Genomic DNA, 144,179 nt, shown 5'->3' with positions numbered 1-144,179 from the left:
TTAGGATAAAAATCTTGGTTACAAATTCTGTGTAAAGAACAAAGAAAGAATAATTTGAGGGAGGAAACAGGAGAAAATTTTTCAAGTGTGACCCAAGGCAAGACATCCTGGAGATGACTCTGTAACCAGGCTCAAATCACACCTAACTGTGCCTCAGTGTCCCTTAAAACTAAAGGGTTAGGCGAAAGCATCAGTCTCTAACTCCCTTCTGGAAGTAAAATCCAGTCACCTATTTAGGTATCAGAGAGAACTCAAGTTTTTGTAAAATCCTAAGAGCATCTGACGGCGGCAGAAAATGTGCTTACGGTGCTTAACGACTATGAAGGGAAGAATGGGAAAGGTCTAAACAATCCTCCCAGTCTTGCATTTTTCAGTTTATACCAGGCTTAGGAGGGCAATTGAAATTAGATGCTTCATTTCATCCCACAATACCAATATAATTCTTATTATAATAAAAATTTTAAATGTACATTTTAAAAACATCCCCAAAAGGAAACCGCTTCAGCTTCCTCAAATGAAAGTTAGTAGATCTGTCTCATTTGGAGGGTTGCGATGCTTGAGCTACAGTTATGAGTGTCGGGATGTGGAAGCAGCTGTCACTGCTTTGTTTTTCATTCACAGTAGGTGGTTGCCAAGCAACAAAATACTATTGTCTGTTTCCATGATCTATTGGCCAATTTTACTGGTGATAATGCTTTCCACAGTTTAAAACAGGGCCACCATTTGGACAAGGAGAAATGAGAAAAAATTCTAAGGATGACAATAACATATATATAACTAAACACACTGAATGTACCCCCAAATTATGTGTATAAATATATAGCTGTGTGCTGATATACATACATACATTTTGCATGTGTGTGTGTGTGTGTGTGTGTGACTATATACATTTTTGTTCTACCTACCTCCAACCCATCTCAATTTGATAGGCCAAAAACTAGAATCTAAATCCCTGAGGGCAAACCAAAGCATGACCTGGAGATATGAAAACACAGTAAGAATTATTTTCTCAACAATAGCAATAATTACCAATTTGCCAGATGTATCCAATTCTGTCCTTTGAATACAAAGTTCTTCAGTCAGAAAAGTAATTCTACTTATATAAAAATAATAAATGGAAAGCCTTTACTATCTAATTTGGAATCATCAAACATATTTAATATGTTGTTTTACTTCAAATCATCTGCTACCACTGCGTACAAAGATAATAATTCAAGTGGGAATATCCTGCTTTTCTTTACACCCAAGGATCTTAACATATATTCATTTTTTAAATAATTGAATTGTGCTCCCTGGAATAGCCTCATGTGATTCCCCACTTTGTTTTGATATTGGTCCCTAGGGAATAATAGTCATGCTATGTTACTCTTGCATATTTCACTAGTTTACAAATAAAATAATGCACAGTGTACTCACTATAAAGTTTTCAACCTTAGCTTGCATCAGTTGCTGTTTGTTTTCCACTGACAAGGCTTCTAAAGATAAGAATTACAATATTCTTAGATGTACAGACACAACATCAAAACAGCCTGAAGGAATTAAAGCTGGAAAGTCCTAGAGGCAATCATGCTTTGAAATGAAGAGAAATCAGTGTCACTTACGCACACACATATATTTCTGCAAAGACCCTAAATAATGCCAGAACAGTCTTTGGATTTTATGCAATGCTCATCCGTCTCCCTTCACAATACTCCAAAGCACTTTAACTATTTAGTGCATTCCTCTAAAGGAGCCTTTGAAATTCACTTTTTGAAATTCATTACCACTTGCAAATCGATATATCTCAAGAAACTGGAATAAGCAAAACCCATTACGTGGATTGACATTATTACTATAAAATATATCAAAAGGGCAACGTTAGCAAAACAGAAACAAAGTGTGTTAAATAATGAACTGAATACTAGTCAAAATTACTTTTCCAGACAGAGCCATCTTCAGCAAAACGCTCCCGGGAGCGCCCATCCGGGTTTCTCCTTCACGTCTCAGCCCACACATGACCCACTTCCTTCTCCCTCAGCTTCTCAAGGTTGCTCACCTGTGTCTGGCCCTCACCAAGAAACAATTTCTTCTCACTTTCTCCACCCTCTTCATAACCATTAGGCACCCATTACTTTCTCCAAACTACCGGACTCAAATCTGCAGCCCAGTTTGCCACGAACCTCCCCATAAGCACTTGTTTCCCTCATCTTTCTAGATCTGCTTTAAAAATCTCCACCACCGAGCAAATACAATATTAATAAAAATAAGGTTACAAGCCAGTTTTTTCTTTTAATGTCACAGCAGAAAAATGTTGAGAAAAAAAACAGAAAAGGAGAAAAGCAGGAGCACATTTGGAGGAAGGCGGGTGAGAGTGTAGCTATACACAATGGGACGCCAGGATCCAACCGAGCCCCGCTTCCCCACCTGTCGACCCCACTTCCCCCATGTGCGCGCCGCGGGATGACAACCACAACACTCCAAACGCCCCCCCCGGAAAGGAGGCGGGGTTACGCCTTCAGCCAATCAGGACCCGCAAGCCCCAGGTGTCCAACCTATGGGGTGGCCGTGGCAGTGCAGGGGGAGGACGTGGGGTGGTCGGGGAGGGGCGGCGTCCGTGGGAGGCGCGCACGTGTGGAGTCCGGAGAAGAGGGGAGGCGGCAGGCGTCCGGCTACCGAGGCGTAGGCTCTGCACCTGGCAGCCGCCGAGTCCTGCTGCCCAATGCCTCTTTTGCCTCGGGCTGGACCGGGCCTCCCGCCAAGGAAGACCGTTCCACTGTGTCTGAGTTCCCCGAGTACGGGGACAGTCACAAATAACAACAATAGTACCTAGTTCAGACAAGGCGGGGAAGAAAGTTTCCGGCCCGCACCCAGAGGAGTCCGCCAGGGCTGGGAGGAGAAGGGATGCAGGGCGGGAGGGTGTCAACCGGGAAAGAAGAGAGCAGTGGGAGGGCTGCGCGAGCAGGACGCGGACCCGGGTGCGGTTCACGGGGCGGCGGGCAGCGGGGTGCGCTGTCCAAGGTGCACGGGAGGTGGGAGGCGCGCGGCGGTCGCGGAGCCCGCAGCCAACACTGGCTGGAGGCGCGGGGGAGAGCTGAGAATAGCTGTCTGGGGCCCCAGGCGCCCCCAGGCTCGTAAAAGTCACCCGGCTGGAGCTGAGGTAGGGAGGGGAAGGGCGCGGGGGGTTGCGGTGAAGCCCCCACGCTCCCCTGCCCCCCTCCCTACCGGCCTCACCTCTAGCTCCATTCCCCTCCCCCCCGAGCCCACTCCCCTCCGAGCCTCTGTCCTGGTGCCGCGGCGGCGGCGGCGGGACCGCGGAACCCTCGCTCCGAACCTGGACGCCCCGGGGATGCTGCGGGCCCCGGAGCAGCTTACCTGGGGCTGCGGTACCGGTGGCGGAGGCAGCCAGCCGCGCGGACCCGGGCGCGGCGCGGCTCCTCCTCGCCTCGCCTCGGCGTCCTCCTTCTCCGCTTCTCCCCGGAGTCGGTCCAGGGCACGGAGCTCTGAGACCGCGCCGGGCTGCAGCTACCTTTCCCACCGCCGCCTCGGCCGCGCTACCGCAGACAGAGGACGCCCAGTGGCGGCTGGAAGCCTGTGTGAGTAGCGGCGCCGGAGAGAGTGGGATCTGCTGAGAGGCGCTGGAGACTCCGCGGCTCAGGGCGCGCGGCCGTGCGCACGCGCGCCGGCGAGTGTGAGTGTGTGTGTGTGAGCGTGCGCGCGCGCCCACGGGAAGGGGGAGTCGCGAGGGGAGAGGGAGAGAGGCCGAGAGACACTCGCAGGGACCGAGGCGAAATTCTTCGCCCTCGGAAATCCGTAAACCAGGGAAAGGAGGATCGAACGTGCGTGTGGCCCGGGGGAGCTGCCCGCGGGGCGGTGGCAGAGGAGGAGGGGAAGGCAGCGCGGCGCGCGCGGGCTCCACATCCGAGCTGGGCTGGGCCGAGCGGAACGCGCAGCCACCGATGCAGCAGAGGCGGCGCCCGCAGCCCACTGTCGCGCTGCTCCCTCTAGGGAGGGGCCGGGCCGCTCGCTCCCGCCACCGCCGCTGTCCGGACTTCTCGGCTGGGCGCGAGGGGACGGGGATCGAGCCCCCACCGTGGCCACCGCAACCCTGGAGGCGCTCGGCCCACTGAGGGGCCGAGCGGGGAACCCGGCGCACGTGGCCGATTACCGGCTGGAGCCGGCGCGTGCAAGAGCTGCGGGCGTGGAGTGGGCGGTGGAACCCGGCCGAGCGCGGCCTGCCGCCTAGACTGGGTAGAGGAAGCCGGGCGGGGGAGCGAGGGTGAGGTCGGTCAAGGGTGCGGTCAGCAGGCACAGTCGAGGGTTGTGAGGGCTTCCACTCCGGGCGGAATGTTGCCTTTTTTCCTCCTCGGAGGTCACTTTTCCTCGAAGTTATCCACTTACCAGGTAAAAGTGCCGGCTTCCTCTTTGTTCGGATTCAGCTAACTGTGCAGGCATCCGACTTCTTTGAAGTCCGGCTTCTCCAAGAACGGCCAGCCTGGCGCCGCTCTTGGCCCTTTAAACCTCTACTCTCTCATTCAGCCAAGCTACATTGTATACCATAGAAATAAAATTTTCAGGCACATTTACGTGCCCTTTCTCCTAAAAGACTTATTGTCCTAGCGGTATTCTTTTCTGTGCTTGTTTTAAATTCTGAATGCACTTTTATTCCCTCAAGGATTTCTTCAAGGGTCATAAGGTCTGGTTGATACTTGAAATACCCTTCCTGGCAAGAATCCTCGGGCAGGGGTGGGGGCAGGGTTTGTGTTTCGTACACTTTTGCATGACCTCCAGTACTGAGCCCAGTACCGTGTACTTTGTGCGTTCTCTATAAATGCTGAATGAATGACATTGTTTTCTAGCTTCACATGTCCTGAAGGCGAAGACTTGGATGCTGGGAAAGTCATTACCACCCCACCAGACTTGCTTGGTTTTAACTTATACCATTTCCCTGTGTGTGACTATTTTCCCCTCTGTCGGCCAGAGCCCCAGTGCAAAGAGAGTACTGACCCATTGTGCAGTCTCACCAAGGTGCTGGCAGAGATCACTCTGCAGGGAACCCGATGGGGCACCTGGGTGTGAGAAGGCTAAAGCGTGCTTCATTTCAGTCCTGGGGGAATCCAGTTTCTCAACATGAAAGTCACATTTCATTAGCAGTTTATAATGTCTCTCCTAGAGTAGAAGGGCAGGAAAAGAGGTTTAAGAGAAATGCACGTTTCTAATAGCTTGTCGGGTACAAGATTTTCTCTTGTAAAGAGCATTACTTAATGGCTACTTGCCAATACATGCAGGGTCACCCCAGACTACTAATTCTGCTGTAGCACCAAGCCCACATCCTTCAACCTTGGTATTTCTACAGTCATCCTCTTAGAAGCAGAAGTCCTCGATTTTACATTCCATGCTAAATTTCAGTTCCTTTGAACTCAGGCTCTTCCTTGAGCTGCTTCTCTCTCCACTCATGATATCACAGCTTTGAAATAGAACTGAAATAAAGTGAAAATTAAAATGGATTTATTTGGGTGCTGCCGTCTGTTCTCTAGTGGGAGTCCCTTTAAATGATTCCTCTTCTGTCACTCAATTTACAATCTTCTGAGAAGCCACTTGTTGTGATACGGAATTCACGTGCTTTTTTGTTAGGTTGAAAGATTAGATATTTTAAATTTTTACTTGAAAGGAAGCTCTAGAACTTGCAGAAGGAGCAGAAAAACTCTGACTCCCAAAATGGCCTCTTGACAGCCAAACTTTAAAATGGCTATTAGAGTCTTCCAAAATAATTTTAAATAATTTTGTTTTGCTTAAAAAGTTGCCTTTATGGTTTCATTCAACAGCTTCCCAAGTGCTTGCTTACTTGGTGGGATGGAAGAATGGAACAAAGCCATAACCTCTCTGATGAGCACCAAAGGGATTAGACTTGTGTTTGTAAAAACAAGTACATTTACAAGAAGCCAACATTTAAAAATAAGAAGGTAGGCTTGGAGCAATCTTAATGTATGTTAATTTAAAAGATAAACCATAGAAAGAAAGACTAACAACATAAGAGAGAAAGTGTTTCTGACCCACTTAAAAGTTGAGAAGACTAGCTAGGATTAAAATGCTATAAACCATAGCTCTTCATGCTAGCTAAACACTAAATAATAATAAAATGTTCTACCGAGAAATTCATTTTCATATGTTATTATCAGTTGAACTGAGAATTAATAGCATAATTATAAAGGTTCTATTTTTCTTCCTAAAAAGGGAATGCTCCTTAGCATAACTGCTTTTTTCAATTTGAAGCAGTGCAATGAACTTGTCAAACATTAACTTCCTTAAAAATACTGGATTGGGAAAGGGTGGGGTGTGTAGAGAAACACTTTAAACTGATTTGACCACAATTAACTAATCTGCCCATCTAAAGTTATAACAAAAGCTTTCTGCCTCTGAAGACTGGTAAATTTAGGCTGTGAGATGTACCGTGAATTCCAAAGTCAACTGCTCACGCTGGGAGCAGATTGCTCCAAATTCTCTCAAGTGAGAAGGCAGGGACCGTTAGCTGAAATGCTGCTGTTGAGTTTAGTGGTTGTGAGCACGCATAAGGATACAGGTAATTTCCCCCATAATTAGGTCACAGATCACTTACTGCGTTAGAGTTTTAAATGATAAAGAAAACACCTTGATTTGCACCTGGACCCAAATGCCAGCTCAGTACAGAGTGTAGCATGGGAACAAGAAGAACCTTCAAGTTATCTTGTTTCTCTTCATGCTCTTATACATTGTTTTATTCCAGATATTACTTAGGGCAATTTAATTCTAACTGGAGATCAGGCATGTTTAGGGAAGTCAAAAATCAGAGGAAAAAGGTTACAGTGTATTCCAAGCAAATGTAGGTGGGCCTCCAGAGTTATCAGTGCTGACATTCCAGAGACAGGTGAAAATATTAAAGACCACAGGTTCTTAATAGTTTATGGAATGGTGGATTTCCTGGAAGGTGAAGAAAGCTCTAGATCCTCTCCTCTGGAAAGTGAGCATATGAACACAAAAAAAATTTGAATAAAATTTCAGGAAGTTAAGGGAACACCCTCTGAAGCTCAGGTTAAGAACCCCTGTCTAACATAGATCCTTTGCACATTGATATTTATGGCTAAAGGGAAATGAATTGGTAGATATACTACTATCCTTACTTATGTTTTTAATCCAATAAGTTATTTGGTTGTCAATACCAAGAAGATGCATAAGCAAATCAGTAAACCCCACAAGTATTTATTGAGTACCTACTTCATAATCAGTACTATTCCTAATGCCATGATTGTTACAAATAAAGCATAAAGTGCAATCTATCTCTGCCTTTAAGGAGCCTACAATCTAGCTATCATTATTCTTGGGAACAAAAAAGTGAACATAAGCATAATTTATCACTTGACCAGGTACAAAAAACTTCAACTTGAATTACCAATGTGACTTAACGAGCCATTTGTTAAGTAAATAAACCATTCCATTGAAAATTGATTAGTGGCCAAGGTATATATGCATATTTTCATATTCATATTCCCTAGTAGTAATAACTTAAATTACCACATGATGTATAAGGTAAAAAGCTAGTCTGTTGCTGAATTCTGAATTTTAGATTGGGGATAAGAAGAAAATTACTGACAGGAAAAAAATCAGCCATATTGGCAATGGCAGCTGTGGATTAAGTATCCCTGGAGATTCCTGGGCAGAGTGGAGTTGATTAGAATATGCTAATCAATTTTATATAGTTTATATTTCAACTGATCCACAAATTAGTAGGACCACCCATGTATTTTGAAATTTCTGTATCTACAAAGACCCTTCCGTCTATTCTTGGATAATTTTAGTGTAATGTTTTATTATGACTCTCCTTAAAATTTCTTAATTTTTGCCCTCTGTTCTTTTCACTTATTAACGTTATTTATTTTTGGTTAATAGAACTTTTGAAACTACAACTCCTTCACTCAATTCATGACAAACTTATAAGAAGGAAAAGCAATAATCCAAGGAAACAAGAGGTTTTAGGGTAAAGGAAGTGTTACCATGAACTCCTCTCCCACTTACAGGGTGGCATGAACATAAAGCCAGTCACATAATTAGAGCTGTGGAAAGCTCAACCATCCATGTATTGACCACTTACATAGCCTGCCTCTCCAAGGGCCCCAGAGGCTTCATGTGGGGATACCAGGACTATCAGTCACATCTTTTTACTTCTCCAGAGGCAGTCTTAGTGTCATATAAAAATGGCACTGGACATCAAGTTGTAAGATCTGAGTTCAATCCCAGCCTGGCAAACAAGTTGCTATGAGACCTTGGGCAAGTCACTTTCTGAGCTTCAGTTGACCCTCCTGTGTAATGTGGACAATAATAACTACCTCACTGATTAAGAAAATTATAATGTGAGAAAGGGTTTCGAATGTTGTGGGAGCTAAGTAAGTCTACGCAATCTTGGATTTAAATCAAGTGTGTGGCAGAAAATTGGAACACGTACACAAATGGGAAGCTCCTGTAGAAATGCTGGAGCCTTTGTTAGACTATAACTTAAAGAACATTGAACTGATTTGATGATTTCTTGGAGTCCCTTCCAAGGATATTTTAAGAAAGCCACAGACAACCAGAAGTTGGCAGAAACAGACACATGCAGGAAATTGTGGGTTCCATAATTCTAGAGGTGTTGTAATTCTGTAAATTCTGCTGCTCTCGCAAAACCCAAGCTTTTGTGTTCATTTGTTTTTAATTAGTCTCTGTTTTGCCTGTCACACAGATCCTGCTTCCCCAATGGTGTTTTGAGCTGCTAACTTAGCTATAGGAACATTTATTTTACAGGTTAAGACCAACTGTAAAATTTATTTTTTTTAAACAAAAATAATTCACTGTTTATTCTTCCTTAATTGTGAAAGCAGTGTGTGTACTCATTGGGGGAAAACAAGCAATACAGAAATGTATAAAAAAGAAAAAAAATGCTGTAACGTCACCTCTCAGGGACCAACCAACATTCCTACTTTGGTGTATACCTTTCCAGACATTTTCTTTGCATCAGTTTATTGTTTTAAAATGTCATCCAAGTCAACGTATCAGTCATTTAAATACATACTAGCATTTTAGCAAAAACAGTTAAACTCTTTCACAAAAATTCAAAAGTGGTTTTGGGTTTTTTTTTTTTCCTTTCATACTCTTCCTTTTCAGGATGGATTCTTTGCTCAGCAAGTCATCCTTGAAACCTTTCCTTTTTACTTCCCCACTTTCACCACTTCTAACAGTGTGTACTTCTTAATGACCCTTTAAAAACTTGATCTCACCTTGAGCTGCCATGTTCTGGAGTCACAAGCCCTGCTCCTTGGCCTCTAGCCATCCTGTGGATGCTTTGCATTACTTAACCTCCACCCCCAAGATGAGGTCCGGCTCTGACCTTGGATCTGGTAGTGAATTCCCTGATGGAGCAGGAAAGATTTTTGATTTCAATAAGTAACCAGAATGTTCACTGGAGTGACCATCTACCGGTTATACAGAAGGTTGGCCTGGAGGTGAATTATTTGCGTTCATGTTTTGTGTCAACTGCTGCAGGCAAAATTTGGGAAGTATGTTTTATTTTGTTTTAAGAGGCTATAAACAGTCCTTCAAGACGAAACTGCTGACTACAATTCCGAAAAGAATCTCCTGCTTTTGCAATTGAGCATGCTCACTATTTCACCCAGGAAGCTATAATTATTAATGAAACATAGTAACAATGTTTATAATTCTGTTGATTTGTTAGTTGTACAGAGCACAAGTTCCCAGAGTAAAACAACCCCAATCCAGGCTATCCCATTCTGCCAATCCAGGAGACCAGGACCTCTGGCATCACTCTTGAAATGAAAGCTAAAGAATTGACAGTAGGAAGGAAGGAAACAAAGAAAACAAGGTAGATGTTCTCTGAAGAACATACACCCTGCCTTGTGGATTATGAAAGTTTTAAGGCAATAAGTTACCACCTTGTATGCGCAACTCATCCAAGAAAAGCATGAGATAAAATGCAGCATATGATACAAGCTCTCATCTTGGAAACCAATATGCATGAAAACGTCTTGCAGAATTGATAGCACGTCTCCAGCCCTCATCGAAGAGGGGACCATCGTGTTCAGCAAATCAGAGAATGTCAGCAGCTAGAAAGATGTACGTCTGTCGCACAGGGTCATTTATCTTGACTCTTGCCTGTCCTAGATGCTGCAAGTTTATGTCTACAGGTCCACCTTGGGCCAAGAAGTGGCCTTGGGCAGGAAGAGGTGCCAAGTTTATAGCGTGGAATCTGAAAGGTGAGGTGAAAGAAGCAAGTCTGAAACTGGGAGACGGGATGAGGCCACTGCTCCAGAACCAAGTCCATGAGAGTTGAGTAGCCATGGGATATGCCCCTCATATGTGGTACTTGGCTTGGCTGAAGCTCAAAGACATGGATGTGTTCCACTTTTATTTCTTTTGACCCCATTATCAAAAGTCAGCCTTGGGCTTCCCTGGTGGCGCAGTGGTGGAGAGTCCTCCTGCCGATGCAGGGGACACAGGTTCGTGCCCTGGTCTGGGAAGATCCCACATGCCGCGGAGCGGCTAGGCCCGTGAGCCGTGGCCGCTGAGCCTGCGCGTCCGGAGCCTGTGCTCCGCAACGGGAGAGGCCACAACAGTGAGAGGCCCGCGTACCACAAAAAAAAAAAAAAAAAGTCAGCCTTTATTTCAATTCCTATAATAAGGCCATATTTGACCAGAATAATTAAGAAAAGATAAGTACCAAAATTTTTTTTTTTTTTTCTTTTTTTGTGGTATGCGGGCCTCTCACTGTTATGGCCTCTCCCGTTGCGGAGCACAGGCTCCGGACGCGCAGGCCCAGCGGCCACGGCTCACGGGCCCAGCCGCTCCGCGGCATATGGGATCCTCCCAGACCGGGGCACGAACCCGTATCCCCTGCATCGGCAGGCGGACTCTCAACCACTGCGCCACCAGGGAGGCCCATACCAAAATATTTTTAAATTTTAATTACTTTGTGGCAGTTCTGCTAAAATATAGTATGTTGTATATCCTTTAATCGTCACAAATTAAAATCACTGGAATGAATATAATATTTAATAGTAAATAGAGAGCATAGAAAAGTAAAAATATTATGGGATTTAAGGTCAGATTGACCTAAATTTAAACCATGGGTCTGTCACTCTCTGGGTGAACACAGGTAAGTTTCTCTTTTTTGTTTGAGAGATAAATAAAATTAACTATTAAAAAACCTGAAGTATAGTTGATTTACAATGTTGTGTTACTTTCAAGTGTACAGCAAAGTGATTCAGACATATATACACATATATATACATATACACGCACACATATATATACATATATGTCTATGTATATATATATGTATATATATATATTCTACCTCTCTGGTGAACCTGGACTAATACACCATCCTCCACCAACAAATGGACCTTTGAGTGCACATGTCTGCTTTCTCTGTATTCCTTCAAGGTGTCAGCCATCTCTTCTTGTTTCTTCAGTGTGACTGATTGTAGATTCTTCTCTGCTCAAAACAGAACTCCATTGCATAGACTTGGGGACACCTATTTTTCATTACAAACGGTCTCTTTTTACTTATTTCCCATGTCTAGGCTATGTTCTGAATACATAAAGTATTGATATCTTTAAAAAAAATGCCCAGCAGAAAAGGCATGCATCTGCCTACCCTCCTTCATGTTCAGCTCCCCACCCCTCATATCATACCACATGTTCACCCTTGTAAACCAGTTTCTTGTGATTTCAGCTAGCATGAATCATTTGCTCAGGACCAGACCAGTCACCAATTTTTTGAAACTGCAAAACTGGGGACCAAGCCTCACACCATGAAGATTTCGTTAAGGGTTACATCCTGTGTGACCCAGCCTGAACATTCAGTGATTTTCATATCATAACAATCACAAGTTTTTGGAAATACATGAACTCGAGTTTTTTTCCATATTTAAGACAGTCCAAGGGTCAAGTTTTCAAATGCAAAGATCCAGTCTGTATATTTATATTTATATTTCTTAATCTGTGATGTATAAGGGATTTAATCAAAGTATAAAGAAGAGTTTCCAGACAAAGAAAGTGATTACATCCAAACTGAGATAAGAAAGATGATGGGATTGTCCTCTCTGAAGATCTTTATAAATAGGTCTAAATAAAAGTATTTATACATAGTATTTCCTAAAGGCAGACATTGATAATCAATCAAGTACTCTTCTAGTCAGATGATTCTCCGATACTGTAACTTTCTATTCTCTGAATAGAAAATTCAGATTGGGATAATGTATTTTGATAGTTTTATTCCATTACAATTATAGAAGGAAAAATGAAAAGAAATGGAAGTTGGCCTTTAGCAGCCGTTTTAATGAGACAATCTTCATTTCAGATTTCTGGAAGGGAGACAACAGTCTGGGAGAGAAAAACAAGATTTTGTTCTTATTGTGGTAAAAGATATTTTGTTAAAGATCTTGTTCTTATTGTGTGCATGTGTGTGTCTGTGAGAGAGAGAGAGAGAGAGAGAGAGAGGGAGGGAGAGAGGGAGAGAGATCTAAGCTACCTGCTATGGACTGAATGTGTCCCCCCAAAATTCGTTACGTGGAAGACTGATCCCCAGTGATGGTATTGGTATGAGGCAGTGGGGCCTTTGGAGGTAATTAGGTCATGAGGGTGGAGCCCTCATGAATGGGATTAGTGGCCTTACAAGCCTTACAAGAAGCGACATGAGAGCTTGCTCTCTACCATGTGAGGATAAGACAAGAAGATGGCCATCTGCAAGCCAGGAAGAGAGTCTTCACCAGACCCTGGATCCGCCAACACCTTGATCTTGGACTTCCCAGCCTTCAGAACTGTGAGAGAGAAATACTGTTTAAGCTACCTAGTCTGTGGTATTCTCTTATATGAGCCTCAACTAAGGCACTACCCCAACTTATTGTAGTAGTTGTTGTCTTTTACCCTAACTTTGGCAAAGGGGCCATGTAGTAATCTGTTCTTGGACTAGAAGACTATTAGAATTTCCAGGAAATCAGTAAAGTTTTGCTAACAACCATACATAATTATGTGATTGTGTATGTGTTTTACTCATATAGGCTTCTCATTAATTAGACTTCTCATTAATTAGTTAACTAGAATCTTATTTCATTCTTAAAAAAGAAATGTCAATTATGACTTTGCATTTGGCTTATATTTCTTTAAAGCTATTTTCACTCTCTTTTTAGATTTCATGTTACACATGATTACCTATAACTAATGAAAATAAAATCGGGGCTTCCCTGGTGGCGCAGTGGTTGAGAGTCTGCCTGCCGATGCAGGGGACGTGGGTTCGTGCCCCGGTCCGGGAGGATCCCACATGCCGCGGAGCGGCTGGGCCTGTGAGCCATGGCCACTGAGCCTGCGCGTCCGGAGATGTGCTCCGCAACGGGAGAGGCCACAACAGTGAGAGGCCCGCATACCGCAAAAAAAAAAAAAATAAATAAAATAAAATAAAATAAAATAAAATAAATGCTTTAAACTTTTCAGTGAATCTCACATCAGGTCTCCTTTTCTTTTTTTGAGCATTCTAACAATCTTATGAAAGAAATATATCCCATACCTATGCAGAACCACAATCCACAATTAAATCTTCACAGTGACAGTGACTTCCCTGGTGGCACAGTTGTTAAGAATCTGCCTACCAATGCAGGGGAAACAGGTTTGAGCCCTGGTGTGGGAAGATCCCACATGCTGTGGAGCAACTAAGCCCATGGGCCACAACTACTGAAGCCCGTGTGCCTAGAGCCTGTGCTCCGCAACAAGAGAAACCAATGCAAGAAGCCCATGCACCGCAACGAAGGGTAGCCCCCACTCGCTGCAACTAGAGAAAGCCCATGCGCAGCAACGAAGACCCAACGCAGCCAAAAATTAAATAAATAAATAAATATTTAAAAACAACAACAACAACTTCACAGTGACATTCCTTAAGAAGGCAGTGTTTGCCCCGAACAACCATTTCACGAAATTCTTCTAATAACTGCATTACTCTGGAAACCAATGGAATTGACTTGTAAATTCTACAAATGGAATAAGATGAGAGTAAGGGCACAATGCATCCAAATTCAGGCTTCATAGTGCTTTATTTTAGACTGTTGACTTATGTGACATGAAGATGGAAAACACATCTTAGAGTCAGAAAACCTGGGTCAAGCCATGGGTCTCCCAATTACTGTCTTACTTTCAGTAAGTTATTTTACCAACGCCTGCCCAACTTTTTCACCTGTAAATTAGAGATAATGGTGATGCCCATCTCACAAAATTATTATGAGGATTACATTAGATTGTTCACATAAAAATTTTGTAAAATCTAAGGCATTATATAGATGCTAAAATATCTGAGGGTATTACTACAATTGTTACTACTTAAAAATATTAATAATTTCAAAACTATAGGATCACAGTCAACCATGAGTTGAACTACTTGGCATAGTTTCTAGAGCAAAATAAAGAACATGCTTGTTCACCTCATGCCAACATCAATGTTTCCCCCATCAAGGACACAGCATAGTATAAAGCATATAGTAAGGTGTTCAGTACATCTTGTTGGACTTAATTGCCCCACGTTATTTATTCCCTTCTTGTTTTTTTAATTGAAGTATAGTTGATTTACAAAGTTTCAGGTGTACAGCAAAGTGATTCAGTTATACGTACATATATATACATATGTATATTCTTTTTCAGATTCTTTTCCATTTTAGTTTATTACAAGATATTGAAAATAGTTCCCTGTGCTATACAGTAGATCCTTGTTGTTTATCTGTTTTGTATATTGTAGTATGTATCTGTTAATCCCAAGCTCTTAATTTATCCCTCCTCCTATCCTTTCCCCTTTGGTAACCATACGTTTGTTTTCTGTTTTGTAAATAAGTTCATTTGTATCATATTTTTATTATTTTTTAAATAAATTTATTTATTTTTATTTTATTATTTATTTATTTTTGGCTGCATTGGGTCTTCGTTGCTGCACGCAGGCTTTCTCTAGTTGTGGTGAGCGGGGGCTACTCTTTGTTGTGGTGCACAGGCTTCTCATTGTGGTGGCTTTTGTTGCAGAGCACAGGCTCTAGGCACGCAGGTTTCAGTAGTTGTGGTGCGCTGGCTCAGTAGTTGTGGCTCGTGGGCTCTAGAGTGCAGACTCAGTAGTTGTGGCACACGGGCTTAGTTGCTCCACGGCATGTGGGATCTTCCCGGACCAGGGCTCAAACCCATGACCCCTGCATTGGCAGGCTGATTCTTAACCACTGTGCCACCAGGGAAGTCCTGTATCATATTTTTAGATTCCACATATAAGTGATAATCATGTTTGTCTTTCTGTCTGACTTATTTCCTTCTTTTTACTCAACTTCTTTTCTTTTCAATCCTCCTGTAGCTTTCTTTTTATTTTACATTAGGTTAAAAAATATGTATTTTACATTATTTCACAAGAAGCAAACATCCTAAGGACTATGAAAAATGTCCATAGCACTTTCCGTCTAAGAAATTCGTAGGCCTTTTTTTTTTTTTTGCTGTACGCGGGCCTCTCACTGCTGTGGCCTCTCCCGTTGCGGAGCACAGGCTCCGGACACACAGGCTCCACGGCCATGGCTCGCGGGCCCAGCCGCTGCGCGGCATGTGGGATCTTCCGGGATAGGGGCACGAACCCGTGTCCCCTGCATCGGCAGGCGGACTCTCAACCACTGCGCCACCAGGGAAGCCCCGTAGGCCTTTTATAAACACATTAATGTCTACCACAATACTGTCTACCTTGAATGTTTTCTCATCAGTTTATCATGCATGTCTGCCTAGTTTAAAACCACAGGGCAGGAACTCTGTCTAATTCTGTTTATAAATCAGGGAGTGAGCATTGTTGTTCAATACATGCCAAGAAGCAGCAGCTTGCATGTGAGGTGAATAGGTGGAAATTATTATTTCTGTCTATTGCAAGGTGAAAATAAAATGGGTACTTTACAGTTTTCAAAGCATCCTCATATCGATTATCTGGTTTGTCCATCACACCACCACTGCGAGGAAGTTTCACTAACTGCCCTATCTAGGCCCTATCTAGGCCCTATCTAGGCTAACTGTTGTTAGCCTCCTTGTATGAAAGCAGAGAGTGAGACTGCAAGGTTAAACGCCCTCGCTAATATCCCTCGGCAAGTCAGCAGCACAGCTAGGGAGGAATCCAAGCCTGCAGAATCTCTGCCCATGCTCTTCTTAACTGATACCCCAGGAACTTCATAGCCATAACCAGGACTGGTCTGTGAACATGTCAGGAAGCATATCTATTTTCTTTCCTTTGAATATGTGCACTTAACTCTGACTGGGGTCCACAGCAAGTGTTTAGTAAATAGTTGTTTAATTAATTAATTAATATGGATATCCTATCGGCAGGATTCAAGAAATAATCATTGAATTCATGGCAAGGCCTGACACCCCTGCCATCTAGGCTGCTGCTCAACCCACGGGAACCCGTTATATATTGAAAATTTTCTGTTTCATTAGCAAAACTTGTGATGCCAGCTTTCAGTCCTACTTTCCAATCACATCATTTGCCCAACAAGTTGCTATCCCTGATCAGTAGCTCAGGCACATAGCCATTTCTCTAATAGACTCAACTATAACTTGCAAAATACAGGAGAAGAGCCCTTAAAAGTTTAACTTTTCATTTCATTAAGAAAATGTGTGATGTGTCTATTGCCAGAATCTTCTGTGTTGTCCGGAAGTCAGGCCCTGATACCAGGACACACGTGACTTGTGATTGAGAGACTGCTATTAAGGTCCCCTATTTGTGCTAATGGCATATGAGAGTTCTGAGACATTGGTGTGCTTACATTGAGCTTTGAAAAGTGTTGGTCACACAAGCTGGATTGTGCAATAGGGGAGTTGGGAATTGTAGAGAGTAGGGAAGGGGAGGGTATGAGAATGGCTGTGCATTTCTCAGCGGCTGCTTTTCTTAGATGTGGCCAGAAATAGTGAGTAATCCTCTCACCTAGACTAGACTGAGCTGAAGGAACTGCTCGCTCACATATTAGTTGCTAGAGTGATCTTCAACCCTTGATGGTGCCAGAATCAAATGACAATGCACATGTTGGAATGTACACTAGTTTAGGGACAAAATCGACATCCTCCACAGCCTTTATATATATATATATATATATATATATATATATATATATATATATATATATATATGCTTTCATTTTGCAGATGCATCTTAGTCTTTTAGTAGCATTTTGCCTAATTAGCTTTTCAAAATGGGTTCATCAAGGAAGTCAGTGGTTGAACTTACTGTCTTATTTCTCCAAATCATAATCAATTCTGATTATGAACCAAGAGACTACCAACCCTTTCTCAGCCATGCAGCCTCTGTTAGACACACATATTTGGTAAATTCAGCTAACTTTGTGTCCTCAGTTCAGTTTTTCAATTTCTAGTAAACTGACAAAACATCCATCAAACTATTTCTCTTGGAAGAAAATCTTATGTAAAATGAAGACTGTATGATAGAATGTTGTAATAACATTTTGAGAAATTGTAGAATATACAACCCTGGATTCATGACTGCATCCAATATCAACATGTGGTAGTTCAATTTTATTATCCCTTCAATAAAACCATCTGAGATTTTCAGTACTTTTCCAACTTTTCATATCAAATGAGAGATCTGAGAGACATGCAGAAAAAAGGACAGAAGATAGTGGGTCCCAACTCCCTACCCCATGACCCTTATGTCTTCTTTATGTTTATTTTGCTTAACCTTTAATTTCCATATCCTGATCAGGCATATATTAACTAATATTTATGAACAGCACAAAATAATATATACACACATACATGACACTAGCTAAATTAACAAACCTAAACATCTAAATATCAACTAGTCCTATTTAAAGTAAAACATAGACAAATACTTGTTAGGTGTTACTCAAGTAGGGAAGTTAATTTTCATTAACAGGAGTCAACAAATGAATGGCTCAGAAACAACATAATGTCTTCCTTTTGGTGTTCTGTTAATTCTACAGTTTATTTCATTGTACTTAATGTTTTGTACAGTGTTATTCTTGTTAAACTTTAAATGCACTAATAGAGGCTTTTAAAAATGGTTCTATTTTTATTTCTCTTAAAATTATGTTAAAAAATTATCAACAACTAATTTTTTGTAGTTATAAATCCAGATTTTCATATATAAAGTTGTTTAAGGGCCCACCTATGTTCTGAGTTAATTTTTAAGGGAATATTGAGCTATTCCTATTTTTCAGGCACTGTGATAAAATACACCAGTCACTTCCTATAGGGCATGTATTATTATCCTCATTTTTTATAGATGACAAAGTTCTGCTTCAGAAAGTTTAAATAAGTTCCCAAGGTAAGAAAACAAATAAATGCTGGTATCTATCTAAGAATCCACATCCGTCTTTCTCCAAGGCCTATGCACTTTTCAGTATATCATGTGGCCTCTCAAATTTTAGAACCATCAAGGTTTATATAGATATAGCATGCAAACATACACACAGCACAGTAGGATTCTTTCCTTTTTAAAAATAGTCTTGGCATCCAGAAAACAATTGCATTGGAGAGACATGAGTATCAGTAGTGAACTTCTGACAGTTTGGTATATACCTGCCTTGGCTTTAACCTTTACAAAATCTTAAATAGCATTGGACCAACCTTGAGGAATCAACCTTGCTCTTAGTAAATATGATTTGTGAAGGAGACAGTTTCTCATTTTCTGCACTTCTAAACAGTTGTGTCACCAGGTATAAAAACTAACAGTAGATTTAATAAGCTATTTATTTCAACAAAGAGAGAAACTCTTATTATTCACCAAGAATAGACTGCATTTTAGGGACACTATAATAGATGGCGGAAATAACAATTGAAATTCTGAATACATTAGAACCCCAGCATGCTGCAGACCAATTAAAATTGACAACCAAGTGGAGCAAATACACACAGATAAATATAGAAAATTCAAGTTGCTTTTAGGGTGATTCCCCCCCTTTTCTCTTTACTAGTTGGTATTTTTCTTCCTTCTGAATATTCCAGTTCATTTTGTTAATCTTTTTCTGCTTGGCTTCTGAATTTTTATCAAATTGAATACCGACAGACATCAAATTTTAATTCGTAGTAGAATACCTTGGCACTTTGATGTCTTTAGTGCTCTGATGTTGGGAAACTATCACTAACTAGAAATACTAGCTTTTGTAGACAATATATAATTTTCATAATCTTAAACTGAGATGGCCAAAATAGACACTACACTAAATGTTTCAGCCATGTGTTCACCTCTCTGTATTAAATTAGCATTGGCAGCTGAGTAGGAGATTACAGGGTATGACTGCCTTAACCTTCAATAGTAAATGATGCTTGCTGAATTGCCTCTGTGTGCCTCTAAAGCTCAAGAAGCTTAAAAATATAGGTTTGATGCTAATGATGAGAAAACACAGTAAATTAGCATCCCATAGGTTGGGGGAGGGTTACGACTAAATATATTGCTAATGGAGATTATGGAATTTATTTTTCTGAAGTCTTTAGAAAGTTTTGTGTCAGGCATGACTGACTCTAGGAGATTGTTTGATATAACACCATAAACAACAGATACCACTACTTGAGTACCTCTTATGGATCATGCACTGTACTGGATGCTTCTACTATCGAGTTTCATTTTCATAATATTCCTATGGCATAGGCATTGTTATCACAATTATACACATGGTCAAAATGATGTTCAGACAAGTTAAATACTGGACCCAGGGTCCTATGATTAGACCTGGGACTGGAACCCCAGAGCTCACACCAGTGCCCCTTCTGATCTCAGTGACCTACACATATGGGTCACACATTAGTTCCTTCTCATGTCAAAAGACAAAATGAAGGGTTTTTTCATATATGTATTATAGCGTTTGAAAAAAAATGATGTTAGAGAACAGCTATAGGTATAATCCCAATACAAACATAATTTCATTTAAACACAAGTGCAGTTCTGGCCTGAAATTGATTTTTAACCTACATCTTTTTTGAAGAGGGAGCATCTGTAGAGTGTATGGGGGTGGGTGGAGGAGGGGAAATACAGCTGTCTCAGCAGCACTGAAGGAAAAGGAGCAAGTTAAATGCATTCTACACTCAAGATTAATAATCCTCAAGTACTTTTCTATTTAATAAATTGTGACAGAGTTACTCAGTGTAGGTCCAGAAAAGGACAGAATGATTGGGCTTCTTGTAAGAAATCCTTTTTAAAAATGGAGGTTGGATTTATATTATTGTAAAAACAAATAGATTTGGGGGTGAGGGGAATGTTTCCTTGCTGAATTACCTTGTAAAAAAGTAGCAAACAGTGCCATCTACTGGGCTTTAATTTTCTCTTTGTTAGAAGTTTTGCAGACAGAACAGTTGTGTATATTCAATACATATACACAACATAAATAACAAAACACATTAAATAAGAAAAACGTTTGTTACCCGTCATGAAGATTCCAAAATATTTTAAAGTGGCTGTTTGTTTCTTTAGGAATTCATTTAAAGTCACTTTACTCTTGGTATTAAAAGAAATAGTCAATAAAAACAAAATAATTGCCTTCACAATTATTGAATATTAAAAAAAATCTTTCTCGAAAGAAAGTTAAATTACCCTACATGGAAGCATCATCAAGTAAAAACTGAGCGAAATCTCCCCAGGTTTGCGAAATAACCCATCTGATCTGCTCAGCTGACAACTCTCCAACCTCAGTCTGATCCACCTCAGAGGCTAACACATTTCCTTCTTCACAAAGAAGAGGAGGAGAAAAGAAACACATAACATAGGAAGGAGGCCAGGGCCTATGTAGTGTGAACAATGCTCATTCTATGAAGCCCACATGGTGTAAAAGAGCTGGGCTGGATGTGTTGTCCCCAACTCTTCCCAGGAGGACTCAAGGAGCTAGGTCACCTGGCTTCTCCACTGGTCAGTGTGCAAAGTGGTTCGTGATCCACGTCCTGGCAACACCCAGCACAGTGTTTCTCAAATTGAGGTCCTCGAACCACCTGCATCAGTATCATCTGGGGAGTTTGTTAAAGACTTATGTTCCTGGCCTGAGTCGTAAGATGTGCTGAATCATAAACCTCTGGTCTGTCACCCAGACATCTTCATTTAACAGGCTATTCCTATGCACACTGGGGTTTGATATCTGTTGTCCAGCACCTTGGGATTGTTTACTCTGTAGCCTCTCTGGTGCCTAAGATCACACTGCAGGTGGACGAGCCTCCAATGATCCATCCCAGGCCTTTCCTGCCAGGTCTGTTCTAGAACACTGTGTGCCTGCACATCAGCACCATCTGTGGCATTTTAAAAGTTGTACATTACTCAGCCATGAAAAAGAATGAAATAATGCCATTTGCAGCAACACGGATGGACCTAGAGTTTATCATACAAAGTGAAGTAAGTCAGACAAAGACAAATATTATATGATATCACTTATGTGTGGACTCTAAAAAAATGATACAAATGAACTTACTTACAAAACAGAAATAGACTCACAGACATAGAAAACAAACTTATGGTTACCAAAGGGGGAAGCGGGGAGAGAGAAATTGGGAATTTGGGATTAACAGATACTACTATATATAAAATAGATAAACAACAAAGACCTACTGTATAGCACAGGGAACTATATTCAATATCTTGTAACAACTTATAATGGAAAAGAATCTGAAAAAGTATATATATATGTATATATATATATGTACAAGTGAATCACTGCTGTACACCTGATATATTGTAAATCAACTATATTTCAATTTAAAAAATTGCTGATGGCATACCAAAAAAAAAAGAAAGAAAGAAAGAATAAAGCTTTCCACAAAATTGATTTACTTAAAATAAAAATAAAAAATAAAAATTGTCCGTTCCTGGGTCCCATCTCAGTGATTCTGATTCACTGGGTAGGTCCCCAGGCCACACCAATGTACAGCCAGTCTTGGGAAGCTGCAGCTCTGGGGAAACTCCAGGACTACCCCGACAAAGACTGCCTTCAGGAAAACTATGGAGCGGACAGTGTTTGTTGGCTGTCTCCCACTGCCTTTTAAGTGTCCCCTCCTTCCTCTTGGCACCCTGCCTCTCCCTGTGGGCCGCTCCTCTCTCTCTATTCCCCATACTCGGATACCTTTCATTTATCCCATTCTTGATTAGTCTTGTTAATGGCAACTAACCTCTCCCAGAACTTTAGCTTTTAATGAACTTAAGTGACCACGAGGTGGCCTATAAAGTCTAGAAACATAAAATATGATTTTGTCATATATTGTAATATAATATCAATAAATCATTTATTTATTCTTTTTCCAACTATGCTCTCAGATTTGGTGCTCCTTCTTTAGATAAAATGCCAATTGCTTTGGCCTGGTAAAGGCTCCCGGGTGTGATGGTGATGCGTGTGTGTGGTTCACAGAGTGTGTGAATGGTGTGGCAGTGTGGACCGAGGTTCAGTTACGCAGCCTTTTGTGGAAGCTGGCTCGTGTGTGGTGTCACCTCTCCTGGAGATACTGGTGCAGTGAGGCCGCCTGACTGTCAGCAAACCAAACCTGTCTCTGACTCCCCCAAAGGACAACAGTGACAGCAGGGAAACGCATGCCCAAGACTAACAACAGCCTCCTGTCACTTAACTACAGCCAGTTCAGCCTCAAACCCAGCTCGGGTATAAGCCCCCTGTGAAGCCTTCTCCTAGGTCAGCCCTGTCCACAGTGATCTCTTCTTGTTTAAAACCATAGCACGTACAATCTGACCCACTCCATGACAACTAGTCACTGACTGTTTTTAAATAGTTCTTAAGTCGTGTTGAAGAAGTAAGGCGTGAAGAAAGATGATTTGAAAGTGAACATTTGCTATAATATGGAACATTTGCTATAATATGGAACATGAGATCAGTGCTACAATTCCTTCCAACTCACTGGAAATATGCTCATAAGAGGCAGAGACCATGTATTTATTTATATCTTCCATAGTGTCTCATGCAGAGCTAAGGCCCAATAAATAGTGGCTCATTTAATGCAAACTTTTCTTTCCTAACTGTCTTCAGGGCTAAGACATGAATAGCAATTTTTGGATTGCTCAAAAGTTCCTTTAATGCAGGATTTGTTGACTATTCTGCAGATTGGTGATTACAGTCAACAGAATAGGATTATATCTGAGACTGAGACCCTCTGAACATCACTGTCGTGAAATTTTGATTCAGCCTCTTCCCAGACCAAGTCCTTCTTCACGTGGTGATCGTAAAAGCCTACCTGCTTTATTCCATCAAGCCCTAATTGGCTCTCCAGCTCCTTTCTTCATGCAGAACTGCTCCCAGGGCAATTCCGTTATGCTCTAAGCAGTTTTTGCCCTACTCCCCAGCCTCCACCACAGCTAGAAGACACCTCCTCTTCTTACTGGTTGTCGGTTGACCTTTTCCAGCGGGTCTCAACTTCAGCTACATATCAGAAACATGTGAATAAGTTTGTAAGATCCTGATGCCCAGGTCTCTTAAGCAAGTCTGATTTAATTGCTTTGGAGTGGATCCAAGGATTCAGTAGTTTTAAAAATCTCTCAGGTGATTTTAATATGAGAATTGGGAACACTTCGCTTTTCTTGTGCTCAAGCTAAGAAGTTCCTATTTTGCCTTTCTCCTCAAATTTAAGTCAAAATTCCTGACTTGAGATGTAACTATTAAAAATTAATATATGCAAATATTGACATTTACAAAAAGTAGGCAGATAGTGATATAGACTTATAAATCCTATTATAATTATATAAATACAATGTATTTGTATTCAGAGTGTTATATTCTACCTTACTTCCATCACCTTATGGAGGTAACAAAAATCCTCAGATATTTTAAAGGTTTTAAGGCTAGGGATTCCCCTAATGTGTTTAAGAACCACTTAGTTAATATATGAATTATAAATTGGTGTGAAATGGAAAGCTCTCATAAAACAAGACCTTGGGAATCCTCACCAATGTTCTCTCTTCCCAAGCATTTCTCCCAACCTTTAATGCTGGAGGAATTAAGGAGTTGAGAGATGTAATTTGCGTTCAGGAGAGGATGGCCTTGAATGGAATTCAGAAGCAATGTGCTGCCCAGTAGATGATGTTGCCAGCTGTCATATCTAAACTGGTTTACTGCCCACTCAGTGCACCGTTTCCAGGATTTAGATGTTAATTACCTTTGGGTACAATAGCATGGGATACTTCTCAGCCCATCACTATGTTTTGCGTGGCTCATCAGTGCCTAGGAGATATGTGAATAGCTAATAAATATACGCGTGTAGTAGGTTTCACTAAAACAAGATGATTCGCATTAGGACAAAATGCCCTCCTCCATCCATTTGAAATTGTTTAATTTAATTGTATTCCACACTATTGGATCGCTACTAATTCTGTCAGTAATCAATGGAGATGATGATGGGATAAAATCTGCACATCTAACATGTATTTTATCAGCAAAAAGTAGCTGGTCTGAAATACATAATTAGTTTATAAAATGCATTTTTGAACACATTTAAAGAATGAGAGTTTTTAATCTGCCAATTTTGGTGAATAGGCATTTATGGGTTTACAGGGAACTCTGAGGACAATTATAAAAGAACTCATAACCAATTAAGGGATGAGCCTTAGAGGAGTAATATGAACTATTGACCTGAAATTGTTATGAAACCACGTCATCCTTCCAAAAACGTATTCTGTTTTGTGAGCTGAAAACAGCCATTTCTGTTTCTGTTCCACTTTCCTTGCTTTTTGTTTCTTTTTAAAGAATTTTAACAGATTTTCTAGGCTTAGGTATTGTTACCTTTCTAAGGATCCAGAGATGTGTAATTGAAAAATCAAAAGATTTGACAAGTCAGAAAGCCAGAGTGAGAAGCATTATACATAGGTGTGATTCTTGAAAGACCCCCCCAACCATGCTGCCTCCTTTTTTTAACTGCAGACCCATTATGTAGGTCTATTTTCTTTGTTCTCTTTTTCGCATTAACTAAGCATGTCAAAGTTGACCCAGCAGCATCTGGGTCTTTAGAGATAAAGTGGAATCCAGTGACACAGTAACATCACATATTTTTAAGTACGGAATTTTGTCCTTTTAGAATGGCTATTAGTATTGGATAAACGCCCAGGTAATGGATATTTTTGCTAACTATTTTGTAAATTAACAGAGAAGATCAATAGAATAGCAAATTATCAAAACATGATGGTCCCCTGCTGCCACAACAAGGACAAGCTAAAATCTAGAAAGTAGAGGGTGAACAGAAGCCAACTTTGTGACAATTAGCAATTAGCGGTGACTGGTGGATGTTGAGCTACTATTGATCAACTGACAAAAGAAGAAAGAGGGAGGGTGAAGGGGAGGAGAGGAGGGGAAGGAAGCTCTTTCTTCATATTGTTCTATTAAAGAAGACTGTTGTTAAATCTTGAATGAGAAACCAGAAGGCACTCCTCATTGGATACCATGATTTACATGGTTACAAACTGATTAGAGTAACTCATTCCTCCGCCTCCTATAAGATAATGGCAATTGACAACTCCCTCTTCAACCATTCCTAGAAAGTCCAAGAAAATTTATTGCAATGCGCAAAAACTTGGCCTACGTTAATAGATGATTAGGGCCATGTGTTACACAGTTCCAGGGACAACGTTCTAGAGGAGACTTACTGTTTTAGCAGGTATGACTCTCAAACCACAAACATAACTGTGCAAAAAAAATATATCCATTTACTTTCTAAAACTCACCTTAATTTCTGACTCCGGACTTCCCATTACGCCTGCTTGGAGGAAATTTTAACTTCTGCTTCTTTTGGAAACTTCCTCCATGCTCAAAATGTGCCATTTTTCCAGGATTTTGCACATCACAAGTGGACACTGAGAGGAGCCAGGTTTGAGCCAGCTCAGGAGGCTGCCGGTTGAAGTGAAAGGACCCCAGCAGAAGGAGACTGTGGGTGCACCCCTAGAGGGCGGGCACTGCAGGGGACAGTAAGAGGTCATTTGGAAGGTATCCTACTAGAGAACAGTGCAGACTAGAGTGCCCCGACTAGGAGATATTTAAATCATCTGCACATACAACTTGGGGGAGAAAGAGAGTCTACATTTGACAGACTAGGAACGGCAAAGCTAAGTAAGTCGGGCTTTGCTCTTTGCTCTCGGCCCTCTTCCTTCACCTTGGGGGTGGGGAGAGGAGGTCATGGTATTGGGAGTTGGAGTTTAGAAGAAGACCGCAGTAGAAGCAGCCTGCACTTCCTAATCCTGGTACCCAAACAAAGGCAGGAGTCAGACCTCAGCTGAGAGAAGAGAAGTCTTATTGTAAGCAGGAAATTAGAGTTACATTTATGCTTACCTAAAGATGAGACTGTAGACATGGTTTGAAAATGACCAGAAATTCTATGGGATTTCTTGGAGATGTTGCCAAGTTGTAGAAAGGATACACCGACCAGGACATGGATGAAGACAGTGGTTTCCTGATGGTGTCCCACTGAATTCACACTCATTGTCTCTTTCCACATTCTTTGTCCCTCCAGGCTGGCGGCACTCTGATACTTCCATGTTGTCCTTCCTCCACAGTCACAGCCAGTGTTGGAAGCCGTCCTGCACTGGGTTCTTCTGCCTCCCCAGATATTTCCTGAAAGCTGCATCTGACTCCTGCCCCAGGACCTCCTTCCCTGCCGAAAGCCTTTTTCTTCCTCCTACTTTTTTCAAACTTGGTTTGCTCCTGCAAACATGTTCTCCCTTATGCATCCTCCATAAGGAGTGTAAGTTCTTCTATGGGCTTAGTTTTATTTTTAGAAAGAAAAGCCAGAAAGGATAGGGGCTATTTTTACTTTCTACACCTGAAGTAGTAGAGCACAGAGGGCTACTGGCTTGAATATGGAAAAGAATAAGAGGAAAAATTAGGTGAGAGAAAATAAAAATTATATGTCAAAATATTACTCAGCTCCACTTTGATTTCTGGTGGAATTTAGTAATCCTTGATCTGATTGAATTTTCTACTGGATGCAGAAGACATATGTACTTAAGCTAATCTCAGTATATTTTATACCTTGGTGCACTTGCTTCTTCCCCTCTGCTATATGTGGGCTGAGAAGCAGCACAGTTTGGTGACTCAGATCACCAGGGTTCAAATCCCAGCTAAGCCATGATGTCACTATGGGACCAGGTACAACTTACTTCACCGCTCTGTGTCTCAATTTCTCCATATGCAAAATGGGAATGACGGTCATAATAGCACCTACCTCATGGGGAAATTATGAGGATAGAATTAATGTTTATAAAGTGCTTATGAGAAAATAAGAGACATAGCAATGCAAAAGAGGTGCTTGCTGATGATAATTTGCTTGTTCTTTTACATTCTAGAATCTCCATGGGGTGATAAATTTGCTACATGCATAGCATTCCTTAGCTAGACAGTCTTCCTTGAGACCACCCCCCAGGCTGGGTCATTCTCTCAAGAGTTCCCTGTATTACATCTTCAGAGCACTTACTATCTCTACAATTCAATAAATAACCTCATAATAATTTAACATCTGTCTTCCCTGCTCAGTTATGAGCTCTATAACTAAGTTGACTCCTGAGATCCCTTATAATTCATGCAACTGTCTGGGGCTTTCTGATTAGGAGTCAGCCTGGTATTATATCAGATCTGCTGTAAGTTTGGGGGTTATAGGATATATTCTAGCAGGTTTCGTTCAAGCATTTAAAAAATTTTTTTTAACTTTCATTTTTTTAATCCAAGTATAGTTGATTTACAATATCGTGTTAGGTTCAAGTGTTAGATTCAGTTATACATAAATATGTATTTTTTATGATTCTTTTCCATTATAGGTTATTATAAGATATTGAATATAGCTCCCTGTGCTATACAGTAAATCCTTGCTGTTTATCTATTTTATATATAGTGGTGTGTAACTGTTAATCCCATACTCCTAATGTATCCCTCCCCTGCCTCTTTCCCCTTTGGTAACCTAAGTTTGTTTTCTATGTTAAGTCTTTTCCTGTTTTGTAAACATGTTCATTTGTATTATTTTTTAGATTCCACATATAAGTGATATATAAAAATTTTACTTTCCAGGGGAAGGGTAAAATGGCATCAACCCATTAGCTGCTTTTAGAGCTATAACCAATAAAAACATCTGGACTTAGTTTTTGGCTTTAAGGGAGAAATTTAAATTGCTACCTCTTCATATTTATTCCGCATATTTTAAGACTTTAAAAAGAAAAAAGTATAGGTTCCTTAAAGGCCTTGTGGCATGCTCCAAAATTGTTAGTTTCCAGTTTAACTTAGACTAATGGGTTGGTTGGCTGAGGATTGCTTGTGGGAGAGGGACTTACTTAATGATTACAGAGAACACTGATACGTGTAGACTTCATGTTTTGAAAACCATTAGAAAGGAATTATTATAAATAATAATATTCATAGAACACCATGTGGAAAAGCACACCATAGTTATGACTTCATAGCCAAAGCAACCTAGAAGAGTTAGATCCAGCAGATAAACCAATAATGTAGATACTCAGAGATGGGGTTCCCTTCTCTCCCTCCATGAAGCAGCCCTCCCAACCCCACCCGGCCTCAGTCTCAGTATATCTGATTCATTCTCCTTTACTCTTTCCCAAAAGTAATTAGACCTGCGTGCTGTGGGCATTCCAGCACATGATGGCTGTAGTTTGAAATATCCAATTTTTTCCTTCCTTTTCATCCAAATCCTGTCCATCATCCCCAGAATAGCTCATATTGTTCATTCCTTTGAAAATCTGTAAAATATGTTGGTACTTCATTATAATTGCTCTTTTAGTGTCGCTGAACTGATTCATCTGTTTCACGTCTTACTGGAGGAACAACTGGGTATAAGATAAAGGAGAAAAAAAGACTATATATTGCACTTTATATTATGCTGCTGAGAGATGCAGTTAGTAGATGTACAACTAATAAATGATCCAGAACCCTGGAATACTTAATTAAATCAAGTTACATATTTGTGTGGTGCCCTAGCAAATGTCTAGCATGGGCATTTACGCTTCCATAAATATTAGCACTTCACTTGTGATCTGAGATGTTGAATTTAGTTTTAAAATAGACCAACAAGCCACACAAACTACTTCCCAGGTATGTTTTGAGTTCAACATTCTTTTTTACAACTTCTATATTTACCACTATACCACCAAATAGAGAGAATAGACACTTAAAATGATGACCCTATGGTAAAATTCCATAATTTAAAAAAAATATTTATTTACTTATTTATTTGGTTGCACCAGGTCTTGGTTGCAGCAGACAGGGTCCTTAGTTGTGGCATGCAAACTCTTAGTTGCGGCATGCATGTGGGATCTAGTTCCCTGACCAGGGAGCGAACCCGGGCCCCCTGCGTTGGCAGCACAGAGTCTCAGCCACTGCGCCACGAGGGGAGTCCCCATAATTTTTTTTAGGAAAGAAAAGGTAAAAAGTGTTTGACCTACTGAGTTTATTTAATCCAACTTCCATCCCACCTTTTGCTGTGCCTCCTGATCGTGGAAACAGAACACTGCTGAATAAACACTGCAAAGCTGAACTTAGTAGGTTCACCATGGATTTACACTAACCGCGGATTTACTCTAATTGGTGTCATTTAGATCATTAAAGCTCATCCCTTTTTTTAAGGCAGTTCACACCATTTTCATTTTCCTCAAATGACTAACTCTACACTACTAACGCTACACTGTCACCTTCAGCTGTTTTTCTTACACTCTATCTAATCAAGAACTCTGATTTCCCTTTTCTTTAAATTGTCCTTTTCCTTTATTCAGTCTCTATTTTTTACATCCTGACTCAGGAGTGCTCTTTCTTTTGAAGGTTACTCCCTTCCTCTCTGCCCTGAAGCCTGTCCCCTCCTGGGCTTCCAGGATGCACTCCACGAATAGCTCCCACTCTCTTGTATCTTCAATGCTGCCTTTTTCATGAGCCCTGCAAGCATGGTCAGATTTCCCAGGCCCTAGGAAATCCTTCTCTTAACCCTTCTAGCTACCCTACAAGTTATCTTGCATTTCTAGCCTTTCATTTACTATCTCATTTCTCAAAAGTGCAGTCAATATATGTTATCTCAATTTATCCACTTTTTTGTTTGGATGTACTGCATCCCACCAGTCCTCATACTGAAGGCCACAAATTCCAGTCCTAAGGGGTAAGCTTGTGCTTAGATTCTAGGACAAAACTACTCACAAGGAAGCAACTATCACCCCTTAGATTCAGTTTTGAATCTCTGTAGCTAGTGCTCCCACCTGGAATTAGATTCTGCCTATGTCACTGCTACTAGAACTTACTGAAGCTAACCACCTACCAGCTACATTTTCTGCCTACCACTAACCCCCATTGCACTCCTTTTTTCTCCCTTCACGTTTGGACAGATAGATATCAGAACATTAACTTTACTATTGATGAAGCTGATTGGTAAATGTTTCTTTACATGTTTGGCTGAATAATTTTATTAAATTGAACTTTCTCCTATAACAGCAGCCCAGAATGTGCCCTCTCTGCACTTGATTTGCAGTCTGGCTTACAAGAAACAGAGTCGGGGGCTAAGCCTTCTTCCAAATCAACAAAAGGTAAGTCACTCATCTATTGGGACAAGTGGAAGTTCGGAGATTAGCTGAAAACATTCCTACCATAATTTTCCATTCCTGGAGAGTAGACTGGACATTCTCTTCCCTTTATGGAAATATGAGCCATGGGGAATAAATGTTCTGCACTATCCATCCTCTGCCTCCTTGCTAGGGCTTCTCCTAACTCCTGCACCAGAAAGCCTATCTAGTCTTAGCCACCGAGCCAACCCTGCTGCTGCTGGAATACACTCACTCCTTAACCTTACACACTGGTTTCTGGCTCAAAAATCAACCATAAGATCTTAACTACTCAATCCAGTGACACCTTCCCAGTCCTAATCTTCTCTCACTTCTCAGCTCTAAAATTTGGATCACTTCCCATTTGACTGTGGAAAAAGAGGCAAAGGTCATGGGGTCATACACTACAGTTTTGTACATTGTTTCTTGTATGATTACCATTGTTTCCAATCAGAAGAGAGTTCTCTTAACAACAAGGTCCCTCTACTCTAGGCTTTTGTAAAATGAACATTCATGTTAAAATGACTTCCTACTGATGTAGTAGGGGAATAGGAGCTTTGAAGTAAATTCAGATCAGAGGTTAGGTTTGAGTCCAAATTCTGACACATACTAGTTATATGACTTTAACTTTCCACTGCTTCAGTAATTTCAATTATAAATTGAGAATTTTGTGAACTAATTAATACTAATTGTATTAATAGTAGTTAATATGTATGGAATATTTAATTCTAATCACTAAGGACTTTATCTGCATTATCTTATTTAATCTACAACTCCATGAAGTAAATCATATGATTATTCCCATTCTACAGATTTTAAAATGGAGACTTAATGAATGTAAGAAACTTGCCCCAAATCACACCATGAGTGAGTGATAGTTTGGAATGAATCTAGTGAAACAGGTATTAGAACTCAAGTTTATATAACTCTAAAGTTAAAGCTCTTGTGTTTTTCTTCTTTCCCTACACTTACTGTATGCAAAGACCTCCTATGGTGTATTGTACAGAAAATGAAGTCATTAGATAGTCAGCATTGTCACCATCATCATCATGATTGTCATCATTACTATTACACAAAAGATTACATTCTAACTTGGCCAGTGGTCTTTGTGTAGTCGTTTCTCAATTTAGTTTATTATCATGTATTTGCTAAAAAGGGGTCTACTCTCTCTTTTTCTCTGAAAACCTTATAGTGTTATTCATGTACTAGAAGAAAACACGGGCATGTTCCTTTATGAGTTAGGTACAGGGAAAAGTTTCCTGTGACACAAAATACAGAAGCAATAAAGAAAAACATTGATAAATTTAACTACATAAAAATAAAACAACTTTGCATGGCAAAAGAAGTACTATAAACAAAGTAAAAAGACAAATGACAAACTGGAATAAATATGTGCTACTTTTATCACAAACAAAAGATTATTCTGGCATCAAGATAGATGTATTGACCAGTGAAATAGAATACAGAGCCCCAAAATAAACCATCCCATATATGGTCAAATGATTTTTGACAAGGGTGCCAAGACCATCCAATGGGGAGAGGACAGTCTTTTCAACAAATAGTGCTAGAAAATTGGATGTCCACCTGCAAAGGAATGAAGTTGGACTCTTACCTTATGTCATACACAAAATTAACACAAAATGGATTAAAGACCTAAATGTAAGAACCCAAACAATAAAACTCTTAGAAAAAAACAGAGGAAAAGTTTCATGACATTGGATTTGGCAGGAATTTTTTGCATATGATACCAAAAGCACAGTCAAAAAGAAAAAATAAATAAACCGGATTTCATCAAAATTAAAATTTTCTGCACATCAAAGGATGCAATCAACAGAGTGAAGAGGAAATCCATGGAGTGGGGAAAATATTTGTAAATAACATATTTGATAAAGGATTAATATCTATAATATATCAAGAACTTCTACAGCTCAACAACAAAAATAAAAACAACCGAATTAAAAAATGGACAAAGGACTTGTCTCCAAAGAAGATATACAAATGGCCAATAAGCACATGAAATGATTCTCTACATCACTAAGGAAACATGGCTCAAAACCAAAGTGAGATATCACTTTATATCCATAAGGATGGTTATTATAAAAATAAAATAAGTGTTGGCGAAGATGTTGAGAAATTGGAACGCTTGTACATTGCTAGTATGCTAACATAATCTCTCAGGTTTGGGGAGTGAGCTCAACATGAGTGATCAACATGATATGGCTACCATAAAAGCCTCTGTAAACTTAGGTTGCATTAATAGAAAACTGAGTCCCAAGTATGGGATGAAATAAGACTCTTCTACAGGTGGTTGATCAGACTAATACCTTAAGTGTTGTTTTCTGTTCTGCATCTTTCATAGGACAATACCAAGGCAGAACACATCCAGAGGGATGTGACTAGGATGGTGGAGGGATATGAACTAAAGTCACATGAGTTGTTATAAACTGGGAATATTTAGCTCAGAGAAAACAGTTCTTGGGCTGGACATGGGCTATATATTTCCGGCGCTTTGAAACAGAGTTCATAGTCACTTTAAAAATATATATAATTAAAATATACTGCTCCTAATGTTTTGCAACCTACTTTTCCTCTTAATTCATTCAACAAATTTATACTCTCAGTAATATGCATATTAATAAGGTCTCTTTTTCTCATTATTTTTAATAAGGTATATTTGGCTTTTCTTTTTTTTTTAACACCTTTATTGGAATATAATTGCTTTACAATGGCGTGTTAGTTTCTGCTTTATAACAAAGTGAATCAGTTATACATATACATATGTCCCCATATCTCTTCCTTCTTGCGTCTCCCTCCCTCCCACCCCTCTAGGTGGTCACAAAGCACCGAGCTGATCTCCCTGTGCTATGCAGCTGCTTCCCACTAGACCTACTAGAGAATGGACTTGAGGATATGGGGAGGGGGGAGGGTAAGCTGTGACAAAGTGAGAGAGTGGCATGGACATATATACACTACCAAACGTAAAATAGATGGCTTTTCATTTTTTTATTCACTCCACTCCAGGGCCCGCCATATTAAATAGTGCTGCAATTTTTATTCAGACTCAAAGACTGCTTACAATTTCAAGAACTTGGGTATTCTTTGAACTTATTTGCCTAAATTGTGATGCATTAGCAATTACAATAGTTAATATCACAGAATACACATTTTCCCTTTGGTATATGGGATGTTAAACTATGTTACAATGGCCATTTATTTATCAGCTACTCAGTGCTTTTTCTCAAATGGCCCTGGTTAAAGCAGCCATAATTATACTAAACTATATCTGAAATTAAAGCATTTGGGAAACATCCTAACGAAAGCTCAAAACTCCCTTTCTACCAGAAAATTAACACTCTCCAAGGCCTAATAAGCATGGTTAAGGAAACTTCTGGTGCCAAAACTCTGAAAAGCACTTAAAACCCTTGTGCCATCAGCTAATGGAATATTGCCATTCTAGGGGAAAAAAGTAAAGAATATTCGAAAATGATTAAAAGAGAGGGCATTTTTAGTGGTGTAAAGAATAATATAATAATAGACATAGGAAGTTGGTTTCCTAAAAATGATTTTGCTACAGATGTAATTAGGAAAGATATAAAGTGTGTCACTGGGAAAAATTATATTAGAATTATAGTTAAACTCCACAATTATGCATAAACCATATAGAAACAATAAAAACAAAGTGAAATTGCCCCAAATTATCCTGAATAGGCATTACATTTATGATTAATGTACAATATTCTATTCAGAGAAATGTTATAGTTTCCATTTTTAATATTTTCTTTCTATTTCCATATAGTCCTCCTTGTTTAGTTGTATTTTCATGAAGCTTTCACAGCTTTCTTCTTTAAAAGATGGAATATTTTACATAATTTTTCAATATATAAAACTCTTTTAAAAGCATGGTTCAAACTGTTTATAATTGAAGAACACAAGAGCATATTTCTTTTGGCTTGTTAAACGTGTTTACTTTCATTATAGTTACATAAAAGTTTCATTTCATTTTCTAAAAAACATTTAAAGAAAAGTTTTGGTCTTTATAAATATTCACATATTTTGGTTTAAAATCATAAAAGTAAATTTTGGAAGTAATTTTCATGTTCTTCTATAAATAATAAATGAATTGTCTGTTATTTGGTATCATCCTATGTCAATCAAATGATCCCATGCCAGACTATCCATAATTAATCCCAATATATAAAAGCTTAAAGTTATTTTAACCTATTTTAAACAAGGAACTCTACATAAGTTCTCTAAATTGTAAGCCAATATTTATTTTGATTCAGAAATCCTGGTATAGATTTCTTAGTACTTCTAAGCTACAGCATTGCAGAGAAACTGAGGCATTTTAAATGTAGTTCAGCTTTATAGTAGTTGTAACTGTTGAACTTGGTTCTGAGGCTGTGTTAGAGTTGACTCCTGAATGTAGGAGAGAGAACTTGAAGCAAATTTGTGAAAACACATGCCTACAGAAGAACTAGAATTTTGTTTTGGCTGGTGGAAAGGGTTTATTGTTAAATCGAACAGGAAAAAAATGGAAAAAAAGGCAGTGTTTACTGTTTAGTCCTGAAATGGATTTTGTGTCTTTGGAAAGTTTTTCTTTTTTCTTTTTTTCCCAGAAAAGGCATTTCATGCTCAGTTTTTACTCAAAGAAGATAACTCAAGAAATAGTATTAATAATAAAATTAGAGGTAGGAGAGACTGACGACAGGGATGTTGGGAGATATTGACAAGAAGAGCAATGGTTATCTTATTCACTAATTCATTCAACATACACCAGAGCACCTATTATGTATGCCAGGTATCTGCTTGCTGATGGCAATGCAAAAGGGAATATAATAGAAACTTTCAGAGTCTGATGAGTGAAAACAGTCATGAGAAAATAATTGCTTTGCAGCCCACCTCAAATGTCACCTCTTCTTTTAAACTCTTCCACCCTCATCTGGAATTAATTGCACCTTATTTTGTGTTTCCACAGGGTTTGGCTTATGCTTCTATTACAGGATGTTTTACGTTGTATTTGAACCTATTATATACGTGTCTCTCTTGCCAACTAAATTAATCTCCTGAATGGAAAGAACCATGACATGTTTATTTTTGCAATTACCTAACAAAGAAGGTATAACGTGAAATTTGTTTCTTTGCCATCATCAGTTCACTGTGTTGGGCTTTAACGCATACCAGTCAGCTTCCTTTTTAGATTATGTTACAAAATGAAAGCGGATATTCAAATTTTGTTCCTATTGCTGGGCCCTACTTCCATAAGTGTAGGACATTTTGCAGAATTTTAACTTATTTATATATCAGCTTGAAGTTTTGAGGACTAGCAACTAATGTTTACAAGTGTTTGGAGGCCAAGAGCAAGAAGTCTTAATAACTTTAGCCTAGGTTAAAACCATTTTCACAACACTAATAATTTTTTATAACTGTTACCAATTTTATATTTTTTGATGCTGTTAGTGTAAAAAATCACAAAGATATTATAAAATACCCTTAGCAATACTTTTAAAGTGACTGTAGATTTTCTGAAACCATGATGACAGATGCTATGATTTTGATTTTTTACAATGTTCTGTCTTCTAGATCCACATTTCTTTGTAATATTCTGAGTTAATTACTCTTGATCTGCAACAGACTGTTACTCTAGGGTTTTGAGTTGTAGGTGGAATAATGAATGATTAAAAGGGAGAATTGCTAATTTTAAAAAAAAGGAAAAGATGGGAAAGGATGGTTTGAAAGAAGCAGGATGATTTTATGAGGCCATAGGATCTGAGGATGTGCACACATGATTTTTTCCCGTCCCTGTCTTTGCCATTTAGTTGGAATGAGAGCAACCAAAATGTTTTCCTTAAATATCACCCTTTTTGTCTGGTTGCATGAGTCTTTTAATAAGCCTGTCTAAAAATCACATGACCTCAGCACAGTCGAAAAAATTTTAAATTAAAAAATTGTTAAATTCAAAATCAAGATTTATTTAACAAATTTATAGTATGTAGCAACATGGTAGTTCCTAAGAATACTAATATCAAAAAAAGATTAATACAAAATAGTGATTGATTTATTATACTTGAAAGCCCATAGTGTACTTTTATTGTTGTACTAGATAAATGGAATAAAGTTTGTGTCTTTTGGCTTGCCTTTTTAACTTAAAGCAAATGAAAATATCAAAATTATACTAAATGGGATAGTAATTAGATTTCAAAGGTGCTAAGTTCCTTGCTTTTTTTTTTTTTTTTTTTTTTCCTGTTGCTGCTGCTGCTGGAAGCAGAATTGATCTGGAATGAGGAACCAGAGTAGAGTAAGTCATATCTTGAAAATAGAGATTTCAATGTGTAATTATTTTTGCAAGGTGACTTGGTTTGGGATTCCCAGAAGCAGACTCCGAGCAAGTGATTTATTAGTGAAGTCCTCCCAGGAGAAATTGGTGAGGGAAGCAAGACTGGAAAGAAAAAAAAGCCAAGCAAGGCTGTAATAGCAGGTAAAGTCCTTCTGAGGGTAGCAGGACTCCCACAGACAGTGTTGGTGAGAGCCAGTGGAGGTAAAAGCATAGCTCACTTGGGAGAGGGGTGCTCAAAAAGGATAAAAAAGAGATCTGAGAGGGTCTGGGCAGAGCACTGACTGTGTCAGTGTTTCTGAGAAAGTTTATCTCTGGGATGCAGTTCAAAATAAAGATGGAGTCTCTTGCATAAGACAGTTATAAATGAAGAGATTGTTTTCAATGTTTGGGATCTAAGTTTAGGCAAGTGAATTAAACTTTGGAGTTACACCAAAAATGAGAATTGGAGTCTGAAGATGATACAACTGGGGCTCTGCAGAGACTGAGAAAAGGAAGGCTCTGAAGAGGAAGTGGTATTTTTTGCTGGAAAGAAATGGAAGAAAAATGAGAGAATTAGACTAATTATTAGGAAACTGTGCCTGAGTAAATTACATTGACAGATTAATTGAGATTGAAAGGCTTAGAAGATGAATAATCTAAATTAGTGAAAGATTAGAAAAAGAATGGACTCTTCTGAGAATTGAGTGCTTTGTACAAATTTGTATGAACCACAAATTAAAATAATATCAACATTATCTAACTTCCCAGCCAAGTCAATATTACATCCAAGGGATGGAGGTGTCCTCAAAACAGTCTCCCTCTAAGGAATGACAGACACTTGACAATGGCTGTACACAGTCTCTGTGGGAAAGGTGGATGAGGAGAAAACTGTGTAATATTTTCAGCCAAGTATATGTGCTGACATCTGGCTGGCTAACTGGGCATGAATTAGTTAACACTAGTCATTGAAGACAAAACAACTCATTTTTGCAGGATTGTTATATTTTTCCCATATCACATACATAAAGAAGCACTAAGGAATCAAGGAGAAATAGTCTTGAAAGCACCTTGAGGAAGCTTCTCCAACACAAGCACGGGGATTACAAATTTCTATTCTATGTAAAATAATGTCATGGGGAGTAATAAGTAATACATAATAGATAAGGTGGATGATATGTCTTGACTTAAACGTTTTGGACAAAAAAGAAATTTGAAGGTCTATTTAGACTGGCAGTGTATTACCATTGCCTCTAAATTACCTTGTGCTATGTGACTGAGCAACACTGGCAAATATCTGTAACTTAAGTGTTTTATTCTAATTCTGACATGATTGTTATGCCAGAGAGCTTTTTGAGTAAGAAGCCTTTTAAAACTATTTATCACATGAACTCTGGTTTTGCTTTTGGAATACATCATCTCATTAATTAAAAGATTGAAGTTTCATTATTTCATGTCTGTCTTTACTGGGTTATGTAAACAGCAACTCTGTCATTACTAAATCATGTGCTATTTTAATTTTTCTAAAAATGTAGACCTCATAGCCATCACTGAAATAGAACATTACAGAAGAGAAAAAGCAATTTGAAGCATCCCATTCTTAGATATGTATTGAATAAATCTATTCTGTTATTAGTATCTGTTTCAATTTATTTTTCCTGGTTTCGGTCATAGTTCAGTAACATTCAGGAGAAAGTGCTATATGGTAGCTAATGTGATATAGAAGACCCATTACTTATACTGCCAAATTTATCAGGAAAGTAAAAGAACAAAAACCATTCCCTTAGAAATACATTATAAATTCAAGTAAACAAATATAGCATAGGTTATTTGTGACAGGCACACAACTTTTAGCTACTGATCATTAGCTTTACTAATCATTAGCTTAGTTAATGAAAAATAAAATATAATATTGAAAATATGAGCAACTAGTAAATCAAATAGTTTTTAGTTGAAAAACCGTAAGTTCTTCTTAGTCTACTGACTCTCCCCACCAAAAAATAGTCCTAAATTTCCACATTATTGATATAGGCCTTAATGATTTGTATGGATGAACAAGGGATTCCATGTTCAATGCAAGATGATACAGGAACTTCGAGTATTAATTGTAATCACCTATGTGAACTTTACAAGGTTCCAAAGCAATTTTTATAAGCACAATTTCACTTTCCTTAGCCAAAATGTTTTACTAATACTGACTTTCATGTACTGATGTCATACAGAGTGAAGCAAGTCAGAAAGAGAAAAACAAATACCATATGCTAACACATATATATGGAATCTAAAAAAAAAAATTGTTCTGATGAACCTAGGGGCAGGAGAGGAATAAAGATCAGTTGTAGAGAATGGACTTGAGGACACAGGGAGGGGGAAGGGTAAGCTGGGACGAAGTGAGAGAGTAGCATTGACATATATACACTACCAAATGTAAAATAGATAGCTAGTGGGAAGCAGCCGCATAACACAGGGAGATCAGGTGCTTTGTGACCACGTAGAGGGGTGGGATAGGGAGGGTGGGAGGGAGACGCAAGAGGGAGGGGATATGGGGATATATGTATACGTATAGCTGATTCACTTTGTTATACAGCAGAAACTAACACGACGTTGTAAAGCAATTATACTCCAATAAAGATGTTAAAAAAATAACAAATTTTTAAAGCAGTTCTGGGTTTATAACAAAATTGAGAGAAAGTCACAGAGGTTTCCCATATATTCCCTGGTCCCACACATGCACAGCCTTCCCATTTATTAACGTTACTCACCAGAATGGTACATCTTTTTAAACCAAGGATGAACCTACACTGACACATCATAATCACCCAAAGTCCACAGTTTACCTTAGGATTCACCCTTGGTATTGTACATTCTATGCATTTGGACAAATGTATAATGACATATATCCATCATTACAGCATCATACAAAATATTTTCACTGCCCTAAAAAAATCCCCTATGCTCCACCTATTCATCTCTCCTCCAACCTCCCACCCTCAGCCTGGCAACCAATGATATTTTTACTGCTTCCATAGTTTTTCTTTTTCCAGAATGTCATATAGTTGGACTTATGTAACTTTTTCAGATTGGCTCCTCTCACTTAGTAATATACATTGAAGTTTCCTCATATCATTTCATGGCTTGATAACATTTCTTTTTTAGCACTAAATAATATTCCATTGTCTGGATATACCACAATTTATTTATTCATTCACCTACCAAAGGTCATCTTAGTTGCTTCTGAGTTTTGACAATTATGAAAAAAGCTGCTATCATCATCTGTGTTTTTGTGTGGACATCAGTTTTCTACTCCTTTGGATAAATACCAAGGAGTGTGACTGCAGGACCATATGTTAAGGGTACGTTTAGTTCTGTAAGAAACTACCAAACTATCTTGTAAAATGGTTGTACCATTTTGCACTCCCAGCAGCAATGAATGGGAGGGTTTCTGTTGCTCCACATTCTCATCAGCATTTGGTGTTGTCAGTGTTACAGATTTTGGCCATTCTAATAGGTGTGTAGTGGTATCTCATTGTTTTAATTCTCATTACCCTGATGACATATCATGTGGAGCATATTTTCATATGCTTATTTGCCATCTGTGTATCTTCTTTGGTGAGGTGTCTGTTAGGTCTTTGGCCCATTTTTTAATCTGGTTATTTGTTTTCTTATTGTTGAGTTTTAAGAGTTTATTTTCTATTTTGAATAACAGTTATCAGGTTTGCCTTTTGTAAGTATTTCTTTCAGGCTATAGCTTGTCTTATCATTCTCTTGACAGTGTCTATTACAGAGCAGACATTTTAAATTTTAATGAAGTCTAGCTTATCAATTATTTCTTTCATGGGTTGTGCCTTTGGTGTTGTATCTAAAAAAGACATCACCATACTGATGGTTAGCTAGGCTTTCTCCTATGTTATCTTCTAGCAGTTTTATAATTTTGCATTTTGCATTTATGTCTGTGATCTACTAACTCTAACCCTAACCCTAATCCTAAAAAAAAGCAGAAAGAAAGAAAATAACCTAGTTCTGAGTCATGGGCCAACGCTGACTGTGTTACAGCATAAGCCACTTGAAGTGTTAGCCATAATAAGCCATGCAAATTCCTAATAGGACTACTAATATTAGGCAAACAAGATTATCAGGTTTTATGTCAGCTATACTCTTACTGAATCTTATGCACATAGAAAGGTGAGGAGAAAATGCACCTAAGATACCTTTTTGATGTTATTGCTTTGAACTCATTAAATCCTAAAAGTGAATATTTAAAAAACATATCTTCAATAATTAATGTTCTGTTTCTGCTTCTAAAAATTTGATGCAATGGAGCCACAAGAAGGAGCACTTTTATTCTAAAAGGCACAAGTTTGTTGCTGTGGACATAGTATATGACTTTCAATGAGAAAAAAATATGTTAGTCTACATTGGTTAACATTAAGAGCTGGTATGTTTGCCTTACATGATGCTATAAATTCAACTTAGCTATAGAATAGTAAGAAAGAACATACAGAAAAGTGAACAAAAAATTGTATACATTGCAACACTCTAAAAATATGTTATCCAACAGCAAAGAAAAATGATTGTTACCTTCTGGATAAAAGAGAAAAACTAAGTAAATATCTGAAGCCTTGAACACATAACAACCTTATTATAAATGTCAACATTTATGGACTGACTGCTTCGAAGCCAGGGGTAAAAAAGCAGGTAGTTTGAAACAGACAACCATTTAAAATATCTTAACAATTTAAATCATTGTAAATTCAAATGCTTCTTTTCTTCTAAATTTTTGCTTCATGTGCTAGTGAAGGCAACATGTTTATAAACAGGCATTCATGAGTACAATATATCTTATGCACTCAAAATATTCATACAGAGTCTTTCACTATTCTTCTGTGAGCCTTCCTATTGTCTCTCTATTGCTATCAATTATCGGGTTGGAAGGCATTTCAGCAAACAGATGACTGATTCAAAGAAAAGAAAACATATCTGTCATTAAGAGAGCCCTCTGATAGTGGATGTCAGTTGTTAAGATCCAATGGATTTTCTCACCTTTCTATCCCATAATTTTTGTGGCATAGTCTGTGCTCAGCATTACCCTATACTACATTACCCTATGGCCATGTTAATCTTTTGTTCCAATGCATTTTCTCAGTTCAGCTGCAGTTTTTTGCAGCTGTTGAATGTTCCATTGCCATTGTCTTCTATCTGACTGAAGCTTGTTCACCTGACAGTGCAAACGCTTAAGAATTGCACTGTATCTCTTATGTTGTACCTATTAAAAGAAGAGCACATGTCAATGGGCCTTGAGAAGGAAAAATAGTAAACAGCCATAAAGGATATTTTGACTACTCTAAAGAGGAAAGCACTTGATTAAAAATTACTCACTGTAAATAATAATGATAATAAAAATAAACAGTAATTATAAGTATTCAACACATTACATGCTAGATACTGAGAGCTTTTTACATGTAATTAAATTCTCGTAACACCTTATGATGTAAATATTATTATCCCCACTTTTGTATAAACTGAAGATCAAAGAGTTTAAGTAATGCACTCAAGGTTTCACAGCTAGCAAGTGATGGTGTTTGGGATTTGAACACAAGGGAAGCATCTGTGATGGAGGGCCTTCTACTTATCAAAGCAGGTTCTGGTTAAGAGAAATGGTTTCATTTCCTGTATCTAGTGGTTCACTGAAACATAGACCCATTGATCTAAAAGATCCAGGAGATCATGTAGGCCATTTCCCTGCCATGAAGTAGATCAGTATTTATGCTGAGACAGACGGCTACAGCGGAGGGCAGTGAGGCACAGTGGAAAGTGCATGGGTTAAGGCTGAATAATATTTCATTGTGTGTATACACCACAGTTTGCTTATCCATTCATCCATTGATGGACACTTGGGTTGTTCCTATTTTTGGCTTCTGTGACTAACACTGCTATGAATATGGATATAAATATATGTTTGAGACTCTGTTTTCAATTCTTTTAGGTATATACCCAGAAGTAGAATTGCTGGATCATTCAGTAATTCTATTTTCAATTTTTCGCTGAACTGCCATGCCGTTTTCTACTCTGGCTGCACGAGTTTACATTCTCACCAGCATGTGGGAGGGTTCCAATTCTTCACACACTGAAAGTATCTGACATTACCTGTCTTTTTGATCATAATCATAGCCATCTTAGTGGGTGTGAAGTGGTACTTCCAGTGAGTGTGACAGTGGTATTGTAGTAAAACACCCACTTTAAAATGAACTGATTAGTGGGGCTGGGAAAGTTACTTCTTCATTCCCATGTCTATTTAAGAGAGAGCTCTAGTCAGTCAGGAAGGTGATTCTAGGTCAATACAAAGAATCAATTTGTCAAAACACCAATTCACCAAATTTGTCAAAATAACCAATTTGCCAAAGTAAGTTTATAGCTTAAGATGGCTGTAGGGAGACAAGACTGTGGGTTTCTGGGGCCTTAAGACTCTGTCCCCGACCTGTCTCCCCTTGTCTCTGTAACTCAGCTTTCCTTTTTACTGGGACTCTCAGTACAGTTTCCCCTCTGTCTTTCCCAGCTCCTCCCTTAACTTGGAGCTTCTTCACCTTTATTATGCCATGGCTCATTCTGATAGTATATGAGGACTATGGACTTCTTCTTAGAATGTTTTTAAATGCATAAAATAAAACATACAGGTTTACAAAAGAAACCAATTATATGGAAACACAGTTCTGCAGAGCATCAGGGGAACTAGAACAGAAACACTGTAAGCATTCCAAAATACTGGTATAAAAACAAAGTGAAAACTTGTCAACTAACACTTCACATAAATTGCTATAAACTTTAAACATCCTTTTAAGTTTTCAGTTTTGTTAATTCTTCAAAGTCAGATAGTTCATTCAAATTGGTGAACTAGGCCTTCTGATGTATTGGCAAAACAGAAAGTGACTTTAAAAGAATTATAAATAAATCAGTAAACAGAAACATCATATTAATGAAACTATATTCAAAAGAAGATTTTTAATATATCAAGTATATTCAAAGGGATATATATCAACTTATATGTATATATGTAATACATATCACTGCATATATTTATTAATATGTAATAAATACAGCCACTGATATATCCAATAGCATACATTCATAAGGAGAATATAGTCACTGAATATGCTTATATATATGTTCATAGAATATACTAATAGAAATCAAATAACTAGAGCAAAATTTTGGTTACTCCATAAATCATATTAGTCTGCTTCTAAAATTATTCTTCAGCAGTGAAGCTGTGAAACTAATACACCATGGATCAGAGTAGAGACATGCAAAGTCCCCTTAGTGGGACTCTAGATCACCAGCCTCAGCTAGATATCACAGGAGGTATTAATATAAACTAAAGAAAGAATATATCATCAGAAGGGATTATGTGAAGAACGTAGCACAAAAATAGGCAAGTGAAGGAGGCATGTGTTGGTAGTTCTCATCCAGTGACTATCTGATAAGAATAACGCTGTTATGGAGATTGGCTCCTTGAGTGTCCAGAGCCAGAGGTCAAGAACACTCCAACTCAAATGACTGACTTGATTTCCATGCTCAGTAACCAGCTTTATGATAATTTGGCTTCCAGTGTAGTTTCCTTACAGGGAGAAGAAGCACTGATGATTGATAGGTTTTCCGATTTCCTTGAGAGTTTTGTTTATTATTGTAAATTAATAAACTGGCATTTGTGTTTTATACATCAGGTTCTTGTGAACTCTACTAGCATTTCTCCATGTCTACCCAACCCTGGGATACTTAAAAGGTTAATTTTCTAAGCCCACAAGGCTAAAAGGTTTTGGCCAAGAAGTGACTTCATAAAGGTGAAGGTCACATTGAGAGCCTTCTTGAAGGCCAGCCAATTGTTCAGCCTCTATTGGTGTAATTCTGCCTTTGGTATGTGTTGATATTCAAACTTGAATACCATTACACAGCTAAGGATGTAGTGGTTCTGGAGAGAATACAGCTTTTTTTGTCTCTAAGAAATGGAGGGGTTACTATTCTTATTTAGTTATTGTTACACTCAAGGCAGAAATAAGAATAATAATGAAGCAGGGGTGGTGCTCAGAAAACACAGTGGCAAGAAGAGTGGCCTCTTCATTCCCTTCACTCTAGACACACTTCACTTCTAGAATCTGAGTCCAAGTACGTTCTCATCTTAAGATTTTTGAACTTCTTTTTCCTTTGCCTGGAAAGCTATTCCTCAGATCTACATGACTAGCTCCTTCACTTCTTTACACTGTTTGTGTTTTGAAGTTAAACCAACTCTGCATTCCTGAGATAAACTTTGCTTGGTCATGAGTTACTAACCTTTTTATACATACCAGCGGATGTCAATTTGAAAATATTTTGCATCTACGTTCATGAGGAACATTGGTCTGTAATTACTTTTCTGGTAATGTTCCTGTTCATTCTTTGTGTCAGGGTAATGCTGGCCTCCTAAAATAAGCTGGGAAGAGTTCCACCCTCCATTTTCTGAAAAAATTTGTATAGGCTGGGTATTATTTCTTCCTTAAATGTGTGATAGAATTTACCAGTGAAGCCATGTCAGTCTGAAGCTTTCCTTGTGGGGAGGGTGTTAATTATGAGTTCAATTTCATTGATTCCTACTTCACACCATTTATATAGCCTAATTTTAAATGGATCATAGGTCTAAACATAAAAGTAATTTCTTCCTGTGTTACTGATGGTATGTGCACTTTTCAAGGAATTTGTCCATTTCATCTAAGTTGTTAAATTTATTGTTGTTTATAATAGGGCTTTATCATCCTTTTAAGTCTACAGGACCTAAAGTAGTGTCCCCACAATCCTCATTTTTTTGATCAGTATTGTTATGGTTTATCAATTTTATTAGTCTTTTCAACTTTTGGCTTTGCTGATTTTCTCTGATTTTCCATTTTCTATTTCACTGATTTCTACTATTTATTATGTCATTTCTTCCTATTTGCTGAATTTATTCTTATTTTCTAGTCTCTTAAGATGGAAGCTTAGATAATTGCTTTTAAACCTTTTTTCTCTTCTAATATGCACATTAAAAGCTGTAAATTTTCCTCTAAATACTGTTCTAGCTATACCCTATGATTTTTTATATGCTGTGTTTTCATTATCATTCAATTTCAAATATTTTCTAATAATTCTCATGATTTCTTCTTTTTTTGTGATTTCTTCGACTCATGGATTATTTATCATTGTGATGCTCAATTTCAAAATGTTTATGTATTTTCTAGCTTTCTTATTGTTACTGATTTCTAATTAAATTCTGCTGTTATCAAAGAATATCAAATTCTTTGAAATTTATCATCCAGTGTATTGTCTATCTTGGTGAATGTTCCATGTGCATTTGAAAATAAAGTATAATCAACAGTTATTAGGTGTAGTATTTTATATATGGTAATTAAGTTTAGTTGGTAGATAAGTTGTTCAAATTTTCTATATGCTTGCTTACTGATTTTGCATATTATTCTATCAAATATTCAAAAAAGTTGTTAATCTCTCCAAAATGATTATAGATTTGTGTCTTTTTCTTTTTTATTTTGTCAGTTTTTGCTTATGTATTTTGAAGCTTTATGATTAGGTAAATACACATTTAGTATTATTATTTGTTTCTGGTGAATTGACTGGCCCTCTTCAACTTTGATGGTAGTCCATATTTTAAAATCTACTTGATATTAATACAGACATGACCAGCTTTCTTAGGACTGATGTCTTCATAGTTTATCTTTTTCTATCTTTCAACCTGTCTGTGTCTTTATATTCAAAGTGCATCTCTTGTGAAAAAGTTATGTTTGCAAATTGTTTTTTCAATCCAATCGGATCATTTTTACCTCTTAATTGGAATGTTTAGTCCATTTACATTTGATGTAACCACTGATATGTTTGGGTTTAAGTCTACCATTTCAATATTTGTGTTCTATTAGTCTCTTTTGCCTTTTTTTTTTTTTTTTTTTTTTTTTTGCGGTAGGCGGGCCTCTCACTGTTGTGGCCTCTCCCCTTGCAGAGCACAGGCTCCGGATGCGCAGGCTCAGCAGCCATGGCTCACGGGCCCAGCCGCTCCGCGGCATGTGGGATCTTCCCAGACCGGGGCACGAACCCGTGTCCCCTGCATCGGCAGGCGGACTCTCAACCACTGCGCCACCAGGGAAGCCCTGCCTTTTTTATTTATTTCTTTTCTGTCTACACCAGAGTGGATCACAGACCTAAATATAGAATGCAAAACTATAGAACTCCTAGAAGATAACACAGGAGAAAGCCTAGATGACCCTGGGTTTGGTGATGTCTTTTTACATACAACATTGAAGGCACAATCCATGAAAGAAATGATTGATAAGCTGGACCTCATAAAAATTAAACCTTCTGCTCTGTAAAAGACACTGTCAAGAAAATAAGACAAGCCACAGACTGGGAGAAAATATTTGCAAAAGACACATCTGATAAAGAACTGTTATTCAAAATATACAACAAACTTTTAAAATGCAACAATAAGAAAACAAATAACCAGATTAAAAAATAGGCCAGAAACCTGAATAGACATCACACCAGAGAAGATACACAAATGGAAAATAAGCATATGAAAACATGCTCCACATGAAATGTCATCAGGGAAATGAGAATTAAAACAACGAGATACCACTACACACCTATTAGAATGACCAAAATCTGCAACACTGACGACACCAAATGCTGCTGAGGATGTGGAGCAAGAGGAACTCTCTCATTCATTGCTGGTGGGAATGCAAAATGGTACAGCCACTTTGGAAGACAGTTTGGTGGTTTCTTACAAAACTAAACATACTCTACCACATGATCCAGCAATCACACCCTTTGGCATTTACCCAAAGGAGTTGAAAATCGATATCCACACAAAAATACAGATGTTTATAGCAGCTTTATTCATAATTGCCAAAACTTGGAAGCGATCAAGATGTCCCTCAGTAGGTGAAAGAATAAACTGTTGTACATCCAGACAACAGAATATTATTTAGTACTAAAAAGATAAATAAATAAAACAAAAAATGAGCTATCAAGCCATGAAATGTCACAAGGAACCTTAAATGCATATTACTAAGTGGAAGAAGCCAATCTGAAAAGGCCACAAACTGTATGATTCTAAGTATATGATATTCTGGAAAAGGTAAAACCATGGAGACAGTAAAAAGATCTGTGGCTGACAGAGGTTGGGGGAGGGAGGGATGAATACATAGAGCATAGAGGATTTTTAGGACAGTGAGACTCTTTTTTTTTTTAATTAGTTATTTTATACATATTAGTGTATATATGTCAATCCCAATCTCCCAATTCATCCCACCACCACCACCACCCTGAAACTCTTCTGTATGATATTATAATGGTGGATACATGTCATTATACATCTGTCAAAATTCATAGAAGGTGCAATACCATGAGTAAATCCTAATGTAAACTATGAACTCTGGGTGATAATGATGTGTCAACATAGGTTTATCAGTTGTAACAAAAGTATCACCCTGGTGGGAGCTGTTGATAGCTTGGGAGGCTGCCAGGGGAAAGGGAGTATGAGGGAACACCGTACCTTCTGCTCAATTTTGCTGTGAACCTAAAACTGCTCTAAAACAATACAGTCTATTTAAAAAATCAACAACCATCACTGTTCTTGTATATTTAATGTGACTTTTTTCTGGCTGCTTTTAAGATTTTTTTCTTTGTATTTGGTTTTCAGTAGCTTGACTATAATTTCCTTGGATACAGTTTTCTCTGTATTTATCCTGCTTTGGGTTTGGTTAATTTCTTGAATCTATGAGTTATTTTTTTAGTCAAGTTTGGAAAATTGTTGGCCAGTATTTCTTAATATTTCTGTTCCCTTTTCTCTCTCTCTCCTCACCTCCTGGAACTCTAATTACCCATATGTCACATTGCTTAACCGGGTCTCACAAGTCACTGAGGCTCTATGCATTTTCTTCAGTTTTTTTTCTTTTTCTCTGTATGCTTGCTTTGATGACTTCTACTGATCTGTCTTCAAGTTTAAGAAAGATCTTGCTTCTGTTGTGTCTAACCTGCTATTAATTACTTACACCCAATAAAGTTTTTCAACTTTTTCTTCAGTTCTAAGATTTCCATTTGGTTCTTTTGTATGATTAATATTCTTTCTCTTTACCCATTACTGTGTATCCATCTTTCATGTAGAACAGGGGTCCCCAACCCTGGGGCCATGGACAGGTCTGCGGCCTGTTAGGAACCAGGCCGCACAGCAGGAGGTGAGCGGTAGGCGAGTGAGCAAAGCTTCATCTGCAGCTCCCCATCTCTCCCCATCACTCGCGCTACCACCTGAACCATTGCCCTACTCCCCCAATCCCTGTCCGTGGAAAAATTGTCTGCCGCGAAACTGGTCCCTGGTGCCAAAAAGTTTGGGGACCGCTGCTGTAGAATATTTAACATATTTAATCATAATTTTCTGTCCTTGCCGAACAACTGCTGAGTCAACTGTGACTTGATTAATTATTCAACTGTTTTTCTTGATTAATTATTCTCTTAATTATTGGTAATACTTCTCTATTTGTTTACATATGTAAGAATGCTTTTTATTAACTGAACAGTGTACACATATTATAAACTCTGGATTATGTTATTTTCTTCTGAAAAGTTTTGAATTTTGTTCTAACAGTTAAGTTATTGGTGGATCATCTTGAACTTGTGAGACTTTATTTTATAGTTTTGCTAGAGAGTGTCCATTTCAGTTTTGTTCTTAGATCTAGGCCTTTAGTCTAGTTGTGTGTTAGTTCTTAGTTCTGAGTATGGTCTTTACTCCTAAAGTGTGGCAGTAGTAGCAGTGGGCAGATGCTAAGCTCTCAGGTCAGTTCTTCAGCATTATAGCTGTTTTTCCCCACTGTGATCCTTGAAATTTTACCCCTGCCCCCAATGCAACTGCAGTTCAAGTTAAAGCCAAGGATTTGAAGGGAGATAACACAGAAGTTGGGGGCTCCAAATAAGGCCAAATTTAATATTTACTCAATCAACCTCATGATGAGGGGTAGGAATCCCTAAAACAGTATAAAATGATTTCAAACATAAGTTATTATTATTTGTGGTGATAATTATTAAGAGAACATATTAAATATTAGTAAGATCATGGAACTTATCTTATGACCCAGTAATTCTACTTCTTGATCAAAGGGTGTGTGTACTATGTTCACTACAACACTACTTTTTTTTTTTTTTTTTTTTTTTTTGCAGTACGCGGGCCTCTGACCACTGCGGCCTCTCCCGTTGCGGAGCACAGGCTCCAGACGCGCAGGCCCAACGGTCATGGCTCACAGGCCCAGCCGCTCCGCAGCACGTGGGATCCTCCCGGGCCGGGGCACGAACCCGCGTCTCCTGCATCGGCAGGCAGACTCTCAACCACTGTGCCACCAGGGAAGCCCTACAACACTACTTTTAAGAGTGAAACGCTGGAAATAACTTAATGTCTATCAGTTGTGGCATGTTTATATAAATTAAGGTATAGTCATACTGTGAGATATTTTGCAGCAGTTAAAAAGAATAATGTAGGCCCATAGGTATTAACATGAAAAAAAAACTATGATATAGGTTATTGAGTAAGTAAAGTAGTTGCAAAATTATATGTATGGTACTTTATGTAATCTTCCCCTATGCATAGATGTGTGTTCATGTGCGTGTGTACATGCACATGTGTATATATACATACATACTCATGCTTACCCAAGTGCACACACCAAACAGCGGTTGCCATTAGGAAGAGGTGAGTGTGATAAGAGAGCAATGTAATGGGAGGCAGTGGTCAAAGGAACTTTAGCCTTCCCTCTAAAATTTTAATCTTTTCCAAGGAGAATATATTTCCACAGAAGTGAAAACCATTTTTTAAAAAGATTGGGAGTACAGTCCAAAAGACGTGGACTCATATTCTATTCTGTTCCTTATCACTAGCTATATAACCTTGTACAAGTTATTTAAATTTTCTGAAATTCTGTAAAATATGCTACTGTGAGAATTTAAATGGGATAGCCTACACAAAGTGCTTGAAAAATACCAGGCACTCAATAAACAGCAATAGATTTAATAATACTGAACATTTCTTCTTGTACCTTTTGTAAGACAATAATTTGTTACCATGTTATCTAGCTATCTGAATCATTCTTACCCTGCCTTTAGTTTACCTTTTAACCTTTGCTTCTTTGGGTTTTTCGTGTAGGACCGGCTTTCTAGTTGTGTAATCATTTCTGTGGCTGACCTCAGTAAATGAATGGATTAGTTAATTGTGTAACCTGCATGTTGCACTGTAACAAGTGAAACGTATTTTGTTCCTGATCCCTAGTAGCTCCAAAAGCACTCTAAATTTTCCCCTGTCCTTTAAATTTGGAGCTCAAATTGAACAAAATTTAGGCAAGAGTAACTGTTAATAAATCTTAAAATGCTTTACACAATACCTGTTTATCACAAAATGTTACTTGCAGCACTCATCATTTGCTAAAAACTTCTTAACTGCTCTAGTTTCCCTTCCCTGAAAACTCCTGGATTTGACAAATAACATGTTTTTAAAAATGATTGTTGCTTAATGCTTTGTATTTGAAGCTTTCTGTTTGTATGCCTTGTATTTTGCTTCCCCACTTTTCTTCGTCAGTGACTCATAACTTATCTTTATTTTCCTCTCTTTAGTTCCTTTCTTCTAAAATATATATAAGGACAGACAATAGGGAAAAAAGGCATTTTGGGGTAATTATTTGGAAATACTTCTTTCATTCAGACATGGCCTAAAATTACCAAAAACATTCATTTGACTAAAAAAAAAAACATGTAAAATTCAAAAAACATTTTCAGTTTTTCTTAATCAAAAATGTAAAAAGCAACATTAATATCAAGATTAAACATGCAAAGCACAAAATATTGAAAGAATTAAACATTAGAACAAAAGAATGCTATAATCCAGGCAAAAGATGACCATGAACTGTACCAAGACCATGGCTAAAAACATCCAGAAGGAATAGAAAAAAAAAAAAAAAAAAGACTCAAAAAAGAAATAATAAAGATCTTCTGATATTTAAATTTATACTCTTAAAAAACTAGTTGTTTTGAGAAAGAAGTTACCTGTGTCAATGATAAATTCTCATCAAGCAATAAATGAAATTGTTGGGAAAAAAACGTAGTGTTCTCAAGACAATGCTGTGGCTGTGGTATTTGTCCTTCAGTGTTATAGTTTATTACAGATAATCTCTAATTTCTTAGATTTTCATTTTTTCAACCATAACATTGTGATAGAATTGAGGACTACATTTTTAATGCATTAGAGTTAATAAAACTAAAATTAAAAAGCCTAAAAGGATCTTTAGTAACCCTATTATGAAAGCTTAAAAAAGAGTTTATTAAATTTCACGATAAGAAATATACTGATGAAAACATTAAAAACTGAAGTCTCAAGCTCAGTGACATTCCATCTAAATCTATCATTCGTAGACATTTATATCACCCTTTACCACTAAAAATACCTATGTACACTTCTGCTTCTGTCACAATAAAGTAGATGCATTTCATATACCTATTACTCATGCTAAGTACAACTAAAATCCCTGGACACTGTATATAATATTAGCATAAGAAGCTTCTGAAAGGTGGAGAGAAGGCAGACTGGCTGGAGACCTTAGGATCCTAGGAACGACTTGGTAATGAGTTCCCTGGGTTTTCATTTTGCATCATATATCCTAGACTGGATATGGGGAAGACAGCAAGCTGGAAATGCTAATAGGTGCAGACAAAAACAAAACAAAACAAAACAAAACAAAAAACTCCAAGAAAAGCCTGTTATCTAGCCAAAGGACCAGGGAAAAGGCAGACTATGCAAGACTGAAAACTTTTAGGTAGTAACTACTCAAGTCAAACACCACAGAAAAAACCACGGCCCCACCACCACCCACACTAGCAAAGCCTACACTTTCACCATTGCTGGGCTATAACAAGGTGCCCTGGTCCTCCTGCTGGGGCGGTGTCAGAGAAGGCTGAGTGGGGAGCCAGGACTTTTCATTCCCTCTGGAAAGTAACAAACCACATCCTCTGGTGTGAGTGGAGCCCATCTGGGGAGGCTGGACTTCTACTCCCATCTAGTGGTAACAAGGCATTCTTCCCCCTCCTCACTGGGAGAATGTCAGAGGAGGCCAAGTGGAGAGAGTCAGGGCTTTTACCACCGCTCAGCATACCAAGGCCACATCTACACGGGAGCAGTAAAGAGGTGCTCCTGCCCTTCCCAGCCATGGGCTTATCAACAGAAGCCTAGTGGGCAGCCAGAACTCCCACTTTTGACTATCAGTAACAAGAAGCCCTTCTTCCCTCCACGAGTGTCCATGGAGACTCTGAACTTCCAGTACTACCTGGAAGCAACAATGACCCAGAGTCTTAAAACATAATACCCAACATGTCCAGATCTCAATAGAAAATCTCTCATCAAAGCAAGAACCAGGAAGACCTCAAACTGAGTAAGAAATAACAATCAACATGTGCCAACACCAAGAAAATGCAGAAGTTAGCATTATCTGACAAGCATTTTAAAGCTGATCATCATAAAAATGCTTCAATGAGTAATTATGAATTGCCTGAAACAAATGAAAATTATAAAAAGTCTCAGCAAAGGAAAAAAGGATACAAAGAACCAAATGGAAAAAACACAGTAACTGAAATAAAAAATTTCATGGGATGGTTCAATAGCAGAATGGAGGGGATAAAGGAAAGAATCAGTGAATGTAAGATAGAACTCTAAGGATTACTCAATCTGAAAAACTGAGAGACAAAAGACTGAAAAAAAGAAACAAAGAGAGCCTCAGGGGCCTGTAGGGCTATATCAAAAAAAGACCTATGATTTGTGTCATCAGAGTCCTGGAAGGATAGGAGAAAAGAGGGCAGACCTGCAAAAGTATTCAAATAAATCAGAGCTGAAAATTTCTCAAATTTGGCAAAAGACATAAGCCTACAGAAACAAGAAGCGGAGAATTTTCCAGATAGTATAAATCCAAAGAAATTAGTTCCAAAACATATAACAGTAAAATTTCTGAAAACTAATGACAGGAAAGCTTGAAAGCAGCAAGAAACAAATTCCTTATCTGTAGAGAGAAAGACAATTCAAATGACAGTGGATTATCTGTTAGAAATCATAGAGACCAGAAAGAAGTGGCACAGCATTTTTCAACTGAAAAGAACTGTCAACCCAGAATTCTATATCCACCAAAATATCTTTCAGAGATGAAAGGGAAACAAAGACATTCTCAGATGAAAAAAAAGAAAAAACCCAGAGACTGCCACCAGCTGCCTTCTCCTAAAAGAATGAATTTAGAAATTTTCTAAAGAGAAAGGAAATGATAAAAGAGGAAATCTTAGAACATCAGGAAGGAAGAAAGAATATGGTGGAGTAAAAATATGGGTAAATACAATAGACAAATGGAGAGGGCACAGCTAAAGGGTATGGGGTTTCTTTTGAGGTGATGAAAATTTCTAAAATTGACTATGGTAATGGTTACAAATGATCTGTATTCATACTAAAACCCATTGAATTATGCAGTTTAAATGGGTGAATTGTATGGTATGTGAATTATATCTCAATAAAGCTGTTTTCAAAATCAGCATAGTAGTAGCCTGAGGAAAAGGGACAAGAAAACTTTCCAGGCACGATGCAAAAGTTTTATATCTTGATCTAGGTCTTGGTAACCCAGGTGTATGTATAAATTGTCAAAATTAATCAAGCTAAACCCTTATAGTGTACCTACTCTTACGACAATTATACCTTAATAAAAATCACTAAGAATCTCAAATTTCTCTCCAATATGCTTTTACCAATTTATACTCATACCAATAGTATTTTAGAATTCAGATGGTCCACATCTTACAAATTGTAATATTGATAACTGACAGGCTAAATATGGTGCCTTATTGTGGTTTGAATTATCAACCCCTTATTGTTAGCAAGGTTGTTCATCATTTCCATTGGGGTTTTTTTTTGATATTCATGTTTTGAAAGGTAAGACTTTTCATACCATATTACCAGTGTTCTATGGCTTGTTTGAAATTTTCTTATCTCTTAGTCACTTATATATGTTACAAATACCCTCTCTCAAAATGAGTCTTGTCTTCTTTATTGTTATGCTGCATCTCAATAATCTAGAAATTTATGGTATAGTCAAAAGTAACATTTAATCATGCAGTTTGCATATATGTCTGTGTGTCTTTTAAAATAAATACTTCTGTAACACAAATGGTTAAGTTTGTCTCCTATATTGTCTTCAATCCTCGTGGAAGCATGTGCATGTATGTATTAAGAGGTAGGAATCTAATTTTATTACAAAATTGTCTTTATTTTTTCATATGGCTAACTTATTTTTGTTTGTACCATTTATGATGGATTATTTCTGGATTCTTTTTTTCTGTTTCATTAATCATTTTTTCTATTTCTATGCCACTTATATACTCTTACTATTATAGTTTTATAATAAATCTTGATATCTAGAAGGGTAAAAAAAATACCCATTTATTTAGATTGCTAGTAAAATATAAGATAAAATCATGGTGTTTCTTTTTTTTTTTTTTTTTTGCGGTATGTGGGTCTCTCACTGTTGTGGCCTCTCCCGTTGCGGAGCACAGGCTCCGGACGCGCAGGCTCAACGGCCATGGCTCACGGGTCCAGGCGCTCCGCGGCATGTGGGATCTTCCCAGACCGGGGCACGAAACCGTGTCCCCTGCATTGGCAGGCAGACTCTCAACCACTGTGCCACCAGGGAAGCCCCATGGTGTTTCTTGAAGAGAATGTTTTGTAAAGGTGAGGGTTTTTGTCTTCAAATTCCTCAGGTTTTTTTTTATTGTGTCAAATTAGACACAAACAAGTTGAAAATATACATCTTTTTATTTTCCAAAGTAATTTTTAAGGGTGAAAATTATTTTTTTGCCCTTAACAACGTACACTTTTCCATTTTTGTTCTGCCCTCATCTAAACAATGACGACTATAGAGGTCTGCAGGGGCACCTCAAATTTAGTTTCACTTTTAATTTTACATATCAGTTTGTTGTTTTTAATTGGACAGTTGAAAATTACAAATAGGAAGTCAGAAGGGTTTAGAATACCAATACTTCCATTGTCTTTACTTTACTTTGAAGAGTCTTTAATTTCTGTCTAGGAATGGTCATATTTTTGACTGGATAGCTTCTACTTCCTTTTTTTTTTATGTTTATAGCAACTTTATTCATAATGGCCTAAACCTGGAAGCAAGAAAGATGTCCTCTAGCAGGTGAATGGATAAACAGTGGTACATCTAGAGAATGGAATTATCACTCAGCTCACTATCAAGACATGAAAACACATGGAAGGATTTTAAATGCATATTGCTAGGTGAAAGAAGCCAATCTGAAAAAGCCACATACAGTATTAGCCTCTGCTTTCTAGCCATTAATTGGGTACAAAATTGGTGGAATGCAACCTGGAAGAATTCTAGACCAGATTTAAATAAGAGTGAGTACTTGCTTTCTTTGAATATATTAATATATTTGAATATTTTTGAATGAAGGAGTCTCTATACTTATCTATTAATGGTTTAGACTTATCAACTTCTTTTTGTAGTTCTTTTTTGTTCTCTAGTTGTTTTGGGAATTGAGAGTAAACTATGGAAATTATGACTATAGTAAAAGTTTAAAAAATGGTCCCATAAAACATTGAAATCCAGATAATTAAGACTTACCTCTATTTCTTTTCTTAATTTTTCATGTGTCTTTTTTTCTTCCTCAAGAAAACAAGTTTTTTCAATGATGGATTCTTTTACAGTTATAATTTTATCCTTTAGGTTTGCAATGTCTTCCTGTATTTTTATAGAATTTAAAATATACACATCAAACAATGAATGGTCAATATAAATCTAAGATTTTCAGTGTTTCTGTAATTTAAGAAAACTAGCCATCACATTTAATTTTGATAAACAGGATTAGAATATTACTTCTATAGGTACGAGGAACAAAGAATGGTTATTCAAACAAGCAAACCTTAGATTTGAAAATATAGAAGTAAAAACCAAATGAAAATAATAAAGGAAAGTGGTAGTCACAGGGGCAATTGCCCAGCTACGATATAAAGGATATTTTTAAATTCTTTATCAAGAAATAATAGATATTTTAAGTTTTTATCTCCCAATGTCTTCAAAGAATATTAAGAAAAAGATGCTTACGGTACAATTATTAATTCATATTGTTTGTGTGACAGCATTAAGCACACTAAATTGATTTTAATTGGTCTGGATCCATTAGCCTGGAAGCTAGAGTTTCAACATCTTTGTGAGTCACACCTTCTGTAACAAATGGATTAATTGTTCACTGTGATTTTGTTTGCTATATATTTTTATTAATCCATAAGGGATTTGGGGATGTTTCCTTTATGCATTTGCACATATGGCATAGTTGTTACCTAACTCATGCACTTATAGAAGTTTTCAAATTTGTGAATCGAGTTAGAGCACCCATGGGTATTTTATTAAGTTAATGATAAGTTTATCACTTAGTAAGTGTCCTTGCAATAAAAGGAATAGTAGAAAACATTTTAATAAGTGATATTTCAAACCTGTACTTGTTTCATCAGGTTTCCTTCTGGATTCTGGAGATCCCGCATAAGTTCCTCTTTCATCGTCTTTAGTTTTTTAACAAGGTCTCGTTTCTCATTGAGTTCAGTCATGAATGACCATTTGCTCTCTACCTCTCTCAAACTATCTTTATGTGCTTTTATTTTTGCATAGTATTCATTATATCTTATCATTTGTTCCTCAAAATCTTCTTGTGCTGCCTCTATGTCAAATTTAAGCTTCACATTTTCTGTATGTATGGATTTGATTTGATTTTCCAGGTTTCCACACTGAAGTTTGGTATTCTGTATGGCAGCATCTTGCTGATAAATTTGCCTTTCTGTTTCTTTAGTTTCTGCAGAGACAGATGCTATTTGTGTTTTAAGCTCATGAAGTTCATTCTGTAAGATATTTCAACATTATTATTATTAGTTCATGATATTCAACATGAAAGAAAAGTCATTGTTTTGATCCATAGTGTGTGTAGAAAAATCACTTAACAAAAAATATATATTTATCAGATATAGAAAAATTGATGCATAACAGAAGACGTAATAAAGTAACAAAATTATTTTATAACCAGAAGGAGCCCAGGGTTATATATTTCTTATTTTTAATGTTCATCTAATTCTAAATATTAAAATTTTATCCTTTGTCTTAACATTTTATATGTAAAAGATACTTTACAATCATTTTAATAATATATTTGTGGGCTAAAGAAAAACTATATGATAAAAATGATAAAACCCTGAATTGAAAACACAAAAGATCTAGGTTCTAGTGTCCTTACTACTATTTACGAGTTGGGGTGATCATACATAGCAAACTTAATTACCCTATTCAAACCTCACTGTCTTCACTTGTAAGATGAGTTTAAAGGTATATTTAGCTTTGCCTCTCTGAGGCATTTGGCATTTCTAACCAGCACCTCCTTTTTAAAACCTACCAGCGCTCTTCTCTGCTTCTCCTCAGATATCTCTGAGCACTGCTTTTCAATCTCGATAGTTCCTTCAAATACAGGTTTTCCTCAGGGTGCAGTCATCATAATTTCCTCCTCTCATTCTGTATATACTCCTTGGGTAATCTTATCCATACTTAGATCTTGAGATACATATATGCTAATGATTCACAGAATATAAGTGGCTGTTAAGTCCTATACCCAGCTGCCACTGGCCATCTCAAATTCATCGTGTCCAAAAATCAGACTAATCCTCCCCTTCCCGATCCCATCCTGCTCTCCCTTGTATCAGTCACTTATTGTCAGAACCACAAAACCTCGGTGACATATAACTAGTGTTTATTGCTCACGTGATGAGAAGAAACTGGGCGTGGCTAGGTGGTTCTGTTGACTTTGGTTGGATTTCCTCAAATGTCTGGAGGTTGGCTGGCTGTAAGATGATTTAGGTTGGCTTCAACTGGGTCAACTGGGGTGTCTTGGCTTTGCTTCACATATATCTTATCCTCCAGTGGGCCAGGCCAGGCATGTCCTTCTCATGATGATAGCAGATGCAGAAGAATGGAAGCCCAATTATGGAACTTTTTCAAACTTCTGTTTGAATAACATCCCAGCTGGTCACATGATCAAATCTCAGTGGAGGGGTAGAAAGTATGTCCACCCATTATGGGAGGGCATTATAATGATAAATGGCAAAGGGTGTGGATATACACAAGGATGAAGATTTGGGACTAAAAATGCAAATTACCACACCCCTATGTTCCCAAACTTAGTTAATGGTATTCCTTTGGGAGCCATATTTAATTCCTCCCTTCTCTTTTGTTTTTTTGTTTTTTGTTTTGCAGTACGTGGGCCTCTCACTGTTGTGGCCTCTCCCGTTGCGGAGCACAGGCTCCGGATGCTCAGGCTCAGTGGCCATGGCTCACGGGCCCAGCCGCTCCTCCGCATGTGGGATCTTCCCGGACTGGGGCACGAACCCTTCTCCCCTGCATCGGCAGGCGGACTCTCAACCACTGTGCCACCAGGGAAGCCCCTCTCTTCTCTTTATATTTAACTATTCATCAAATTCTGTAGATCCTCCCACCAATACAACTGTAGGCCTTTATCCTTTTTCTTCTATCCAGTATGGTCATCCTCTTTAAATGAATTTATAATTTTGGGAGGGAAGCACTTCACTAAAAAGGCAGACCCAGCCTATCCTTTTCTTGGCAGAGACAAGAGAGGGAAGTACACTGAAAAATACATCGTGCTGATTAACTTCAATCTTTATCTCCAGCTCTAATATTTAAAATGTCCACTCGACAGTTCTATTTGGACATGTAATAGATGTCTCAACTACACAGGTTCAGGAAAGAACTTTTAATTTGCACACCCAACATGTTCCTCTTCCAGCTTTCCTGATTTCAATAAACTGTACCACTTCCCACCTGGACACTTAAAAACCTAGTAGTCGTTCTTGATTCTTCCCTTTACCTTAACCCCCACAACCTATTTACCAACAAATCTTGATGGTTGGGCCTCCAAAATATATAAAATCCCAGCTCACTTCTGACCAGTCTTTGTAGCATAGTCCAGCTTCCAACTGGTCTCCCTGTTTCCATGCTTCCTCCTCTCCCCCAACTAGACTCCATTTTTCAGGCGGAAGAATCCTTTAAAAACATAAATCATATCATGCTACTTCCCTGCTCAAGATTCTCCAGTGGTTTTCCATTGCACTAATAATAAAATTCAAATTCTGTAATATGGCTTTTTGTTTGTTTTTTGTTTTGTTTTGCGGTACGTGGGCCTCTCACTGTTGAGGCCTCTCCCGCTGCGGAGCACAGGCTCCGGACGCGCAGGCTCAGCGGCCGTGGCTCACGGGCCCAGTCGCTCCACGGCATGTGGGATCTTCCCGGACCGGGGCACAAACCCGTGTCCCCTGCATCGGCAGGCGGACTCTCAACCACTGCACCACCAGGGAAGCCCCTGTAATATGGCTTTTAAGGCCATACATGCTCTAATCCCTATCCACTTTGTCATCCCTCTCGTGTACTACTCTCCCCACTTCCAGCTTCCTTTTGTTTATGAAATACGCCTAGTTCCTTCTCTCCTAAGGGCACTTGTAATTGTTCCCTGCACCTTAGAATTCTCAATCCCTAGCTATTGCCTGCTGGGGTCTTTGTCTTTCACAATTCAGCTTTATTATTACTCCTCAGAACAGTCTTCCCTGAATCAAAATATAAATTAATTACCCACCTTCCTCCCCGTTATTCTCTACACATCATCCTATTGTATTTCTTTTGTAACACCTCAACCAATGGAATAACTTTGTATCTTTATTGCTTGCCTGCCTTAACTAGAAAGTAAACTCCATGGGTACAGTAAACTGGTCTAACTTCTTTACCACCATCTTCCCTGTAGTTAAAATAGTACCTGGCACAAAGTAGGTGCTCTATAAATATTTAATAAATGAGTGAATGAGTGATGTACATGGAATGGTCAGGAAAGGGACACATGACCTGTCAACTAGATCAGGCTGTTGACCCTATTGATCAATATAGGGAGATGACATTTACACTAATTTGGTCATCATCTCTTCTCTTTCTTAGACTAACATAACTAATAGACTGTTGACTTTTCTCCCTGGCTTTATTCAATTCCTCCTCCGATCCACTTCTACTCTTTCACTAGAATTTATGTCTTCTTGCTGTTGTTGCCTCTCCCCCTCCTCCTGCTTTTCCTCCCCTTCTTCCTCCTCCCTCTCCTTCTTTCTTCCCTCTTTCCTTCCTCTTTCTTATCTCCCTCCCCCTCTTCTCCTTCTTTGTTAATAGATTTATTGAAATATAACTGATATAAATAAACTGCACATATTTAAACTTTACAATTTGACAAGTTTTGACTTACTTTTATGATCATGAGACTGTCACAATTAAGACAGTGAACTTATTCATTACCCACATGTCCAAATATCAGACATGTCCAAAAAAGGTTCCTCCTGATCCCTTGTGATCTATCCTTCCCTCCTCAGCTCTCTGTTTCCAGGCAAACATTCATCTGCTCTGTCACCAAAAATTAGTTTGCATTTTCAAGAATTTTATGTGAAAAGAATCATACAATATATACAATTTTAGTCTCACTCCTTTCACTCAGCCTAATTAGAGACTCATCCATGTTGTCAGATATATCAATAACTCTTTCTTTTTATTGCTGAGCAATATTTCTTGTATGAATATACCACACTTTGTTTACTCATTCATCTGGTAGACATTTGTGTTGTTCCTGGTTTTCCAGTGCATATATGCTTTTATTTCTCTTGGGTAAATGAATAGCTAGAAATTGAATGTATGGGTTATATGGTAGATATATTTTAAACTTTTAAGAAACTGTAAACTATTTTCTCAAATGGTGCATCACTTACATTCCAAAATAATTGGGTCTGAGAATTCCAGTTCTTTTATATCTGCACCAGCACTTGGTATGGTCAGTCTTTCTAAATTTACCCATTCTAGTGGGTACAGAATGAAATCTCATTATGATTTCATTTTGTATTTCTTTAATAATTGATGATACTGAGTATCTTTTCATGTGCTTGTCTTTTGCAATATCTTTTTGCATGAAATGACCATTGAAATCTTTTGCCCATTTTTAAACTGGGTTGTTTGCCTTCTTGAATTGTAAGAGTTCTTTATACAGTATAAATAAATTCAAGTACATTGTCAGGTATGTTTTCAAGTGTTTTCTCCCAGTCTATGACAACCCAAATGCCCATAGGGCCCCAGCAGGTATACGTCACATTCATTTTCATAACAGTGCCTTTTGAACAGAAATAAAAACGTTTTTTTAATGAAGTCCAATTTTTAAAATTTTTGTGTAATATTTAAGAAACCTTTGCTAAACCCAGCATCACTAAGTTTTTCTCCTATATTTTCTTCTAGATACTTTGTACTTTCAATTCTTGTATTTAGGCCTATGATCCATTTTGAGTTAATTTTCATATATAGTATGAGGTGGAAATTGAAGTTCACTTTTTTTGCATGTAGCTGTCCTCCACCACTTGTTGAAAGATTATCCTTTCTCTAATGAAGTGCCTTGGCATTCATCCTAATCAGCTCGAGCTTCTATAAAAAAAAAAACAAAAAAAAATAAAAAACCGAAAAAACACCATAGACTGGGTGGCATAAACAACAGACTTGATTTCTTACAACTCTGGAGGCTAGGAAGTCCAAGATCGAGGTGCAGCAGATTTGGTTACTGGTGAGAGGCCTATTCCTGGCTTGCAGACAAATGCCTTTTTGCTGTGTCCTCATATGGCAGGGGGAGAGGGAGAGGGAGAGGGAGAGGGAGAGGGGGAGGGAGAGGGGGAGGGAGAGGGGGAGGGAGAGGGGGAGGGAGAGGGGGAGAGAGGGGGAGAGAGGGGAAGAGAGGGAGAGGGAGAGGGAGAGAGAGAGGGAGAAAAGCTCTCAGGTCTCTTTCTCTTCCTATAATCCCATCATAGGGCCCCCACCCTCACAACCTCATCTAAACCTATTTGCCTCCTAAAAGCCTCATCTCCAAATACCATCACATTGGAAGGAACACAAACATTCTGTCCATGAGAGCACCTCTGAAATCAATTGTTATGTGTGGGGCTATTTCTGGATACTACTCTCTTCTGTTCCATGGATCTATATGTCTGTCTCTATGCCATGTTACACTGTCCTGATTACTGTACTCTATAATAAATCTCAAAGTCAGGTAATATTATGGGAGTTCCCTGGTGGCCTAGTGGTTAGGATTCTGGGCTCTCACTGCCGAGGGCCCGGGTTCAATCCCTGGTCGGGGAACTGAGATCCTGCAAGCTGTGTGGCGCGGCCAAAAAAAACAACAACAACAAAGTAATAGTACTACTTCCAACATTGTTCTTCACAGTTGTTTTGGCTACTATAGGTTCTTTGTGTTTCCATAGGACTTTTAGAATCAGCCTGTCAATTTCTCTAAAAAATGCCTGCTGGGCTTTGATTGGAGCTGCTTTTAAACAATAGGTAAAAGAGAAAGAACTCACATGTTAACAATACTGAGCCTTATGATTCATGAAAATGGTGTATCTCTCTATTTTGGTCCTTAATTTCTCTCAGCAGTGTTTCACAGTATTCAGTATACAGGTCTTACATATTGTCTTAGGCTGATGAGGCTGCCATAACAAAATACCATAGACTTAGTGGCTAAAACAACAGAAATTTATTTCTCACAGTTCTGTAGGCTGGAAAGGGTGTCAGCATAGTCAGGTTCTGGTGAGAACTCTTCCTGGCTGGCAGAGGGCCACCTTCTCACTGTGTCCTCACATGGCAGAAAGCACGCTCTCTGGCGTCTCTTTTTATAAGGGCACTAATCCTACCACCAGGACCCCATTCTTATGACCTCATCTAAGCCTAATTACCTCCCAAAGTCCTCACCTCCAAATACAATCACATTGGTGACTAAGGCTTCAACATATGAATTTTGGGGAGATACAAACATTCAGTCTATAACACAAAACTTTCGTCAAATTTACCCCTAAGTATTTCATATTTTTGATGTTACTGTAAATGATAATGCTTTAAAATTTTCAATTTCTGATAGTTTCTTTCAATATATGTAAATACAACTGATTTTTATAATTAATCTTATCTTGCAACCTTTCTAAACTCCCTTATTAGTCCTAATAGCTTTTTAAGATAATAGATTCCTTAGGATTTTCCAGAAATAATCATGCTGTGAATAAAAACAGTTTTACTCCCTCCTTTCCAATCTGGATGCCTTTTATTTCTTTTTCTTGCAAGGAGTGGCTTGAATTATCAGTACCGTAGAATGAATAGAAGTGATGAGAAGACACATGCTTGCCTTATCCCTGATCTTAGGAGAGAAATATTCAGTCTCTCCCTATTAGGTATGCTGTTGGCTGTAGGATTTATGTAGATGTCCTTTTTTAGTTGGCTGGAGTTCTCTTCTATTCCTAGTTTGCTGGAAGTTTTTATCTTAAATTGATATTGGATTATAACAAGTATCTTTCATGCATCTAGAATTCTCTTTCTAAAACATAAATTTAATCATTCACTCTTTTGCTTGAAGTCCATCAAAACCCTCCCATCACCTCTAGAATAAAGTTCAAGTTTTTATCATACTATACATCTCTTGTTGCTTCTCAAAATACATTCTATGTTATCCCACTACCAAACTACTTATAGTTCTATGAATGTACCAATTTTATTTCAGGACTCTGTGAATTTTTTTCAGGTTCTTTTTGTCTGGAATATTGTCCTCCTCACCCCCTAACCCTCAAACCTATCCCAGACACCTAATCATTCAAGTGAACTCCAGATATTTTTTAAAACTCAACCGATAACTCCTCTTTCAGTGTTAAATCTGTGTTTAGGCTTCTACTGTTGACACCACTTCCCTGCATGTAATTATTTGTTTACTTATTTGTCTCCCTCTTTAATAGATGGTGAGTAGTGTAAGAGTGAGGACAATATTCAGCAAAATGCTTAATAGAAATTAGGCCCTCAACATAAATGAAATAACATCTGTAAAACTCTTTGAAGATTGACAATTTTTATAGAAAATGTCTTTATAGAAATCTAAGACATTATTATCTTTGTATTATATCCTATTGTCAACATGTATTCTTTTCTGAAAGTGACTAATGCAATGCAAATACTTATAAGAAATCTATATTACCACAAAGGTATAATTATTATCATCATATCTCTGTTGATGCATTAATACCTAAAGCCATTATCAAAATCTGGTCCCATACTGCCTACCAGGGCCCCAGCAAGTATATCTTACATAATGTTTACAAGTATTATTTCATTTAATTGTCATGAAAACCTTACAGGCAGGTCTTATTATTATCTCCATTTTACAAATGAGAAAACAGAAGCATGGAGAGATTAAACCATGGAACCGGAAGTAGCAAATCTCTTCTTTCAAACTAGGCAGTTCAGCTCTAGAGCAGCAGTCCCCAACCTTTTTGGCACCAGGGACAGGTTTCATGGAAGACAGTTTTTCCTCGGCCTAGGGTGGGGGACTTGGGGGAGATGGTTTCGGGATGATTCAAGCGCATCACATTTATTGTGCACTTCATTTCTATTATTATTACATTGTGATATATAATGAAATAATTATACAACTCACCATAATGCAGAATCAGTGGGAGCCCTGAGCTTGATTTCACTTGTCATTCACTGATAGGGTTTTGATATGAATCTGCAAGCAACTGATTTATTATGGTCTCTGTACAGTCAAACCTCTCTGCTAATGATAATCTGTATTTACAGATGCTCCCTAGTGCCTCAGCTCCACCTCAGATCATCAGGCATTAGATTCTCATGAGGAGCGTGCAACCTAGATCCCTCGCATGCGCAGTTCACAGTAGGGTTCGCGCTCCTATGGGAATCTAATGCCACCACTGATCTGACAGGAGGCAGAGAGGTAATGTGAGCAATGGGGAGCGGCTGTAAATATAGATGAAGCTTCGCTCGTTCGTCTGCTGCTCACCTCCTGCTGTGTGGCCCAGTTCCTAACAGGCCACAGATCGGTGCCTGTCCATGGCGCAGGGGCTGGGGACCCCTGCTCTAGAGCATATTCTTTTCATTTCTATGTTATACTTAATTAAAAAAACCTTTAAAAATTAAATACACAGGTTTCATTTTTGCTCCTTTAGCTATATTAACAGAGAACAGTTATGTCTAATTATGCTGAATACAAAAACAAGTATGGCTTCCAGATGCCTGTGGTGGAATTATGAACATATTTTTAAATTTAAGGAACACAGAAATGTTCCTTATCTACCTGAAATATTCACTGGCAACTTGTAATTCATGAGCCATAGCTTTAAGAACACAGGCTTAAAAACCTAACCTTCTTTCAATTCAGAATTTTAGGAAAAACTATCAAATAGAGTGAATTTAAAATAATTCTATGTGACATATTTTTTATGCTTATTTATAGTCACAGTGACATTGTTGAATGTTTGCACACTGGATGTGTAAAACGTTCCATGAAACTGGAATACTCATGTAGACTTTACTTAGGGATACCAGAATAATTTAGAAGGTGTAAATATGAAAAACAGACATTTTAAGTTGCCTCCTCAGAGTTATTAAGTTATGCTTAATAATTTCTCTGTTACAAATTTAATATAGCTTTGAAGAACATAAAGACTCATTTAAAAGACTGTGTGAAACAGGTTACCTGCAAATGGAACAGAACTTTTTTGTTTTTTTCTATTTCTGATGTTTGTGATTGTTGTTGCTGTGCAACTTGCTCGACAGCATCAGTTAATGAAGATGTGTCTTGTTTAGCCAGAGCTAGACAAAATGAAGTACATAATAAAAATCTAAATGCAAACATTCTAAGAAACATGTTTCTTCACTCAAAGTCATGAAAATTGTTGTGTTTTCTCAAAAATAAACTAAATTTAGGGTTGGTACTCTTCCTTTTTGACTATAAACAAAACCAAAATCAAAGGCCATAAAAACAGACAATTCAAAGTCACCTACTGCAATATTATACCTGTTACTTTATGGAACAGTATAAATATTTTGATTGTCCTAAAAATTTTTATCTAGACCATTTGCACATATACTACAATTATAGTGGTACCATAACCATTTCTCAATTGCAGTTGATGAATTTTCATTATAGGCCTGAATTTTCAGGTTGTGATACTTTTTCTAAACATTCTATAAGTTTTCTCCTGGTAAACTTCAACAGCTTCCCTCTATTCTAATTTGCTACTAATTTTAACACAATTATCCTATCATACTACTTTTTTGTTACCGCTCATCTTTTAGTTATATATTTCTGAAGATAGCTTCATTACCTTCTTCAGGAACTCCTTGACTCTTCCCTTCTTTGTTGCCTGACATTCTTGTGTCTCTTTTCCCCTTTTTAGTTCATCTTCTTTACTCCTACAAAATAATCAGCGTAGATAATCTTTCACTTTTCTTTTTTTTCCCCCGTCATGTATTAGTGATCCTGAAAGTAAATTAACTGTCAAATATCTCACAAGGATGACGATGACATTCGTCATCAGTTCCAAGAATTAAAATACAATGACTAAGTGAGAGATTTGGGGGAAAAAAGTAGAACTGTCTTTCCATCTTGGTTGTCCTGCTTTTCAGCTGTTATGACCCTGAGAAGTTTCTTAATTTCTTTGCTCATCAGTGTCCTCATCTGTAAAACCTCATAGGGCTGTTGTAATAATTAATGTATGTAACATGCTTAGCACAGTAACTGACATAGAGTGAGTAACTAATTATTCTGGATTAGTAGCTAGTACCTCTAGAACTATTATGAAATGGATTCTAAAACTGTAACCAGAATCTGTGAAAAAGAGTGCTAATATGAATTAGCAACTTCTGTCATGGGTATAGGATGCAGGGAATATGGCACTCCTGTGTAAGGCCAGGGTAAGCCTTACGCAAGTTTAAAATCACCGTTCAATCTCTTCTATACGTAGGAGAAACTGATGAGATAAAGGGGCAGTTTTTTTCTCCCCTGTAAGATGGAGAGAAAGAGTTCTTTCCTGTACCAGCACAACAAATGAATGCTGAGTTGGCAGAGTTAAAGGCAGTACCAGTCTTTGGAAAAAGAGTATCTGATTTTGCCCGTCCATTCCTATACAAAAGAAATCATACAATTTTGCATGATTAATAAAAGGAATGTAGTGTTCCTGCTTAACATTTGAACATATGGATTTTTCTTTTTAGATGACATCCTTTTAGAAACACCTCCTCCCTAAAACCACGTAGTTTCTCTGAAGTTCATGCCATCATGAGCTTCAGATGAGTAAAGTAAGAAAAAGTAAAAAGTAAAGTAAGCTTTACTCTTCCTTATTGTTATCAGTTGACTTCTAAATCTCTACCCTTCACTCCTAGATTATAGTATCTGACTTACTGTGTCTCTATTACTACTTTTAAAATATTTCTTTGGAATTTCAACATCCACACAGGTAGTACTTTTAATACCCTGACTTCTCAGTTCTTTTTCCTTATCCATCCTCCCCAGCCACCCACAGAGTATCACTACACCTCATCCATAATCTCAGATTCAAACACTTATTTTTCAGCTCATCCCTCCTAGTATTTTGACTGTAAGAGCTGTTCAACCACATTGACTCTTCTACCTTTTCATGGTCCCTTAGCCTTTCACGTACTCACGTCACTTACCCAGTTTAGATTCCTTTGCATTCAATCTCACTTTTTTTGTACCGCTCTCTCCCTGTCCTACTTTCCTGGAAAAATTCCCACCAGTTGCTTTGCTTACATACTAGTAGCTGAATACACCTCAAGAAAAGCACACACCTGTCCTGTGGTCTCACTTAAAATTCAAGACACTTTATGTCAAGTGGGCCCTTGATGCTAGGCCCCTAGGATTCATCAAGTTTCATGGATGATTATTTCACTCCTTCTTCTCTGTCTTCAAACCTCCCACGTCTCTTTCCCCCTCTCTTTCAGTTGATAACCCATCTTCTTATTTAACTGAGATAGTAGGAAAATTTCAGAGAGGGTGGTAAATCACCCCATCTACCAGTCTTCCTGGACCTATACCTATATACTAGTCTATTCTTTTCTTGCAGTGAATAAAGTGTACTTGCTCTGACCTAGGGCCAACCCTCTACTTCTGTACCCCTTCCTCTCCTACTCAAGGACATTGCTCCTTCAAACGTCCCATCAATAGAATTTCCTCCTTTATTTGGTCAAACATATTATCCTGGACAGCCTATCGTATAATCATCAACAACAATAACCACTTTTGCTTGACACTTTAATCTCTTTCAGCTATTGACCCCTTTCTTTGCTCTCCTTTATAGCCAAGATCCTTGCTGTCTACTTCCTCTCCACCTATTCTTCTTGAACCCACCAGAATTAACTGTTTACAACTCTAAAGTTCTTATCAAGGTATCTATGACATCCACATTGCCAATTCAATGGCAAGTTTGGTCCTCATCTTCCTTAACGTATCCATGTTATTTGACACATTTGATCATGCCCTCCTCCTTGAAACAACAGACTTCTTGGTTTCCTTTGCTGGCTCCTCCTCACCTTTCTCATTTACGTTAGAGTGCCCTAGCACTCAGTCCTCAGGCCTCTTCTTTTCTCTAAACTTACTCTGCAGGTAATGCCATCCAGTTCTATGGCTTTAAACTCCCCTTATAGGCTCACAACTCCCAAATTCATATCCCTAACCTGACATCCCTCTTGAGCTCTAGACTCATACAAAATTTCCTACCTGATATTTCCACTTGAATTTCTTATAGGCATTTCAACTTACTATGTTCCAAACCGAACCCTTTATGTCTCTGTCCACTCCATCACTACCCCTAAACCTGCTCCTTCATGGTCTCTCCATCCCAGTAAATTATAAGTTCATTTTTCTTATTCACACTCAAAACTCTAGAACATTAGCAGGGAGGTATCTAGAAGGGTACAGAGCCCAAGGCAATTTAATCAGCTTTGCCCAAGATAAGCATAAATGAGAGCTCATTGTTGATGTTCCATAGACCCTTTGGGAAATCATTTGAGATAGTCCCCAAGTATGTGGCCCAAGACTGCTGCCCCAATTGTTTTACTCAATAGACAAATCAGAATCTTGACTCTTTTCTTTCTCTTACATGCTGCATGCAATTCTTTTGGCAAAACTCACTGGTTCCACCTTTAAATTATATTGGAATCCAACCACTCCTTACCTCTTCCAAATACTGTCTTAGCTAAGAAGGCTTCCCTGATAATCCCTCTAAAACATGACCTTCATCCCCCATTTCCTTACCCTGCCTCATTTTTCTTAACAGCATTTATCACTTTTATCACTTTTCTTTTTTATTTCCTTTTACAAATGTAAGCTCCATGAGGAAAGGGACCTAGAACAGTGCCTGGAACATAACAGGTGTCTAACTATAGTCTAGCTCCACTTCAACTGACCCTGTCCTACTGACAGAATAATGCTTCTGAAACACTGTTCTGATCACATCAAATAGCAACCAATCTTTCAACTCCACCTTAGATGCATCTTCTTTAAGAAGTTTTTCTTGATCTTTCTGGGTAGATATGATCTCTCTTTCTCTCTTTTTAGTACAATTGTTTCTATATCTCTATTATACCAAGATAGATAACAGTCTAGGTCTCAGGGTAAGATAGGGCTAATCTTGAATCTAGGTTGTGCCACTTACTAGTTTATTAGGTAAATTCTTTCCAACCTGAGCCTCAGATTCCTTGTCAATGATAGTACCTTCCTCATTAGATTTTTGTGAGGATGAAGTGAAATAATGAATATAAAGCATTTAGCAAATTCCTGCCACTCAACAATTTCTATTCCTACTGTTTACACTATTTTATATTATATTTCCTTATTAGACTATAAGCCCCAGGAAGTCTTACTCATTTTTGTATTTTTTAAAGTATTTGATGAAGAAACCAACAACAACAAAAAAAATTAAGAAAATTAGATTTATACAATAAAAAATAAACTGGTATTTCTTGATATCTATTTCTGAAGCAGCATAAACTGAAGAACTCTTGGGTGATATTTATTTAAACCAGCTATTCATGAAAGGATATCTGGTTTAAAATTGAGGAAGTTTTCATTTTTTCTGGGTCTCTACTGTAGAATGGACAAAAAATAAAATGAAAACAAACTACTGCCATCTACTGATAATTCATTACAATTGCATAAATCAATAAAAAGAGTTTAGAGACTAGACAGTATTAATTATTCTTTCATTCAAACCATGTATGTCGGTACATATTATATACAAAGCATTGTGGGAAATATAAATATGAATTAAGTGATTTAAAAAAAAACAACACCTTATAATACCTACAGTATTTGATGGTAAATATCCAAATATTACTTATAAAAAAACATTTAGGCAAAACACTCTCAACTAAAAAAGTAGCCTTAGGGCTTCCCTGGTGGCGCAGTGGTTGGGAGTTCGCCTGCCGATGCAGGGGACACGGGTTCGATCCCCGGTCCGGGAGGATCCCACATGCCACGGAGCGGCTAGGCCCGTGAGCCATGGCTGCTGAGTCTGTGCATCCAGAGCCTGTGCTCCGCAACGGGAGAGGCCACAACAGTGAGAGGCCCGCATACCGCAAAAAAAAAAAAAAAAAGTAACTTTACAGAAAACAGTGCAATGGCAATACTATAAACCATCATGTTCTATATTAACTATAGCCAACATTTACTAATTACCATAAGTACTTTCACATAGATTATCTGTTTTATCCTTCAGAGCAATCCTATAAGCTAGACATGATTTTTACCTGTATTTTGTAAATGAGGAGACTAAGACTTCAAGAAATAAGGAAATTCGCCAAAGGTCATACATCCAAGCAGGAAGGATGAAATTTGAAGCAATTAGGATCCAAATTTACATTTATTAGGTATTTAGTATGTACTAAAGCATTGTGATGAGCATGATTTTTGTGCACCATCTCATCTGAATTCAAGAGGCGAGTGCCTGTAATTGGCCCTTGGGAGGAGATTTTTAAAAAGCCATGGTTTGAGTTTTTAGAAACTCATCGTCTGGTACCTCCCTTCAAGTTAATGAGCAAAATAAAGCAAGGCTGTCAAACTCCCCTAGGGTTTTGAGAGCTTCTGGCTTAAAAGAATCAAGACGAGGCAACTGTCTATGTGCGCCCATGTCACATAAGCACCATTTTTCATGCTGAATGGAAAAAGCTGCTATGTGGGCCTGCCAGGCAGTTTAAATAGTTAAGTTTATAATTACCTCCTACCCCCTTTAGAACATACATTTTATTAGAAAACAAGGAAAGAAAAATTACTTAGTTAATTTTCACATAAGTGTGAAATTGCTTTTGTTTTTATTTTCCAAGTGGGAGGGGGAGTTTAATATCTGAAGCTGACGTTTAACTGGGGAAGCTAAAAAAACTGACCTGGGGAAGAGAGAAAAGTTTTCCTGGAATTGAGAGTTTAAAATTATGTCTATATTTGTCATAAGCATTATGGAATCAGTTCTGGATGGTTCAATTCCAACAATAAATTAAAGAGGAATCATGGGGAAAATGTAACAAACTGCACAAATGAGTAAGAATCAATAATACATACTTCAGGTAAAAAAGAGGACAAGTCTTTTCAACCACATGTTTTCAAGAGAAGTTACATCATCAGTGTCATCCAAAAAGAATAAATTAATTGAATCATTAAAAATGTATTGCATACCTATTATATACCAGAGTCTTAGGATCTGCTGAAACTAGGGACTTTTCTCTTCCCTGGCTAGGTAATGAGATTAAAGTTTCAGGATGCTGAAAATAGAAAAAACCAGAGGATTGGTACTGTTCCTTAACTTTCTTTCAAAGACAATTTAGAGAACATTCAGATATTACTCATTGATAGCTTTAAGTCAAAGGTGGGATTTCTCTGAATGTACAGATAGTACTGGACTACAAAAACATCTCATTTTGGGGTGTAGACATACAAGGGTTGGTCTGCAGCTCAAATCTAAGTTTTAAGGGATGCCCAGTCAACTGTTTGAAAAAGAAATTATAGGTCTTTGGTGAAATCCAGTCATAACCTCCCTGCTTGTCTCATTCAGGACAGTAAGGGGAAAAGTCTTTTATTTTTACTCTGTAAACAAGTAAACATGATTTCTAAACCAATTGTGGTCCCTCAGACAGATGTCTGTGTCCTCACTCCCAGAAACTGTGAATATGAGCTTATTTGGAAAAAGGATGTTTGCAGGTGTAATTAAGTTGAAGACCTCGAGACGAGACCATCCTGGATTTAGGGTGGGCCCTAAATTCAGTGACAAGTGAGAGGCTGAGCACGCAAACAGACAGTGACTAGGCCATATATAAAAACAGGACTCTGACCCACAACCTGCAGCAACCAACCTAGGAAACCAACCATCATCTACAGTAACCAGCTAGCCTGCCATCTGAAGTCAGACCACTATCTCTAATAACAATTCAGGAGCCAAACATTAACCCCTGTAACAAATGGCCCCAAAATGGCCAGTGCTTGATTAATAAATAACAGCTTCCCTAGTTTTTGTCCCTACTTCCAACTTAGGACCAACCAGAGAAAGCCAAATATGCACCCCTAACCAATCACATAGGATGCACAACTTCTAGTGAGCCCACCTACAGCTTCCCCAGGCCAACAGCCTGCAATCAGGGCATACTTGAAGATTTCCCTTTTTTCCACTATAAGCTTTCCCACCCCTCTGCCTGCCTTTGAGTCTCTGCCAAAACACAAGTAATGTGGCTGACTCCCTTATTCTAGCAAGCTCTGAATAAATAATAGCCTTTGCTTACTCTATGATTGGCCTTTTCTTTATTTCCACTCAGGTGTCTTTATGTGAGAAAGGTACAGGGAGATTTGAGACTCAGACACACAGGAAAGTAGACCACGTGAGGACAGAGGCATAGAGCCCCAAGTCATGCACCCCAACACAAGGAACACATGGAGCCAACAGAAGCTGGAAGAGGCAAGGAAAGCTTTGAAGGGAGCAGGTCCTGACACACCTTGATTTAAGACTTCTGCCTCCATTACTATAAGACAACACATTTTTGTTGTTTTAAGCCATCCAGTTTGTGGTCATTTGTTATGGAAAACTTAGGAAACTAACATAATCTTTTAACAAGGAAATTTGCATGTTACATGTCCTTTTCTAGAAGGACTCATAAACCCTAGTGTGAATGGTTTAAAGACAACTGTTCCCAGTTTTATTCTAATTGTTCTCATGATAAGGATTTACAGGGTGATTAAGAATGTCTGGGGATTTTCCCAATGGTTCCCCTCAACAGCCAGGCACTCTCTCTGCCCCCAAAATGCTCTAAGTCTCTATGGGGGAAATAGATGCAAAGTCAAATAATGAAAATGTAGAGGAACAGTAGGTGTTCTCTTAGTCTACCTACACTTAACCTCTAACCAACGGACTCATTTTGTTTCCTTTTAAGTCATAAGCTGCTAATTCCCACATCATGCTGAATGCGCATGCTGAATGCTAAAGGGTTAGAAAGCTACCCTCCAGTGAGTCTGCCCACTTCTGCTCCTACCAGTGGAACTGTACCTCTGACAATGTCACTTGTGTTTGTTCCTGAGCCTGTTTACGCCAGTTGTACTTGTCACTGTGCTTTCATAATTTAATTAAATATTATGTAAACCAACGAAATAGTGTGGAAATAAAGTTTGTTGTTTCTTTAAAAGCTATGTTTAATATTTTGGAAAGACCCAATTAAGGTGAGTTGTTTGAATGTGTGAGATAACTATAAATGATTATAAAGAAGAAATCTGCACTCAGCTTCACAAGTGCCTCTAGGTTATTTTCCTCTTAAAGGAACAGAATCTTGGGAAAGCTTAGCTGATGGTTGAGAAGTGTAGTTTATGGAAGAGATATGATGCAGAACTCTAATCAGGAGGCCATGTGCAAAGGAAAGGCCTTGGACTTTCTCAACAGATTGGCAAACAAGCATATAGTTGTTTTAGGTTAAAAAATATTTAAGGTATTATGGTATACTTTTTCATAACTCTCTGGTTTAACTGACTTTCCTTTGAAACAGTTTTATTTAGATATAATTTATATACTATCATGTTCATCTTTATGAGGTATACAATTTAATGTTTAATTGACTTTTTCAATGTACTGCTTGGTTATGGATACAGATTGCATCTATGAGAGAGCTTCTCCTATACAAACAAAATGCTAAAAGAAGCAGTTAATTCTGCTTAGCGAGGGGAGGGGGATTCAAGGTGATGTTTGAGCTTGAAGGGTCTTGAACAAGTAACAGCTTAAAAAAGCATATAAAGAGAAGAGTGTTCTAAGCAGAAGGGATAGCTTATGCAAAGGATGAAATCATATGGTGTTCCAAGGAACAGCCTTTAGTTTGAGTGGCTTGGGAATAGGGAAGTTGTTTTTTCAAATCTAATTATGCATCTGAATCATCTGTAGAGATTATAACAAAACAAAAAGCAAAGCAAAACAGGCCGAGACTTGACTCCCCGAGAGTTTCTGATTCAAATGTATATCTGGAGGTGGTGAAGCGGGGAGTTCCCTGGATTTATATTGTTTTAAGTTCTACTTGTAGTTCTGAGGTGTAGCCAGGATTGAGAGCCACTGGAGTGGGGGGAATGGGGATGAGGTAAGAGACTGCTAGGAGATGAGGCCACAGCCTGGTACCAGATGGTGAAAGGAAATGGTATATAAATACAACATAACAGCAAACTTTCTCTTCCCTGACAGCTTCCCTATTCTGAAATATTTCTTTTTTAACTTTTTTACTGTTACCGTTGCATGACAGAAAATGAATTCCCACCATTGTCTATAAAAACAGAGATAAATGTTTTCACCCAGCTTTGTAACTAAAGACCTCTATTTTGCTTACAGTAATATTTAACATAAAGCAAGCTCAGGGCAGAGTGGATCAGGTGCACCACATAGCACTCAGTGCTCTTAATAAATGTCCAGCAAAAATGATAAAAGTACAGTTTTTTTGTTTTTGTGTGTGTGTGTGTGGTACGCGGGCCTCTCACTGCTGTGGCCTCTCCCATTGCGGAGCACAGGCTCCGGACGCGCAGGCTCAGCGGCCATGACTCACGGGCCCAGCCGCTCCGCGGCATGTGGGATCTTCCTGAACCGGGGCACAAACCCGCGTCCCCTGCATCGGCAGGCGGACTCTCAACCACTGCACCACCAGGGAAGCCCTGAAAGTACAATTTTTGACAGAAACATCTGCCAGATACTGAACAGTGGGTTCCTATTCTAGGTTGGTGACGCCATAGAATAGCACCTGCCCACTTCAGGTGCTCTTCTAAACTCCCAGATGGCTGAGATTCTTCCTCTCAGGGGCAGGTTCTTCAGCACTTATCGTCTGAGCGACTGTCAGAAGAAAGGGACCCCCTCCTTCCGTCATAACCAGTTCCACAGGAAGCATCCTTTCTCCTCCTCTTTGAAGGTTGGAGACATTCCCCTTGGCCAGAGCGTCTGCCTTCCATATACGTAGGAGCTGTTCAATATTTTTAAATAAATGAATGTTATGCTCTTTCAGGGCAGAGAAAGGATGCTAATTTACATCTTTATCACAACTCTAAGGGTCAGTGCCTTCTAATTTTCTACTCCTGGCGCGTATTTTTCAAAGGGCACCTAGGACCTCCGTTTATCCACACGCGTGCAGGAGCTGCAAAGTTTAGTCAGCAAGTTAGGCAGGATCAGCAAAAAGGCAAGGGGGGGCGGGGTTCAGCCAACTCGTTTCTGGAAACAACTAAAGCAAAACCGTTAAAAAAATTTTTTTAAAAAGTCTACCTCAGGAGGCACGTTACTTGAACTTGCATGGGACAGAGTGCCAAGTGGCTAACGCAAGGAGGTCCTCAGGCCTGGGCTCTGCCGACTGGGAGCGCGGACGCCGGCAAAGGGCTTCATCGCCCCCGGGCGGGGTGAGGCGGTCATCGACCCGAGGCCGCTTGGCCGCGCGCCCAGTCGGGAGGCCCACCCCGCTCCCTCGCGCCCCGCCCACCGGCCCGCGGACCCGCCTGGCTCCGGTCACTCGGTCGGTGCGTTGCTCCGGTTCCCGTTCCTCCGGTTCCCGTTCCTCCTCCTGGCGCCCTCCTGACCCGGAAGTGCTGACGGTTCCCCCGCGGTCTCGCGCGTCCGACCCGAGGGTCGCTCCCTGGATCGCTCCCGCCTCCCCGCACCCAGCCCCCCGGCCCGGCCTCCGCGGCTGTCAGGGGGCTGCGGGCCGGGGCTCCGTCAGTCCGCGGTCAGGCGGGTGAGGCGGGACGGGCGCCGCCCGCCCAGCGCCCGGGCACACGCTCGCGGCCTCCCGGTCTCGTTCAGGCGGAGGACTGGGGGCGGCAGACGCCTCAGAGCTCGCCGCCCACCGAGTGTGCAGCGGAAGGCGACGCGCGACGGGCGAGGACGGAGAACGGCCTCGGGTGTGCGTCCGGCCGTCGGAAAATCTCGAAGGGGCGGGAGGAGTCCGGCAGGTGAGGATCGGCGCCCCCCCCCAGCGCGGACCGGGCGGGTGGCAGAGGCGTCGTGGGGCTTTTCACGGTCCAGAGGGAGGGGGTTAGGAGTAGCGGCAGGAGAAAACCATCCGGGGCAAAGGGGGTCACTGAAGGGGTCACCAAAGAGAGACCGGCAGCCTGGGGTGGAGGAGGGCAGGGGCTAGGGTGAGAAGATCTGTGCGCGGGGAGTGAAGAGGAGAGCAGGTGGGACGCACACCTGACCCAAATTGCCGTTGCTTATGAAATAATTGCCATACCTGAGTCCTGCGTGAATCCTGGAGTCTGCTTTTATCTCCTTAAAAACGCATTTAAAAAAATTGAAGTATAGTTGATTTACAATATTAGTTTCAGGTGTACAACATAGTGAGTCAATATTTTTATAGATTATATGCCGTTTAAAGTTATTATCAAATATTGGCTCTATTCTCTGTGCTGCTGTACAATATATCCTTGTAGCTTATTTATTTTATACATAGTAGTTTGTACCTCTTAATCCCCGACCCCTATCTTGCCCCTCCCTCCTTCCCTCTCCCCGCTGGTAACCACTAGTTTGTCCTCTGTATCTGTGAGTCTGCTTCTGAAAAACAATAACAAAATGCAATTTTTCTGAAGAAAAAAAAAAGCTATTAAGAATTTAAATATTTTTAATTTTTAGGTGCAGCTCCATTTAACCTATTGAACTCGAGACCCTGGTATTTCATATGAAGGGATTGTAAATTAGCAAACCAGTCGTATCCGGATTAATGATATATCAATAAGTTGACACCCTGTAATTAAAAAACAGGACTTTGTCTAAGTCAACAAGTAATTCCCTGCTTAAAATTTGCTACCTGCACCATTGTAAAGCAATTACACTCCAATAAAGATACTAAAAAAAAATTTGCTACCTGAAAACAAAACAAAAACTGTTGTCCTGCTGGAAAGATGTAAAGTACTTTCACAAAATGAATTAAGAGATGGCTTTGCTTTTCATTGTCCTGGTTCTGACAAATAGTGAACTAGCTTTTCTGGGAGGAATCTGGATTCACTATTTTGTTTACATTTTTAAGTCAATGCAATTCTTTTTACCCATCCACAAGTTTCTGTTATAACTATAAGAAAATTGATATAACTTTGTATTCTTACTTATGCTAATTTTTCTTTACAGGTGATTTTGGGGGGCACAAAAACCTTCTTTGAAGAACTTTGTACAGTGTTGAAGGATGGCAGAAGCAGTGTTGATAGATCTCTTTGGTTTGAAATTAAACTCTCAGAAAAACTGTCATCAGGCATTACTAAAGACATTGAATGCTGTCCGATACCACCATGGTGCCAAGGCCAAGTTCCTTTGCATAATGTGTAGCAGTAACATCAGCTGTGACCATGATAATTGTGAATTAGAAACAAGCAATGGATTATCTGCTTTCCTGAGAGAATTTGAGACTATTAGCAATCCCAGCATGGCTGCCTCATTGTATACCATTAAACAAAAAATTGATGAAAAAAATTTGAGCAGCATTAAGGTAATTGTGCCTGTGCACCGGAAGACATTAATGAAGGCTTTTATTGGTCAACTCTTCACTGATGTTTACAATTTTGAGTTTGAAGATTTACAGATGACTTTGAGGGGAGGTCTTTTGAAACAACCTACTGAAATAAACATAATCACAGCTCAAGAACTAGAAGCAATCCAGAATGAAATAGAAACATATTTGAGAAGTTTGCCAGCACTGAAAGGAGAATTAACCATTATCCTATCTCCTTTGATCCCAGGTACGTTAAACACTATCTGTTGTTTTTACTGGATGTGAAAAAACCAGTCTTTCTTTACAGGTTGTTCACCTCTTTTGCTTCTTTCTTTTGTAGACTGTTGTGAATTTATGTGTTCATTAGCATCAGTTACAACATGGGAGTGTCATGCATGGCCTTGTAGTGTCAGGGGTGTCAAGGGATAGCCACCCTAAATAAATAAATTCTCTTTATGCAAATTCAGCTTTAAGACAAATCCCCCAGCCTTCCTTTTAAATGAGATTTATGACTGTAAGCATTTCCTACTTAGAAATTCTGAAACGTTAACTCATTGGTGCTTTCACAGAAGAATGAAGTTTACTGTGAGCTATATGCTATTGGGATAACAAGGACAAAAGGGACAAAAGATACCCTTTGAAGAGCAATAATCCCACAGAGAAGATAAAACAAACTCAAAGCATTATGTCATAAGATGGAGGTATAAAGAGCTGTAGAAATTAGAAGGCAGATAAACAAATGCAGGATGAGGTGATTAGGGAAATTCTTAATGAGAGACTGGGTTTGTAATGCTTATCGTCTTTTGTATGTCATGTTTTTAATCTTCATTGTTTATCTTCAACAGATATTTTCATACATGGATTTACTACAAGAACAGGTGGGATATCTTACATACCAACTCTCAGCTCATTCAATCTCTTCAGTAGTTCCAAACGGAGAGATCCCAAGGCTGTTGTTCAAGAAAATCTGCGTAGGCTGGGGAGTGCAGCAGGATTTAATGTGAAGAAATTTTACCGAATAAAGGTACAATTTTGTTTCCTATTTTGGAAGATGTAAAGTATACTCTTATTTATTTATTTATTTGTTTGTTTGTTTGTTTATTGCTATGTTGGGTCTTCGTTGCTGCATGTGGGCTTTCTCTAGTTGCGACGAGCAAGGGCTACTCTTCCTTGTGGTGCACGGGCTTCTCATTGTGGTGGCTTCTCTTGTTGTGGAGCACAGGCTGTAGGCGTGCAGGCTTCTGTAGTTGTGGTGTGCAGGCTCAGTAGTTGTGGCTTGCAGGCTCTAGAACGCAGGCTCAGTAGTTGTGGCGCATGGGCTTAGTTGCTCCGTGGCATGTGGGATCTTCCAGGACCAGGGATCGAACCTGTGTCTCCTGCATTGGCAGGTGGATTCCTAACCATGGCGCCACCGGGGAAGTCCCTAAAGTATATTCTTGACTCTGCTAATGACTACGTGGACTTTAAATAAGTTATTTAACATTTTGCATCTAGTGTTTTATCTAAGATTTAGGATAATGTTTGTGATTATTTTTCTTAGAGCTGTATACCATAACCTAAAGATCAATTCTATGATGATATATATATATTTCACCTGGAGCTCCTCACATCTAAAAGTACAGTGAATTCTCAGAGTATAGTACCACTGCCCTTCTTGATTTAGAAGGAAGGTTCCTGCGTGGTGGGAGAGAAAAGCCATTATTAATCAACACTAGGAGGAACTAGGGTACAACTGATGAGATAATTGTTTCTTACAGAATTCTAGCGTTACTTGACTCCAGGAAAAGTAAATATCATTGATTTGGAAATTTAATTTCTTTCAGTAAATTAGTACTTTGTGGAAAGTACTGCAATTAGAGATTTACCCATCTCTAGTGGGAGGTATTCATGACGGGTGGACTATTTTGAATTTTTTTTAATGTTTGTTAAATGTAAAAGTCTGCTTTCCTTTGAGGAAAATATGCAGAGATTATCATATCATAAAGTTAAATAAGTAAATTTGTTATTTTATCATATATGGACCTGATATATTTAATGAATGGTTGTAACCTTAAACTGGTTATATAATTTTATACAAGATGTGTACTTTTAGAAAAGCTTATGGTATGAGAAACTCTATCTTCAAAACATTTTTTTCTCACATGTTTGGTATCAGACTGATCATGCCAATGATGTCTGGATTATGGGAAGGAAGGAGCCTGAATCTTATGATGGAATCACCACAAATCAAAGAGGAGTCACAATAGCGGCTCTTGGTGCTGACTGTATACCTATAGTTTTTGCCGATCCTGTCAGGAAAGCATGTGGGGTTGCTCACTCTGGTAAGTGTACTTAATTAAACATCTAGGATTTTACCAATTGTTTTGGTACAGGAAAAGTTATAATTTCTTTCTGATGGACATTACAAATAGTTAATTACTACCCATGGTGATAAGTGTAAAGATAGGGAAGAGCTAGCAGACTCTTAGGACAGGAGCAGATAAAAGGAGTCCCTAAGTCAAATTATATGAATCAGAGTATAATTCCCAAAGAAAACTGTACTTAGGCTGCTTCCTCGGGGATTTGTAGGATTGGCTAGGTGACAGTGTTTCTCAGCAGGGGTGCTATTAACATTTGGGGCAAGATAGTCTTACACTGACTGCAGACCAAGTTTACTTGGCTTTTGAAATTCTTCATGCCAGTAGCACTCGGAGTTGTAAGAACCAAAAAAAAAAAAAAAAAAAAAAAAGCCTCTTACACTGACTGCAGACCACGTTTACTTGGCTTTTGAAATTCTTCATGCCAGTAGCACTCTGAGCTGTAAGAACCAAAAAAATAATAATAATAAAGCCTCCATGCTTTTCAAAACACTCCCAGGGAGTTGTACTGCCTCTAGTCGAGAACCCTTGAAGTCCAGGTAATAGGGAATAGGAAGTTGAGACATGTCGGGTCACAGAAGGTGTTTATGAAAATTCAGCAGCATGTGTAGAGGTGTAGAGGTAAGAAAAAGCAAGATATGTTTGGAAAACCGCCTTTAGTTTAATACGCTGTAGTCTAGTGGCTTTAACTATTCTCTAAAGATAAGAACAAAGGATTTTTAGGTTCTGTGTTGTGTTGAGGTTATGGAATTTTGTTTTCTGGTGATTTAAAAAAAAATACTGTTTAGATTATCCAGTGGTTATGAGTCTATGTGAAATGAAGAATGATCTTTTAGATTTTCTTCTGCTTGTAAATCAACAACTACTTTGCATTTTAGACTATAGATAAATAAGAAAGTGGTGCATTTTTCTTTTGATCTAGCTAAAGTAATGAATGACTAGAAGTCAGTAACATTGTCAAAAGTTACTTAAAATTTGAGTTTTAGTTCCTGGATATAAAACAGGAATATTATTCGCTACTTCCTGGGTTTTGAAACATTAAATTCAAAAATATCAAAGATAAAAGAAACAGTCTTGAAAAGGAACAAAGTTAGATGTCTCACACGTCTCGATTTCAAAACTTGTTATAAAGCTACAGTAATCAAAACAGTATGTATGGTGCTGGTATAAAGACAGACGTATAGAGCAATGGAATAGAATAGACATCCCAGAAATAAACCCTTGCATATATGGTCAAATGATTTTTCACAAGGTACCTAGACCATACAACGGGGAAAGGACAGTTTCTTTAACAAATGGTACTGGGAAAACTGGATAGTCATATGCAAAAAAATAATGTTAGACCCTTATCTTATGTCATATATAAAAATTAACTCAAAATGGATCAAAGATCTAAATGTAAGAGCTAAAACTCTAAAACTCACAGAAGAAAGTGTAAATCCTTGTGATCTTGGATTAAACAATGGTTTCTTAGATATGATGCCAAAAGCACAAGCAACAGAAGTAAAAATAGATAAATTAGATTTTCTCAAAAGTAAAAACTTCTGTGCATCAAAGGACACAGTAAACAAAGTGAAAAGCCAACCCAACTGATTGAGAGTAAATATTTGCAATTTATATATCTACTAAGGAGCTAATATTCAGAATATATAAAGAACACCTACAGTTCAACAACAACAACAAAAACCAACTTGATTGAAAAATGGGTAACGGACTTCAATAGAACATTCTCCAAAGATGATATGCAAATGTCCAAAAAGCATGTGAAAAGATGCCCAACATCGCTAATAATTTGGGAAAAGCAAATCAAAACCACAGGATATCACCTCACACCCATTAGGATGGCTAATATTATTTTAAAAAAAGGGTTGGTGAAGAGAAATGAAAACCATAATGCACTATTGGTGGGAGTATAAAATGGTGCAGCTCCTATAGAAAACAGTATGATGGTTCCTCAAAAATTTTTAAATAGAATTATCATATTACCCAGCAATTCCACTTCTGAATATATATCCAAAAGAATTGAAAGCAGGATGTTGGCAGGATATTTGCACACCCATGCTCATAGCAGAATTATTCACAATAGCTAAGAGGTGAAAGTAACCCAAGTGTCCATCCACGATTGAGTGGATAAGCAAAATTCATACAATGGAATATTATCCAGCCTTAAAAAGGAATGAATCTTGAGCATATTATGCTAAGTGAAATAAGCCAGTCACAAAAAGACAAGTACTATATGATTCCACTTATAGGAGGTACCTAGCGTAGTCAAATTCATAGGAACAGAAAGAAGACGGGTGGTTGCCAGAGGCTGGGGACGGTGGAAAGGCCAAGTTCTTATTTAATGGGCATAGAGTTTTAGTTTGCAAAATGAGAAAGTTCTGGAGATTGGTTGCACAACAATGTGAATAGACTTAACGTTACTGAAGAGTACACTTGTAAACAGTTAAAATGGTAAATTTTATGTTATGTGTTTTTTCCCACGATTTTTAAAAGTGTGCATAAAAAGTGAAGGAGAGAGAGAAAACTAAGAAGATATAATTCCAGTGGAAACTGAAAGTATAGAACATTTTAAAAAGGAAGTGGAAGGGACCTCCCATTAAATGTCTCTTCTGTGTCAGGTGCTTTGTATAATATACCTCATTTAAAAACCAGTATTTTAATTAATTAGTTGATTATTTGGCTTAATTAATTAATTTTGTGATTCATTTGCTATTTCTGGACTTTGAAAATACATAAACTGACTCTGCTCATTTTTAACTTAGATATAAATTATGATGAAATTTTCATATGTTTTAACTTTGCTTATCTCTTTTTCTTCTTATTTACTAGGTTGGAGAGGTACTTTGTTAGGTGTTGCTATGGCTACAGTGAATGCTATGATAGCAGAATACGGCTGTAGTTTGGAAGACATTATTGTTGTACTGGGGCCTTCAGTAGGACCTTGCTGTTTTACTCTTCCAAGGGAATCAGCAAAGGCATTCCACAATCTTGATCCTGGATGTGTACGGCTCTTTGGCTCACCAAATCCCTATGTTGACATCCGTAAAGCCACGAGGTATGCTTGATTTCAGTCCAGAACTGCAAGTTTAATTATTGCTTATTGCTTCTAAAATGAAGATAATTTTAGAAAACAATTAGTAACTCCAAGAAAAATTCAGCTGGCAGGTTTTTAAGTAGCTGACATATACACTTACACAAAAACTAATTTTAAATATGAACTCTTTTCTCATTTAAGTTTGAATAACAGCAGTCTTTTGATCTGGTATCTCTTATTGATTTAAAAGTGAAGGAAGAAACAGTTGGCATTTAGTTTTAAGAGATCTACTTAAACTTCATATAGAAAAGTTGGCACTTTTTATAGAAAAGAATGGCACTTCACAGACATTCCTCAGCTAAATTCTCCTAAATATAATAAACTATCAGGAAACTGATATTTTTAAATTATTCTTATTCTCTAATTAGCTGGAGGAATATATTTTGCAGCAAAAATACTAGATAATATAAACACATAGATACTTTCAAGTTTTTTATGGTCCCTTACATTTTTGAATTTATGAAATTTTGCTATTAATAGATAATAAAAATTATTTGTCATTTCTACAAAGGAAAATTGATGTCTGATTTGAATCGTGTTTCAAGTCAGCAAAGCCTTACCCAGATTCTGCCTCATTTAGTACATAAGTAGAAAGGATTGAAATTGATTCTTAAACGTGACCTGTGAAATAAGTGTCACTAATTTATAGTCATATTTCCTACCATGAAGTGTTTAAGGAGAAGCAAGTTTTCTGTGAAAAATCTGGTTAATAGAAGGAAAGGAGGCGGGAGAGCCAGATGACTACAAAGCATGGTCTGTCTGAATCAATTGAATCTTGTCTTCAAGATTCTTCTTAAATAAGTACTTGATTTTGCTTATAGAATCCTATACCCAGATCATGTCTGCAGGACAATATGGAGGTTATACAGTTCACATATGAACTTAGGTGATTAATGGTGGTGAAATCTACCATTTCCTGACTTGTCCCTGTTCTGTAACTGAATAACAATTTGCATTGTTCCAAGCAGATCTTTCCCAGAATTCTTTTACACCAACATCCATACTTTTTCCATATTGCTTTGGCTGTTGGTAAAGTAAACTTTCTGTCTTTTGAAAAATCTTTATCCTAAGGATTCTTCTAGAACAGGGAGGAATTCTACCACAGAATATTCAGGACCAGAACCAAGATCTCAACCTCTGTACCTCCTGTCACCCTGACAAGTTTTTCTCCCATGTCCGAGATGGCCTTAACTTTGGTACACAGATTGGCTTCATATCAATTAGAGAATGAGGTATAGTAGCTTCTCTCTCCCTGCTCCCCCTCCCTTCTCCTTCTTTCCACCTTTCCCTCCCCTCATTTTAAAAAATAATTAATTATATTTAACTTTACTTATTTATTCCTATAGGAAGAATTAATTCTCTACTTTTTAGTGAAGCAATAGTAGTAGAACAGTTAATTTTCTGTGACATACTCTAATATAAAGAGCAGCTACTTCTTTTCCTAGTTAATGAAGAATATATTATAAGTATATATAAAAGTATAAAAATAAAATAATTTTTTCATTAAAAAATCATGTTATGGGGCTTCCCTGGTGGCGCAGTGGTTGAGAGTCCGCCTGCCGATGCAGGGGACGCGGGTTCGTGCCCCGGTTCAGGAAGATCCCACATGCCACGGAGCGGCTGGGCCTGTGAGCCATGGCTGCTGAGCCTGCACGTCTGGAGCCTGTGCTCCGCAACGGGAGAGGCCACAACAGTGAGAGGCCCGCATAACGCAAAAAAAAAAAAAAAAAAAAAATCATGTTATGTATGCCATTAACTCTCCTATGTACTTGACATCTGTATATTTTCTTTTTTTTGACATCTGTATATATATTTTTGACATCCGTATATTTTCTATCATAACATCTTTATATCTTTCTTTTTTAAATTCTTTTGATTTTTGAGAAGAAATCTTTACGTAAAAATTCTAAATTCTATAATAATAATACATACACAGACCAGCCTCGTTTTACAACCAAATTTCCAGCTGATTATCTATAGTAGGAGTTGGTCAGTTTTCTTTAAAGGGCTAGATAGTACATATTAGGCTTTGTGCAACATGTAGTCTCTGCTCAGCTATTCAACTCTGCTTTTGTAGAGCAAAAGCAGACAGGAGCACAAATGAATGAGTATGTCTTTGCTTCAGTAAAACTTTATTTACAAAATAAAGATTTGGTCCACAGGGTATAGGTTGCTGACACTTGAGCTACAATCATAGAGCAAGATTTAGCGTAATTTCATTAAATTAGTATTTCTTAGAGATGGATTTTTTTTTTTTGGTTATACAAAAAATATTTTGTGACAGTGATTTGGCACTGACCCTTTAGCATACACCTGAGTTTCTTTAAGGTTACTTTTAATTGAATTAATATTGTTTTTAGGCTTTACAATGTCTTTAACTCTTCAATATACAAAAGGCGTTGATAGATTTAGTGATTCTTACATTGATATTTTAATAACACTACTAATGCCCTCCTCATATTTGATTTCTATGTATTTTTACAGATACTTGACTGGATTTTTGCATAACTATTTCCTGCTTCCTTCCAAACCAACTGTGAGAGAAATTTAGCTGTCTGATATACTTAAAATCAAAAGGATTATAATGAATAATTCATCTTTCAGATATATTTTCATTATTATCCAAAGCCAAATGATTTCATTGATTCTAACAATAACTGACACAAAATCAATATGATGTATTGGGTTGGCCAAAAGGTTTGCTCAGTTAATGAATACGTTGTTCAATAACATTCCTGGTGAAAATGAAAAATGTGTCTTTTATTTTTACTTAAACCCAAATGAACTTTTTGGCCAACCCAGTAGTTTATATGTTACACAGATAAGGATTATTATTAAAGTTTGTACTCTGTATTTGTTATGTAAATCAGGAATAGGTCTATTCAGTTTAGTATTTATTGGGTAGCCTCTATTTGTCAAGTGTTGTGTGAATCATAGATGAAATCAAGATGAGTAATACTTTTTCCCTTTGAGTCTAATGCAGTGGAAGAGATAAACACTTCTAACACTTTAATTTTAATAGCCAAAGAGTACAGGAGAAGGGAGGATTAATTCTATGCGAAAGGCAGAATAGAGAAGGTATTACAGAAAAAATAACTTACCACATGCGCCCAAAAGATGATGTATAGGCTTTTGACAAATAAAGAACAACCATAACAGGTAGAGGGAATACCGTAAACTAGGGCATGAAACTGTACGTGTATAACATGTTCTGGAAAGTGAAAGGTGTGGGCAGGAGTTACTGGAAAAACAGGTTAGGAACAGATTAGTTCGGGTCTCAAATGCCATGTCAGAGAGGTTGGAGTTTATTTTCCAGGCAAAGAGTAGGCATAGAAAGTAGAGTGTTTTTATGTCCTTGGCATTATATTTAACAGGATGGATTTAACTTGTGAGACACTAAAGCAGAGAGATTAGTTAAGAGGCAGTCATGATACTTTTAAAAAGAAATAATGAAACCTGAATGCAGTGGAAATTAAAACAGAGGCAAGAGTAGATGAATTAGTGAGACATTTCAGAGATGGAATCTGCAGATCCTGTTCCTAGATCATGGAGGTAAGAGGTGAGGAAGAGTGGAGAAGTCCCTGATGCCTCCACAATCTCTGCTTGGCTGACTACCTAGAGTGGCAGCAAAGATGGGGAGGAGGTTTGGGGCAAGGGGGAGGGATAATGAGATTGACACACAGACTGAAGTACATCCAGATGGAAATATGTGGTCAACAATTAGAAATAGAGACCAGGAACCTGGGAGGGAGTCGCAAAAAAGACAGCAATTTGGGAGCTGGCTATGCAGAGGCAATGCCCGAGTCTGCTGGAATAGGCTGGATCATCTCCATAGAAACATAGAGTGAGAAGAAGGGAGGTCCAAGGATGAAACCTCATGCAACACTTGCATTTGGAGAGCCAGAAGCTGAACCAGTCAAAAAGATTAATCCTAGAAGAAAAAAAATGTATAGTCATTTTGGAGAAAGAAGCCAACATAGATATGAGAGGTACTCAAAAAGAAATCTTCAGGGAGTTCCCTGGTGGCCTAATGGTTAGGATTTGGCGCTTTCATTATGGAGACCCGGGTTTGATCCCTGGTCAGCATCCTGCATGCCGTGCAGCATGGCCAAAATACAAAAATAAATAAGTAAGTAAGTAAGTAAAAAAAAAAAAGAAAAGAAAGAAATCTTCAGAGAGAAGATAAAATGAGAAGAAACCAATGGATTAACCATGTTGAAGCTGTTCTATAGGTCATGGTGGTGGAGTCAGATTTCAGTTCTTTGAGGAAGAGGATGCACCAGTGTCAACCCTTCTTCGCTAGTATTTATTGGAGAAAATAAAGCACCGAGGGCTGTATTTTGAAGCGTGTGTGTGTGTGTGTGTGTGTGTGTATTTGGGAGGGGGAATGAGTAGTCTTAAGTGTATTTGTAGGCTGAAGAGAGGAGTTAGGCTGTTTTCACTTGGGAAAAAATGGTATGTATGGTATGTACTTTTAATGTGAATTGTCACATTGTACCTTAAAAAGATTTCTTATTTCATACATATATTTCTTCCCTGAATATGCAGAAAATTACATTTGTTTGGTACTTATAAAGGACTTTCAAGTCCGTTACCTCATTTTACCTTTACAGGTACCCTGAGGTACATGTCAGGTGCTATTCCTTTAATTCAGATGAGAAAACTGAGCCTCATTCAGGTAGAGGCTAAAATCACATAATTTGTGATAAAGTAAGATTTGAACCCACATCTTGTAACTCCAAATATCATTTCAGATTTTACAGTTAATCAGAGCTATCTAAATTAAATTTTTGCAACTTTTTGTTAATATCACATATTCATCCACTCAGTCAAAATTTTGTTGAGATGCTAGGGTAGGTTAAAAATTATAGTTATGGCCCTCAATATATTTAATATTCAGTGAAAGGTGACATTCAATAAAGCAACAATTTTAATACTGTTATATGTGTTGTACGGTGGTTTAATTCTTTTATGTAACTTATAGCTCAGTGTGAAATTTATATAAAATACCTCATTTCTTCCAATTTAGGGAAGGCATTAAATACAAATCATAGGACAAACTCATGCAATCAAACTCATGTAAAATACTCTTGTTTCATGATAACAATAAGATTAAGAAATAATTCCATTGAGAAAGATGGATAATTTTCCAGTTCTTCACTGTATATTATTTTGTTGAATGCAGAGTATTCGCAGCCATGTTTTACTTTATGTACCAAAATACTCCAAAACCAAATAAAAATTATGTTTCATTATCTATGATTTTGCATTATCTGTGTCAAAGCATAGAATGAAAAGTTGTCTCCTTGCTGTTTTACTGAGTGAAAAGTATTGATTCAGTAACTCAAAAACAGAATGTTGGTTGTTAAATATATCTTATTGCCTTTACAAGATCTCTCTCACTTTTAAGCATTTGTATATAGGTTTCTGGGACTTTCAGGGTATAACTACAATGATGACTTTTAATAAGTTTTGTTCTGTTTTCAATCTAAGCACTACTAACTGCACATAGAAAATAATAAGTTGTCGTTTTAGTAAGACGATAAATTAAGTTTGTAAATCAGAGTTCATGACATGATTTTTTAGAGGTACTAATTAGCAAACTAAAATTTATCTAATTGTAATTTTAAATTCTGAAGAGTAGCATAGTGATTAAATATGCTATACTCCATTGCTTTATAAAGCAAAGGAAAAAATGGTCTTTCCACTAGGAGGTAGTGTTTCTCCAAGTAGCTCTGCTCGTTTCGTTGAACCAATCTTAATCTCTGTATTTATTTGTACAAAACACATATATGGCTCTTACTTTAGATGCAACTTATTATAGTTCAAGTAGGTAAAAACATTTAGGAATCCTCACCTACCTGGGTCTCACTTCTACAGAATCTCCAGTCACTGCTTTTCTGTAAGTAGATTGGGGGGTGGGGGTGGGGGTGGGGATTCAAAGAAGCTTATTCTGTGTCACATGACAAAAACATAAATGATACCCATGGATTCAGAAGCTGGAAATAAGAGGACAGTGATATATGAACTCATTTTATATCTCAAAGTGGGATTTGATATTTGTTTCCACTCAGTTGTCCTAAAGTTGTACTTCCAATGTATCCATCCTTTTATGTGAACTCTGAGAGAGTGCCACCAATCTTAGACATGGATCTGTGTGTGTGTGCTAAATGGTAAACAAGAAATATGTGCCATGTATGGTACATAGCCTCTTTGCCCCAGCTAACGTAAAGTCACACAAAATACATTGGATGCAGTGGAGTCATAGATTTCCCTCTATAAAAATTTTGTAAATCGGGCAGTAAAGAATGGAAGCATGGTACTTATGCTCACTGTGTTTATGGGAGCTCTGGTCTAGAGCACGTCCATTTCCATTGTAGGCAGTGTTTTTAAACTTGTGATTTCAAAGATGAGGCAGCTGCTGTAAGTAATGCATTGTTCTGTGCAAGGTCATTGCTTAATGAAGGAAAAAGAAATCTGCCAGTACTGCTTTTTCTGGATTAATGCATTTGGTTTGGACTCACAATGATCACATGTCAGTTGTGTGGAGACAAACTTCTCATACTCTCCGTAGACGCATTTTCTTTGTACAGGAAGAAATGCTTAAATCACACTCCCTGTGTCTGTGCCAATTGCCTGAGGTGAGCTATGTCCTTTCTGTATCTGGAGCAGGCTTTTTGTTTTATGTAGTTCTCAAAAGGCTGGGGTGTCCAGTGACTGTATCTTATTAAACAATTAAAATTTCTAGCAGATTCAATAGCTCAAAATACCACATTCTTTTCTAACAACAACAAAAAGGGTACTCTCATTCCATGAGAAACATCTGTAGAAAATAGACCTGTTCATGGTGACAATTGAGTTTTGAATTTTTATTATCCTTTATTTTCTTCTTATTTATTTTTGCATCACACATTGCTACAGTTTACATCTTACCAGTGCTTCCCTATTATTTCACTTAAGTACTTGTTTTAGCCTGAATCTAATCAAGCTCTAGAGCTAATTGTCAATGTATAAGACATATGGGGGAGGGAGGATTAAGTTAAAGGATACCACAAATTTGGGGTGGTAAAAAAGTGATCCACTTTGAAACTGGTCAAGAATTTTAAAAAGGATGAGAGATACAGCTGAAACCAATATGTCAACTATACCTCAATAAAATTTTTTTAAGTAAAAAAGTGGCTATATCATTTTACCAAAGAAAAGACAGGAGGGGGACTATTCTGGATTAAAATAGATTTATTAGACCTAACAGTCCCATGAAATGAGTGGGCCTAGTTTGGATTCCAATGAGAAGAAATAAACTATAGAACATATTTTTGAGACAATTGGGAAAAATTTGAATATGATCTAGGTATTAAATGATGCCAGGAATTATCATTAGTTTTTCTAGAGGTTAATGATATTGAAGTTCTGTAAAAAATATCTATGTTGATCTGTACTGAACTATGTAGCAATAAACTGATGTGTTACATGCCAGTTGCTACCAAATGTTTCAATAGTAATGATAGTAATAATAAGGATATGATGCAAACATGGCAAAATCTTGAATTGTTAAACCCGAGCGATGGTTATCTGGGGGTTCATTGTACTGTTTTCTCTACTTTTCGTGAATGTTTGAAATTTAGCCATAATTTTTAAAAATTTAAACTTCTTGCACTGCTAGTAATATTTAAAGTAACATTTTTGTTTAGAAAAAGTATGTACACATTTCAGTTTTCTTTATTAAAGCAGAAGATGAACATTGTCAACTCATTCTTTTATATGCATGGTGTGGGGAATGGAGAGGAGAAAGCAAACATATCTGACTGTTGGATTCTTGTTTAAATGAAGAATATGAGAATTATATGCCATTTATATTAACACAGGAGGTCTATAATTCACAGAATAGGAAACAATAAGGAGACACACTTTTCTGCTAAATGACTATCCTAAAATAATAAGCTTACTTTTACATTTTCTATTATATTAAGTGGAATCTGATTGGTATGATGATTCCTTTAATGAAAAACTACATGGAACTTCCATCCTCTGGCATAAGAATAGTCTAGAATAGAATAAAAGTGTATGGCTTAATAGCAGTTTATAGTAAAAGTTAGTGTTTTTCAATGAGAATTAATGGGACTGCCAAAAAACCTCATGGGATCCCAGGTTGCCATATAGAAGTATACTTCTAGAATGAGCAAAGCAATGTTTCTATTCTGTTCTAAATTGATTAGACCATACTTGGGGTATTGTAGTACATTTTGGGAAGTACCCCTTAAACAAGGTCAGAGAAAAGCAATACTAATGGTGAGGGGGCCCAAAGCCAGATTATGGGAGGGATGGTCAAAGGGACTAGAAATGATTAACTTGGAGAAAAGAAATCTCAGTGGAATTTAAACAACACACCATAGATATTTGAAGTACAGAATGCTGACAGAATAGAAAAAAATGGAACAAATTAGTGGAAATTATAGGAAGACTGATTTTGGCTCAGTATGAATGTTGAGAAAGGCTATCTGCCATGGGCCTTAAGTACTCCAGCAAGGCCCTGTTTTCTTTTTTTTTTCCAGGACATTTATCAGGGTTGTGTTTGCAGCAAGCAATCTTGAGGGATAGGTTAATATACCATATTGGAGAAAAGGCAGACTTGCTTACCACTTATTATAAAAGTGAATTCCCCAAGCTCAGTGTTCTTAACCTAGGACAAAAACCTACCGTGTGCATAGAATACACCTGAGCCCCTCTTTGGTGCCCCCATGGGACTTGGAGGGAAGGGAACTAACTCAGATAAGATGTTTATCCTACTTGTTAACTATGAATAATGAAATCTTTTGTCTCTAACTCAGTCATCTTACATCTTCTGCCAACACTGGTGAAACAGTGATAGACTAATTTATTAGCTCATAAGTAGGATTAGATCAATAAATCCCAGATGCAACAAAGGAGGAGCACATTAGTTCGTGGGTTCCCTGTTGAGAGGCGTTTAAAAGTGAATGGATAAACCTCTATTTAGGATACTGCATAAACATAGCAAAAACCAAAGCCCCAGACCAGTTTTCCTTAGACATTCAATGTCATGCCAATTGCATAAATTTTATTTTTCTTTTTAGGAAAGTATATAAGTTTAGATTTGTCTGTAGAATACCAGAAGATTCTTACTGAGTTACTCCAAGAGAATATTGCTATGCCCCTCCAAGTTGAACCACTAGGAAATCCCTATATAAACATGGCCTCAATACATATTTAAATGACCCAACTTCACCCATTGTCTCTATGTATCCCTAATCTCATATTCTTTATTTGCCTTCAGATGAAGGGAGACTCAAAATTATTATGCCAAAGATGTAATTCATCTCTGATTTCGTGTCAAAGCTTTTAGCACCCTGGGGAGTCAAGACTGGAATCTCGAATCTCTGCCTTGACAGCCCTCTTTCTGCCCTATGACAAGTTAAGTATCTCTGACTTGTCCTATTGGAAATTCATGAACATAAGTTTTATTAGCATTAATGAAACTTTAGTATCTAATGTGGTGGTAAGCACACTCAATTTTTTTCTTTCACTGCTGAAAGCCTTTCATAATATTTACCAGAATACTTTGAAAAATGTGTATTAAAATCTAGTCTGGCTTTCTGAATGAGTGGTGTGATTCAGGTTTGGATCACATATGATAACACTGAACATAAAGTTTTTTGTTTTTTTGTTTTTTCTTTTTGCGGTACGCGGGCCTCTCACTGTTGTGGCCTCTCCCGTTGCGGAGCACAGGCTCCAGACACGCAGGCTCAGCGGCCATGGCTCACGGGCCCAGCCGCTCCGCGGCATATGGGATCCTCCCAGACCGGGGCACGAACCCGTATCCCCTGCATCGGCAGGCGGACTCTCAACCACTGCGCCACCAGGGAGGCCCACTATTTTTTTTTTTTTTTTTTTTTTTTTACGGTATGCGGGCCTCCCACTGCTGTGGCCTCTCCCACTGTGGAGCACAGGCTCCGGACGCGCAGGCTCAGCAGCCATGTCTCACGGGCCCAGCCGCTCCGCGGCATGTGGGATCTTCCCCGACCGGGGCACGAACCCGTGTCCCCTGCATCGGCAGGCAGACTCCCAACCACTGCGCCACCAGGGAAGCCCTTGAACATAAAGTTTTAACACTAGCATCGTGGTGATAACCTCTCACAGTCTTCCTTTGTCTTTTCCTTTGCATATGATTTGTGCATCATACACATTCATCCACTGGGTGGCAATGTGTACTCAAGAATGTTTACTGTTCCTAGTTCCCTCAGTCTAACTGAAATTAAGGCATCAAATTTTATTTGGAAAATTGTGATTGTATCAAATCTTAAGAAACAATGTTGCCTGAATTCAAGCTCCTACCTACAGAGATTTTAATAATGTTAATACTTCCTACCATTTACTCTCAACCACATTCTTCTCCCAGTATGTTCACGGGCCACACATTTGCAAAGTAGGTGATCCCTCGTGCTCTTCTCAATCCACGCCATTTTATAATTATTCATACCTCACTCCTTAAACACACACATGCCCCTTCTATATTCCCCTAAACTATTTTCTGACCCCAACACTCTTAGTTCCCCACCTCTCATTTCTGTGGCTCTTGTCTGACAATGAATTTTCCCCTTTTCTATTTTGTTTCTTAAATGCCACATCTCCTTCACAGTGAAATCAAGAGACACATCATTAAGCTCCTATATAACACAGTATACATGCTCTCTGGTTCTGTGCTACATCCTAGATAAGGAGAGCAGATTCAGGAGATTCATTTAGTCTTGGGAAGTCCTATAGTTCCCTTTCACTTGACTTAATTGTCCAAAATGCAGAATAATACTAATTAACTAGCTCTATGTAAGATTTATCTTTTCAAGTTAAGAGAGGGAAAAACTTCCAAGAAATTAAATTGTATATCAAGTGTGATTACAACATGAGAAAACCCACAAAACTTTATATATTTTTTAAAAATTAAAAATAAAATAGATGGTGAGATTATGAAAACTTTTGTTTCCCCTTCTTTTCTGTATTTTTCTATATTTTCTATTTTTTTCTATATATTTTAATGAACTATACTTTTTTCAAAAGAAAAAATTATATCTAACTGTGCCTAACCATATTTTATCTTTCTCTTTCCTGGATTGAAAACCTCCTTTTTCTTTCACATATCCTTGGCTGATTTCCAAAAGGTACTTAATAATATTTTGATGTTTCCTTGAATCTCCACATGCTGCTGAGTGTGATGGGAGGTTTGGCTCATGCTTTCTTTTTTTAAAAAACAATATTTTAGCATAGTTTTTAGACTTACAGAGAATTGTAAAAACCCCTGTACCCCACATCCACTTTTCCCTAATACTAACATCTTACATTAGTTTGGTACATTTGTTGCAATTAATGAACCAATATTGATACAATATTGTTAACTAAAGTTCATACCTTATTCAGATTTCCTTTGTTTTCATTTCCTTTTTTTCTGTTCCAGGATCCTATCCAGGACACCACATTACATTTAGCCATCATATCTCCTTAGGCTCCTCTTGGGTGTGACAGTTTCTCAAGCTTTCCTTATTTTTTCATAACCTCAGGAGCTTTGAGGAATACTGGTTAAGTATTTTGTAGAATACCCCTCAACTGGGATTTCTCTGATGTGTTTCTATTGAATAGACTTGAATTATGGATATTGGGGAAGAAGACCACAGAGGTGAAGTCATATCAAGGGTAAGTACTATCAGCATGACTTAGCACCATTGATCACCTTGCTGAGGTAGTGTTTGTCAGGTTTCTCCATGATAAAGTCACTCTTTCATTCCTCCTTTCCATGCTTTACTCTTTGGTGGTGTGTACACAGCTACACTTAGCAGGGAATTATGTTCCACCTCTGTGAAGGGAGAGTATCTACATAAATAATTTGAAAAATTTCTGCACAGACTTATCTACTCTCCTCCCTTTATTATTTATTCAATAATTTATTTATATCCAAAGGAAACAAAAACACTAATTCGAAAACATACATGCACCCCAATGTGCATAGCAGCACTATTCACAATAGCCAAGATATGGAAGCAACCTAGGTGTCCATCCATGAATGGATAAAGGAGATGTGGTACATATATACAATGGAATATTTTATCCATGAATGGATAAAGGAGATGTGGTACATATATACAATGGAATACTACTCAGCCATAAAAAAGAATGAGATAATGTCATTAACAGCAATATAGGTGGATTTAGAGATTATCATACTAGGTGAAGTAAGACAAAGACAAATATCATACGATATCAGTCATATGTGGAATCTAAAAAATAAAGTAAATGAATGAATATAACAAAAGAGACAGACTCATAGATAAAGAGAACAAACTAGTGGTTACTGGTGGGGAGAGGGGCAAGATAGGGGTAGGGGATTAAGAGGTACAAACTACTATGTATAAAATAAATAAGCTACAGGATATATTGTACAACACAGGGAATATAGTCAATATTTTATAATAACTTTAAGTGGAGTATAATCTGTAAAAATTTTGAATCACTATGTTGTACACTTGAAACTAAAATATTGTAAATGAACTAAATATTTCAATTAAAAACAAAACAAAATTCAGTCATGCCCAATGAATCTTTCTGTACTTTTAGTATTGATGTGTAGCTTCTCTTCTGGCCCTACTTAGAGGTTCTACATACACCAACACTGAGACCCAGAGATCTGGTGACTTTCTTAGGTCACCCCTCAGTTAATAGTATGGAACTGGATGCCTATTCACTTGACCTTCAACCTTCAGATCAGAGCTCTTTTCACCACAGAGCTTTGCCTCATTTAATAATTGATTTATACATTTAGCTCATTCATTTGTTCAACAAAAAATGCCTGAGTAACTGCTTCATACCTGACACTGTGCTAGGATTTGCAGGTACCTACAAATTTGGAGAGTTTATACCACTTTAAATAGAACCTAAAATTGGGTAAACTGCCACCAGGTGGCGTAAACCCTCAGACTGGCAAGGATATTTGTAAGTAATTTGTAGGTAACCATTCAGTTTTTCCTCTTAGACATTTTTTTCAGATTCAGATGGTGAGAACCGGTCTGAATGTGTAATCCAGGTTTATCATGTTCTGCGAAGGTGCAGCCAATCTTCCAGCCTCCCAGGCAGAAATCTTTGAGTTATTTTTGTTTCATTTCATGTTTTACTTATTGAGTCACTGCTTGTTCAAACTGGCTTCTTCCCTTACCTATAGCCCCTTCATAAAAATCTCCAATTTAGAAGTGTCAGGGTAAAAACACCCTGGTCTGGTCTCAGCCTCCTGCAATTTCACTGCTGCTTCTGAGCCTTTGCTCCTGATGTTCTCTTTCCCTGAAATTCCTCCTTTAAACTCTTTCATCACTGACTCACCCGTGTTCAGCAAACATTTGAGTAGTCATTATGGTGATTGGTAATATATGAAGTCCCAAACTACATACTCTCTCCGCATACTGCTGTGTTCCTCCCTACCCTTCTGAGGGTAGAGGATATCTAGTTGGTAAAATGGGTGTATGAACAAATATATTGAAAGCATTTACCAGGCACAGTGGTGACAAAAGTATCAGGCTTGTAGAGATGGTCAAGAAAGGAATTGGCCCCTGGGTTAGGACTGAAGTTAACTCAAACAGTGTAAATGGATACAGAATTAAAGATGGTTTTACATAGTGAGATGAAATGGCATGGTATTTCAAAGTCTGACAATTTTAGCATAGGTAGAAGGTACAATGTATGTAGGCAAATGCTTAAAGTTGGTATGAAAAAGAAAGGCAGGGATCAGATTATGAGGCCCTTTGAATGACATGCAAAAAAGTTAGGACTTTATGCTTTAGACATTAAGAGTCATTATAATATTTAGAAAGAGGAGGGCTTCCCTGGTGGCGCAGTGGTTGAGAGTCCGCCTGCCAATGCAGGGGACGCGGGTTCGTGCCCCGGTCCGGGAGGATCCTGCATGCCGCGGAGAGGCTGGGCCCATGAGCCAAGGCCGCTGAGCCTGCGTGTCCGGAGCCTGTGCTCTGCAACGGGAGAGGCCACAACAGTGAGAGGCCCGTGTACAGAAAAAAAAAAAAAAATTTAGAAAGGGGGATGACACAAACATTTGCATTTTAGAAAGATCATCTGCAGCTGTATGTGGCATGGATTGGAGAGAGGTGAGACCAGATATAAGGTAACCACTTAGGAAATGACCATAGAGCCTGGGTGGAGAAACTAAGGCCTGAATTAAGGAATAAGCTGTCTGAAGGAGATGCAGGGATGAATCGGAGAGATTCAACAGAATTTGATGAGGAATCAAATATGAGAGTAAGAAGAGTGCTGGGTAACCGCCGGTATCCTGATTTAGGTCACTGGGTGAGTGGTGATGTCATTAAGCAGGATAGAGGATACAGGAGGCTGAGCAGTTTTTAGGTGGTGGTGATAATGAATGTCTTGAGTCTACTTTGGGACATATTATCTGATTATTTGCACTAGTCAACTTCATACATTATTAACACACAGGTTAGAACGAAAAGTCTCCATTCTCCTACTACCACTCATCAATCTAATCAATATGCAGTCAAAAATATTTTAGGAGTTAAGTGAATGGGTCTTGTGGAACACATATTCCAAACTTTCCAAGACAGTTTCACTTCCTACAGTACTTTTCTTTCTTTTTTTTTTTTTTTTTAAATTTTTTTTTTTGCGGTAAGCGGGCCTCTCACTGTTGTGGCCTCTCCCGTTGCGGAGCACAGGCTCCGGATGCGCAGGCTCAGCAGCCATGGCTCATAGGCCCAGCCGCTCTGCGGCATATGGGATCCTCCCGGACCGGGGCATGAACCCGTATCCCCTGCATCGGCAGGCGGACTCCCAACCACTGCGCCACCAGGGAGGCCCTACTTTTCTTTTTAATAAACACAAGTCATTAAATATATAAATTTAAGATAATTTAATTTTTTTATCTCTTGTAAGACTCTTCTCATAAGTAAGTTCATAAATTATTAAAAAGTTTAAGGTATGAGTCCTGCTAGTTAGGAATCTGCAGACTAATCCAGACGAAGAACTCAACACCCAGTGAAGAACCGCTTAGTGGTAAACTGTGTTGGTGTAAGGGTTCGTGGTGCATCCAGAAAGTGGCTGTCATTTTGGACAGAGAGGGCTGTGCTGAGAAGAGGCTGGAACTGCAGCAAAGCTCTGAAGAATGAACAGTATCTGAAAATCAGACATTGAGTGAGGAGAGCAGCCTTAGGAAAGGAATCAAATTGGAAATAACTTCAACGTGTCCAAGGGAGATGGAGGACCATGGCCTGTCTTGATTAGTCTTTCAACTCAGCCACAGAGAGAGGCTGCTAGGTGGTGTGACTCCTATTTCTGCCTTCCTATATCCAGCTCCTCTTCACTTTGTGATCATTTTTCTAAGGTATAATGAAAATTTCTAGTTGAGTGGTTTCCAAGTTTTTTTTTTTCATTCCCTTCCTGACTTTTTCCTATTTCCATCTCATTCTGAATTTTAGCTTTTCTTTTTTTAAAATTATTTTTATTTTTATTATTTATTATTATTTTTAACATCTTTACTGGAGTATAATTGCTTTACAATGGTGTGTTAGTTTCTGCTTTATAACAAAGTGAATCAGCTATACATATACATATATCCCCATATCTCCTCCCTCTTGCGTCTCCCTCCCACCTTCGCCATCCTACCCCTCTAGGTGGTCACAAAGCACGGAGCTGATCTCCCTGTGCTATGCAGCTGTTTCCCACTAGCTATCTATTTTACATTTGGCAGTGTATATATGTCCATGCCGCTCTCTCACTTCGTCCCAGCTTTTCTGACCTTAGTCCTAAAAGCTTTTGCTAAGTTTTAGGATTCCCTAGTCACCTTACTTTCTATTTTGGGTAAGATTCCCATTTTCCTGTGAGGTATACATGCAGTCTTTTGAGGCAATGTTATTGGAATTCCCATTAGAGGTAACTGTACAATAGTGAGATATTCTTCTAGCATACTTTCAAGAACTGTGGATAGATAAATGCATGGTACTGAAAAATCCATAATGTAAGGTGGATATATAATCGTGCCTCCTGCATAGTAGCCATCTGATAAATCTTTATAAATGAATAAATTTTATGTAATAACCGATTAAAAAAAGAATACATCTTTTCTATTACACATTTTTCACAAGGACTTTTTACCGCCAGAGCAAGAAGTACAGTAGAGACTCCAGGGATAAGTGGTAAGGTCACGTTTCTTCTGAGATAATTCCTTTGACTTCTCCTTTAAGTGAAGTCAAGCTCTGACTCCTGATGCTCTGAGGTGAGGTGAGGGTCAGGGACCTTGTGTGTCAACCCCCTTCTCTCCAGGGGGCCCTAGCTCAGGGATCTGTAAGAAGTGTACCAAAACATTAGTCCAAGTGTCTGACTCCGCTTCAGCTCTTTGTGTTTGAAATTTTGTATTTGAAAACAGTTTGCTCTTTAAAGTTGGTGAACATTCCTTTTATAATTTGTTTACACTGTTTGTTGGACAAGCTACTAATATTACTGATAAAGCAAAATTAAAATTAAACTAGCCTCACTCTGATGATTGATTATAAATCCCAAGTTAGCAAAGTCCAATTAATGAGGTTTTATTATCTATGTATATATGTGTATGTTTACAGGGTTACATGTGTGTGAATTAAGAATGATAGCAATTTAGAAATAGAGGGACACAGAGAAATGAATTCTATTTAAAGCCTACAGTTTTGCAGATGAAGAGATTTGCAACTGGTAAATTGTTCTTCTTTTACCCAAGAGACTAGTTCTATATTTAAACACAATCCAGAAATAGCCTCCTTTACAGACGTAACTTGCTATGACTCCACGGCTTCACTGAGCACATACATATTATGTAATGCTCTTACTTCTCTTAGCTGTGTCTTATCATCTCCCATAAGTCTCCAGCCACTTTGAAGATAGAGATTTTATTTGTCTTTGCACAATCCCCACAATACCTGTCCCAGCCCATCCCCATGCCTGATACTTGATTGAGCATCAGTCAAACCAGTAGGCAGCCATGATCCTGCACTGAAATCAAGGAAACAACCATTAAGGTGACAGATCTCTTGTGAGCTTTGCAAATTTTCTTCTGTTCCAGTACATCTGACAGTTTTCCCAGATAACCTTGTTTGCTATTTGGAGTCCTGTGGTCTCTACTCTTCTCCTGATAGTAGGAAGCTGTGCCCTTATGCTAAGGCTCTCCCATCCCGTTGTTTCCCTACTCTAATACCAACAACTGCAGTGGGCTGCACTGGGTTTGCCATTCTCTGGTTTGGATGCAATTTAGAATTGCCGCCACTCCCCAGCCCCCCTTTTGTGGTGCCCCTCGACTCAACCTCCTCCATCCCGGCATGCTGTGTGGTAAGTAATGCAGGCAGCATGTGTAATCTCGCCCTGAGATCTAAAGCTGTTGCTTGCCTGGTACTGTTACGTAAAATAAATGGATAATTCAAAAGTGAATTTTGACATTAATTATTCACTCAACAAATATTTATTGAGTACCTAATATATACCATACCAGACTTTTTCCTGGGTGCTGGAGATGCAGCAGGTAACAAGATCAAATTTCTGCCCTCATGAAGGGCATTCTAGTCAAGAGGGATACAATAAACAAATTAATAGATATATAATATAAAGTCACTGCTAAAGAGTAAGTGCTGTGAAAAAATAAGAAGCAGGGAAAGGGAATAGGAAATGACATCACTAATCAACATCACTAATCATCAGGGAAATACAAATCAAAACCTCAATGAGCTATCACCTTACACTGTCAAAATGGCTATCATCAAAAAGACAAGAAATAACAGGTGTTGGCGAGGACGTGGAAAAAAGGGAACCCCTGTGTATTGTTGGTGAGATTGTAAATTGGTGCAGGGACTATGGAAAACAGTGTAGAGGTGTCTTAAAAAATTAAAAATAAAAAAGAGGCATTGCCGCTGAACGGGAAGTCATTATTATTGTGACAAATGTTTCTGAGAGGTCATAGTTCATTTATTGAGTGTCTTTCATTTGCTGGGTATTTGTTGGGCATTTAAGATTTAGAGATGGATAAGACACAGTCCCTGCCCTCAAGAAGCCCCAGGACAGAACTGTGAACAAATGAAAATGTCATGGAATGAATGCAACAAAAGTATTTACAACTCTCTCCAAGCTTGCTTTATTGTTCCCACTTCATACATTAGAAACTAAGACTCAGGATTAAATGATTTGTTCAGTATTATACCACAGACAAAACTGAAATCCAACATGGGGATAGGGAGTTCAAACCTAAACCCGTCCTGTCATTCTATACAACCTTTCTCAGAAAGTGAATGCAGAGGTGATCCAGTCCAATACCTCACTGGAGGCTGGAATCCTTATAACCTTAAGTAGCAAAAAGCCACCATCTTGGTGAATTGGGCCCCACGATAATGGATGTAAAATGGATTACATATGCTTTGTCCTGCTTTATAATTCTACTCTTTTTACCCATTGACTTAGATTACCCATCAAAATAACATTTATAATATTAAATAGTGAGTTAGATTTGCATACCTATCCTGGGCTAGTAGAGATCTGAGATGTCCACTGGATGATACTTTGGTCAGTTTTTAAAATATCTGAGTCACAGGCCATAGCCTTTTAGTGGATTGAATTTTTGTTAATATAAACTATTTTGATGATAAAGGCAAAACCGAATGGATCATTAGGTCGTCCATTCCTGAGAAGTTAAAAGGATTGTGGACAGTAATATGGTATCCCGAGGGCTGAAGTGTATGTATAATTACAACTTTCAGCTCTGTTAGCTTAGCCACTATGAAGCTATTACTATAATCTTCTATATCAGTATTTATTAAGTGTGTCATAACAGTTTCAATATGAAATGGCTCTTCATATTTGTCCAGAAAAAATATCTGTGAGCTAATTTTTGCAGAACATTTACCATAACTCTGTTAAGACAAATTATAGGTACCCTACTATTGTTCCCATGTTAAGAAAGAGAAACTAAACTAGAGCAGGAAATTAAAAATATGCACTTCACTTGGGTACAGTATTAAGTCATTTGAAGAGTCCAAGATAGGACAGGATTCTAGTGGCTACTAGTGTGGATTAATAGAGTTTTAGATTTTGAAACAAAACTTTTGGGGAATGTTAAGGGCACAAAAACAAACCCACCCACTAAGGCTTAATTTTCTGTAGCCTATCAGAGAGAAATTTAATGAGCATATTTAATGCTCAGGCAAGAACTGGGATAATTATGAAAACTAGAAAGGATTAGAAAGCTTAGTGAATCAGAACAATGTTTCTGTGCCGTCATTTTACACTGGAGGATGTTTGCATTTTGTTCATTTCTTATAGTGAGTTTCATATTGGCTACTTGAGTTCTGGTATTTTGGTTTACTTCAGTTCCAGTTAGCATAATACTGAAGGCCAATGTTTTGTTACTTCAGTTTTCCCTCCTTTCCTGATTCCCAAGCTTGTCAGCACTAGAGGAAGACCTTCCATGGAAGCTCAGTATTGAAAGTCTGTCTCAGTATTGAGAGTTTCTTACACCAACAGAGACCCTGCAGCAAAGCTGCAGATGTTGCTTTCCCACCTTGATGGTGGAGCATTGGAGCTGAGTTGGGCCTATTCTTCAGGTAGCCTTCACTGCTGAATCTGCTAGAAAACACTTTCAATAGACCTCTGGTGGAATCTGAAAAATAATGACAAGAAAAAAAGTCACGCAACTTCAGGTCTAGATACTCAGAAAATGTTTTAGTTACAGTGGGCAAATATCCTTAGGGAGTTTTAGGAGCTATTCCCACATGTGTGTTTGATATAGAAACAGGATCTCAGTTATTTCTGTCTCTGGAGGGGATATTTGTTTACACAACAGAAGGGTGAGGTTTTAGAATGTTTTGTCTATGAACCTATGTGAGCAGGCCCCTAGTATAAGGAATTAGGTCTATTAGGATCTATCCATTATTACTATCTAGCTATTAGGGTCTATTAGGAATTGATACATTTTCTTTTTATTATTTTTCTTTTTTGTCTTACTTTTAAAAAGACAAGTGGATGGAAAAATGTATTGGCCCTCTTCCTTTGGATCAGAAGGTAAACATTCTCTTATTATGGAATAAATTATTTGGAAAAGGGTAAATTGAAGAGTTAGAACAATTTGAGATGGGAACACCCAGCCTATTTCTCTGCCAATAATGGACATTACCTCATGACTATGTTTGAAGTTTTCCTCAGCCTGCTTGTAAGGGCTGGAATTGATCAATTCAAGTATTTCCATGACACCAACTTGATTTTTCTCCATCTGAATTTCACACAGTTTTCTTCTAGCTAGAAGGTAATTTGTTTGGCTCATTATAAAAAATGTTGAAATGGCAAAAGTTTCCAAGATTATGTCTATTTTTTTCTTTCTTTTGGTAAAACCAAACTGCTTCAATAGTCAATTGCTTAGTTAAATGATTAAATTCTTAACTATTCCCATGGCTTGCAGGATTATGGTTGTTAAAACATTAAGTCCTACAGAAAACTTATGTAACTTGTACTAACATCTTTTGGAAATGAGATCCTTTCTTCTTTAAAAATTCTGCCATTTTCCTCTTCCATAGAGATTGAATTACTTGTTTACCCTTTTTGTTTAAAGGCAGACTATTCGATTTCTCTCAATTATTACACCTTTATTATAAGTATGACTCAGCTGAACATTATTGTGACTTGTTTTTTAAAAATATCTTTCTTCCCTTTATTTTGGGGAATTGAGTTGGTGTGCTAGTGCTTTTCTTTCCCATGAAGGAGCCTCATTGTTCTTGTGGTGAAGGCTTCTAATTTACTTGGACATCTTTAGACATAATTTGATTATTTTATAGTGGTTGGACTTTTCTTTCCTTTGGACCAACACCTATTCTGTACCTTTCCCTTTTTGTACTTTTTTCTACTCATTATTCAGATGGTCTTTCTCTTCTAGTGTCATATTATTTTAATGATTGTAGCTTTGTAATATATATTTTTAAGCATCTTTATTGGAGTATAATTGCTTTACAATGTTGTGTTAGTTTCTGCTGTATAACAAAGTGAATCAGCTGCATGTACACATATATCCCCATTTACCCTGCCTCTTGCGCCTCCCTCCCAACCTCCCTATCCCACCTCTCTAGGTGGTCACAGAGCACTGAGTTTGTCTCCCTGTGCTATGCAGCTGCTTCCCACTAGCTATCTACTTTACATTTGGTATTGTATATATGTCAATGCTACTCTTACACTTCATCCCAGCTTACCCTTCCCCCTCTCCGTGTCCTCAAGTCCATTATCTACGTCTGCATCTTTATTCCTGTCCTGCCCCTAGGTTCATCAGAATCTTTTTTTTTTTTTTTTTTTTTTTTAGGTTCCATATATATGTGTTAGCATACGGTATTTGTTTTTCCCTTTCTGACTTACTTCACTCTGTATGACAGACTCTAGGTCCATCCACCTCACTACAAATAGTTCAGTTTCATTTCTTTTTATGGCTGAGTAATAATCCATTGTATACACGTGCCACATCTTCATTATCCATTCATCTGTCGATGGACACTTAGGTTGCTTCCATGTCCTGGCTACTGTGAATAGTGCTTTAATGAACATTGTGGTACATGTCTCTTTTTGAATTATGGTGTTCTCAGGGTATATGCCCAGTAGTGGGATTGCTGGGTCATATGGTAGTTCTATTTTTAGTTTTTTAAGGAACCTCCATAATGTTCTCTGTAGTGGCTGTATAAATTTACATTCCCACCAACAGTTCCCTTTTCTCCACACCCTCTCCAGCATTGATTGTAGATTTTTTGATGATGGCCATTCTGACTAGTGTGAGGTGATACCTCACTGTAGTTTTGATTTGCATTTCTCTAATGATTACTGATGTTGAGCATCCTTTCATGTGTTTGTTGGCAATCTGTATATCTTCTTTGGAGAAATGTCTATTTAGGTCTTCTTCCCATTTTTGGATTGGGTTGTTTGTTTTTTTGATATTGAACTGCATGAATTGCTTCTATATTTTGGAGATTAATCCTTTGTCAGTTGCTTCGTTTACGAATATTTTCTCCCATTCTGAAGGTTGTCTTTTCATCTTGTTTCCAGTTTCCTTTGCTGTGAAAAAGCTTTGAAGTTTCATTAGGTCCCATTTGTTTATTTTTCTTTTTGTTTCCATTTCTCCAGGAGGTGGGTCAAAAAGGATCTTGCTGTGATTTATGTCATAGAGTGTTCTGGCTATGTTTTCCTCTAAGAGATTTATAGTGTCTGGCCTTATATTTAGGTCTTTAAGCCATTTTGAGTTTATTTTTGTGTATGGTGTTAGGGACTATTCTAATTTTGTTCTTTTACGTGTAGCGGTCCAGTTTTCCCAGCACCACTTATTGAAGAGGTTGTCTTTTCTCCATTGTATATTCTTGCCTCCTTTATCAAAAATACAGTGACCATATGTGTGTGGGTTTATCTCTGGGCTTTCTATCCTGTTCCATTGATCTATATTTCTGTTTTTGTGCCGGTATCATATTGTCTTGATTACTGTAGCTTTGTAGTATAGTCTGAAGTCAGGGAGCCTGATTCCTCCAGCTCCATTTTTCTTTCTCAAGATTACTTTGGCTATTCGGGGTCTTTTGTGTTTCCATATAAACTGTGATTTTTTGTTCTAGTTCTGTGAAAAATGCCATTGGTAGTTTGATAGGGATTGTATTGAATCTATAGAATGCTTTGGGTAGTATAGTCATTTTCACAGTATTGATTCTTCCAATCCAAGAACATGGTATATCTCTCCATCTGTTTGTATTATCTTTAATTTCATTCATCAGTGTCTTATAGTTTTCTGCATACAGGTCTTCTGTCTCCTTAGGTAGGTTTATTCCTAGGTATTTTATTCTTTTTATTGCAATGGTAAATGGGAGTGTTTCCTTAATTTCTGTTTCAGATTATTCATCATTAGTGTATAGGAATGCAAGAGATTTCTGTGCATTAATTTTGTATCCTGCTACTTTATCAAATTCGTTGCTTAGCTCTAGTAGTTTTCTGGTAATATCTTTAGGATTCTCTATGTATAGTATCATGTCATCTGCAAACACTGACAGTTTTACTTCTTCTTTTCCAACTTAGATTCCTTTTATTTCTTTTTCTTCTGTGATTGCTATGGCTAAAACTTCAAAAACTATGTTGAGTAATAGTGGTGAGAGTAGGCAACCTTGTCTTGTTCCTGATCTTAGAGGAAATGGTTTCAGTTTTTCATCATTGAGAATGATGTTGGCTGTAGGTTTGTCATATATGGCCTTTATTATGTTGAGGTAAGTTCCCTCTATGCCTACTTTCTGGAGAGTTTTTTATCATAAATAGGTGTTGAACTTTGTCAAAAGCTTTTTCTGCATCTATTGAGATGATCATATGGTTTTTATCCATCAATTTGTTATCCATCAACTTGTCGTATATCGCATTGATTGATCTTCATATATTGAAGAATCCTTGTGATCATGGTGTATGATCCTTTTGATGTGCTGTTGGATTCTGTTTGCTAGTATTTTGTTGAGGATTTTTGCATCTATGCTCATCAGTGATATTGGGCTGGAGTTTTCTTTTTTTGTAACATCTTTGTCTGGTTTTGGTATCAGGGTGATGCTGGCCTCGTAGAATGATTTTGCGAGTGTTCCTCCCTCTGCTATATTTTGAAAGAGTTTGAGAAGGATAGGTGTTAGCTCTTCTCTAAATGTTTGATAGAATTTGCCTGTGAAGGCATCTAGTCCTGGACTTTTGTTTGTTGGAAGATTTTTAATCACAGTTTCAGTTTCATTACTTGTGATTGGTCTGTTTATATTTTCTATTTCTTCCTGGTTCAGTCTCGGAAGTTGTGCTTTTCTAAGAATTTGTCCATTTCTTCCAGGTTGTCCATTTTATTGGCATAGAGTTGCTTATACTAATCTCTCATGATCCTTTGTATTTCTGCAGTGTCAGATGTTACTTCTCCTTTTTCATTTCTAATTCTGTTGATTTGAGTCTTCTCCCTGTTTTTCTTGATGAGTCTGGCTAATGGTTTATCAATTTTGTTTATCTTCTTAGAGAACCAGCTTTTAGTTTTATTGATCTTTGCTATTGTTTCCTTCATTTCTTTTTCAGTTATATCTGATCTGATCTTTATGATTTCTTTCCTTCTGCTAACTTTGGGGTTTTTTTGTTTTTCTTTCTCTAATTGCTTTTGGCTACACTCTTTATTTGAGATGTTTCTTGTTTTTTGAGTTAGGATTTGTATTGCTATAAACTTCCCTCTTAGAACTGCTTTTGCTGCGTCCCGTAGGTTTTGGGTCATTGTGTTTTCATTGTTATTTGTTTCTGGGTATTTTTTGATTTCCTCTTTCATTTCTTCAGTGATCTCTTTGTTATTTAGTAGTGTATTGTTTAGTCTCCATGTGTTTGTATTTTTTACAGTTTTTTTCCTGTAATTGATATCTAGTCTCATAGCATTGTGGTCAGAAAATATACTTGATATGATTTCCATTTTCTTAAATTTACCATGGCTTGATTTGTGACCCAAGATATGATCTATCCTGGAGAATTTCCATGAGTACTTGAGAAGAAATATCATTCTGTTGTTTTTGGATAGAATGTCCTATAAGTATCAATTTAGTCCATCTTGTTTAATGTGTCATTTAAAGCTTGTGTTTCCTTATGTATTTTCATTTTGGATGATCTGCCCATTGGTGAAAGTGGGGTGTTACAGTCCCCTTATGTTACTGTCGATTTCCCCTTTTATGGATGTTAGCATTTGCCTTATGTTGAGGTGCTTCTATGTTGGGTACATAAATATTTACAATTATTATATCTTCGTCTTGGATTGATCCCTTTATCATTATGTAGTGTCCTTTTTTTTTTTTTCTTTTTTTTTGCTGTATGTGGTTCTATCACTGCTGTGGCCTCTCCCATTGTGGAGCACAGGCTCCGGACACACAGGCCCAGTGGCCATGGCCCATGGGCCCAGCCACTCCGCAGCATGTGGAATCCTCCCAGACCAGGGCATGAACCTGTGTCCCCTGCATCGGCAGGCGGACTCTCAACCACTGCGCCACCAGGGAAGCCCTGTAGTGTCCTTCTTTGTCTTTTTTAATAGTCTTTATTTTAAAGTGTATTTCGTCTGATATGAGAATTGATACTCTAGCTTTCTTTTGATTTCCATTTGCATGGAATATCTTTTTCCATCCCTTCACCTTCAGTCTGTATGTATCCCTGAAGTGGGTCTGAAGTGGGTCTCATGTAGACAGCATATATACGGGTCTTGTTTTTGTATCCATTCAGCCAGTCTATGTCTTTTGGTTGGAGCATTTAATCCATTTACACTTAAGGTAATTATCAATATGTATGTTCCCATTACCATTTTCTGAATTGTTTCGGGTTTGTTTTTGTAGGTCTTTTCCTTCTCTTGTGTTTCCTGCCTAGAGAAGTTCCTTTAGTATTTGTTGTATAGCTGCTTTGGTGGTGCTGAATTCTCTTAACTTTTGCTTGTCTCTAAAGGTTTTAATTTCTCTGTCAATCTGAATGAGTTCCTTGCTGGGTTGAGTAATCTTGGTTGTAGTTTCTTCCCTTTCATCACTTTAAATATGTCCAGCCACTCCCCTCTGGCTTGCAGGGTTTCTGCCAAAAGATCAGCTCTTAACCTTATGGGGATTCCCTTGTATGTTATTTGTCGCTTTTCCCTTGCTGCTTTTAATATTTTTTTCATTGTATTTAATATTTTATAGTTTGATTAATATGTGTCTTGGTGTGTTTCTCCTTTGGTTTATCCTATATGGGACTCTGTGCACTTCTTGGACTTGATTGGCTATTTCCTTTCCCATGTTTTGGAAGTTTTCAACTATAATCTCTTCAAATATTTTCTCAGTCCCCTTCTTTTTCTCCTCTTCTTCTGGGACCCCTATAATTCGAATGTTGGTGCATTTAATGTTCCAGAGGTCTCTGAGACTGTCTTTAATTCTTTTCATTCTTTTTTCTTTATTCTGCTCTGCAGTAGATATTTCCACTATTTTATCTTCTGGTTCACTTATCAGTTCTTCTGCCTCAGTTATTCTCCTATTGATTCCTTCCAGAGAATCTTTAATTTCATTTATTGTGTTGTTCATCATTGTTTGTTTGCTCTTTAGTTCTTCTAGGTCCATGTTACACGTTTCTTGTATATTCTCCATTCTATTTCTAAGATGTTGGATCATCTTAACTATCATTACCCTGAATTCTTTTTCAGGTAGACTGCCTATATCCTGTTCATTTATTTGGTCTGGTGGGTTTTTACCTTGCTCCTTCATCTGCTGTGTGTTTCTCTATCTTCTCATTTTGCTTAACTTACTGTGTTTGGGGCCTCCTTTTCACAGGCTGCACGTTCATAGTTCTCATTGTTTTTGGTGCCTGCCCCCAGTAGGTGAGGTTGGTTCAGTGGGTTGTGTAGGCTTCCTGGTGGAGGGGACTGGTGTCTGTGTTCTGGTGGATGAGGCTGGATATTGTCTTTCTGGTGGTCAGGGCCATGTTCGGTGGTGTGTTTTGGGGTGTCTGTGAACTTAGTATGATTTTAGGCAGCCTCTCTGCTAATGGATGGGATTCGTTCCTGTCTTGCTAGTTGACTGGCATGGGGCATCCAGCACTGGAGCTTGCTGGCCGTTAGGTGGATCTGGGTCTTAGTGTTGAGATGGAGATCTCTGGGAGAGCTCGCACCAATTGATATTACATGGGGCTGGGATGTCTCTGGTGGTCCAATGTCCTGATCTCGGCTCTCCCACCTCAGAGGCTCAGGCCTGACACCAGCCCAGAGCACCAAGACCCTGTCAGCCACATGGCTCAGAAGGAAAGGGAGAAAACAGAAAGAAAAAAATTTATTAAATTAAAAAAAGAAGAAAGAGAGCAACCAAACCAATAAACAAATCCACCAGTGATAACAGGCGCTAAACCAATACTAAGATTAAATATAAAAATCAGAAACAAATCAGTCATTGACAGCTGACCCCAAGTCTACAGTTGCTTCCAAATTCCACCACCTCAATTTTGGACGATTCGTTGTCCTTTCAGGTATTTCACAGATGCAGGTTACATCAAGTTTATTGTGGGGATTTAATCTGCTGCGCCTGAGGCTGCTGGGAGAGATTTCCCTTTCTCTTCTTTGTTCTCACAGCTCCTGGGGCTCAGTTTTGGTTTTGGCCCCACCTCTGCATATAGGTTGCCCTCAGGCATCTGTTCCCACCCAGCGAGGATTGGGTTAAAGCAGCGGCTGATTAGGGGGCTCTGGTTCACTCATGCTGTGGGGAGGGAGTGGTACGGTAGTTATAATTGGAATGCGGGGTGAGCCTCCCGTGGCAGAGGCCGGCATGATGTTCCAACAGCCTGAGACGCACTGTGTGTTCTCCCGGGGAAGTTGTCCCTGGATCACGGGACCCTGGCAGTGGCGGGCTGCACAGGCTCCCCAGGGTGGGGGCTGTGGATAGTGACCCATGCTTGCACACAGGATTCTTGGTGGCAGCAGCAGCAGCAGCCTTAGCATTTCATGCCCGTCTCTGGTGTCTGGGCTGACAGCCGTGGCTTGCGCCCATCTCTGGAGCTCGTTTAGGTGGTGCTCTGCCTCTTCTGGGCAGGCAGGGAAGGAATCCCCTCTCCTCACGCACCCCGAAACAATGGTCTGTTGCCTCTTCCACAGCTCCAGAATTTTTCCCGGACTCCCTCCCAGCTAGCTATGGTGCACTAGCCCCCTTCAGGCTGTGTTCACACAGCCAACCCCAGTCCTCTCCCTGGGATCTGACCTCTGAAGCCCAAGCCTCAGCTCCCACCCCCCATCTGCCCCGGCGGGTGAGCAGACAAGCCTCTCAGGCTGTTAGGTGCTGGTCGGCACCGATCCTCTGTGCAGGAATCTCTCCACTTTGCCCTCTGCACCCCTATTGCTGTGCTCTCCTCCGTGGCTCTGAACCGTCCCTCCCAACCACCCCCATCTCTGTCCATAAACGGTCTTCCTAGTGTGTGGGAACTTTTCCTCCTTCACAACTCCCTCCCAGAGGTGCAGGTCCTGTCCCTATTCTTTTGTCTCTGTTTTTTTCTTTTTTCTTTTGCCCTACCCAGGTACGTGGGGAGTTTCTTGACTTTTGGGAAGTCTGAGGTCTTCTGCTAGTGTTCAGTAGTTGTTCCACATGTAGATTTATTTTTGATGTATTTGTGAGGATTAAGGTCATCTCCACGTCTTACTCCTCTGCTATCTTGAAGGTCCTCTCTGTAATATATTTTGAAATTAGGATGCCTCCAGCTTTATTCTTCTTTCTCAAGATCAAAGTAGCTTTTGGCTATTCAAAGTCTTTTGTGATTTCATATGAATTTTAGAATTTTTTTTCCATAAAAAATGCCATTGGGATTTTGATGGGAATAGTATTAAGCCCTGTAGATTGCTTTGGGTAGTATGGGCATCTTAGCAATATTAAGTCTTCCAATCCATGAACATGGGATGTTTTCCATTTACTTGCATTTTTTATTTCTTCTTTAATTTATTTCTTCAGTGTATTACAGTTTTCAGTGTACAAGTTTTTCCAACTACTTGGTGAAGTTTATTTTAAGTATTTTATGCTTTTTGATGTTACTGCAAATGGGATTGTTTTCTTACCTTCCTTTTTGCATGGTTCATTGTTAGTATATAGAAAAGCAACTGGTTTTTGTATGTTTTTCTATCCTGCAAATTTACTGAATTCATTATTAGTTCTAAGATTTTTTTGGTGAAATCTTTAGATTTGCTGTGTATAGGAACATGTTTTCTGTAAACAGAGATCATTTTACTTTTCTCTTTCTGATTTGGCTGCCTTTTCTTTGTTGGCTAATTGCTCTAAGACCTTCAGTACTATGTTGTATAGAAGTTCACCACTAAATTTCAATCATTACAAGTCACAGTGATTCAATCTCTGAAATATATTTTCCTTTTCTCTCTTTCATTCCAACACTGCTGCTACTCTGGTTTTTGTCACTTCTTTCTCTGCAATAGCCTAACTGATCTCTTCTTGATCCTAGGTTGCTCCTTCCAATTCTTTTTCCACCTGCCAGCAGAGTGAACTTTCAGCAACAAAAACGCTCCCTTTCTTAAACACATTAATGGCATGTATTCCTATAACTTTTGGGACAAAAATAACATTTTCTTTTTTAGCTTAGCATGTAAGACCCTTCATAATCTGATTTCCACACACCTCTCTAGTTTCATCTTTTACCAGTCCTTCATACAAACTATTTACCAAAAAGAACGCCTATCATCATCTAAATACTGTGCACTTTCCTACTTCTGGGCTGTGGTGCAAGCTCTGAACATCATAAGATCTTTTCTAGAATATCTTCTCTGAATCTACCTCTTATCCTTCTACTCATTCATCATCAGTCAGCTCAGTGTCATTGCCACCCAATTTCATTCAGTGTCCTTCTTTTGTGCTCTTATAGTGTGCATATCATACATTCATCTTTTTAACTAGACCACATGCTTCTAGAGTTGTTACTCTATGCTTTAATATATTTTCTAGTATAGTCATTGATTATTTTTACATTCTAACAAAATAAAAGAATTGAGGGGATATCTATTGAGGGAATTGGTGATGTTGAGCTGCAGAAGAGAATGGTGTGGAAGGGTGAGGTGGGCAACAGAGGGGTGGTGGATCATGATACCTATTTCCACATCTGAAGTCTTTCATAATGAAGGGTTTATATGTCCATCTGGGGGAGATTACAGGGGAGCAGATTTTCTCTTGATGTAAGAAAAATGAACAGAGTTTTCTGAAGAAAGAATAGGCTACTGGGTCAGGAGGAAGTGAATAAATCACTTCTGGGTCTGTTTAGAGAAATGTTGGACTGCCTCTCCTGATTGAGTAATGTTTCTGTTGAAGGAAGGAATTCAGCCTCTTCTGGAGGGTTTGGTCACATGGCCTATGACATCTCTTCCAAATTTTACATTCCACCATTATTTTCTTAAAAAAAAATAAATAAAAATTACAGCTTCTTTTAAAAGAACAACGAGATACCACTATATATCCAATAGAATGGCCAAAATCTGGAACACTGACAATACCAAATGCTGACAAGGATTTGAAGCAACAGGAATTCTTATACATTGCTGGTGGGAATACAAAATGGTACAACCACTTTGGAAGACAGTTTGGTGGTTTCTTACAAAAATAAACATACATCTCCAGTAAACATATAATCCAGCAATTGTGTTCCTTGGTATTTACCCAAATGATTTGAAAACATAGATCCATATAAAAAACCTCCACACAGATGTCTATAGTAGCTTTATTTATAATTTCCCAAACTTGGAAGCAACCAAGATTTCCTTTAGTAGGTCAATGGATAAATAAATTATGGTACACCCAATCAAATATTATTCAGTTCTACAAAGAAATGAGCTATTAAGCCATGAAAGATATGGAGGAAGCTTAAATGCATATTACTAAGTGAAAGAAGCCAATATGAAAGGGTGACATACTGTATGATTCCAACCTAATGACATTCTGGAAAAGGTAAAACTATGTAGACCATAAAATGAAAAGTGGTTGGGAGGAATGAATAGGCAGAGCATAGTTTGTTTTTTTTTAAGGTAGTGAAAGTACTCTGTGTAATATTATAGTGATGGATGTATGTCCTTATACATTTGTCCAAATCCATAGAAGGTATAACACCAAGAGTGAAACCTAAGGTAAACTATGGACTGTGGAAGATTATGATGTGTCAATGTAGGTTCATCCTTGGTAAAAAAAAAAAAAAGTACCATTCTGGTGGGTGATGTTGATATTGAGGGAGGCTGTGCGTATGTTGGGCAGGGAACATAGGGGAAATCTCTGGCCCTTCCTTTCAATTTTGTTGTAAACCTAAAGCTGATCTAAAAGATAAAGTCTTTAAAAAACTAAATAACAGCTTCTTCATACTTAAACCTTGAAAACAGATTGACCCACATAGTACTACTTAGAAGGTTTCAGTGAAGCCAAAGGAGCACAGGCCCCTCTCAGAATTCAGGTTTGAACTTATTTATTTCAAAGGTGTTTGATAGTGCGGCTTCCTGATTTCTGTCGTTCACCCTTTCCCTCATCAGTATCCCATTCCTGATGGCCAACATCTAACAGTACAATGATCAAGGAACAATGTTTTATGTATCCTAAGATACCTATCTTACTCTATCTTGTGTTACATTCCTTTCTGTGCGTGAATATCTACCCAATTAGATTGTGAACGATGTCTTAACTTTTATGTACCCTCTGTAGCTTTTATATCTGTCCTTAGCGAGGATTCCACAAATGATTGTTAAGCTGAATTGAATTTAGGCTACAGGATGAAACAGATTCAGCGAATCCATTCTAAAACATTGTAGTAGTCTACCAGAGGGATAAAAATAGGAAAAAAACAAAACAAAAACCATGGACATGGGACCTCAGGATACTTTGGCATTTCAGTTTCTGAAATGTGGCAATTTGGTAGTACTGGCAAGTTGGGAAGAGAGGTATGCCAATTACAGGGTGAGGAGGTGAACAGTACAGCTGAGAGTCAAGAGGAGTGACACAGACTGAGCACCTATGTCCTGACTTAGCCTCCAGTGATCCTCAGTAGAATCTAACAGGTGGACCCTCCTGGGGATCCAGGAAATACTGCAAACACAGGGAATTCAGTCCATTGTTAATGTTGGCCAGATCACAGACAGTATGAGTTAGGAAATACCAGAATTCACAAAGCAAGAATGTTTCTGTCTTTTTCATAGGCATCTAAAAATGGAATTAGCTACCAAAGAGAAAGAAAGAAACAACCAGATTTTTCAAGAGGAGGCGGAGAGGTTTTAATTCCTCTTTTTTTTCTTACAGATTTTTCTATGGTTAGCAAAACTATGCTCGTCAATCCTTTGGTGTTGACAGCAAAGTATCCCACAGTATCTGCCAGGTAGCTGTTGATATGTAGATCATCCACCTTCTCCCAGACTTATTGCCTCTGGAGGGCCCCTGTGAGGCGGCATCCTGATTGGAGCTGAAAATAATTGCTGATCTTTATAGAGGCAGAGAGAGGCTTGAGGGAAGGAATACTGGACATAGAGACTAGTGGCATTGGGGAAAGGGGAGCTGACTAGTTTGCAAAGTAAACTTTGCCTCAAAAATTCAATTGAAAGCATTCACAAGTCTGCACACCCAGCCTTGTTGGCTGGTCATCAGCGGCAGCAGAGTTCAGATATGATGACAGAGCTATGTGAATCCTGGGTGGAGACACGTTCCCGTGATGTGCCCGGTAGGACCTTCTGCCTTCCTGCTGACAGCATCATCTGTTCAAAAAAAAAAAAAAAAAATTATGCTTCTAATTAAGACTGAAGCTGAGAAATTTTCCTGACAGGTGTGGAAGTTGTAGTATGCGTGGCCCATTAGATTTGCATTCGTTTTTCAGTGGGACATAAAGTCACTACTTAACCAACAAATTGAAACACCGAGGATATTCTCTCTCTCTGACTTTCCTACATACAATCACTACACCGCCCCACACGCATGCATGAGACACACACATCCAGTTACTACTTGAGAGTAAGCTCTTTTTTTCTTTTATAGTTTCAGGTGGAATCAATCAGTCAATCAATTTCTCTGTGTGTCTCTGTCTCTTTCTCTCTTTCTTCAATATTTCGCAGACTTGTGGGGGACATTCCCTCCAGATTTGGTGGTTTTAAATTCAGGACAACCCTGATAGAATAAAGACTTTTTACCACTAAGAAGATTTGAGAAAAATATGCCTCTGTCCCTAAAGGAAATAGCGAAAGTTCATTCCTAACAATTTTTTGAATGGGCATTAACTGCTGAAATAAGTGAAATAAGTTGACAGTTTCCGACAGTGGCTAATTTGAAGGGGACAAGAGGTACCTAGAAGTACAGAGTTTGGTGCATTTGGTAAAAATAAAACAGCCTCCTTACTTTATAATGACAGCTTGTGTTATAGGTTTCTTCCTAAAGTGGAAATGTTGCCAAGGCAATACCTTGGCAATCTTCTACATGGCTGCTTTTTATATTAATCCACACAGGCTTCACGGATGTTAATCTTTATAACACACCTATGCAGTCCAGAAAGGCAGAATATATTATTTTAGTCTGTTTTTCATGAAGGAAAAGAATAATAGAAGACAAGTGTTTCTGGTCTCCACTTGCCTTTCCAGGACACACTGTCAATGACCAGACCTGGGATTTTGAAATGGCCTCAGGCCCTCAGCCCAGGACTTTGGAGAAAAGAGAGCAGGAGACCTAAAGAGAATGAATGCAACAAGCCAGATCAAGGACGCAGCTGATGATCAGAGCTGGAAGGTCTGCCACTGAGACAACATGGAGGCCAGGGGGCAGAAGCCCAAAAGGAACCAGAGCCAAAAGTCACAGTTAGCAAAGCTCAGAGCCAAAGCACAAGACAGGAACCAAAGAAGCAATCAACACTGAGCAAGAATGTCCAGTGTCAGCATTCAGAAAGTGCCCTCGTGACCTCCCTTGGTGCAGTAGCGCTTCCTTATCCCCAGGGTGGACAGCCCCTCTGGAAAGCAGCCCCTACAGCTGGGCTTGAGGAATGATTAATCTTGGAGTCAGGGTGTGCTGTTTCAATTTTTACTAGGCCTTCCACTATGAGGAGACAGAGGCAAGATCTTTATGCCCAAGATGTCTCTGGAGTCATAAAGTTCACCAAAGTGGTATCATAGGGGCAGGGCTTGGACTAGGGTGGGCGAGTGAGGTGCCTAGGGTGCCAGCCTTAAGGAGGCATTCACTCGTAGTGTCAGACAAATGCAGGTCACTGAGGCTCAGAGAGGGGAAGGATGGTTCCCTACCCAAGGCTGGGCAGCACTGGCCCTGACACCCGATGGCCTCTGTTTCCCTTTGACATTGGGCCACGAGTCCATTCTGAATCAGAGTCTGGGGACTCCATGGTGTTTCTTGAAACAAAATATATGATTAATATTTAGCTTCTCCCTGGCATTTAGTAATGTAGGATGGATGAAAATAAACTTCTAAATCAATGTAACAGAAAAATGTTGGTTAACACCATGGTAAAGGCATTTTCTCTTATCCATTGGCTGGCCAGGAAGTTCTAAATATTTTCCCAAGAGTATTTGCTTCAAAAAGAACAGAGAGAAAGTTACTGAGAGACCCCAGCAAATGTTTGCTGAATGAATAGATAATGAATTAGAACTGACAACAGGGAGAATAGGACTCACATGAACCCCATGAAAATACTCAGTATTCTTCCTTTTAGTTCCATCTGGTGATTAACAGGCTTGGTTTATTTTATATACTAAATTTTTTCAAGCGATATCTATATTAAGTGCCCAAAAGCTTTACCTCTGAAAGTTATCATTTAAATCACTTTAGTTGACTCTGATCCCAACCAAGTAAGATGTTAAGGAAAGAACAAATACAAGAGAAATAGTATCAAACTTTATCCAAGAAGACTTGTTGGCTAATTTTTATTTGGGGTGTTTGTGAAGAGCTCCCTCAATCCATATTCTAAATCTAAATAGGAGTATCTTCAGTTTTCCAGTCAAGAGTGATTTTCTTTCTTTCTTTTTTTCCACTGGGCTCCATAGATTGGGCTATCTTCTGTCTGCTTCTGAGGCCGTCATCCATCTCCAGGGTTTATAGTTGCTGACAACGTGCTTCAATAATTCACAAGGAACAGGACCCATTTTGTGTTCCCTCTTTTTTCAGTTGGCTCAGTGATGCAAAGCAGATTAAAAGCATGCTTTTTGTCAGTGAAGTAAGTCGAGAGGTATCAGAGATACCCTACGAGGAGTAATAACTGAAGTAGTTACTGCTATTAAATGTTTTCCACCAAAGCACAACTGGATAAAACCAGAAACGCACTGGGGTCTGTCCGGCACCCTTGAATTCTGCTCGCCCGGTGACTGTACTCAAGAATCTCCTGACTAGCCTCCAAAATGTGGAGTTGATTTATTCCGGCTCTCAAGGTTTAAGGAAGGGAAATCTAAGGACAAAATGAAATTCTAAATTCACTCACTCAATTTATATAACCTGTGGCATTTGTTTGCTAATTATATTGGTAAGATGTTTAAGTAGCAACTATTATGCATTCTTTCCATAACTCTCTTCAGAAGAAGATGCCTTTTATTTCTGCACAGCCTCAGACAACAGAGCAGGAACGAGAAGGCCACACAGCCATGACTTTCACTCTTCAGAGAAGGAGCCTCCTGGGGACGTGCCGTTGCTCGTGTGTCTTTAATATTAGATGTAAAAACTTCTGTGTCAGGCTGAAGTCCCCAGACTGGCCTCATCTCAGAGGAGGCTGGAGCCTGTCAGGGCTCCCATGTCAGGGCTCCCATGTCCTGACTTTGTTGACTGATTTCTGCTTATTGAAATTCAGCCACAGCAGCAGCAGAAGCTGCCTCCTCCCTGTAGCTAGCTCCTATCCCTGTGCAAATAAGACTGTGGCTCAAAGGCTTTGTAAACCACGATTTCCAGGGCCAATTTCAATACTCTGGTTCCTCTCTGAAGCCAATAACCAGACCCACACCAGAAGGTGGACACACCCCTCCAGATAAAGAATGGACTTATTTAGGTTCATGCAGAAACCAAAGAGGAAAGAACAGGGTGGATGACACAGTCCGATACTGGCCCTTGCAACTGAGCTGAGGGCTGCTTCGTGGAGCCTGACTGACTACCTCAGCTGCTCGTGTACACATAGCATGCCCTCTGCACGACCCTGGCATGCCTTGCATCTTCAGTTTGATTTTGGCATTAGTGGTTTTCATAGATTTTTCTCCCTCATATTTTCCACGTATCTCATATCATTATTAAAAGTGTATTTTGGATAGACTGGTCCTAGCCATTGAGTAAAAAATTCTGCTTTTGAAAAGTATATTTGTAATGGAATATTGCAAGGCTCACGATCTGGAAATCAGCTGACATCTGCTATGTCCTTATATGTCAATATACATAAATGTACACAGATATACAGATAGATAGTTCTACACATAAAATATTAACTATATTTACATGCGGTTTTCTTTAGGTAAGTAAATACAAAACTTAACCTCAGTTCCACTTGGCTTTTGGCAAGAAGTTGGCACCTAGTTTTTCATCCAATTGGCAAATGCACATAATTAATAAATGAGTTTAAAGGGTACAATTTTTCCTTTTGTTTTCTTTAAAATGCAATTTGAGATTGGAGTAAAACAGAATAAATATCAATGGAGGCCCAAAACCTTACAAAAACTTTAATAGGATAGGCCTGTGGTAGCTGGAACCATAGCCCTTGAGGTCTACACTGATCCAGAAATTCCAGTCATCAAAACCTGACTTTTTTTTTTTGCTTCTCCATCATATTCTGAAGCTTGTGGTAGCCCTAACAGGGTTGCCAGTTCACTCTTACAACTTTGCCCCAGGCTGAGGAAAGAACTGACTCCAAAATGTGTTCTGACAATGACATCGTCACAAAGGTGAGTCTTCTTGGTGTTAAAACTACCATGGCTGCAGATACAGGGGATGTGCTCTTAGGCTTCACTGCAGGGATTCTGGGAGCAACTAGCTTCCCCAGGTGGATGCCACATAGACACACCAAAACGCAGGAGTGGGTACATGACTGTGAGATGCACTGGTCCTATCACGTACTGCACCATCAGAGACTCTGGCTCAGCAGAGCACTGGAATGGTACATTCAAGGCATAGCTGAGGCAACAGCTTTGAGATTAGGGTAAGGAGGTGGGGGTCATCATCTAGGGTGCACTGTGTACTTGATATCAACGAATATTATACGGTGTGACATCCTCAGTAGGTAGAATACATACTTCCAGGAGTTAGGGGTCGGGGCAGAATGGCCCTGCTTACCATCACTCCATTACCTGCTTGGAGAATTTCTCTTCCTCTCCTTGTTTCTCTGGGTTCTGTCCTGGTTTCTTGTCCTGGTTCCCTCTGGTCCTTCCACCAGAGGACACAGAGTCCTATTAAACTATAATCGACAGCTCGGCACTTTGGGTTCCTTGTGCCAAGGGACCAACAGGCAAGAAGGGGGTGACTTGTGGCATCAGAAGGAGATTGGGAGACTGTCATACAGCGGAAGCAGGGGAGAATATATTTGGCACCCAAGTGACTTTTTTAGGTGCCTCTTGGTACTACTTTGCCCAGTGTTGACAGTAATAGGCAAGTTCAGAAACCTTAGTCAGAGAAGGATGTGGTGACTGGGAGCTCAGACCCCTCTGGTCAGGTTCATGCCACCAGGTAAGACACCCAGACCTGTGGAGGTGCTAGGTGAGGTTGAGGAGACTATAGAATGGAGGTGGAGGAGGAGACAATGAGTTTCACTTGTGATCCCAAGACTGGCTGCTCAGCTGGGGCTGTGTTTCTTGCCACTAAACCTCAGTAAGTTTACCTGAGGAAGAATACACCACCGTCTTAACAAAGCTGCCTCCAGAATGTATAAAGAGCAGTGGATTCAAAGGGTGGACTCGTGAACTCCATGAAGTGCTACCTAGACCCTCATTCAGTACCAAAAAACTTGCTCCCCAAGCTGCTGCGAGTGCTGCAGACAGATAGCTTTTGCTGTCAGCTTACTTTGGGAATTGTCTCAACTGAAGAGAGCCCCTGGCATCCAGGAACTGGTTGACCTGGGGATGTCAAACTTGTTGCCTCTTGCTAAAATGGTATATCTCTACATCTTGCAGCTTCAGAACTCAACTGTGCGGTTTGCTGAGGTTTTTGTTAAGACTGCAGTTGTGGCCCAACATCTCCCTTCATCCACTCCTCTTATTTTCCTTCTTTCCTCAGGTGTTGATCAAGAGAACCTCTAATAAACTTCCTACATGCAAACCACTCCTCAGTCTCTGGTTCCTGGGGAACCTAACTTGCAGCAGTGTTAAGAAAAAAATGAAACAGGGAAATGGAATAAATATCAGATATCAGGAGGGGCTGCTCTAGTTAAGATGGTCAGGTAGGACTCCTCCAAGAAGTTGATATTTGAGCCGACGTGTGAATGATGAGAAGGGGCACAGAAAGATCTGGGGGGAGTAGCCTCCCAGACAGAGGAAAGTATGAAGACCCTGAGGGGAGAATGAGTTGGACATGTTCCAGAAAAAAAGGAAGGCCAGCGTTATGTGTGATAAATGAAAAACAGGCCGGTAGAAAAAGCTGCTGGATCATGGAGTTTGAACTTTATTCTAAATACAATAAGGAATTATTAACAATAATTTAAAGTATGACTTTGACTTCTGTGTAATGAATGACTTGCAGATGTTGAAAGTAGAATCGGGATGAATGGTGAGTTATAAGGTCACCCAGGAAAGAAATGGGGTGTTTTGGACGAGGGTGGTGATGGTGGAGTGTGATTGATCTTTGCTATTTATTTTGGAGGTGAATCTAAAAGAAGTTGTGATGGGTTACGTGCAGGACAATGAAAAAAGAATAACTAAAGGTGACCCCTAGGATAGGCCTGAGCAACTGGGGGCTCGTCACTAATTGGGATTTGAAAGACTAGCAGAGGAGAATGTTTGAAAGGAGAAATCTAAAGCAACCTGAGGATGGGGTACAAAGTTCCCAGAGAAAAGAACAGATTCAAAGTTTATATTACCTAATGAAGTAGTGAATTCAACTTTGTCAGTCTTTTCCATCCTTCTGTGCTTCAGTTTCTTAGGTTTCCAGTCTTTCCTAGGCAGTTATGAGATTTTGTAGGCCTCAATCTATAATTATCTATAAACTGGTTTAAGTTTCTCAGAGATTTTGCATTTTCAGCCACCTCCCAAGTGACACTGATGCTGTGGTCAGAGGACATTTTGAGCATCAAGGTTCCAGTCAGACAGACCCAGTTTTGAATTATTTCCCAGTCAGTTATTAGTTGTATAATATTGGGGAAGTTTAAATCTTCTCAGAACTTTCATTTCTTTTCAAATAGGAACAATATACCTACTTCATAATGTTACTGAGAGAATTAAATGATGTCATGTCTGTAGGGCATAAGGCAAGCAACCCAGCTGCTCACAACAGCGTTCACTAATTTAGTCTCCCTCCCACTCCGTCTCAAAAAGGGTGTCTATTCACAAATTATATTAGAATTAAAAAAATCATTATAAGGCCATTGGCATTCAGAGAATTAAGATGTGTGGTTTTGACTACAGCGAAGTAACTCCAATGGTCCACAGAATGTAGTCTTTTGAATTTTGCTGAACTACATATTTAAGTCCTATACACTGAGGTGATGGTCATTGGCAGTAGTGACTCACTTTCTGGGGGTGAAACCTATCCAAGGTCAAGCATCCTCATCTCAGACCAACTTTATGGTTCTTAGCTCATCGTCCCATCCATGCACCTTTTGTGAAGCAAGAAACTATCTGTATTTTATGGAAAATGCCCCTGCTAAACAAAGGCACAAACAGAAAAAAACAAACAATTCGAACCAACCAGTGAAGAGTGTTGGCATGAAAGTGAGGAGAAAGCTAAGAAATCTAGGAAATAGATGATGCTTATACAGCAAAATAGGAGTTTGGGATAAATTATGGAATGGGAATGCTACATTGGCAGTGGTTTGGATTCACGATATGAATGCTTTTACCATGTGCCCCATAAGGAAATAAGGAAAGGTAAGTCACAAAATATTTCAATAAATTTTCCAGACAGAATTCATACTATTTGCTTTATAAATGAGTCTACTCCTCTATTTATAGAATTATGAAGGTCTTAAGGGGTCAATTAAAAGTTTTTAATGATGCTTGACTGAACTTTATGGAAAAAATTCTATGCTACAATGGTATCTGTGATTTGGGGAATTTGGAAATTGTAAAGTGGAAATGGTTAACCATCGGATTGGTAATCACATTGTAAAGAGAGAATTGGCATCTTTAATTTCTTGATTTACAATAAGACCATGGTGTTTGTCAATAGATATTCAGCACCATGTACACAAAGTACAGGGGCAAATAAGACATGGATACTGTCCTCTTTTGAGGAAGGGAAAACACTGGATCCATGATGCAAATATAATCCTGAAAATTAGGAGGGTAAATTGTCTTGGGGAAAGAATTTGGGGATCTATGACTGGCAGATGCTTATAACATAGGTGCATTTAAAACAGCTGTTAATCCCCTGGTAATCAAAGAGACAAAAGGGAGATATAATTTATTATGATACTAAAGCACTGAGCTAGCTCTAAGAAATCTGACACATCCTAGAAGTGATCAGCAAATCTCAACACTTTTGCTTTCTGTCAAGTCACTTAACTTTGACTGGATACTCTCTGTGGTAGCTAGGGCTAAAACATGCCTAAAGATAGATATATTTCCACAAAAAAATAATTTTTATACTCACATCCATTAAAAAAAAAAAAACAAAACCCAGCAGTCTCACTTTCACAAGGCTCCGATCAGTCTCAACACCATGGTGTTCCTTTCATTTGAACCCTGTAATCCTTGTAGGATGGATGATCCCACATTCCATGGTTGTTTGAAGAGTCTTGAGTTGAATTCTGTGGACATGTTGGTCTGTGTGGCAGAAAGACTGGTATTTCCTAGGTCAGGTTAAAGGGAGTGAACCATAGGATTGATTAAAATTCCATTGGGCACTAATTCCTTTGTATTATCTTCTGGAATCCTCACTTAAAATGCAGATGCTCTAGGGAGGGTAATACATTAAAGAGCATTAAGGAGTAACACTATCAAGAGAGCTGCCAAGGTCAGTTTCCATCCTAATAACTTCCACAGAATGTCACTCATTCTTAGAAGGCTGTTCAAGACTTTTTCAAGAATTCACTTGAAAGTCTTATCAGAGAGCTCCTGGTCTCCTGAGTGGAGATAGGCTAACCATTTGTATTGTCCCAGTGAAATGGGAGGGAAAAATATAGTATGGCATACAAGCAGTCTTAATTAAAGGGGGGAAATAAACTCTTGTGAGTGTCTCCCATTTCCCGGGCTGTGTCCTATGAGCTTTGGATATGGCATCTCATCAAATCCTTTCTCCAGTGTCATTATGCTCTTATTTCTATCACCATTTTACGGATGGGAAACTGAAGCTATGGGAGGTTAAGTAGCTGCCATGAGGAGCTGATCTTGGAGTCAAGGTTGCCCTATCTCCTTTCAAAGCTCATTAACCCAGGAAAAGAGATCTTACCTAGGAAATTTGGTCTAAGGCATTTTGTTTCTCTCCCTCACCACCCAGGTCCATATAATTCTGACCTGTACAGAGGCTCTTCAAGAGAAGGAATGTAGAGGATAAAAGGTTAACATGTTAAGTATTATGAGACTTATTATTGAGCAGGACTGGAGTAGCAATGGAAGGAAGGCTATTTCCCATGTCCTATTTTGAAGAAATGCCTCATTTCTTTATTTTTAGAATGTTTAGAAAATTATTCTGTGACAAAGCTAAACATAATCTTACCATATGATCCAGCGATCGTGCTCCTAAATGAGCCAAAACTTAGGTCCACATAAAACATTGTGCACACATTTTTACAGCTGCTTTGTTCAAAACTGCCAAAATTGGAAGCAACCAAGATGTAATTCAATAGGTGAATGGATAAACAAATTGTGGCACATTCAGACAATGGAAAATTATTTAGTGATAAAAAGAAATGAGCTAGTGAAAAAGACATGGAGGAAACTTAGCGCATATGGCAAATGAAAGAAGCCAGTCTGAAAGGCTACTACATACTATATGATTCTCAATATATGACATTCTGGAAAACAACTTTAAACAGAGTAGAAATATCAGAGGTTGCCAGGGGTTCAGTGGGGTTGGTGGTGTGGCGGAGGGAGCTGAACATTGGCACACAAAGGATTTTTAGGGCAGGGAACTATTCTGTATAATACTAATGGTGGATACATGACTATGCATTTGTCAAAACCACAGAATGGTAGAACACGAAGAATGAACCCTGATGTAAACTATGGACTTTAGTTAATAATAATGTGTCAGTATTGGTCCATCGATTGTACCCACCAATGTAAGATGTTAGTAATAGGGAAACTGTGGGCAAAAGGTGGGGTGTCTTGGAAAGAGAGTATAAGGGAACTCTCTGTATTTTCTGTTCCATTTTTCTATAAACCTAAAACTGCTCTAAAAAGTACATTAATTTAGAAAAATCATTCTAAGTCTAGACAATAATATTGTACTATAATTATGTGATGTGATAAATAGTGCTACAATGGCAATCATATTACAATACAAAAGTGTATCAAAGAACATGTTGTACATCTTAAGTTTATACAGTGTTATGTGCCAAATATATTCAATTAAAAAAAATCATTCCAGGACTTCCCTGGTGGTCCAGTAGTTAAGACTCTGTGCTTCCACTGCAGGGGAAGTTGTTGGGGAACTAAGATCCCACATACTGTGTGGCATGGCCAAAAAAATTTTTAAAAATTCAAATATTTAAAAACAAAACTTCAGGTGGATACAGTCTACGGACCACCACTTTGTGATCTCTACTGAAAATGTTTAGCTTGGTTTCCAGCACTCAATAAATGCTAGTGTTCAACAAATTAAAAAAAAAAAAAAAAGAAGAAAGTAAAAAATTAAAAAAAAATTCCAGAACTATTTCATTCTTCAAATGTCTTATTAAACTATAACAGATATAGGTAGAGAGAAAAGAAGGAATAAGAATAGTGTAAAGGAAAGGAAGAAGCAGAAAAAATATGAGAATTATAGTAAGCTAAAAAGAAATTTGTGCCAGCAGAGGGGGAAAAAGGAGATTAGAAATTTACAGAGCCATTTCTTTGTAATCTTTTTTCTTCTTTTCTTCCTTTGTTCTCTTCTGGGGTATGGGCTGGGTAGAAAGACTTCAGCAAGCTTAGAACGTGGAATACGATGACAGTATGGACTCGTAAAAATAGTCTATGCACATTCCCCCAGGCAGGCATTTTACTTAGGGCTGACGGAAGCCTAGGATATCTGGAACAGTCTATATTTATGAGATGATTAAACTTGAGATGGTTAAACTCTAACTTCTGGGTGGTTGGGGGAAGAGAATGTATAACGTGCTGCCACTGGAAGAATCATGGGGCTGAACAGTTGGGAACCAGCTTTCAGCTTGGACTCCAAGTGTAAATAGGGCAGATGGGGGGGAGGGGTGCAGGGTGCTGGAAATCAGCGGTAGGGGTGATATGGAGGCTCAGAGTGAGTGAGAAGAAGGAGCTTAGAGGATTGAAGAGGTTCTCTTCCAAACAACTTTTCTTTTCTGTTGAGGAATAATATTGCTACAATGGCATATATATATATATTATATATATTATAATTATACATATATGTATAATTACATATATTACATACATGTATACATACATGTATAATATATATTATACATATATTAAAGTGCATGAATCTTAGGCATATAGTTGGTTGAATTTTTATCTGTGAGCATACTCATGATCCACAAACCATATCAAGATACAGAATATTTCCAGTATTTCAAAGAGCTTCTTTGTGCTCCTTTCCAGTCAATACCTCTGTCCTCAGAGGTAATCACTCTGATTTTTATTATGAAAAATAGTGCTACTATGAACATTGGGGTGCATGTATCTTTTCAAAGTAGAATTTTTGTCTCTTCTGGATATATGCCCAGGAGTGGAATTGCTGGATCATATGGTAACTCTATTTTTAGTTTTTTAAGGAACCTTCGTATTGTTCTCCATAGTGGCTGCACGAATTTACATTCCCACCAACAGTGGGAAGGTTCCTTTTTCTCCACACCCTCTCCAGCATTTACCATTTGTAGACTTTTTGACGATAGCCATTCTGACTGGTGTGAGTTGATACCTCATTGTAGTTTTGATTTTCATTTCTCTAATAATTAGCAGTGTTGAGCATCTTTTTGTGTTGGCCAGCTGTGTGTCTTCTTTGGAGAAATGTTTAGATCTTCTGCCCATTTTTTGAGTGGGTTGTTTGGTTTTTTGATATTGAGTTGTACGAGCTCCTTTTCTTCATTTGTTTAGTTCTACATACTGTTTACCATCATTGATTAATTCTTGAACTGTGCCAGAAATACAAAAATCTCTTTAAATATATTCCATTACAACAGGTAACTATCACATCATTTTTTTCTTTTTTCTTTTTTTTAAAGACATCTCTCTATCCCCCTTCTAGTCCGGACTGGCTGATCTCTAGGCCTGCCACACCAATGTTGCCAAAGAATTTTTGGTCATTACCATTTTGGGGATTCCCTTTGCCTCTCTCCTATGTTGGATCCATAGCATTGCTCCAGCATCTTCTAGATTCTGATATTTCACTTTATGTTATTTTGCAGTAGTTGTAACAACATGATGTAATCAGTGTTAGTTTGATTCCTGATCTTTGTATGTTTTTCACTCCCTGGAAGGTTTTAGGATTTCCTATTTGTCCTTCGGCTCCTGAAATTTCCTGACTATAGGAATTGATGTGGATCTTCGCTCAGGTATTGTGCTGGGCATTCTGTGGGTCTTTCCATTTGGAAGTTTTTTGTTTTTTTTTTTTAGTTCTGACACATTTTCAAGTTATTGCTTTAATAATTTCTCCCTGTTTTATTTTTTCCTCTCTTTCTGAATATTCCATTAAAAGGATGATGGACCTCCAGGTTGATTCTCTAATTTTCTTATCATCCTTCCTATTTTCTATCTCATGAACAGATATGTCATACTTTGTACTTGATTTACTAAACTTTATCTTCAATCCCTTCTATTAAAATGTTCATTTTTGCTCTTTTTTTCCTAATTCCCCAAAATTTGTTTTTGTTCAATAAATGTTGCTTTTTTATGGACTCCTCTTATCTATTTTATTTTTATGAGGATTAGTTACAGTTGTTTTTTTTTTTTTTTGAAGTTTTCTTCTGTTTCATTCAATGCCTCTCTTTTCTCTGTTTTGTTTTGGTCTGCGTCTTTCATATTGTAGGTCTTTCTCAGATTTACTGTTATTATTGGCTGTGTGTTCATTATTATTATTGATGAAAAAGGTTGCTGCTAAGTTCTGAATGAGTAGGGGGCCTTGCTGAGTAGTGGGCTTCACTCTAAGATAATCTGGCTGAGTGTTTTCTTAGAGGAACCCCAACTGTCAAGATCTGCAGATCTTTTTGCTGAGTCAGTTTCCCTAGATATGAATCTTCCAGTTTCACGCCTGAGGGTTATGAGTTCTTGCAGCATTCTGGGACTGATTGGGAGAAAGTGCTGCGATGGGGGTTCACCTTTCAGAAATTTCACATTTGGCCTGTTTTCCCTGTGTTTAGTAGAGCTCTCTAGCGAGGTGAGGCTGTAGCTCACCAGTGAGCAAACCTTTTGTTTCCTTTTACAGTGGGGGAAGAGGTGGTCTGAGGAGGGAGATCTATGAGGTTAATTTTTTCTTATACAGATTTTCAACTAAGCTTCTGGTTTTCAGCCTCACCTGAACACCCCACCTTCAGAGGTAATTGATACCCCAACTACTGAGGCTTTCGGTGGTTTTGTCACATGCACCTGCTTATTTCTGGAGTTACCTTGAGGCTTCTCCAGCTCAAACCACTTCCAGGCTTTCTCTAGTTTCCTAAGTTAGTAACTACTCATCCATAAGGCTTTCAGCTTTCAAACTTTTATTGTCATTTCTTTTCCTGTTCTCTTTATACTTGTGGATTTATATGTTTTATTGCCTTTACTGCCTCCTTAGTGAGGTTTCTGAAGGGAAAAGAGTGAACATTTGTGTTCAATCTACATTTTAACTGAAAGCTGGTTAGTCAATATGTAAGAATTTAAAGTCAGTTCTGGATGTCTCTGAAACATAAGTAGTGCTACTTTTTCACCATTGTTCTAAAAGCAGACTGATAAAGTGCCCATACTCAGTATGTCCCTTGGGGAATGTTATAGAATGAAATGGGAACCAAGAAATGGATCATTGCCAAGGAGACATTTTGGGACTGACTTTTCTGGTCATATTTAGGATCAAATCCCCACCAAAAGCTGGCAACATTATAATATAAAACTGCTGTTCTGGATCTGTTGGCTTGATTATTACAGGAAAAGAACAAAAGAAATAACAGAATATAATAATTATCAAACATGTGATATATTTTTAGGAATGATTTATTTTACTCATTTGATGCAAAGACTAGAAACCTAAATTAAGATTCCAATGGAACGTTCAGATTTTATTTACCAGAAATCCTCCAAGTATGTGAGCATATTTTAAATACATTCTACTTAGGCTTTTTAGTCTTCATGGAATTATTTCTATATTTTACAGATAAATGTCCCTTGTGTTACAACCAGTCATAGGTGGTGATTCTGGTTATTCAAAAAAATACACATCTGTTAAGAAACCTGACACCAATTTGTGATAGTGGTTTCTTTCTTCCATTTTGCTTTGTGCAGCTGGAAAATGAGGCTATTTTTTTTTTTTAAAGAAGGAAATAAACTCCAGCAATTGAGGGAGTTTAGTGACATGTTCCTCACATGCCATCATTAGTGACTTCCAGAGCCTGATCTTGGATAACTACTTTATTAGCCTCCAACACTATGAACGAAAATTTATTTAGCATCAATAGTTGATAGTTTGCCACTGCCAGATTTAGATGCTGCTATAATATTACATGACCAGGAAAAGTACGAGATAGGAAGAAAATAGGGAAAAGTATGTTAGGGTAGATAGAAAACTCCTCTAAAGAGACTTCAGAAATTTTGAGTTTTTCAGACTATCCAATTACATGGAGCATTTAAAGGTGAGGAATGTGGAGAGAAGCTGAATGGAAATTATTTCAGACATGTGAGGCTGTATGCAGGAGTTGGGAGTGAGAGAAAAGAATGAAGGGAGTGAAGATTAAGTAGAGGAAGGAGACACGTAAAGTGTGCTGAGGTGGGTGGGGAAGAGCCTAGACACCGAGAGTGTCTTGCGCGTTATGTATGAACTGTGAGCTCTTTAGTGAATGGCTGCTGACGCTGTAGCAGAAAAACTGACAAAGTGCTGTAGAATTTAGAGTCTGGAGCTGGTGTAATACTTAGAAAGCTGTGACGCATGTGATCCAATCCCTAAGCCGTGTCACTTTACAAAAGTACAGTAGAAACAGGCAATCCAAGCTTTAATACAGTTCTCAAAAATATTTGAGGAAGCGCAAGTATGTGACCCAGAACATATTTTACTAAAGTCTTTTCTAACCTGCAGTCCCCAATTCCCAGACGGTTATGTGTGCAGGGCTATTGACTCATCTGTCTTTATTGAACAAATTGCCTAATAAATGAGAATAGAATCTGGTTTCCAATATTATTAGCAGGCTTTTGAGAAAGGCATTGGTATAAATATTGTTCAGATAGCTTCTGGATTACAGAAGGCTTTCTGCTGGCTATCCTTTTCTTTGCATCTAACCAAGTTTAAGGGGAAAATGAGCCACCTATGTTTCTTGACCTTCCCACAAATAGTCAGAATTTCATTGGTTGCCACATAGCCTGTGCCTTTGTGATAGAAGCTTTACTGGAGTGATAACCGTTGTTACTGAGAGAACCATGACGCTCCAAGTCCTTCTCCTTGAGTTATTATCTGCCCAGGAAGGATGCTGAGTGGAGGATTTAAAGAAAAAAAAAATGCTTTTTTGAAGGATCCACAAATCCCTGTTGTGTATGCCCATGTGAACACCAATCCAATGGAAAAAATTTACCATGTTGCCCTTTTTAGCAATAAGGGCTTTTGTAAAGTGTTAGTTGAAGGATTAAAATCTGTACTAAAAGTATATGATTAGAAAAATTCCTCTAAAGATCAGTACATCTGAAACAAAATAATTGATTTAGTAATTCAGCCTAAGGAAATTTTATCTTGATAAGTTACAATTGTGAGAAAAGTTCAAATTTGTTTATCACAACAGACTAATGGGCAGATCCATTTCATTTTTATATTAAAGAATATTTTCCCAAACCCAGTCTATAAAGTCATGTATAATTAAAACATAAAATATGGCTGAAAAGTCTACAACAAAAATTATCCTTTGTTTTTCCACCCTTGAGAAATCCTAGAGTAGATTTATAACTCTTTATAAAATCAAATCAGAAGAATAAATATTCAGTAAGCACATATGATGGGTCAGGCTTTGCCTTAAATCCTAAGGGAGAAACAAAGAAAGTTCCTGTCTTCTAAAAACCTGGTAGAAGAATATCGTTAAGAACTGAAAGTTTAAATAACATCATAATATATAAGTAATAGTTTAAGACAACAATGGAAAAGCACATACAAGGCTAACTGTGAATACAAGTCAGATGTTAAAATTCCTTTGGGAATCAGTAGTTCAGCTCTTTGGTTAAAGAATAGAGTTTCTAAAATGGTAGAGGAGACAGGCCCAGAAAGTAAAATTGTGTTAAAATTATGGGCCTTAGACGCCACGCTAAGATTTTAGAACTTGATTTTGTAGGGAAACCATTGAAAGATTTTAATTCTAAACTTAAATGGAGAAGCAACAAAATCAGAGCAGCACGTTGGAGCAGTGTGCAGATGGGACAGAGAAACTTCAGACACCGAGATGGCTTAGAAGGTACTACAATTGGGACTTCCCTTGTGGTCCAGTCGTTAAGATTCTGCGCTCCCAATGCAGGGGGCCCGGGTCCAATCCCTGGTCGGGGAACTAGATCCTGCATGCCGCAACTAAGGGCCCATGTGCTTCAACTAAAAGATCCTGCATGTGGCAATGAAGATCCTGCGTGCCGCAACTAAGACCCTTTGCAGAAGGGAGGAAGAAAGGAAGGAAGTGAGGGAGGGAGAGAGGGAGGAAGGGAGGGAGGGAGGGAGGGAGGGAGGAAGGAAGGAAGGAAGGAAGGAAGGAAGGAAGGAACTGCCATTTCCCAGGTTGTTTAGGTCCCTCTGTGGAAATGGGATGGACCTGCCACCACCACAAGTTTAGTTCAGGGGTCTAGACTGATGATGCCACACACACACTATGAGAGCCTGAGAAGCTTTATTACTCACATAATGAGACTTTTAAAGGAGAGCAGGACAAATTTCCAAGCAGGTCCAAAGGCTTGGGAGATCCGGAAAGGGTGACTGGCTTGGCTTTTTATGGTGGTTAGAGTGTAGGGATGGAGTGAGTGTCCCCTCACATGTGCTGAGGCTTGTGTGACCTGAATTTCCTGCTGGTACCAAAGGAGGGAGCACCCAGGCTTCTTATCGTCCGGCTGTGGGGCAACAGGAGAAGAGGAACGATGTGGCTGGAAAGTTATCAGCAGACATCAAAAATGGAGTCCGATTCTTTGTAACGCACATATAGGGCGGAGAGAGTGATAGAGTGACAAATGAGGGTGCTCCGTCCATATTACACATGAGCTATAAGTCTCCACCTGATAGAAACTGCACTGTGGGAGGGCAGGTCTCTGGAAGAATGGATTTCCATGAACACGTGGTTATATGTCATTCAATTTACAGGCCTATCGAGGGCCTTTGGAATGTCAAAGAGGAGGTCTCTAGGGCTTTGAAATAAATATCCCAGGAACTCTTGACCTTCTGTTCATTGCATTTCTTTTTTTAAAAAAATCTAGTATATTGCTTATGTTTGGAGAAAGATTTTTTGAAAGATGCAAAGCTGAATGGGATTGTTTGCATCTGAGATCAGTCGTAGATTCTGTTGTTCAATAGCTCAGTCTGTTTTGGTTTGAGCGCCAGTTCCATGCTGTCAATCTATATGTACAGTAATAACTATCTAGAAAACTTGTTTTAAATGTCTACTTCTGCTCTCAACCCCAGGGATTCTGGATGAGAGGTTTTGTGTGGATCTCAGGAATGAGCCTCATTGACAAGTGTTGCTGATACAGGGGTTTACAGGCCTCACTTGAGAAGCATTGCCTCATGGTGTACCCAGGACTGTACCCAGGATTGCAGAGGCTTCAGGCAGAGTTTAACATGATCAAAATCAACAAGAAGCTGACTGCTTTGCTGGCTCTTTCTCTGCTTAATCAGCTTTTAACTTCTGCACCTATTAAGTTTGTAAAAGCAAAAATAAAATAAAAGCCAGGATGGTTCTGTTTAATTACTGTTCAGGAGTTAGCAGTGCTTGAGTGCTTACTATGAGAAAGGGCTCTATATGCTTTTTCTCATTTAATTTTCACAAAGTCAAATAATTATCACATTACAGTGTAGAAAATTGCAGCTCGTAGCATTAAGTGACTTGCCTAAGTCACACAACCACTAAGTGGTAAAGCCAGGTTTCAAACCTAATTTTGTCTAAATCAAACCTGTGTTATAAACCATAACACTCTATTTACTGTCAGGAGCCCAGGTCTAGCTTCGGAGTCTCACCTGAGTGATGATGGTGGGGGGTGTCCCATGGCACTCAGAGCAGGGGGAATATTAAGCAGTTGCCTGCTTAGTGTTCTCATATATTGACAGTAGAATAATAGATGTTGGTTTGGTGTCCTAAGGGTCTCTGTCTCCCAGGGTAGAACCTTCCTCATTGACTGGCACATCAGCCCTTTCGTGAGCTTCTGGAAGACTTGAATTTTGTAGGTTGCTTCCCTGGAAGCACAGGTTGTCTGATTTAGAAGAGTACTTTTTGGACCACTTGCAAGAGGCTGAGAGGAACTAGAGTGGCTACAGGACAGTGAGTGAGGGAAAGGGTGATGGGATTTGGGGCCAAGAAGGTATACAGGGCACAGATCAGACAGAGTTTGGAGGTCATGGTCAGAAAGTTGGTTTTCCGTCTAAGTATGGTGAGAAACACATGGAGTGTTTCACACAGGGGATTTAGTTCTCTGATTTTATGTCTTAAAAAATAGCCTTTTAGTTGCTATGCAGAGAATGGATGAGAGGGAACAAGAGTTGAAGTGGGAAGATGGGTAAGGAGGTTGTTTTACCTTTTTAAAAATTTTTTATTTATTTATTTTTGGCTGCGTTGGGTCTTCGTTGCTGCGCACAGGCTTTCTCTAGTTGCGGTGCGCAGGCTCTAGGCGCACGGGCTTCAGGAGTTGTAGCTCTAGAGCGCAGGCTCAGCAGTTGTGGCTCACGGGCTTAGTTGCTCTGAGGCATGTGAGATCTTCCCGGACCAGGGCTCGAACCCGTGTCCCCTGCATTGGCAGGCGGATTCTTAACCACTGCACAACCAGGGAAGCCCACCCTCTGACTATTTTAAGTGTGGAAAAGTTCCTCATGAAGGAAAAGCCAAGAAAGAAAGAAAACTGATATTTATAGGCTTAATGTGGCAGGAGCAGAGTAGAACTCAGAAAGAAATTTTGAGAGGCTCCCCCACCTCCTCCCCAAAGTAATTTTGGAGAGAAGGTAAGAGGGGGGAGAGAGAATCAGAGCTTGAACATTTCCGATTTCATTTTTTGTTCCTTTTTATCCTTCTAAAATCCACCCCGCCCCCCAAATATTTTTCTCCTCAACTTTAGCAGTGTTGACTCTGAAAGTCTACGTGTCAGGCAGGTGTCTAAGATGATGATAATCTCTGTAGGAAATTACATATGTAAATATTCTTTCCTTGGAGAATTGAAGAAAAATATGTTTCTTGATGGTGGATAAGAACCCCACTCTGGAGTCATTCTCCATCACACAAATTACTCTTGTAGTAGCTTGAAGGTGGCACACTCAGTGTCACAAGACAAGTATCTCCTTGTCCAAGAAACATGACTCAAACTGCCATGAGACCAGAACAGAGTGGTGGTTTCATAGATGCTGTGCTTTTTCCACACATACTACATAGAACTCCTTTGATAGCAAGCTATAGAAACCCAACTTGAATTACCTTAATGAAAAAGGGTATTTATTGTAAGCATAGAAACATGTCTCCTGGAAACCAAGGTCAGAAAGATGGCTGGGCTTCTGGAACAACTGGATTAGGCTCTTGAAAACCCTGATTCCTCACATTCTTTTTTTTTTTTTAACAGTTTTATCTACCCGACAGAAAGATAGCTGCTGAAAGCCCTCAGAACTTTAGCCTCTTTGACAGAGAGAGAGAATGTAATGCTCTCAGTCCCAAGTCTAAAACTCCTGAAAAAAATCTTGTTGGCTCTGCTTGAGTTAGGGTCTTACCCCTGTGAATAAGTGTCAGAGGAGGGTAACACTGGGCTAACAGAGTGGACTCTACAGCATCCATGGACGTGGACAGGAGGGGACAGCTCTTTGAGGAGAGTTGAAGAAACACATTTTCTTCAGAGGTCTCCAATGATAGATAGAAAGGTACTAGGTAAAAAGCCTCGTATGTATCCACTGCACAAGAAAGTTTGTGTATGTGAATGTTGATGGAACTAGTTCTCTTAATTAAATTAATGACTGACCTAAACTATCAAAAAGCAGGAGGACACTCAATCCAAAGAGATATCTAAACATCAAGAAAATGGAATGAATAACAAATAAAGGTTGGCATTGTATTTTTCTGTGAACTGTCATCTGGGTAAGCCATTTCAGTGAAGGATTGACCTCTTTGCCTTCTCTAATTAAATGGTATCTTAATCTCCACGAGCTGGATTTTCCTACAATGAGGTAAATACTTGTTTACAAAGTGTTTATAAAGTTTATAAGAGGGCAAAGTCCCTCTTAACCTCTCCCCCGTCTTCCCAATCTGATGGGTGAAGACATTTACCTCCGTTAACATATAAATATATGGATAATCTACATAAATAAATCATGGAAATTTTTACATTTCAATAAACATAAATCCTAAGTTTTAAAAAAATAGTTTACCTTGAAATAATTTCAAACTTAAAGAATACCATATCCCCCCATCCAGATTTCCCTTTATTAGCATTTTACCACATTTATTCCTTCATTTTCTATCTTTATATAGATATAGAGACAGATATACCCATCATTATTCGTTTTTTTCTGAGTCATATGAGGGAAAGTTGCAAACATGATGCTCTGTCATATTTAGATCCTTCAGTGTATATTTTTCCACATCATATCCCCAAACAAGGACACTTTCCTACCTTTCACCATACACATTTTCCAATCAGGAAATTAGCACTGATACAACTGATGACACTACTCTCCAAAGCACAATCCACAGACGCCTTTCACATCTCCCCAAATATCTCTTTCCTTTCTCATTCAGGACCCAATCCAGAATCATGAGTTGCATTTAGTTGTCGTATCTCTTTAATTTCTTTTATTTGGAGTAGTTCCTCATTCTTCCCCTGTCTTCCGTGGCCTTGACATTTGAAATTCTGTATCTGTATTTAATTCTATATTCATTCTGTATAATGTCCTTCAACCTGGGTCTGTGCAATGATTCCTCAGGCTCAAACAAGAATGCCCATGCATTCTTGACAGCAAAACCCCCAGAAATGATGCTATTTATGCTCTTCTCAGGGCACCACACAGGAGAAAATATGATGTTGACCCATCCCATCATGGTGATGTAAACCTTGATCACCCTCCCACCCATTTTAAGAATCACTTCTATAGGGGCCAGGATGGCTGATGCAAGTGTGCTGCTAACCTCATTTTTGTTGTGCTGTGGAGGCGTGGGAGGAGGGACAAGGACTCTTCATTTAGATTTTAATGTTGGACAGACTTTCTGAAAGAATCTGAGCAGCAGGAACTCAAGATAAGGGCTTCAAGAAACACAGAGAATGGTCACAAGAGTGTCAAAAACTTACAAAACTAGAATTAACCTGTACGTTTAATGACTGCTCATAGAATTATAGGATAAAATAAAATTTTAGAGCTGGAAGGGACTGTCATAAACATTTAAAACAGATCTCTAGCCCATCAATTGTTATGAATTACTGACTGATTTTGTTAATGGGTTTCTTCCATGTTCCTCTCACCTCTTTTTCCTGGCACTGCCAGTGGGGAAGTTCCCAGTGAACCGCTGCTTTAGAGACTGGGAGGGTACAGAGATGCACCTGCCTCCTTTGGCTGGGCCTGAAGGGAAGGGTAGATCCAAAAGATAAAAGCACTGGAGACACAAGGACAGTCCATCCCCGTTCTTAAGGTCATTTATTCATGTTTTTTATCCTTTGTTTCATTCCAAAAATTATTTAAGATTCTACCTGAAAACATATATACAATGCTACAGGATAACTGAAGGAAACTAAAATAAAACCAGAGACAAGATTAACACACAAAATCCTTGAAATACATTTGCCTGAAGAGGTTCCAGATTTGGTTCTGAGCTTCCTAGCTGCCAAACAAAATGAAACATGATTGATTACAATGTTTAGAGTGTCTAAAAATGAAAAATCCCCTTTTTTTCAGAGATGCACAGCTCTTCCTGATATTGAGAACTGAGAGAAACATCTCCTGTGATTTCCCAAGGAGAACGACATCCTCAACAATAATTTCTGTGATAAATAAAATGGTAAGTGTAGAATGACTTCTTCTTCTTACCTCCCTGGATGCGGGTCAAAGAGGCCCAATGCCAAAGCATAGCTAGTGTACAAGGGACCAAAGCAATGAAATCAAAAGCAATATTTTTCTTCCTTAGCTCTTTTAGATTCAAGAGGAAGGAGTGGATTCCTATAGCCTTATGGTAATCTTCTGTGAATGACATTTCTTAAAACTAAGCTTTTTATTAAAAAAAAAAGTTCCACAGAGAACTTCACAGTATATTGTCTATTTACCTAACCTCCAGGTTACTGACAAAGGGAAGTGCCCTACATATATTTTAAGAATAAACTGAGAGAAAGGCAGGTTTGACATCTCCTTATGACATTTTATGAATAATATGGGGTCTAACCAGGGCATGTGACTGCCCTGGGGTTAGCCTCAGCTTCACACAGGGGTTGGGTAGAGGATGTACCCTTAGGCAGGGCCAAGATCTTCCCCTGAAAGTAGTTAATTGTTCAACTTGAACATACAGACAACTCAGGGCTAGAAGCATTATGGGTTAATACATGTTCACAAAATTTTCACTGGAAAATGTTGCCATTAAGGGACATGCATCACCTAAAGTGTCCATTAAAAAAAAAACCACCTCAAAGACAGTTTAATTTAAAGAACTAATGTAAACTACTATTTAATACAAACTAATTAAAATTTAGAATCTCTGAGCTCAGAATGATAGGATTGTGGAATGATCAATGTTCATTTGTTCTTTCTGGTTATAGAAAGCTGTTCTGGAACAGTTGTCCAGTTTATGACATCAAACTATGTCATCAATTTCCAGCTATGATGGAATACCTGTGTTCCTGCTGGAAAACAAAGAGCCATTAAAAAAAAAGTCTTGTTGCAGCCCTGCCAAAGCAGTCAGGACCTAAGGACCTAAGAAAAGGGAAGAGCAGAGAGACATTTTCTGATTCTTGATTTAGAGCAAGACATGAGACTGGGCAGAGAACTGCTACAAGGCAAGTGATTAACCAGCTAAAAACATTAACTCTTATAAAGAGATAATTAAGTGAAGAAAAAGTAAAACAGAGGCATATAAAAGCCACTAATTATATGTAATTATATGATATAATTATATATCAATGTCCAGCCACTGGATCAACATGTATGCCCAACTAGGGGGCAGGGAAATCAATCTCCCCTTTCCACAAGTGACCCCCAAGGGACTGTGACCTCTGCACCCCAATGTACACAGTACCTGGATCAGGGGTGGGTGAGGGCTCACCCCCCCCCCACCCAGAGTCACCTGCCTAATGCACTGTGGTACAGCCAGCCCAGGATGCCACCCTGGAGTGCACATCCTGTCCCAAGATGGTGTGGAGTGCATTAGTTCTACTTTACTTCTTCTGGTGGGAAGGGGCAGAACGGGAGGCTGGGCATGTCCTGAGGCACCAGGGAATGAGAGGGTGGGTGGTTGAAAGCCTGTCTGAGGGAGGGCAGTTGAGATGGGCCCTCCTGTGGGCCAAGCCTCCAAGCCAGTAGTACATGCTCCACTGGCTCACTTATTTTAAAAACATAAGTCAAAGATAAAATTAAGAATTTCAAGACAACACCATTAAGCCCAAGCACAAGACCCTTGTGAGCATGGGGCTCTGTGACTGCATTGGTGGCATCCTTGGGAAGCAGGCCTTGGTTGGAAGTGTTTCCTTCAAGGTTATGGAGGCTGGTCATCATGTTACTTGAGTCCTTTTCCTGTGGAAGTTCTTTCCTGCTTCAGCCTTTGGTTTTCGATGTTTTGTGCTTTGTTTTAAAACACATCATTCTTTTTCTTGCTAGTAATTAGTTTTACCAATTCCCCATGTCTGAAATCTTCCATAGAAAAAGTTGAATGAATGTACTGCTAATTTTCAGGGATAGTGCGTCAATATTCTTATTTTAAATAAACAAAAAAATACATCTTAATTGATTTTAACTGGGTTGGGTTAAATTTTGTCTCTGTGATTCCCCATTCTTTATTTTGATCATCAAAGGCACTATTTAATTCTCCAAGGGACCTCTTCTAACATACTAGTCTTCATGGTTTAAGTGGAAAATGAGGATGTCATACTGGTTTGCAAATCTGGATCTGATGAATGAGAATATTGTAAATCGAAGCTCTACTTGGAAAAATACATTTCAAACTCCCAAAGGGGTAGATATGAGTTTTTTGTTGGTTGTTTTTATTTTGTCTTCAAGATTTCTGATTAAGAGTGAAGCCCAGAGCCAAATAATCATACTAAAAATACTCTGGGCTAAGATTGACTAATGCCTGTAAAGCCCCTCTTCTAGAAACTTGTATGAGCTTCTCACATGGGCAACCAAGACAGGATCTTGAAATTATAACTTCTCATGGCACAGCTGACACTCTTTGTTTCCTGGCTCCAAAGAAAAGTATAATCTTAACATGTATCCAATACCTCTTAAAATACACTCTGACTCATCTCTCAAACTCCAGGCCCTATATTCCTGCTGTAAATTTGATATTTAAATACACATTGAAGCCTCAGGGGATGTGAGCTTGGTTAGCAGGGAGCCCTATTTATAATCTGCAAAGTCCATTTGTTTTTCTTATCTTTCTAAGAGATTTCTGGCTCAGTCAACAAAGCGAAGTTGGAAGCTTTAGTAAAGAGCTCAGCAGCTTAGGCAATGTAATGAGGAAAAGAGGCCTTCAAGGAGGGAAGGTTATAGAATGCAAGTCCGAGTGCCCCACACAAAGTGAGGCCAAACAATAACACAATGCCAGAGTCTGGAGCAGAGGAAGGTTTATCGCAGGGCCATTTCAGGAGATGGGTGGCTCATGCCTTAAAAACCCTGAACTTCCCAAAAGCTTTCAAGCAAAGCCCTTTTATTGGAAAGGTGAGGGAGGGGCGTGGTTAGTTGTTGCACACTTCTTGGTATTAGATCCTTTGTTCTTGAGGTCAGGTCATGGTCAGGTCATGATGTTCCTGTAAACCTCCACCAAAACAGATGTTATTCTCTGTTCTGACAAGAAAGGGCAAGGTCCCAAGGCTCAACTTTAGCCCTCCAAGGTCCAGGACCTGGCCAAGAGGATGGGGTCCCTTCGTGGGCTGGTAACCCTGCCCAGGAGCGCTCATCCAGCACGCAGTCTGGGTCCTCCCGCCAGTGTCCAGGCCCAGATGAGGAGGCAGATCTCAGCTGGCGGCACCCTCAGGGCCAGGCCCCCAGGCCCTGCCCAGCCGACGTCACTGAGGGAGCCAGGCACCCAGGACCCAGCCGGCCCTCAGGCTTTTCATTTAAACTGGAGAGAACCATTTGTATAGGATCAATAGGAATACACGTTGTAGCAAATATCAGTCAGGATAATTCCCAGCTCGCGACTATTGCCCTTCTTTGACAATAGCCCCAACCATAGAGGTGGACCTGAGGGAATGACGTGCAATGTCCCTGCAGCTTAGCCCTGACCTCTGGCCACCTCCGAGGGGTAGACAATTGATCTAAGCTGGACCAATTTTTGAGACTTGAGCAGAAAGACTGAAGCTTGTTGAAGCTGTTACCTTAATGGCAGTGTCCACATACTGCAGCTGCTGAGGCCTCCATGGACCACGACCCACGGAGACAGACCCCACCATTAAGTCGCGGAGGTGGGGATGGGGGACAGGTTTGCTGCTGCTTCAAGGCCTGGGCCCGGCCAGTGGGCGGCTGTGGCGAGGGCTCTGGAGCTCTGTGGGACACAGCACTGTCCGTCCCGGGGCTCCCTAGCTCACCCGAGGCCAGAGGGCCTGGAGGGCCCCGGGGAGAAGGCCACGATGCACCTCTCACCACACCCTCTGCTGCAGGGACCACTGGGAGCTGACTGCTGGTGGAGCAGAACCTCTAACCACTGCGCTCAGGGTCTCGTCCTAATGGTCTCACGTGAATGGCTTCGCTCAGGGTCTCTTGCTGACAACCGTGCACCCGCCCCGCCCCTATTACAGGAACGGACGCTTTGAGGGCCCGCAAGACTGGCCATGAAGCATGGACAGCTGGACAGGGCAGATAGAAGTCATTCTCTAATGCCCCCTGACTTCTCTTGCTCAGACCTCCAAAGAATACTTTGTTTTACCTGTCTAGTGCATGGGAGGGGTGGCAATAACTGAAATAATGTGGTATTGGGAGGTCGTGGTGACAGGACGAGAACGGGAGTTTCCTGAAGCTTGGCTGGGATGCCCCAATTCAGTGTTACGCTGGAGAAGGTTGTACTGGCTTAAGAGACTTGACCGTTAAATATTCTGGTACCTTGAAAATGGCCACGGGAATTGGTATATACTATAAATCCAAGTCCCCCCACCCAACCATCCACTGGACCAGGATTTGGTTTACCAATACTGCAGTGTCTGATTTTAAGCGTATACTATTTTCTAGAAATGTTCTCTGGCTCCCTCTGATGGCCTGTGGCTCTTCCTTTGTGGCGTTCTGAGACCCTTATCTCCATTTATCTCCGTTATTTATGCACCTGCTTCAATTCCTGGCCGTATAGGCCATAAGGTCTAGCACATAATAGATGCTTAACAAATGTCTCTTGTATCAATGGACCCATGAAATGCATATTTTCAGACTCACATTAAAACTAAGAAAAGATAGATCTTTACTAGCAGCATTTTTTTTTCATCCCTTTTTTCATATATGTAACATTTAGTGAGCTCCTATCATGTAACCATGTACCAGGTCCTGAGGATTTACCACAGAGTAAAGCATGTTCCTTTTCTTCAAGAAGCTCACAGTTTTTTTGAGGAAGACATATGTAAATAACCACACTACACTTACATCTATGTATTGATAATAAAATATGAACAGAGTCATGTTCAATTTTAAGAATGAGTGTGTTAGAGTATGAGTGTGTTTTTATAAGAAGTGTGTTAAGAATCACTTGTAATAACATGAAACTTGAAACATTATAAGTATCAATCAGTAAGGGACTGGTTAATTAAATTATGAACTGCCAATAAAATGGAATGGTATGCAGCCACTAGAATCAGGTACAGTTATGGATGCTGATATGGAAAGAATCTCAAAGATGTATTTTTCAAAGGAAAGAACAGCACAGTGAAAAGTTGCATGTATATAATAACCCTTTTTTTACTAAAAGGATATATACATAAATATATTTGCATGTAAGAATGCTATTATATGCATGCAAAAAATTTTTAAAGGAAATACAAGATGGTTATCTTTAGAAGAGATTGTAGAGAGGTAGATTTTTTTTACTTTTTAGTTTTAATATTTACATATTTCAATTCTCTATTATAAATTTCAGTGGAGATTATGAGACCGTTTAGTTTTCTTCTTCGTACTTTTATATAATAAATAACTCTAAATGTTCTGTAGAAAACAGTGAGGGACACCATTAGTATGTTTAAATTTTATATAACTATTTGGTAATACTTATCAAAAATTTAGAAGTGCCTGCGTTTCATTCCAGTGTTTTTACTGCCAGGGATGTATCCTACCAAACAAGAGCACAAAGATAGATGTACAAGGATGTTTGGCCCATCACCGAAATTGGTGAAAATCAGGAGTGAAATGCCCATGAAAAAGAGACAGGTTGAATGAATTATTACAGTGCATCTAAGCAATAGCATATCAGGCAGTGGTTAAAATAGATAAATAAAGTCTTGAAAAAAATGCTCCTGGTTGCAAAGCAGTGTATTACACCCTCATTATAATAGTGAAAATATTATATTCAT

The 144,179-nt window shown here is 38.7% G+C and overlaps 2 protein-coding genes across 4 annotated transcripts; one reads left to right on the top strand and one right to left on the bottom strand.

The window, feature by feature from the left end:
- Positions 1 to 28,785: 28,785 nt before the first annotated feature.
- Positions 28,786 to 67,305, bottom strand: CCDC122 (coiled-coil domain containing 122). 3 transcript variants are annotated; one of them, XM_081214853.1, is made up of 5 exons: positions 67,222 to 67,305; positions 66,591 to 66,706; positions 57,445 to 57,843; positions 56,576 to 56,692; positions 28,786 to 28,807 (listed from the first exon to the last, which is right to left on the bottom strand). In XM_081214853.1, the coding sequence occupies exons 1-5, from the start codon at positions 67,265 to 67,267 to the stop codon at positions 28,793 to 28,795; spliced, it is 693 nt and encodes a 230-aa protein (XP_081070979.1). In that variant the 5' UTR covers positions 67,268 to 67,305; the 3' UTR covers positions 28,786 to 28,792. The 3 variants fall into 3 exon arrangements, with proteins under 3 accessions (XP_081070979.1, XP_081070978.1, XP_081070977.1); XM_081214852.1 differs by lacking the exon at positions 28,786 to 28,807 and adding an exon at positions 31,738 to 31,818; XM_081214851.1 differs by lacking the exon at positions 28,786 to 28,807 and adding an exon at positions 41,655 to 42,132.
- A 9,355-nt stretch (positions 67,306 to 76,660) lies between these two features.
- Positions 76,661 to 89,580, top strand: LACC1 (laccase domain containing 1). The gene is made up of 7 exons (XM_081214393.1): positions 76,661 to 77,345; positions 78,514 to 79,118; positions 79,717 to 79,895; positions 81,027 to 81,192; positions 84,061 to 84,286; positions 85,397 to 85,557; positions 86,810 to 89,580. Exons 2-6 carry the CDS (start codon positions 78,569 to 78,571, stop codon positions 85,554 to 85,556), a joined length of 1,281 nt encoding a protein of 426 aa, XP_081070519.1. The 5' UTR covers positions 76,661 to 77,345; positions 78,514 to 78,568; the 3' UTR covers position 85,557; positions 86,810 to 89,580.
- Positions 89,581 to 144,179: the final 54,599 nt, after the last annotated feature.

This window comes from Mesoplodon bidens (genome assembly GCF_964165515.1).
Source record: "Mesoplodon bidens genome assembly, chromosome: 17".
Taxonomy (NCBI): domain Eukaryota; kingdom Metazoa; phylum Chordata; class Mammalia; order Artiodactyla; family Ziphiidae; genus Mesoplodon; species Mesoplodon bidens.
This window is presented reverse-complemented; position numbering and strand designations above follow the sequence as displayed.

Coding starts and splice junctions, on each gene's coding strand:
- CCDC122 (XM_081214851.1), bottom strand. CDS start 67,267: ATGTCAGGCAACAAAGAAGGGAAGAGTCAAGGAGTTCCTGAAGAAG. Junction 66,707..67,221: donor TCAAGGAGTTCCTGAAGAAG/GTAATGAAGCTA, acceptor CATTTTGTCTAG/CTCTGGCTAAACAAGACACA. Junction 57,844..66,590: donor AAGTTCTGTTCCATTTGCAG/GTAACCTGTTTC, acceptor AATATCTTACAG/AATGAACTTCATGAGCTTAA.
- LACC1 (XM_081214393.1), top strand. CDS start 78,569: ATGGCAGAAGCAGTGTTGATAGATCTCTTTGGTTTGAAATTAAACTCT. Junction 79,119..79,716: donor CCTATCTCCTTTGATCCCAG/GTACGTTAAACA, acceptor TATCTTCAACAG/ATATTTTCATACATGGATTT. Junction 84,287..85,396: donor GACATCCGTAAAGCCACGAG/GTATGCTTGATT, acceptor CTTTATCCTAAG/GATTCTTCTAGAACAGGGAG.